General features: G+C 39.1%; 2 protein-coding genes across 3 annotated transcripts; one reads left to right on the forward strand and one right to left on the reverse strand.

Annotated features, from left to right (window-relative positions):
• Nucleotides 1-21,525: 21,525 nt before the first annotated feature.
• Nucleotides 21,526-39,946, forward strand: POU1F1 (POU class 1 homeobox 1). Of its 2 annotated transcripts, XM_060766919.1 has the most exons (7): nt 21,526-21,667; nt 21,834-21,836; nt 28,599-28,667; nt 32,374-32,619; nt 33,767-33,931; nt 35,930-35,990; nt 39,732-39,946. In XM_060766919.1, exons 1-7 carry the CDS (start codon nt 21,526-21,528, stop codon nt 39,943-39,945), a joined length of 900 nt encoding a protein of 299 aa, XP_060622902.1. In that variant the 3' UTR covers nt 39,946. The 2 variants fall into 2 exon arrangements, with proteins under 2 accessions (XP_060622902.1, XP_060622901.1); XM_060766918.1 differs by lacking the exon at nt 21,834-21,836 and having other exon boundaries at nt 28,518-28,667.
• A 6,475-nt stretch (nt 39,947-46,421) lies between these two features.
• CHMP2B (charged multivesicular body protein 2B) lies at nt 46,422-76,179 on the reverse strand. Its single transcript, XM_060770546.2, has 6 exons — nt 76,017-76,179; nt 54,564-54,655; nt 53,472-53,666; nt 49,169-49,271; nt 48,223-48,329; nt 46,422-48,067 (listed from the first exon to the last, which is right to left on the reverse strand). Exons 1-6 carry the CDS (start codon nt 76,048-76,050, stop codon nt 47,954-47,956), a joined length of 645 nt encoding a protein of 214 aa, XP_060626529.1. The 5' UTR covers nt 76,051-76,179; the 3' UTR covers nt 46,422-47,953.
• Nucleotides 76,180-125,733: the final 49,554 nt, after the last annotated feature.

Below are 125,733 nucleotides of genomic sequence, written 5' to 3' on the forward strand. Positions count from 1 at the left end.
CTAGAACATGGCCATATAGCCCGAAAAAACCCACAAGAACTGAGCGATTCCGGCCATGAAAGCCTTCGACAATTATTCTTTTACCCACAAAAACTCTATAATCAACTGTTTCACCTAGAAAAACAAATAAGATTTTCAAAGTTGTACTTGTGTAGTAGTTTGAGCTTTAGACTACGACTCTGGAGAACAGATTTCAATTCCCTGCTGGCCATGAAGATCTATTGGTGATCCACAAACCTTGTGATACGGTCACCTTAGGGTTACTATAAGTCAGAAATGAAGCAACTTAAAGGTGCACAACAATAACAATAAATGATAAGTTTCAGTGGAACTTCTAATCATAATATTACCTGTGTAGTGTGGAAAATATAAATCTCAAGATTTATATTAAAGATGTCTGTGTACAGATACAAATGCTAAATGAAGAAAGCTGACAGGGGAAAAATACCACATTGCAAATCGATAGACGCAATAAAATGAGGCAACGTCACCCCACCTTCTCTCTGGTCACATGAGCACCTCTGCTCATGTCAGCCTGGGACCTCCTTAATGGCCAGGAGCTCTCTACAGAGACCTCATCTACATAGAACATTTAATGCAGTTCAAAGTTTGCTTCAAACTGAGGTGGTCAGACAACAAACACCCAGGAAAGCGAGTGAAAGAAAGCACTTAATGTGTATTAGTGCTCTCTGGTTTGCCAATGAGATTTTGGGCTGCATCACAATAGTGTTTAGATCAAAGGGAAATCATGGTGTCCCTCTATTCTGCTTTGGTCAGATCTCACCTGGAATACTGTGTCCAATTTTGGACACTACATTTCAAGAGAGATATTAACAAACTGGAACGTGTCCAGAAGAGGGCGATTAAAATGATCAAAGTCCTGGAGACCATGACCTATCAGGAGCAGCTTAAACAACTGGGTATATTTAGCCTGCAGACAAGAAGGTTGAGAGGAGATATGATCACCATGTTTAAATATTTGAAAGGCTGTAATAAGAAAGAGGGAGCAGATTTGTTTTCTGTGGCCCTGGAGACAAAGGATTTCTTCACACTGCCCTTTCGGGCTATGGCGTTGTGCCACGATAGGCGGTGAACGGGAAGCAGTGCAAGGCGGCTTGTGCCACACGTGCCCTTCTTCCTCCCCTCATCACATGGAGGGGATGGGAGAGGGTGCTTTGACACCATTTCCCTCCCCTCATCAAATGGCAGAAAGGGCAACAATCACAGCAAAGTGTGTTGCCCCACTTCCCTTTCCTCCATCACACGGGGAAATGGAAGGGCACTTTCCCATTGAATTTGGGAGAAAAGTGGGCAAGATCTGCCATGTGTCATGTGATGGCACACAGCAAGCCCCATCCTTGCAACTAAGCAAAGCAGCAAAACGAGGCAAAAATGCCTGATGTGAAGAGGTGACAGGACTCAGAGCAATGGGTTTAAATTACAGGGAAGGAGATTCCATCTGAACATTAGGAAAAACTTCCTGACTGTAAGAACCGTTCACCAGTGGACCTCACTGCCTCGGAGTGTGGTGGAAACTCCTCCATTGGAAGCTTTTAAACAGAGTCTGGATGGCCATCTGTAAGGGGTACTTTGTGATATTCCTGCATGGCGGGGATTAGACTGGATGGCCCATGTTGTCTTTTCTAACTCTCCACTTTCTTCATTATCAGTTTGAAAGTGCATTAAATGGCCAGTGTAAATGGGGACAGGGACAATAAGTTAGGTTGAAAGGATCTGAGCCTGTTTGAATAATACAGACTCTGTGCCACCGCAGTTTGGGGATAGAATATGTGGCTGCCTCCGAGGCCTTCGGGTCTAGTCTGGAGCATTTCTGCAATATATGTCCAGAATAGATAAACTCTAAATATATATCTCTTCTGGTTCAGACAGGCGCATAAATGAGCATAAAAAATGTCACACTGATTTATTTTCTTAATGATATTCTTTCTGTTGTATTAATGTTTGGGCTCAACTTGCAAAAAAAGTGATAGCCAAAGAAAAGTAATTTCATATTCTTTGAAGTGTAATACTTTGGATGACACAGTTAATTTACAACTTGAACTGAAGCTATGTTGGCTTCAATTGGCATGTAGGAAATTATTTTCTATTCTATCCAGAGAAAATTTTCTCTGAAGGCTTTACTTTTATTTAGAAGTTACCACTGTTAAGACATACTGTAAAAACTTTAGCTTGTTCCTTAATTTAACATCCTTTAAAAGTTTTTGCTCAGCATACTTGTGCATATTCTTCAATCCTTTGTGACCTCATACTAACATCACCCCAACATAATGGAGATGAAGAACGATAGGAATTAGCTTTTTCTGAAATCAATCTTGGTTTGTAATTGTATGCATTGACCTCATGAAGCCTTTCTGCACTCACTTTTCAGAGTCTTGATCCCGACCTTTTGATGTTACCCATGACATATCCTGAATATCCCCTGCTTTACCTTTTTGTAACCTATATATATATATATATATATATATATATATATCTTTTACAATAGAATATATTTCTTATACTTTGTAAATGTGTATACTCACACAAAATGAATTTGGAAATATACATTTCATGAGAAGACATGTTCAAATACACATTTGAAATCATATTCATATGTACATTTGCATTAAAAATAAAAATAAAGTACATTCATTAAGTCATTAGATGAAATGCATTATGGAGGAATGCACATAAATTTGGCATGGACTGATATGTCTAGATTCATTTGTATTATCAAGGCAGCCTGGAGATAACCTGTAGTACATAATTAGCCCACAAGAGGGCTTTGTAGTAGGAAACGTGAGTTGTAACAAGCTATGCATATAAGATTTGAGTATTTTGTGAGTGTTGATGTGAAAGGGAGAAAAATTGGATTTTCAAATAATAGTTCAAGATGCTTTGAGTCTCATTTGTGGAGATAAGAAGTGGGGTATAAATAATAATAATAATAATAATAATAATAATAATAGTGCGGTTTTTCTGGCATTGTATATTTCTGCTACTTCTGTGATTGTTCATTTGTATTTTGATTCTGTAGCCCACTTGTCGATGGATGTCCAGAATCAGCAGCATCCACCGCAGTCCTTTTTATCCTGGGCGTCGACCGAGCCAGTATAGACTTCATTTTGGTTTGCTTCTCCATAGTGCTAATGGGTTAGGTGCTCTTGGTTCCACTCCTCAGCTGAGATCACTCTGACTTGATTGGACCTGCTGGAAGTTACACTACCGCCAGCACAACTCTCAGCATCCTTGGAGCAGTTAAGTCCCCCACCACAACACAGTGGTCCCAGTGGTCATTGGCAGACTGGATGCTGTGCCAAAAGATCTCAGCCAGCATTTGGAAACAATAAACATTGACAAAGTCATGATCTGTCAACTGCAAAAGGCCACCTTACTTGGATCTGCACGCATCATTCAAAAATACATCACACAGTCCTAGATGCTTGGGAAGTGTTCAGTTTGCGATTTTGTGATATGAAATCTAGCATATAGATCTCATTTGCTGTGACATACTGTGTATTTGCGTTAGTAAAATAATAATAATAATAATAATAATAACAATAACTTATACTTTTATAGAGTTGTTGATACTGTCTGGGAGAGGGAAAGGAGAGAAATGATTTTTTTTTTAACCAGAGCAAACTATCTTGAAATTCCACACTGTATGAGCACTTTATCCAAAGGTGTTGAACTGTTGTGTGCTCTCAAATTGTTTTCTGCCTGTGACAACCATAGAAGACTATCACAGGCTTCCTTTGCAAGATTGCTTCAGAAGGGGTTTTCCCATTGCCTTCCCTTCAATTGAAATAAGGTGACTTGTACAAGGTCACCCAGTGGGTCCAGTAGCAAAGAGGAGATTCAAATTGTAGCCTCCAGAATCATACTTCAGTACTTGAAATACTATAGCATGCTTGCTCAAAAGCTTCCTCTAAATCAGGGATTCTCAAACTTTTTCAGCCACTGAGCCCTTTTTGAAACAATATTATATTATATACATGGGCAAACGTTTTGATACATTGCATTTTAAAACCTAACAGATGAGATGGACCAGTGACAGATAGATAAATAGTGTTACTGTGAACTAATTGCACACTGTATGTATCTCAGTTGTAGTGCAAAAAAAGGAAAGGAAGAACAATAAAATATTTAAAATGAAGAACAATTTTAATCAACATAAACATAACAATATTTCAGTGGAAGACACCAAGGGCCACCCAGTCCGACCCCCTTCTGCCATGAAGGAAAACCACAATCAAAGTACCCCCAACAGATGGCCACCCAGCCTGTGTAAGGAGGAGGAGGAAACCATGGAACTCTTCAGCCCCAAGGGCTCCATGGAGCACACTTTGAGAACCACTGATCTAAATAAGGCACTTTGAACAACAGCCTTATTTAAAGATATTGATGTTGTGCTTTCTCTCAATTGTTGCTATTTGTTTTTTTCCCCCTAATTTTTCTTATGGTTGTCTACTGTTATCACTAGAGTTACCATATTTCCATGGTTGTGGGTTTGTGTGGCCCTGTGAGGCAAGACTCTGCTTTTGGCAGTAGTGCTGCTGGTATGGTTATGAAAATTAGACAGTGAAGAAAGCTGATAAGAAGAAAATTAATTTATTTGAAATGTGATTCTTGAAAAGCATTCTACTGATACTATGGATTGCTTTTTTTAAAAAAAACACCCAAATAAAAAAATCCTATCTATTTTCATAACTATCAGTCTATCAACTGATTTTAAAGAATTTCTTCAATTTAGGCACATGTGATTAACCTACACTGGGGCAGGGGCCTTTGGAATACTCTTCTACAGAAGCTCTAGCCTTCCCAAATTACATTTCCCAGAAATGTGCTCATGCCAGAATAACAGTTTTAACTGAACTGACAGGAAGGTAAGGGTTACAGAGTTTGGGGAGGGAGTGGGAATTTGGCAAGTATAAGTTTCAGGTAAGACACAGAGACACTGGGGGGCTGACAGTGAAGAGGAAGGGCTACTAGGCCTCCCTCCTTCATCCCATCAACCATTGTTTCCCCTCACAGCCCCATCTATTTGCGCTTATTGCTTAGGTTGCTTTTACCTCAGAGGGGAGTCTTGGCTCCAGGAGAAACCACCAACAGAGGAAGAGATGGCAGGAGCTACTGCCAGCAGTGCTGGTCTAGCTCTGAAACAACAAATCTTTACAAATTTCTCTGAAAGATTCAGAGGCTGCTGTTTCAATTTGTAAATGCTTTGAAGATTTCCTGAATTCAGGGATTCATATTAACAAATCATATAAATCTCCGAATTATGAAATTATGTCTGAAACTTTGCATATCCCTAATGGATAGACCCAATCAAGGAAGTTCTGGCAAGACCAGAACAAGGCTATTCATGATAGGGTGAAATTTCACTGCTTTGTCCTTAATTATACCCTAATAAGAATAATGCAAGCATTTTGAAAGGTTGATTTGTGGAAAGTCTTTCAGATCCATTCTGGGAGCCTTTTTTTCCTTTTAGTTTTAAGCTTTCTATGATGCCTTTTCATTACAGCTGCAAGTTCCCAAATATAAACCAAGCAGCCTCTAAAGAAAGGTTAGGAGGACTGGGTTTACGATGCTGTAACTGAGATAAATGGTACTGATAATAGTATGTCCCTGGGAGCCTCTATTTTTAATCTCTGTGCTGTATGAAGCGAGCTGGTTATTTCATAGGCATTAATTTTATTGGGCAATAATGGGAACTATTTATAGTGATTTGGAGCTCTGTTGGCCTTTTGCCAGTAGGAAGCTTCTTCTCTTTCAGGATGATTAGAAAAAGACCAGTGTGCCAGAAAGGTGAAATAGCATTCAGGCCTATTTTCCCCCATTTGTTCGTGGCTGCTCTCAACAATACACACGGGTTTGTTTTTCCATTTTTATGGGCCCACACAAAGATTCAGTGACTGAATCTCAGTTTATGTAGTACTTAGATAGATCCATTCAGTTTGCAGGAGAGTAATAACTTGCTCCATTGACCTGTGAACCTACCTCAGTCTGTTAAAGACACAAAGACTTTTTACATGACATCTATTTTCAAAACAACTATTTAAAGACCAATGAAACATGTGGGTGCACATACATACAATATCCCACTAGTTTAAAAGATGTTGTTGGATGAGTGGCCCAACATCTGAGATCTTTTGATTTAGGGTATGTATGATGTAGGGACTACAGCTTTGCTCAATTTGGTATCTTTCAAGATGTGCTGGATTGTAAATCCCATTATCTCAGCCATCATGTCCAAATGGATGGAGATGCTCTATCTTACACAACTGAGAAAAATAATACTAAAAACAATTGAATGACCGAATGCCGTGATGTTCTAAAAATGTCCCTATCATTGCTAAGCAGGACAATGTCTACCTTTTCCAACTACAAGGGTCTGCAATTCATCTTCTACAAATGGATTTTCAGGGTGAATGTATTTAAGAAAATGAACATATCAAGAAGTATACAGATGCCTTTGCATTATTGTGAGACTGTATATAGTGCTTTCAAATGAATTCCCAGAGCAGAGGTAAATACCAACCAACTCATAAGTAAGCATGAAGTGAATGCCTGTACATACATTGGGTATTTATCTGTATCATTATGCAAACACAACTTTCCTGTCTATAGTCTCCACATGAGCGCCATTGTTTGAGGAAAGAATGCATATGGATAAAATGATGATGATGATCAAAAATGTATAGAAATTTGTTTCCTTACCTTATCTTCAATTTTCATTAGAAAGCATTGACCAATCTGTTATAGAAAATTGGAAGTGAAAGCTTACGTCAGCCCCACTCTCTTGGTGGACAATGGAAAATGCTTCTGGAAGTCTTGTGGAAACCATATCTTCATCTATAGCAACAATGGCCAATTGTCCTTCCAGACATTGTTGGAATATCACTCCCAGATGTCCTCATCTTGCCAAAGTATAGAGGCTTTGGTAGTTTTAGTCCAAGAATATCTGCAAATCTCTATGAAAATGAATTGGGTTTTTGAAACTGGGCATAAATTGTTTACTGAAACACAACAGCAGCTGTGAAAATAGCAGTGTGTATATGAGGCTGTCTATCCATAATTCATTTCTGCATATTTTCATTCTTTTTGCAGGGCACCATTCATTTTTATGCCTAACTGTGAAGTGGAAAAGAACCCAAATGTCATAAAATATATCAAGTTCACAATGAATGCTGTCAACTACTTCTGTAAACCACAGGCAAATCTCATCATAGCAGGTTTTATTGCACTTTTATTGGTCAACAACCAGAAGAAAAATAATTGAGAGATAAATTAGATTTTCTTTGTGCTTTAATTTTCTCATTTAATTTCATGAAAACTCATTATTCAATATACTCCACAGAGGGTATATGTGAAAGCGACAGAGGGCTATATAGATACATTTTGTTATGTCCCAGAATAATCAGCAACTGGATTACTGGGCTCCCCGCAGAATTAGGGATGTGGGGTGTCTATGTGCTAATGTGACATTGCAATGTACATCTTGGGTTAACTGGCACTGCAGTGAAGAATTTCTTATTTTTCAGATCAAAACCTAAGGAAAATGTTTGAAGCTTCTTTCAGTGATAATAAACTAAAAATATTTACTTGAACAGAGATTTCAGAATATCTAAAGAACATGAATCATCCTCCAATATCATATAACAAACAATTTTCCAAGTTTTCAAGGCCATGCCTGTGCTTTACCATAGTTAAAATGATGGCAAAATAGCTTAAGCCAATGTAGTCATTACCACTTGGGAATTTTAATGCTAAGACTGAAATAAAAAAATCTACCAGGTGGAGATACTAAGTAATATCAATTAGTTCTCTGTTCAAATATGAAATATTCATTTTATAAATTTATTTATGCTCTCTATATAAAGTTTGTTAGCTGCTCAAAAGTCACAAATTGCTTTGAACCGTACACCTGGGATGAGAGTATGTACAAAGAACATGTCAACTGATTTTGCAAGAAAGAAATAATGGTGACATTTAGCAGATTTCAAGAGGAGGCTATTGAATGCTGGATTAAGGACAAGATTAAGGGCTGGCTTTGGCAGTCTCTCCATACAGGTACCGTTTTTGTCATACACAGACAAGAGGGAATTACAGACAGGATATGTGTTTCCTATAACACATTTCTTAGTAAGTTATCTGTAGGGTCGTTCCACCAAATGTAAGGCTCACTGGTCTTAGCTATCTTATAAAACATTCACCAGCAGCTTATTAGAATCTCACAGTAGGGATTTAATTCATGAAGCAGTTTTGTTTTCCTTTATTTTGATGGACTGTCTTAGACTTTTATAAAACAATAATAGTTCTTGTTAACCATATGAGGCAGGTTACATGAAAAGAAGTACCATTAAATATAGTATGATTCTTTTCTCAGTTCACTTGCCAATTTTTGGTTTTTGTTTAGTTTGTATTGAATATGTGGTGTGTGCAAATGTATATGGATAAGCAACAATGGTTAGGATCAAGGGTACACAAGTAGAAGATATAATAATAATAATAATAATAATAATAATAATAATAATAACTTTATTTTTGTATCCCACCTTCATCTCCCTGAAGGGACTTGGGGCAGCTTACATGGGGACAAGCCTGAACAGACATAGATTAAAAACACAATGCAATAAAATTATAAACAACATCATAATAACATAAAATAACATCATAAAACAATCAATAGCCTGAGCAGTAATACTGAAGTCACAGGGTAGGAGCTTGTGCAATATAGTTTCAAGTTAAGGGTTGGTGGAAAAGTGCAGGAGCTGATAATAAATTAGTGCAAGAAGGGCAGTGTCATTTAGAATGCCAGATCTATAGGGCAGGGGACAGTGATAAAGTGCAGGAACTGATAGTAAATTATAATTGGCGGGCCAATTATCTGGTGAACTGTATAATCATAGGTACAGTGGAACATCCACATTTTAGGTCTTTGCTAAAAGTGCCAGTCTTAGCGATATCAATTACCCTTGTGTGGATGTGAGGGTGATCTGGCTGTGACATCTGTCACCCCATTGATTGCCAGAGTTGATTTGGCTGATCTGACTAGCTAGGGGGTGTCCCCTTCCTCTCTCACTGCTCCATGTGTGTGTCCTCTGAAGCTGTGCGCTCGGTGGAAGAGGACGATGTCTCAGATATAGAAGGAGTGTACTGAGGTCTCCAGCCTTCGGTCTCAGAGATACAATAGCTGCGCTACCCTGCCAGAACTTACTTACAAGCTCAATATGACCCTTGTGGAAATAGACAGCCAGACACCCATGCTGGAGTAAAACAGGTCATAATGTATTCATGTCCATCCTTCCCACCCCATGCCCATATCTCTTCCCAATTTAGTATAGAATTCATGTATTCCATCTTTACATCCACCAGTTGTAACAAAAATGAGTAAAACCTATATACATTCAGCAGCTTAACATGTACAAATCAATTTTATAGGGAATCTGCAGGGAAGGTGAAGAACATGCCACAATGACATGAAAAGAATTCTTCCAATCCCTATAAGGCAATCAGCCTGGGGAGATCTTAAATGCCACAGAGAGCGAGTGCTTAGTATCTGGTACAAAAGAGGTCAGACAAGATAAAATGGGCCTATTTAAGATTTACTGGAACTCTTGAGGGACTAGGGTTGCCTGGGGGTGTCTTTGGTTTCATGAGAACAGGTTTTCATATCATGGTGCCTCCATCCCTCAAGTTTTGCAACTACCATATGATCATCCAATCCCAAATAATCTGATCAAGACACTGCTAAATTTGGGGCAGGTACCAGCTGGGTACCATGTTATCTTCTTTCACTTATATCTGGGCCATTCTTGAAAAACCCTTGACTCTCAAAAGTAAATTTTGGTGGGGGTACAAAATTGCAGTAAATGAATAAATTGGGGAAACCTTGTTAAAATGGGATTTAGAGTCTGACAAAATAGTGCAATACTGAGATATCATTAATGTTATATAAGTGTAATACCTGATTTCTTCTAGAGGTATGAATATCAGTGAGTTAATGTATGTTATTATCATCCCTTGAAACAGATGTTTCAGAAGCAAAAGCTTTAGTGAAAACTATGTAATAATTTGGATTGTGTGACATTATGCAGTCAATTGTTTCTTTTTGAAAACAGAAATGCCATCAAAGCTCATAGTGTTGATGGCTTCCCTCTGCTTCAGTAGTGTCACAGCAGGGAGTTCTAGATCTCATTAGGAAGATAAATGGAAGGCAATGCATATTCCGGTTTGGCTTCTTGCTGAAAATAAACTTTATTCAGTAATAGTCACAGTGACAGATTTAGAAGAATTATAACTTAAGTACTTGGAACTAGCTTGTTTTCCTCCCTTCTCAGTTTGTTTGCTTTCCCTCTTAGCTGCCTGCTTATCAGTCTACCAGCCCATATCTAACAGCCTTTGTAAAGATTCATTACACAATGCAAAATGGAGGAAAACAAATGAATGTATCCTTTTGTACAAGCTAATTCACTCCTTCTGTTCAAATATGTAATGTTCTTTTTGGGCAGGATTTGAGCCAGAATATTAAGGAATGACCTTGACTTTGGACAGAATGAGACCTAACTGCTTTTATGACATGATCATCCCATTCTGAATCTACAGAACGGCATACCCTCCGACTGATCTTTTATCCCAATTTTCAGTTGCTTTTTAAATGTCCCAATTTCTCTGTTTCTTTCAGATTTTTCCTTAGTTCTTAGCTTGCTTTATTTGCTGAAGACTGATGGCCCTTCCACACTGCCTCTGTAACCCAGGATCTGATCCTAGATTATCTGTTTATACCAGGTTATCTGGAAGTGGATATTCATATATTCCAATTTAAGGCAGATAATCTGGAATCAGATCCTGAGATAAGTGGCAATGTGGAAGGGCCCTTAGTTCAAAGTACAAAAGTAGTTTATGCTCATTTAACTCAGCAACGGAAAGAGGAGAGGGGGAGGCAGAATATGCTGTTCTCAGTTCAGGCAAAAGCAAACTCTTGTAGTTTTTCCTGATTGGTGTGATCTTCCACATCAATAGCTTCTGGAGTCTTGACCATTCTCTGATGTTGCTTGGCTAGATATCTTCCTGGTTTCATCTGTGAAATGATGGAGTCCATGACATTAATGATATATTGTGGGTGTCATGAAAGAACAGCAAATAATGTGTTATTTTGTTTATTATTATTATTATTATTATTATTATTATTATTATTATTATTATTATTCTGCTACTTGAGATGAGGTGGGATTTTGAGATGAGGTGGGTGACTTTCATGCCATAATAACGTGGCTACCTTTGAGTATTGTTTCCCTTACTTGTTATACGTATATGCATGTGACATTTAATGTTTTGCAACAAGCAGAAAACCTTTTTTGGAGACCTGTAAACAGATGCCTCTATTCATTGTGTAGAAAAAGGAACTTCAACAATATAACATTGTTCTCATCCCTGCAAAAACAAACAAAACCTGATGAAATGCTTCATTGTGAACCTAGTGAATTCTCTGTGGAATAAATTCTGTTCTTTCAGTCAGCGCTCATCTTCACGATAAGAGGGAATGGGGTAAATTGTGTTCCATGTTGCATAGGGATGAAAGATAACTCCTGAGTTTTATGAATTTAAGGATTTTTTCTTTGTTGTGTTTATTTCCTCCTCTGAAATAAGAGAGTGTAGTTCTTATACAGAATACCAAATGACTCTTCAGTTAAATACTTTATACCTGGGCAAAGCAATAGTCACCATCCCCACCTTCAGTATTTCAATTGAAATATTACTTGAAAATCTGTAAAATTATTGCTGTGGTTTTATGCCCGTCTTTTCTTTCTTTCTTTCTTTTTTAAAGAAATGGGTTGAATACACATATTTCCTGCAGGATGAAAAAGACAAAGTGTTGCTGGATTAAAAGCATAACTTTTTTTTTCCTTAAAGGTGTTTCAGTGACCTTCAAGCTAAGCTGGTTTGGAGCTTGAATATGCTGATGAAATCACTTTACTTGCAAGATGTTTTGTTTTATAATGAAATTCTAAACGGCCAGCCATGCTGAACAGATGATGTTTTCTTCCATGTATCCTAATATTCATTAATGCATTCTGCAACCAAAGTTCAAATATGAATATAGATGAACAATAGGATTTACAGGAAGCTCATATGATAATCTCCATTTGGTCTTGATCTTTTTATTTTTATTCTTTTTCCAAAACTATCATGATCTCTACTTCCAACTGTTTCTGGAAAGAGAAAGCATTATTTGACCACTGATCATTATAAATATGGAGGCAATTTATTTCTCTTCTGGTTTTACAAAGACAGCGCTTCCATACTGAGCATGTGGTCTTTCCGCTACTAAGACCATTCCTGGAACTTTTGGTCATTTCTGTTGTTCATCCCAGTGTGTTTCTTGAACACACAGCACATCACATTTCTTATCTTGGCACAGTTTATAGAGCCGTTGTTCTTTGACAGTTGACATGCCTTCAATGTTGATAGAGATTATTGTAATGGTTGGTCCTGAAAAGGTCCGTTGGTTGTTTTGCTTGCTTGTTTGCATGCTGCAAGTTGCATCTGGTCACTTCTGGAGTGAGAGAATCAGCTGTCTATGAAAACATTGCCCAGGGGATGCCCGGATGTCTTGCAATCCTGCGAGGAGGCTTCTCTCATGCCTCCCTCCAAGTCAGCAGTGCCCACAACACTGAAGAAAACAATATAGAGATTATAACAGTAGAGTGTGCTGCAATGCTCCAGTGGGATTCCTTCCCAGGTAATCCTCAGAGCTCGGGATGCTTGTCCGTTCTTGAGATGAAAAGCACATGTCTGTGTTTTAGATGGATTAGGGATCAGGTGGTTTTCCCTGTAATACGCAGTAAGAGCACCCTAGAGCTTTGGAGAGCTTCTTTCAACCATCTCAAAGCTCGCTGCTTGAGCGTTAATGGCACGATCATCTGCATAGATGAAACTCTCTGTCCCTTCTGGCAGTGGCTGGTCATTTGTGTAAATGTTGAACATGGATGGAGCAAGCACGCTCCCTGGGGCAGACTGTTCTTCTGTTTCCGCCATTTGCTTCTCTGGCCCTGGAACTCAACAAAAAAGCTCCTGTTTTGTAGCAGGTTTCCTATGAGGTGGGTGAAGTGGTAGTCCTTTGTGATATTATACATTTTTCTCAGGAAGAGGCCGTGGTTGACAGTATCATAAGCTGCTGACAGGTCTATGAAGACAGCTCCTGTGATCTGCTGCCTTTCAAAGCCATCTTCTATGTGCTGAGTCAGGTTTAGCACTTGCGATGTGCAGCTTTTGCCTTTCTTGAAGCCAGCTTGCTGAGGAATCAGACATGGGTCTATTTTTTCCATAATTCTATGCAAAATAAGTCTCTCCAGAACTTTGTAGAGGTGACACAACAGGGAGATTGGTCTATAGCTTTTTGGGTCATTACGATCTTTGCCTGGTTTCAAGATGGCTATGACTCTTGCTTTCCTCCAGATTTTGGGGATCTGACAGGATGCAGTGCAGTTGTTCATCAGCTCCAGCAGCTAGCGCCTTGCTTTTGGACCAAAGTTCTTGATTTCTTCCATCTGTATATCATCCAGGCCAGCTGCTTTGCCATTTTTACATTTATTGAGAGTCATGTCGAATTCATTAGAAGTAAAAGGTTCATGAAGGTTGTTGTTCTCAATATCTGGTTGTCTGGTTATTGGTTTCATTCTTACTTTGGTGGCAAGGTTGGGTTTCCCATTCTTCAAGAGTTGGTGTGCTATCTGATTTGCCTTTATGTTGGCATGGGTATTAGTTTGTGAGGAGTCATTGCTCAATCGTCTTAGCAGCCTTCATGCCTTCTGGCTGCTCCTGCCCATGTTGACTTGTGTTATCAGCTTTATCTACTGTTCTTTCTTGGCTTCAGAGATGGAGGACACAATGCTCTGAGCGCCTGAAGGTTTTGCTCACTAAATGGGTCTTCATTATGGAGCCTGTAATACTTTTCCAACAAGGCAGCTGTTTCAGGAGAAAATACTTGAAGATAGTTGGTGCTGCAGCCTCTCGGTATAGAGGCCTGTGAGCAGGTTTTCACTATTTTGATGAAGTCCTCATATTCCTCAGGGATTGGCATGACCGATATGATCATGTTATCTAACATGTCTGAGAATTTAGTCCAATCTGCCTTTCTAAAGTTGAATCTTCATTTAAATCGAACTTCCTGGGGCCTTATAGTTGGAAACAGTTGGCATACTATTGCTGTGTGTTTGGAATTGGTGGTCCCACTGATTTAGTGCATTGCTGTACAATCTTGTCGCTCACAAATAAGAGGTCTGGGTTATATCCTCGTTGCCATCTCCCACTGTTATAGGATGGTGGGAGCTTACTATCATGAATGAGTGATAGCTTGTGCAGTTCAGACCAGCAGAGGACATCCTCTCCATTTTTATCCTATTGAGTATAGCCCCATACATGGCTATGGCTGTTAAAGTCACCTATTACTACTGCCCTTTGGTGCCTATCAAAGTTCTCAGGGGAGGAGAAACAAAACTCTTCATTTGGGGGCTTGTACACAGAGCTCTACTGTATAATATAAATTCATCGTCAGATTTGTGAAGTGTACGGTGATACTGTTATGAGTGAAAGCAAAGTGCGTAAGTGGGTACGACAATTCAAAGATGCCGTGACAACATCCATGATGAGGACCACTCCGGTCGCCCTTCTTTGATTACAGACGATTTGATTTGATCACACACTCAAATCTTTGGTTTTTGTGGTCCTTTGTTAGGAGTTTTGGGACCCAACGGGAGCACAGTTTCCTAAACTTTAGGTGTTCAGAAACAGTGTTGTAAAGCACTGATCTCAACACGTCAGGGAATTCGTTTGAGAGACCTGTTATTGTGAAGCGCCTGTTCTCACGAATCCTCGCTTCAACTGAAGCCACCAAATCGTCTGTAATCAAAGAATGGCGACCGGAGCGGTCCTCATCACAGACGTTGTCACGGCATCTTTGAATTGTCGTACCCACTTACGCACTTTGCTTTCACTCATAACAGTATCACCGTACACTTCACAAATCTGTCGATGAATTTCTGCAGCAGGCAGGTTCCTTGCTGACAAAAACCATATCACTGAGCGAACCTCACATGCGGCGTGTGAGTTGAGAGTCTTAAACATTTTTAAAGCACAGAACAGAACCGTACAGCTTTGCTACAGAGCAGAAACTGAGCACAGTTGTTCCCGAGGCATGCGCTCGTTGCGGTATGCGCGTGAACTACTAGTGTCTACAACAAAACAGACCTTACTTAAAAAATACCCCTTATACTAATGCAAACATTAATATGAGTACCTTGTTTGCTAACATGCTAGACTAACACCCTATAAAGATCCTTAACTATACATAATATGTAGAAGTAAGAAATGCATTGCATTTCATATTAACATCAGTTTCTGAACTGGCCCAAAGGAAGATTTGTGTACTGTGAATTAGGATAGTATAATATAAATGCATGTATATTGCTTTGGGATTTTTTTTAGGATTTTCAAGTACTTACCATCACATTTGGTGTTTGTAGAAGTTTGCAATCTGGGATTTAATCAGACAAATCTGATTGCACATTTACTGAAAGGTTCTAAACAGTTCAATTGCTCTGAAATGATTTTTTATACTCCGCTCTGACATACTTGGATAGATACATGGCAGAATATAAATATTTTATAACACAAATAAAATGAGAATGTGCTACAAAGAAATGAAAATAGCAAAACAAAGCATCCAACAAAAGCAACCATGTATTTTGACCATTATGACTTATAATATTTTGTACATAATAGTAACTAATGTGAATTTTCAGCCAAATTATAAACATTATTAACACTAACATAGGCAAGATGAGGTAATATCATATTAGTACTGTACATTACCTCCAAAGAATGCCTTTTAAAGTGCTGGAACAGCAAATGCAATTCAATGTGAACTTCATCATACTTTCAACATTGTTAATTGTACAGCCTTTATATTTATCATGAGCAGTGGAAGAAAAGGACACAATACATATGTGCCCTTGGAATCAATAGGAATAAATTCATCAATGCCTTACTTAGATGATACTAATTTCTAATGGACTTATAAGTGCCTGGTTCACTCTGGACACTGCATACATAATAATCACAGAAAACAGCATAAACAGGCAAACTTTTCTAGGGAATGTGTACAATTATACAATTGATATGTACAGTCAAGTACATTTAGAAGCTGAGGTGATCTTTCAAAATAAATGTGATAACACATTTAGCTGATTTGACATGTTGTTTTCCATGTTACAGATAATATTTTTGTAGATATTTTATATGAGTACATACAGAGTCCAATCTTGTAGAATTTAGAGTAACTTCATATATATAATTGTTTGATCAGTTGTGTTCTGAGAACCGTGGGAGCATCCTTCTCTTGATCACATTATATACATCTGTGATATACATTCAGAGGTTGTTTTTCAGCAAGCTGGTGTTAGGGCAGGTGTCCTGGGAAAACAAATTATCTTATTTTTTTTATCCCTCATCAGGTAAGCCCTTTCCCCCCCTCAACTGGGCCTTAAGACTATTGTCAACTGTAATGCAATTAAACCTGGTTTTAGTCCAAACCCAATGAACCAGAGCTTGGCAACAGGAGCTAATAGGAGTCTATACGTTCTTAAAAAGCTATCTACATTGTATGTAGTCCATGGGAAAGTGTATTCTCATAAAATCTCTTAATCCTTTTTCTTTATCAGTTTTCCATGGTGTGACCACGTTTGGAATACAGTGTCAATTCAGCCAAATTCAAAAAGGAAAAAGATGTAGTAGAGCTAGAAAAGAGCAACCAAAATGTATCAAGGAGATGTAGAAACACCAGTATGAGGAAAGGGCACAGTGTTTGTGGGTGTTCAACACTGGGAAAAATATAAATAAAGGAGTATAAAATTATGAGTGAAACAGAAAAAGTAGATAGATTTTGCTTTTCTCTCTCTCTCATATATAATGCTAGAACTGGATATATGTTGGGTGTAGAAGGATAATATTAGCCACTTGTCACAATAATATTACCTCTATATCAGAAGATCTTTCAATATTTGATGTTCTATAGTTGCACTCATGTTGTGCTTTTCATACTTCTTCTTCTCAATTTTGCAGATTATGAACTTTTACATCCTTAATTTCTCTATATTATTTAAAACCTAGCACTGTTGACTTCCCCCAGAGTTCTTTTAAATAAGCAATTAGAAGTTACTGATCTAGTTTACTTTTCTTTGTCAATTTACCCATTACTGTTTGTGTGTTGCTAACTGCCACCAAGTGGACTTCCAGCTATGGTGACCCATGAATGAGAGAGCTCCAAGTCAATCTATCATCAACAATCCTGCTTGGATCTTGCAGACTCAGACTTCCTTGAATGGGTTGATCCGAGTATTATTGTCTTTTCTAGTGCGCCATATTTTCTCATAATGTGGCCAAAGTGTAACACTCTAAGTTTAGTTATCTTGGCTTCCAGGGAGAGTTCAGACTTGATTTGCTCCAGGACCAATGTATTTGTCTCTTTAGCAATCCATAATATCTGTAGAACTGTTCTCTAACATCACATTTCAAATTCCTTAATTCTATTCCTGCACGCTTTCTTCAATGTAAAACTTTCACAACCATTCAAAGAAAGGGGAAATATGGTGGCTCGTCCAATCCTAACATTAGTATTTAAAGATATATCTTTATACAACAGGATCTTATCTAGTTCCTTCACAGCTGCCCTTCCAGGTTGAGGCATTAGAGCAATGGTTCTCAACTTTTTTTTGACCAGGGACCACTTGACCAGGGACCACTCACCAACATCAGAACCAAAAGGATTACGACAAATCAGTTTTTGGTGAACTTTAGATATGGTGTGGTTGTTTGGGGTGCTGATTCAGAAAATTGCATTGGATAGACAACATCAACTGTAGTTTCTGATTCAGAACATGTGCCATCCAGTAGTAGCCATCTGATCGCCCACAGAAAACCATATTTAATAATCTAGAGCTGATATTGTAGTAGTAATCTTTCATGGGTAGTCAGCCTCTCCCCTCCTGACATCCTTGTTGCCTCAACACTATAAGAGGGTTTCGCAAGACCAGTCGCTCTCATTGCTGCATGTTTTCAAGGCAGCAGTGTAGTAATGGTGTGGCCACTGACCATATTTTCATTATTGGGGACCACTGGTGGTCCACGAATCACAGGTTGGGAGCCACTGTTGCAGTTATACAAAAGCAAACCTAGCATGCATGCAGTCCTGTCCAGACTTCCCAGCCCTTTGTTCATCCATAATGAGTAAATATGAGCCAAGTCAATGGGAAAATCAAAATTTACTCTTAAGTAACAGAGTCAAATAAGCAGCTTCAAAAACACAAAATATCCAGCTTTGAAATAGCTCAGTCCATCTGCAGAAATAAATTCACATAAAGTACTTAGCATTAAATTCATTCATCTTCTTTGTAGATTTCTTCTTCCTTCAAATGGTGCAAGGACGCAAGCATAATAGGCTCTCAGCCTGGAACTTACTCGTGTAAGTTCTGAAGCAAGTGTTTCAGTAAGTCCCAAAATCCATTACAAAACGCTCCCCAAGTTATACCCTATTCAGGGAGTGGTTTGAGCTTGTTAACCTTGATTACTTCAATTACCCAGGTGTTTTTCCCTTAACACACCTACACATGCACACAGAGGAGATGATTGTTACAGAAACTTAGTCATATACATGCATATACCATAATAGTCCCTGCACTACAGCTTCTTGGCTGAGAATTCCAACTCTCTCCCTCTAGCCTGCAAATTCTAGGACTCCATTTGTTGGAATGGATGCAGTTAAAAGGTATCATAAAGCTATAATTGTAGTGTAAAGGAGACCATAGTCTAAACTGTTTTAGATTAGGGTATTTTCTCCTTCGTTTGTGCAAATTGGCACAGTTGTAATTTAGTGTAAGTATAGTGGTTGGTTACATAGAGCACCTCAAGGGATGTTGTGTTCTTTTCTGTGTCAGTGAATGTACAGATCTACAAAGAGGACGAGTCCATTCATACATAGTATTTCTACTCTCCAAAAGCGCATCGGAAAAACCAGGTTTTGAGATCCCTCTTGAAAATTGCTAAGGTGGGGGCCTTCATAATCTCACCTGGTAATGAGTTCCAAAGTCGGCGGGCCACAGAGGAGAAGGCTCTCTCCCTTGTGCTTACAAGATGAGCCTGTGATAATGGCAAGGGCGAAAGGAGAGCCTCCCCCAAGGATCTAAGAACTTGGGCTGGTTCATAGAGAGAGATCCGGCCACAAAGGTAGGCAGGTCCCAAACTGTTTAGGGCTTTGTAGGTGATAACCTGCACCTTGAATTGGGACCAGAAGACAAACGGCAGCCAGTGAAGCTCCTTAAACAGGGGAGTTGACCTTTCCCTGTAATTTATTTATTTATTTATTTGCTTTACTTCTATACCGCCTTTCTCAGCCGAGATGGCGACTCAAGGAGGTTTACATAGTAAAGATCAACACAACAACATCAAAAAGGCAATTAAAAATACACTATACAACATATCAAGTCAAAAACAATCATTATCATAGACGTGCGCCTCAGTAAACAAATCAGAATCCGTAATCATAATCCTTTATGCCAATTCCTATGTTCAGTTGTACCATCTTACTGTATTTCATTGCACTATTTAATTCACCCCAGTTATTAATCTGGCTGCTTTAAATTAATCTTGGTGCTTTAAATATTCCATACATCATAGTTTTATGCCAAACAATGTTATACACAATGTTTTTAATATTCCCAAAGTAACAAAATGACTGCCAGTTGGTGAAGTATGGAAACATAGCATTTCCCCATTTTTCTGAAATTGTCTGTTTTCTTCTTCCCCAAAATGGAATGGCTTCCAAATTTTTAGAAATTATTTTACCTTTCTAAATTTTCTTCACTTAACCAGTCTTAGTCTGCAAGATTAGATTGCATCAACATGATTATAATGTTCAATTTGATGAAAATAATAGTAGGTGATGTCTACGGACAATGCAGGCTCTTTGGCTTAGAAATGGAGATGAGCGCCACCTCCCGGAGTCGGAAGGGGAAGCCTTTACCCTTATCTGCATTTTGTTGTTTCTAGTCTTTGAATGTTTGGCTTTGTGTTTATGTATACTGGAATCCTCCCTGAGTTCCCTCAGAAAGATAGGGTGGAATATAAATTTATTATTATTAATTATTATTATTAAAAATGCTGCTTTGCCTTCCAAATAGTAGAAAGGCATGTGATCACTGTTTATATAACATGATAAGTAATTTCTCTCATATTTTTTTTATCATGAATCCATTTCTTTTAAAAAACAAACAAAAAAAACAACCCCGAACTTTTTAAAACATTTGGAAGCACTGTGAAGTTGGTTTGTAGCTAATAATAGGTTGTCTTTGGGGTGGGGGTGCTAACTCAGATTCTCAGTATCTGGAGTTCAATTGAACTCAGCAAGTCCAAAGAGCAATAGAATGCACAATGATTGCCAGCAGTTTGAGTCTATGTATAACTCAGAAAAGGTGGGATCACTTCCTATTAGGTCAAATATAAGAAATATTTCAACTCAGCATCTGTTGCTTACCACAGGATACTTAAAATGCTTTGTGGGAGAAAACATTGTCTTCAAAAACTTCAAAAGAGTATTACGGTATACAACAGTATCTGAATTTGTCCATATTGCAAAATAGATGTGTTTCTTCCAGATAAATCTTTTTTAATAACAGCAGAAAATAGATTTTAAAACCATACAGTTAAAACATAAAGTCTTTAAAATTGTTACTTCAAGGGAACTGTTGACGAACTGTAGTTCCCTTAGGGATTTAAAATCTCCTTTGTTTTTTTGTAGACTTGTTATTCTAAATAGCCACTTGCCAAGCAGTATATTCATCTTTGCCCAATAACATGTATTTATGAATCTATTAATATGGCCAACATATTAAAATTGAATCATATTTGTATAGTTTTAAGGGGTCTTCTTTTCCTGAGCAGATCTTTCTGGAGACTTTAAGCTTTGAGTTAGCTACCTTGGAAGAAAATAAAAAAAGACTAGTGGGAATGAGGGCGGGGGCATGAACAGGTGTTCCTACAGATGAGCAACACTGAGGGCTTTCTATAGTGATCATATGAGCAGAAATTGGGATAAAAGAACTGCCTCCAATAGCCTTATCCAATATTGTTCCTTCACAAAAGCCTGCTTGAAAAAAACCCTGCAAAATTGGGTCTCTGGTTTCCTACTCATTAATTGGGTGTCTGTTATGTTCAGGCGGGAAGGAAGGAGGTTCCAAAGCGATCAAGCAACATGGCTGGGCAAAACACATTAAAATGGATAAAAGGATATCCTTGTGGTATAAATACCTGCACACGACCTCCCTGTACACCTCAGCCCACGTTATGTATATATGCAAGTGAAGGAGCTGGCAACCGACTTTGAACTGCTGTGAACTACATAGGTTAGTCAGGAGAAAAGCAAGGCAAGGCATCTCTCTTTCTTCCCTCTTGCTCATTCTCTTGGTGGGAATGAGTTGCCAAGTCTTTCCTTCAGCTGAGACCTTCATCCCTTTGAATTCGGACTCATCTCCCACTCTGCCTCTGATCATGCATCATAGCGCGGCAGAGTGCATACCTGTCTCCAACCATGCCACTAATGTGGTATCTACAGGTACCTTTTTAAAATATGTATAACAATATTGTGATTTTCAGTGTTATCAATCTTCCATGGTATTGACTCTGCATTTGTTTCATTTTCAGTACAAATGGAAATGGCAGGAGATTTAAAGGGAGCTACTTGAACTGTGACTTAATAAAAAGAATTTAGAGAGAAAAAGCAAGTTAACAGCCAGCGTGTCAGCTTTGTAAATGCATTTAATTAGCTTAATGTATTTGATTATAGAATCATAGAGTTGGCCACATGAATTTGACATTTGCCTGGTCGGTAATCTGAATAACCAATATCAAAAGCATCACCAAATCAATTTTATTCTATGGCGCCATTTTGAAATAATTGAATTTAATAGTTCAATTTGCAGATATTTTACCTTACTACCAGCTCGGTGGCTTATTTTATACATACTAAAAACCAACAAATTTAATGGAAATTTGAAGTGTGTTTTTGCATAGTGTAAAGCAAAGATTTCAATCACTGGTAGACATTCAGGTTGCACATCTATCTGTGAGCCAGCCTTAAATCAACTTAATCAGATATCCTCTTGATTTCAATAACATTTCCTAATATGATAGCTTGTATTTTCATTTAATTAAGAGATGATCAAAAGTATCACTTTATTTCAAGCAGCATGAAATCTCCTTCCCACAAATGAAAATGTGACTTCATCTGTGTCTCTGTTTTTTAAATGGAGGGAAATGAATTCAACTTGCAGAAAACAGGAGATAATATTAACTTAATTGCAGCTCGTTCATTTGATGTGGTTTAGAAGTATCTAGAAATACTGTCTAGCTTAGAAACGACAATTTTCAAGAAACAAAATTTAGCTATTTGTCAAAATACTGTGAGCATACTCTAATAATCATATTTTATATACTCCTCATTCAACCTCACTCTAATCCAAGGTGTATCACTCAACATATGGAACACTTCGAATGCTAAGAACCTTTCTTTCCCTGTGGTAAATCTGTGAGTACATAAACATGACTGTAGGTAATCAATTGGATTAGATCTTTAAAAATTCAAACAAAAATAATTAATTCTAGAGTAGTATCTCTGTAAACTATTGTAGTATAGTACAGCAATTTAAAGTTCTATTCAAATTAAGGCAGGGATGCATCCTAATGATAATGATTAATTTTGAGTGATATGGTTTCTATATCTGGCTTATATTGTTTCCACAAAACAGACATGATAACTTTAATTCACATATATGTGCATATGTGCATACACACATGCACGATATATTGTGAGTCAAGATTTCAATGAATTATGTGATTCTGTATCTTATGGCTAAAAACAGAATTGGTAAATAGAAATTGATAGCTTTGCTTGAAATGAGTGCTTGATGTAATGCCAACTAACAAAATGTTTATGATTATACAGGTTGCATATCCCTTCTCTGAAAATGTGAAATCCAACATGCTCCAAAAGTGTTAACAAGGGTGGCTGAGATAGTGACATTTTTCCTTTCTAGTGGTTCAGTGGACAAATTTTATTTTATGCATACAATTATTTAAAGTGTTGTATATTACCTTGGGCTGTTTATAGGATGCACAAATGAATTTCATGTTTAGACATGAGTTCCATCTCCAAGATATCATGGTTCCTAAATGCAATCATCATCATCTGAAATCCAGAACACTTATAGTCTCCAGTGTTTTAAATAAGGGAATACTCAGTATGTACTTCTGACACTTAGAATTCTGTCATGTTCATTCCTTTATACATTTTTCCCTAAAGTATATCTGAGGGAAATCATTAATATGATTTTCTAAAAGACTTGGACTAACAGACCAAATAAACACCTCTAAAGATGACTGGAAAACATGCTCTAATCCTATCATTTCCTCCTTCTTATCTGTAATAATAAAAACCCTTCTTTTCTCAGTCCTACCTGAAGGTAAATTTGAAAGTGCCCATGCAATTTTTCTATGACATGTTTTAAATCAAATAACACCTCTTACTGAAACATCTCATCATGTCAAGATGTTTCAGTAGGGGTGTCATTTGATCATACAGCAGTCTTTCAGAAACTTTCATGCAATATTATAGAAGGGAGGAATTTTATATCATTTATATTTAAAATTTATAACCTGCTGACTCACCACCCAAAGGGATGTCAGTACAAAGGGATGGGTGGGGAGATGGCAACAACAGTCTAGTGTTTGCAGCTCTGTTCTACTTTTATCCTGAGATTGCCAGGTTAGGATTACCCCTAAGTCTTTAGATTTTTTCAAAGACCTAAGGAAATCATGGGGGTGATGTTGTAACAATGATGCCACAAAGGGCACCCGTGGTGATGCCATCAAGCGCAATTCATAAGTATCAACCATAGCTGCAATTCAAATAAAAAGGCAATCTCTAACAAATAAGAAAAGACACAAAAACAGCCGTCTTCCACACACAGAAACCTGCAGCCAAGACCATTTTGTTGGTTGTGGTGAGACTCTGTAGAATTGTAGCCCAACCTAACATTTCCAGTCTCTACTCACATCAATTTAAATTCATTTGCTACTCCCAACTAGATAAGAACCATAAAATCAATGAGATTTACAAAAACATTGATTCAATCCCTTATGATCTTTGGGGATGAAGCATTTTATTTCCACTACCTAGTATTTCCTGCCAATCATATTTTAATAATACGATTTATAGGAAAGACTAGGTAGGTAATAAATTGAGAGATCTGACCCAAGAGATCTCATTGGTCGAGAGTTTTATTATGAGTCACTTCCACAGCTCTCCTATTTTTCCCAAATCAGCGACACTACTGATGCACAAAGGTCACTGTGTCTAGAAACTCATACTTTTCCTTATAGGCAATTTAACAGGAGGCTCTGTTTCAGTTTCCTTAAAGATTTTGTATAATTCTGGGAGTTTTAGGTTTTAATTTTAGAGAAATACCATGACAGGTATTACAGTGAATGACCCTGAGAGTATATTATACTATGCTCATCGACTTCAAAGATCATTAACTCAAAACCTTTGCAGTCACACAGCAGAAAACCCATTTATGAATTCAAAAGAGGTGAAGAAGGAAGCTGAGCATTGTTCTGAGATTTTAATTTAATGTGAAAAAGAAACCTTCCAGAAATATAATTTCTTTTTTTAAAGCAACGATCCGTGACTGAAAGAAAATCAAAAATGCTTTCGCACACTATAATTTATTTTCTTCTCCTTTCTGTAAGTATTATAAAGTTACAGATTTCAAAAGTAATACATAGAAGAAAAAAAGAAAAATATAAGGATCAAAGGAGAGATTCTTCTGATTATTGACAGAAACAAATGGAAATGAAAAAGTTTTCCCTAGTAAAAGTAAAAATATATATGAGTATATTCTATTGGCAGGTTGGTTTTAATAAAAGCAATTGATGTTTCTTTTTTTCCTTGTGATCTGATAAATATTGATGTGTATTTCTGTCATGTGCATATAAGAGGAACATAGAAAGTTTCCTTACACTGGTCAAACCATCTACTATATTATCAACACTGACTGGCAGAAACTCCCCAAAGATACGAGAGCCAATGTGTGTATAGTATACTTCAGTACACTGTTTGTATTATGTTTGTTGTATATAGGATGCACGTATGAACATGCAGGTTACATACAACATTTTCTGGTCAAACCATATCTTGAAAGCAGGGATGCTGTACACAAGCCAGTAGACTGAAGCCAGTTCTACTCACCTCTATATTCACATTGGTACACATAATATTCTTTGCTTACTAGTAGAGAATTCCTCAACCACACGTTAGACCAAAAAGTCTCTCAAGGTTGTCCACAAATAAAAACATTCAATGTTTTTAAAATTATCATTAACACTAAGAAAGTATTTCAGGGCACAGCTACACAGGCAACAAGGCTGAACTGAAGTATTGCTGCTTTGAACCAGACCTGGATTCTATCTTTGTTTTTATACCATTCTGCTTCTGTACCACATCAGCAGTTGGGGGGAGGGGGGAATCCTCACTGTCCGGTGAAGTTGATCCCAGATCTTCTCCATTGGACAGTCACCCTCAGTCATGTTATTTTTTGTCACTGTAACAGTGGCCACAGTGCTCTAGAGAAGTTTGGTGCTTTTACCAATGTAAGCAATGATATCTGTGTGGCTCGGAAAGGAGCTGGGGAAAGAAGGAGGGTGATTTCCATTGCTCTCTCCTGCAAAGCATGGAGAAAGCAGGATAACAGCACTGACGTGTGTGAACAGAGCTACTTCTGAATCAGACTCGCCCCCATTGTTCACACACAAATGCATTCCCCGAGTTTGCCTAGTATGGGACACAACTGCATTAATGGCTGTCCCTCACATCATGTAAACACCACGGAGCTGATTCTTGTCCACTCTGGAGTATAGACGTGACAAACAATCACTAACTTTTTTAAAAAAAATTGGAATTTCTGCATTTACATTTTGTTAAAAAGCAGGACCTGTTAGAGTCATAACCTTTTGGGAAAAGGCATTCATAACTTTTTGAACACATAACCTTTTTGGAAAGACATGACTTCAGAGAAGAGCTAAAAACTTGCTTAAGTGAATCTTCTCTTTAGTGGTAAATATTAACTAATATTCATGCAAGGCAAATGCTTCAGTTGTTAGACTGATCTGTTAGGAACAGAGATATGCCAGTGCATAAAAATACAGCAGCGTTTCAGAAATGTTATTTCAGTTGCCCCCAAAAATCTACTCTGCCTTAAAACATCTTGGTTTAAATCATGCTCTCAAGAGACAAAACAAAGTAGTCTTCTTTAAAAGTAACATACTTGGTTTACTTACAAACTTTATGTATTCAGCATGCAGGTACATTGCTTATCAATTCAATTACAAATATAACACAGGGCATATTTCTTAGAATCAACAGTCCAAAGTCTAAAGCATCTCTGAGTTTAATGGAGTCTGTACAGTCTGAGAGTCTAATTGTGCCTCATGGCATCTGAGAATCTAATGTCGTCTGAATTCTAAAATGGAGTCTCAGTTCTGAATAGTCTCAGATCTGCATCACATGGTCTGCAGCCCCTCCCACAACATAGAGTTATGGTAAAACTGCATACCAATACACACATATACAATACAGTAAGCAGTCCAAATTATATATATATATATATAACAAATAACTAGTATAGCAGGCTTGTAGAAGGTTGCTATTGCCAACTCTTACTTCATCACATTAGAAAATGAATCCACTTTAAATCTGGTTTCTGCCTCCTGCAGAATTCTGGGGGTTGTAGTGTAGTGAGGCTGTTAAAGGCTCCTCCCTAAACTACAAACACAAGAATTCTGCAGGAGGCAGCCACTGGATTTAAAGTGGATTCATTCTCTAGTCAGATGAGGTCCATAATGAGAAATTTAGGAGATGGGAACCAAGTCCAAAAATTAAATTTATTTATGTTTCATATACACCTTATTATACCCATAGCCTGAATACCATATTGTAAATAATTTTATGCATGAAGCAAGTTTGTGTATATTGAACCATCAGAAAGCAAAAGTAACAGTGTCTCAGCCACTCATGTGGACAAGTGGAGCCCCTGGTGGTGCAGTGGGTTAAACCCCCTGTGCCGGCAGAACTGAAGACCGACAGGTCACAGGTTCGAATCCGGGAGAGGCGGATGAGCTCCCTCTATCAGCTCCAGCTCCTCATGCGGGGACATGAGAGAAGCCTCCCACAAGGGTGATAGAAACATCAAATCATCCAGGCGTCCCCTGGGCAGCATCGTTGTTGTTGTTCATTCGTTCAGTTGTCTCCGACTCTTCGTGACCTCATGGACCAGCCCACGCCAGAGCTCCCTGTCGGCCGTTACCACCCCCAGCTCCTTCAAGATCAGTCCAGCATCCTTGCAGACGGCCAATTCTCTCACAACAGAAGCGATGCTCCTGACATGACAAAAAAATAAAATGTGGACAAGTTTGAATTTTGGAGTATTTTGGATTTTTGAATTCTGAATAAGCAATGCCCAACCTATAGTACAAAACACACTCTCAACTGTCCACCATTACTCATTAGTAAGCCCAATACAGCCAGCACTGTAACTATATGATTAGTGTACCACAGCCTTGTAATATAAATGTCAAAAAGCTTGAACCAAAATCCCAACAGAGAGTTAGCCAACAGTTCAAGTTCAAGCCAATAAGTCCAAACGAGAGGCAGACAAAAGCAGTTATAGTAACTGACAAAAAAGAATATAGTCTAACCAGTTTTATGTAGCGAATGGATGGCAGCTTGTGAACTGAATGCTGTAAAAACCTGTGCCAAATAAAACTTTTTTATTTTATAGTGCCTCAAAACTTCAAATGGTTTCAACTCCAACACACCAATATGGGACACGCACCTCCCAATCTAATAATGCTAGTGTTTGCTCTGCTACACAGACCTACACTATGTTACATATTTGATGTGGAGGGAAACAAATGTTAAATGACATGCTATACAATAAAGTGAAAATAGCTACAGATGATGTCCATGATCATAGAAGCAAAGAGGAGAGCCAGTTCCCTGGACTAAACTGGCATTGAATATGTGGGATGAATTGATCCATTCATAGTTCAACATGTGGCAAAGTGCTATGTTGATGGCCCCAGCATCTGTCCAGTTCAGACGTAGCCCATATTTTCTGGGCTTTCACCCAATTTATTTGTTACAGCTTTGTCCTAGCACAGTAAATCTGAATTGAGCTCAAATCTGAAAATGGATGACTTCTTTTCCTCATGTATATATTAAATTGACTCATATTCTTAACATTGAATAGGCAGTTTGCAAATTCAAGACAAATTCCAGACAGTAAACATATTATAGTGCCTGTTGATGGAAAGGTGGCATCTTGAATCCTCATATATTTTCTAACCAGTCTCATTTGTTTTGTGTTTGTTCCCAACTTTTAAATGTTCCTGCACATACTCTGCCATGACAATTTGGGGAAATGGTCTAGCAGGTCTGCATTATTCTGTCCCTTCTTGTCATTATGGAAACCAACAGGCTGCATATGGGGTGATGGCAGGTAAGAATTGCTTTCTTTATTGCTTGCAATTGATTTGTTCTGAGCCAAGACAAATCATGAAAGGTTATCCCATTAGGGAATTAATTTTAGTGGTAGCTTACTGTGGCAATTGACAAGATCTGTTACAAAAACCAATTCTGGGCTCTTAAATTTAAACATGCCAGAATGAGAGTTACATTTTTCTTGATCCCCTTTGCAGAGCCTAGAAAAGTTGTTTTCAGTGGCATTTCCCAGAATAGTCCTACTATCATGCTAGGCATATACTAGCAATAGGAATGATAACAATTCTATCACAGGGTTGCTGTGAATTTTCCAGGCTGCATGGCCATGTTCCAGAAGCATTACCGCCTGATGTTTCACCCACATCTATGGCAGGCATCCTCAGAAGTTGAGAGGTCTGTTGGAAACCAAGCAAGTGAGATTTATATATCTGTGGAATGCCCACGGTGGGAAAAAGAGCCTATGTCTGTTTGAGGCAAGTATGAATGTTGCAGTTGGCCACCCTGATGAGCATTGAATGGCCTTACAGCTTCAAAGCCCGGCTGCTTGCTGCCTAGGGGAAGAGCCAGCATTGTCCATAGACACCTCCTAGGTCATGTGGCTGTCATGATTGCATGGAGCGCCATTACCTTCCCACCAAAGGGGTACCTATGGATCTACACACATTTGCATGTTTTTTGAGCTGCTAGGTTGGCAGAAGCTGAAGTTAACAATGGAAGCTAATCCCGTCCGTGGATTCAAACCACTGACCTTCCAATCAGCAAGTTCTGCAGCTTAGCGGTTTAACCCACTGCACCACCATAGCCCCTACATGGCCACAGCAACCCAGTGATTCTGACCATGAAAACCTTTGCCAATTTGAATGACTTATTCTGCACAAAATTTGCATGTAGTGTTTTGTTTAAAACAATATTTTAGAATTTGCTGCACAGAAAATATTATTAATATGCAGAAATATTTTTTCTATGCAGAAAATAATGTTTCCTCTGCAGAACATTCTGCTTTTCCTGCCAAATAACCAGGTGCAATTTATCCAAGAATCTTGCTGAATCCAAGTCAGTTTAGTATGATGTAAGGGAAAAAGTCCAACTACCTACAAAGAACTTCAGTGTTTCAGTCTCCTGAAACGTAAAACCATAGTCATAGAGTTGGAAGAGGCCACAACCACAGTCCAACCTCTTGCAATCCAGGAATACACAATCAAAGCACACTGACAGATGGCCATCCAGACTCTGTTTAAAAAGCTGCAGAGAAGGTGACTCAATCACACTCTAAGACAGCATATTTCACTATCAAACAGCTCTTATTGTAAATAAATAAGTATTTAGGTGAAATCTTTCTTCCTGTAGTTGGAGTCCATGATTCATTTTAGTTCACACATGAAAGATAAACAATCAATACTAGATGAAATTTCAGAAGCCGTAACATGTATTAAATAAAATTTCCACTGATCAGTTTAAAAACTCTTCATCTTCCTGTGGTTAGCAGAAAGAAAATAAGTGTTATGCACTATTCATGTATTTATATCTTATCTTTCCTCCAAGAGATCAAAACATAACTTTTCTTCACAACAGCTGTATGCAGTGGTAAGACAGAGAGAGAGAGGGAGAGAGGGAGAGAGGGAGAGAGGGAGAGAGGGAGAGAGAGACATGCTTCATTCAGGTCATCCAACAGGCTCCATGGTTGAATGGAAGTGTGAAACAGAATTTCTAAAGAACACTCCGACTGTTTTACCCAGGCTTTCTGTATTTTAGGAGCCATGGTGGCACAATGGGTTAAACCCTTGTGCTGGCTGAGCTGCTGACCTGAAGGTCAGTGGTTCAATTCTGTGAGATGGGGTGAGCTCCTGTCTGTCAGCTCCAACTTTCTTGTGGGATCATGAGAGAAGCCTCCCACAGGATGGTAAAACATCCAGGCATCCCCTGGGCAACTTCCTTGCAGATGGCTAATTCTCTCACACCAGAAGCGACTTGCAGTTTCTTAAGGTGCTTCTGATACAGTAAAAATCACTCAGCCTTTTCCATTCTGGCACCCTCCAGATGTTTTAGATAATAAATCCCATTGGCAGAACTGTTTGCATATTGGCACGTGTGATAGGCATTGTAGTACATACATCTAGAACCTATTAGGAAGAGGGAGACTGCTAACCATTACACAACGCTGTTTGATACAAACTAATAAACACCATATAATGTAATTTTCTTATTTCTGATTACTGTCATTGCTGAAATAGAGATTACCAGATTGCAGAATGTGTTTCTGTTTGTTTTTGCAGTAAGTTGTTTGCTCTTACAATAATTACCTCATCTTTACCATTGCTAAGCATTATTATCACTAATGGCTGCTCCATACAAAACATGGTGGAGGATTTTTTTTCCCCATTCGAATGCTTTTGTGATACTAGATGACTCCCCTCGTTCATGCTTGTTTTATTTTTAATTATAACTGCACATTTATTTGATAAGAGTGCAAATGTATTCCAGTGTCTCATAAATATTCCTCATCTAATAGTTCCACCAGACTGAAGGTGTGGTGGTATTTTCATCTACAAATTGATATTCTTACAGCCTCGTCTTTGCTGCTCTATTTCTACAATAGGTATCAAGCCAGCAGCTCCAGATATGCTGGCAGCAAGTCTCTCTCAAAGCCGTATCTTGCAGACCTGCAGTATGACCCATCCAAATGTTGTGAATGGAGTTGGCACTTTACAAGGCAAGTCAGTTTCCTTTACTTGCTCTCTCTCTCTCTCTCTCTCCCTCTCTCTCTCTCTCATACACACACACACATATATATAAATGTAATGTTTATTTGTGGGATTAACATAACTCAAAAACCACTGGACAAATAGCCATGAAATTGACATGAAATTTGGACACAATACACCTAACAGGCCAACAGGTGACCATCACTCATAAAAACATTGAAAAATACAATAGAATGGACTTAAAGGACAAAAAAGCAAAAAAGATGCTAAAGCGTAAAAACAACTCCCCTGGCAAACAAAACATACAATAGCATATCCACACTCCCTTTCAGACTACAGCTCCCAGCATCCCCTTGACCAGGCCCTTTAGGAGAGGAGGGTGATCCAAATGCACTGCTTTCAAGCTGCAAGCTTTCTTCTCCTTGGATTTTTTTTTAGAGCAAACCAATCCCTGCATATTTCCAATTTCCTATTCCTGGACTGCAATGCCCAGCAATCATCCTGATAGGTAAGATAGATAGCTTAGATAGAGATAGGTAGGTAGGTAGGTAGGTAGGTAGATTGATCAGGAGGACTGCTGGGAGTTACAGTCCAAAAATAGGTAGGGGGGGGAGGAAGGGAAGAGGAAGGAAGGAAGGAAGGAAGGAAGGAAGGAAGGAAGGAAGGAAGGAAGGAAGGAAGGAAGGAGGGAGGGAGGGAGGGAGGGAGGGAGGGAGGGAGAGAGGGAGAGAATAGAAGAAAAAAAGGAAGGAAGGAAAAGGGGAGGGAAGGTTGGGCATAGCAACGCTTGGCGTGTACAGCTATATATATATGTCTCTCCCTTCAATGAAACAAAATTCAACCAAGGTGCTTACAGCAGTGCACTCAAAATTATGAGTGTGGTGTTACATTAAATGCTTCATCTTCTTCTAATATTGAGGAATTTTGCTGCAAGGAAGGTGCTGTTCTTACCTAGAAGAATATCTGTTTGTGTATGTGTGTATTGGTTTTGTTTTCTGACAGGTAGCCTCACTCCATGTCTTTATAAATTCCCTGACCATGCGCTAAGTGCCAGTTCATGTGCTCTAGGCCACAGCTTTACTCCCATGCACCCTTCCATCCTTGGAGAGGACCCAACCACCACCGATTTCAAGCAAGAATTCCGCAAGAAAAGCAAGGTCATTGAAGAACCAATAGACATGGACTCTCCAGAAATCAGGGAACTTGAAAAGTTTGCCAATGATTTCAAACTGAGAAGAATTAAGCTGGGTATGTGATTCACTTAACTAAAGATGTTCATTTAACACCATCAGCTTTCATTAAGATAGTACACCATGTCCGCTGATATAGTGATGATGTTAGAAGGGGTGGTAACAATAATGCTGCCTCCATTACATCTCAGTAATACAGTACTATGCAGGGACCTCCCAAATTGAACTTTTCAAGAATGCATGAGAATATATCAATGGTGCTAAATAAATTATTAATAATAATTAGTAGAGTCATCAAAAGCACTAAATAAATTATTAATACTAATCAGTGCAGTCAGTTCTTGCGCTGACATATCATAACATGATAGGATGCAATATATCAGCTTGATAGAGTGTAGTACATGCTTTACCTATCATAACAATAGCTTATCTAACAATACCACTCATAAATATTTATGAGTGGTATATATTTATGAGTTGAGCATGGGAATATGTTTTTGCAAAGTAAATTATTAATTTCAGTATATTTAGCAGGGGATGTGGTGATATGTTTCAAGCTTTTTTTAGCTTTATAGTTGAAATAATTTTTAGCCAGCATATTCTTGGTGATTTATGTAAGCATAGCAAAATGTGGGTCACTGCTTGATGCGATGTGCAGTTGTGGTGGAGGCACAGAGCTGCTCCCCAGTTTGTGAGCAGGCCAGCTTTCTCTCCTGATGACTTCTTACACAACCATACTTATGTTCCTACAGTGCCTGTGGCCATTTTACCGCAGCCACCATGCTGTTCTCAACATAGCTACAACAATCCACAGGATAGCAGCTTTTTATGTTGTTGTTGCTGCTGCTGTTGTGTACCTTCAAGGCATTTCCAACCTATGGCAACCCTAAAGTGAACTTGTCACAGTGTTTTCTTGGCAAGGTTTGTTCAGAGAGGGGTTGCCTTTGCTTTGCTATGACACAGAGAGAATCTGACTTGCCCAAAGCCACCCAGTGGTTTCCATGGCTAAGCTGGGAGCCCTGGTCTCCATTGTTTTAGGGGTTGCTTACACTGGCCACACACCCCAAGTTCAACCAGAAGTCACTCCTGTGAAATGAAAATGCTGTAAAGGGGAAAAGAAGCATGTAGCAAATTGTGGGATGTGCATAAAAGACAGATTGCAGTATTTCTGGTTTCAGAAGGCTCTAATTGTTTTCCTTGTGCAGGTTATACGCAGACAAATGTGGGAGAAGCTCTGGCTGCTGTGCATGGTTCTGAATTCAGTCAGACAACTATTTGCCGGTTTGAAAACTTGCAGCTCAGTTTCAAGAATGCATGCAAACTCAAATCAATTCTAACAAAATGGCTGGAGGAAGCAGAACAAGTGGGAGGTATAGTAGAATTAATTATTCTTTTTAAGGGAGAACTTCAAGTTACCTTATATATTCGAGTATAAGCCTAGGTTTTCAACATATTTGAATGCTGAAAAAGACCCCTCGGCTTATACTTGAGTGAGGGTTCTGGTGGGAAAGGGTAGGGCTGAAAGAAGCCCTTTGCAGGGCTTTATCCAGTTGCACACCTCGTCCTTTTTCAACACAGCAACCCAGCTGGATCTCTGGGCCGAGAGAGGAGGAGAGGAAGGAGCATAGCCTGTCTTCTTGGCACAGCAACCCAGCTGAGTCACTGTGAGGGGAGGAGAGGATAGTGCATGACTCATCAGCCACACACCTTCCTGCCGGGCCAGGCCTGGCTTCTTTGCACAGCAACCTAGCTGGTTTGCTGTGTTGATAGGAGAGGAGAAGATGCATGCCTTCCTCTTCTTCCCTCTCAGCATGGTGATCCAACTGGGTCTCTGTGCTGAGAGAGGAGGAGAGGAGAAGCTGCATGCCTCAATTAATGTAATTTTATTAGTATCTTTTTTAAAAAAAAATTACCAGTAGCCATTGTATTTCCCACTCTATGCTTATACTCAAGTCAATAAATTTCCCAGTTTTTTGTGGTAAAAATAGGTTGCTTGGCCTATATTCAGGTCACCTTATACTTGAGTATATATGGTATGTGGATATAAAAATGAATGTGGGGCATTGAGCATTTGCAAGAATTATGGACCTGTTAGGTTACCTCCTTTGGGTTTTTCTTATAGGACTATACTGACCTAATGTTAGACTAATCAAAAGTCTGAATTCGGCTACATAAAATATTAATCATCACAGAACTATAATCTCAGTCCATAGGTGATGGAATCAGAACACATTGTCCCAAAGGTGCCAGTACATGAGACACAGGGAGAGTTGTAAAAGTTGTGTGCACCACATCGTTTTAAGTAACAGGCAACATCTCCTCACAAATCTTTTATGTGGTTACCATGTACAGTCATCATGATAACCAAAAGTATAATAGACTTGAAGTGTATGTGCTCCTGAGATACCCGTTATGGTGGCATTTGAACTGGACCATGAAAAGGATAGGGGGACATTGGTGAGATGGCTACTATGCTAGCATTTTTTCTCACTTTAGTTAGCATTCAGTGTGGCAGATTTAAGGATTTCCTCACCTTTAGTGTGATGCTGTACACTTCAGATGCAATTTTACAAGATTATAATATTCTGATAAAATAACTTCTGGGAACCCTATACATTGCATAGTTATATCTAGATAGAAGATGGATAGATCAACCAACAGACAGACAGACAAACAAATAGGAGAGAGATTGTGGGGTATCCCGTCAAAATGTATGTACCCTTATCAGGTTTAAGGATCCCAATAGTAGTAGTAGTAGTAGTAATAATAATAATAATTTATTTGTATTCTGCCCTACCTCCCTGAGGGGACTCAGGGAGGATTCCAGGATACACAAACACAAAGGCAAACATTCAATGCCTAGAAACAACAAACTGATAAGAGTAAATAAGCAGCAATACAGAGTAAATAAGGTTTGCAACTATGTGAGCAATGCATTGCTGCACAGGGATTTGAATTTATTAATTGAAATAGTAATTTACGATGGAATTTGTAACTCTGATTAAATTATTATTATACTATTTATTCTTTAATATATACATGCATCAACTGAGCTTTCAAATAATCACGATAGCTACTATTAGCCATTAAAATCTATATACATTTTGATACATCATGTGTGCATGTGGATGTACATACACACACACATTCACATAACATTCTTCAGTTTGCATTTTTATACGTTCATATGTTAATTGTGCTGCTTTATAAGGATCCCATTAATTGAAGATATTTATCACGTTTTTTGATCTTGTATATTTATTTCAGAGCAGATAAATAAAACGGCAATAGTTTATAGATGGTGTCCATTATGCCATTGTCTTCTGGCAAAACTTTCAAAATGTTTTTCAAAATGTTTCATTCTTTAGCTTTATACAGTGAAAAGGTGGGAGTGAATGAACGGAAGAGAAAACGAAGAACAACTATTAGGTAAAAATGATGCCATTAAATTCTGGAGCAGACTTTTTGCAGAATGTTGAACATTTCTTCACAAGTGCACTAAATTATATTTTCACTGACTGGTCTGTGCTGCAACCTGTCCAACAAGCAAACTGAAAGTTTTCACTGTATTCTTAAATATACTTCCTCTAATATTGGTTTAGTTTTAAGTGTAGTGATAGTTACCAACTTAGATATTTGTAAAGGAGGATTAGACAAATGGCTACTAGCCAGGATATTACCTTAATAATTGGTTGGGTATACCTAATTGTTATGCAACAAAAAACAACAGGAAGTCATTTTGCTCCTGTGGTCAAGAATTTGACTGTTCTCTGGGGAACAGAAATTACAGAACTACAGAGAAGGAAAAATGTCAAACATTCTAAGATTCAAGAGTATGAAGCTTTACTCAACATTACAAAAAGCTTCCTTACTTTAATAATGGTTTGACAGTTGAATATTTATTTCTTTATTTCTTTATTTAAAACATTTATATACCACCCTTCTCACCCCGAAGGGGACTCAGGGCAGAGCACAGCATATATACGGCAAACATTCAATGCCAGCACAAGAATTCATTATTGTTGGCAAGCATCCTCACTACCTCTGAGAATGCTTGCCATAGATGCAGGCAAAACGTCAGGAGAAATGCCTCTAGAACATGGCCCTATAGCCCGAAAAAACCCACAAGAACCTAGTAATTCATTATTGTTGTTGTTGTTCATTCGTTCAATCGTTTCTGACTCTTCATGACCTCATGAAGCAGCCCATGCCAGGGCTTCCTGGCGGCCTTCAGGGTCAATCCAGTCATTATTATTATTATTATTATTTATATGTTATATGCATATGTATACATATGCATTAAAAACATTTGTCTCAGTATTAAAATACACTGTTTAAAACTGTCTTGATCATCTGCTTCTAATCTAATTGGCCTGGTAAGGTGTGAACTCTCCTTCTTTGGGAGTCTTTAAACAAATGTTGGATGAATATATTTATGGAGTGTTGTAGTTAAGTATTCATCCATGTCAGGTTGTCAACTTCAATGGCCCAAGAGGTCCCTTTCAACTCTGAGATGCTGTGATTCTATGAACTTCACTGCCAGTTTAGGAATCCACAGCTAACATATCCTGAAGTTGCTCACCTCTGTTTAAATACCACCAACGAACCTCTGTTTAGATCCCACCAATGAACTTGAACTCAACACTTTCATAAGGCCTTTCCACACCACCATATAATCCAGAATATCAAGGCAGATAATCCACAATATCTGCTTTGAACTGGGTTATCTGAGTCCATGCTGCCATATCATCCAGTTCAATGTGGATTTTATACAGCTGAGCAGTCCATTGCCAAAGCTTTCTTACTTTCAGGAACACCAGAAATAATAACATGAATTGCTATAATCCCAAACTTTTTATTTACAATGTTATGAAATGTAGAGTATCAGAACAAAATGTGACACCCCCTTCCCCCCTGGCGTGTGCCTCACATTAGGATTACTCAGCTTGACAATAAACAAAACAGCAGGCATTTGGTGTCTACCACTTATACCCACTAAAATTCTCTAAAAAGAAAATCTGAAGTCGGGACAAATCAAGCGATTTTCATCAGAAACAAAATTGGAGGTGCTACTTGTATGTCAAGCATAAGGTATAACACTGTCCTCTTGTGGTCAAAATTATTGATTACACCTATAGGAAGGAATCTGTATATATTTTACTCTGTTTGTCTTTTGGTGTTTTGTATTTAAGAGTATGATAGACCTGTTCTTTGTGTGAATTCATATTGATATGTATGTTTAATATCTCCTATATGTGCTTGGCCACAGGAGCAAAATGACCTCTTTTTGTTTTTGTTGCATAGCAATAGGTACACCCAACCAATTATAGAGGTAACATCCAGTAGCTATTTGCTTATTCTTTATTTGCTTTCCTATTGAAACCATTAAAAATATTGTTAGCTTTAATGAAAGAGAAGATGCAGGGTGTTTTTTGCTGTTGTCATTCTTATATTAGATTACTATACTAGCCTGAACAGCAATATTGCACAAAAGTATAGGGTAAGAATGATTTTTAATGTATATGTGTTGTTTTGATAATTTTATGCTTATGTTTTGCTTGCTCTGTATGTTTTGGTATTTTGTTAAATGGAAACTGCCCTGAGTCCCCCAGGGGAGATAGAGTGGTACATAAATAAAGTTTTATATTATTATTATTATTATTATTATTATTATCATTATTATTATTATATCTTTTATTAAAAATGTTGCTGGGTTTGCAGCTATTGATTGCACACCACAAGTCAAAAGCCTTACCAATCTATCAAAAAGGATATTTCTGTGTGGAATAAAAAGTTTTGGGTTGTACTGGTGGAAACAGCCTTACAAAACATACATCTACTGCCAGTGGAAAAGTTGTGCAGGAGAGAGGGAGGGTACTATTGCAAAGGAGAGCATACACTCCCTTTTTTGGCAATCCCACTCCTCTTCATGAGATATGATAGCTGAGTAGGTGTTGGGGGACCTTCTGAAACAACGTATCTCCTCCTTTAAAAATGTGTGGGGGGGGGGGTAGAAGAAAAATATTGTGATTGAAAAAGTTATGTGGTGGGTATTAAGGGTTGGGGGAATCTGTACATATACTGTGCCAAAAGTTGTATGTATCCAATGGGCCACATGATTTCTACTTCTGCTTTATTTGAACACTTTATTTGAGAAGCCTTATAATACTAACTGGAGGCTGCTGTGCGTCATGAAGACAGCCAGTAGTTTATTTGGTGTGGGGATAATATAGACAAGAATACACAATAGTGAAAAATGATGGGAACTACAGCCCCACATCAGAAGAATTATATGTTCTCCACCCCTTCCTCTAGATATATAGGACTGGATCAGTGAGCAATGGCAGCTCAACTACTTGAATGTGGCATGTGCTACTCATTGTTAGGCTATATATGTGACAACTTAGCATAAACAAGCCTTATTTGGCACAATACTTTTGTATACACCCACTTGCTTTATCAGATGAACAATCAGCAAAGAAAAAGGCAATCCATCTTTTTCCTAAGGAAGGATTTCACCAAAATATGTTGCACAATTCTCCATTTTCTTCCATGGCTTTCAGATAAGAGTTACTTTATTTTTACACACTACTTGGCTTTTTTTCATGTCAGGAGTGACTTGAAAAACTGGATGTCGCTTCTGTCGTGAGAGAATTGACCATCTGCAAGGATGTTGCCCAGGGGACGCCAGGATGTTTTACCATCCTGTGGGAGGCTTCTCTCATGTCCCTGAATGAGAAGCTAGAGCTGACAAACAGGATCTCACCCTGCCCCCCAGATTCAAATGGCTGACCTTTTGGTCAGCAGTCCTGCTGGCACAAGGATTTAACTCATTGAGCCACCCAGGGCTCCTACACTATTTTGTGACCTGCCTCCTTCAACTCTTTGTAATGGGTGTTTCTACCTTTGTCTTTTGGTGAACATTAATGGGTGTGAGTGGACATTCTCCAAGTAATGGTATCCCAGAGCTGTCTGGTTTTGCCCAGCTGAATCTCTTAAGAAGTCTTAACATGTGAAAATTAAATATAGTTTCCATGTTGTTCTAATTTGGAATATTATTTGGAATATTATTGATGTGTGGAAAATATTGTATACAAAATAGCATTTGATTTCTATGCATCTTGAGATTGCTTTGAAGCATATGATGGAACACTGTATTCTTCTTCCTAGCATTGCTGCCAAAGAAGCCCTAGAAAGCCATTTTACAGAACAAAGCAAGCCTTCATCCCAGGAGATCATGAGGATGGCAGAGGGGCTCAATTTGGAGAAGGAAGTGGTGAGAGTTTGGTTCTGCAATCGAAGACAAAGAGAAAAGAGAGTAAAAACAAGTTTACATCAAACCACCTTTAATTCCATTATTAAGGATCATCAAGAGTGCCAGTAGAATTCCTTTCAAAGAGAAGTGGTTTTAAAAGCCTGATTTTGAAAGAGTTTGGAACTCAGAGCATGTAGTAATTACCACTTTTAGAAGTTCTCCAGATTCCATCTTTTGTTTTAAATACGGCACGTTTCCTTAGGAGACATAGGACCTTCATATGGCAGCTCTTAGCACAATTACTTTAGAGCACTTAGGGATTACCAGATATATGGAGGTTGGACAAAGCTATCCTTTTTTACAGACTCTGGAAATGTATTTCTTGATTTGAAGTTGACTGGCCCATCAGCTGTAGCGTGGGCAGCTATTGCTTCGCTCTTGCTGCAAATTGCAGGAGGCAAGGGAACCCCTAATCTTTTTAAAATGTCACCTTTTTATGTTTTACTGCATTAACCAATCTTTGTCTTTATTTCTTGTTTTATAGCAGTGCTGTTGAGGAGGGATTATACTAACTAACAAGGAACTTTTTTCAAAAATAAAAAGGGGAGCTTTTTCATATGCATAAAATTCTAGCGCTATAGTATGGTTAGAACAGAGCGAAGACTGAACAATGGCCCCTTCCACACAGCTGTATAAAAACCCACATTATCTGCTTTCAACTGGGTTATATGGCATAACTTACCCCTCCTTTCCATATTGGCAAATTCATTCTCTCTGTACTAAGCTGGTAGAGGCAAGAGATGCATTTCAGAAGATCCGTAGAGTCTGTAATCATATCTCTGAACCATATGTCAAGACCCACAGTCTAGAAGCACTCCATTTAATTTACACCATGTTTCAATCCCGAGTTTAATCAATCTGGACCGATAGCAAGAGAAATAGGAGATTTAAAAACCCAAGACAAGGAAATTGTGCTTGTGCCTCTGTGCTGTTGTTCTGTAATCCCAATACTCCATTAGTGCCATGGACATTAGATGAAGTAGCTACGTTAAAGTACAGCATGCAGTCTTTTCCTTAACAAGCATGGGATTTCATAGAAGGGAGGAAAGACTACAAGAATTAAGAGATTTCCAGGAGGCGGGGGTAAAGACCGAAACAACTGGCAGCTCCTGCTGTGGCTGGGCTTATCTGCCAGTTGATGAGTACCTCTTGTAGATGACAGGTCCTTAACTCAAAAGCCGCTTAAAGCAGCTGTTGGCCTAATGAAGAGAGCTTTAGAAGACAGTGAAGACCCCTGCTGGTTAAAATATTGCCAATAATTTTAATGTAGGCAAGGCTTAGAGTGAAGACATTATCTATACTTCTTAAATTCATATTTAAGCTATTTCACTCTACCTTTGCATTTCGCTTTCTGCTTAGAGAAGCTCAGTGAGGATTAAGAGCTTGCAATTACCAAAGAGAAATTGGCCCAATAAGACGTGTTGCTTATCCTACTTTAAGTCATACCTGGGAAACAAGACAGCAATTACCTGTCCACTGGTTTGTACCCATTTCAAGAACTTATTCTAAATGGATACAAAGGATCATGCAAGCTGAATTCCCATCCAAGAAGGGGACCATTTAATAGGCACCCCACATCTTCAGTGGGGTCACATTGGCAGAAAAGTTTGCAGCTTGGTTGAAAAAAGCACTTTGCTATACATTGACAACAGAATATGCCTTTAAAATGTTGAAGTCATATTTTCAAAATACTGTTCAGTGGATAAAAAAGAGCTGGGGATTGTTAGAAAAAGTAGGTATATATTATTGTATTTATGTTAAGTTATATGATGCTCATTTTCTTGTGGTATCCATCAGTTTGTAATGTCTACCATATTATGTACCCTTCTTAGATTTTTATTAGCCAGAGTATACATTTTTTCAAGGCTTGTCACACACATGCATATTTACCACTTCCTTTGTCCTAGTGTGATTATGTTTCTGTTTTCAAATTTATATGACTAACTTGATGTTTCAGTTTTCATTTTACAGTTCCATAAATAGTCTCAAAAATCACATTATTAATTGCTTTTTTTTCCTGCAGAGCACCTGTGTTTTCACAGCCACCATATCTAATATTTAGCAAATAAAATTCCATAGGTAAGGAAGAAAAATTATGGAAAAAGAGGATTTTAGCTTACACACACACAGAGGGGTGGCAGTGGTGCAACCACGAAGCTGTAGAACTTGCCGAACACATCAGCAGTTCAAATACGCAGATCAGGATGAAGTCTTGCTGTTAGCCCCAGCTTTTGCCAACCCAGCATTTGGAAAACATGCAAATGTGAGATCAATAGGTACTGCCTTGGCAGGAAGGTAATGGTGCTGCATGCAGTCATGCTGGCCACATGACCTAGGAGGTGTCTACAGACCTCTTCAGCTTAGAAATGGAGAAGAGCACCACCCCCAAGTCAGACTCAAGTAGACTTAATGTCGAGGGGAATCCTTTATCTTTACTATACTATATATGTTTGTTAAACAGCTGCTAGCAGCACAGGAATCTTTAACACAAGTCTTCAATGAAGTTTTTACAAATAGAGTGGGATTGTGGATGAGATTAATCCTTAAACATGACACTGGAATACAGAATTTGAAATTAGAAATGCAGACACCTTCTGTTAACTCATCCTTTTAAGACATGCTCATATATCATTTTAGGCTCATAAACCCCATACCAGGATGGTATAGTGATTTTAATTCTGTATTGGGACTTTTGGAGATCAGGGCTTGAATTATGACTCGACCATGGAAACCCAATGAGCGAGCTTAGGGCCACACACTCTCAGACCCAGTGGAAACCTTTTCTGAACAAATCCTGCCATGAAATATCCAAGATGGGCTTGTCTTAGGGTTGCTATACTTCAAGGTAAACAAAAACAAGTACAAACCGCTTAGTGAAACATAAATACACTGAAAGGATAATGAGGTTTTTTAATTTACTTGTATATGGTCAAAATCCCTTTGCTTTGTTAATATTGCCAAATTGAGTCCTATGAGTATGCTAACCATTTTTAAATGTTTATTCATTAATAAAATGATTATGTCAATGTGTTGATATTTTTTCTTATAATGGACTACGGCTGTGAACATTAGCAGAACTTTAAAACTTTGTATTTCTGTCCTTCCTTGCAATCGAATTCATTCTCCCAAGTCACTTTCTCAAAATAGACTTGGATGTTTGTAAAGTGAAACATTTCAATGAAAGTACTGAAAGATCCATGGGATGCTTGCGAAGTATTTTTCCAGTTCCCAAGCTTCTAGTATATTTTAGGACTGAGCAAAATGTGAAAGAATTGAAAGATTTGAGTTGAAAGAGATCATAAGGGCCATCCAATCCAAACCCCTGGCATGCAGGAACACAATCAAAGCACAATCAATGCGATTTTCCTGCTTCTTGGAAGGGGGTTGGACTGGATGGTCCACAAGGTGTCTTCCAACTCTATAATTCACCCCAACAGATGGTCACCCAGCATCTGCTTAAAAACCTCCAGATAAGACTCCACCATACTCCAAGGCAGCATATTCCAATACTGAACATCTCTTACCATCAGAAAGTTCTTCCTAAGGCTTAGGTGGAATCTTGTTCTCTACAATTTGAATCCATTGCTCCATGTCCTAGTCTCCAGAGCAGAAGAAAACAAGTTTCCCTCCTCTTCAGTGTGATTGTGTTGGTTGCTTTGAATCTGTAGTTTCTTGTAGTTTTTCTTGAACTATCAAATGTGAAGAACCAACATAATTGTCCCCCATTGTAAAATGGTGGTATCCCCCATAGGGGAGCTAGCCTTCAGCATCCTTCAATTACAAAGTATTTTCTCAGAGTAGAACAGAACCGAAGCTGTATCTGCAAATCTATTCAACAGTCTTGTTGAAGGCTTTCATGGTCTGAATCACTGGGTTGTTGTGAGTTTTCTGGGCTGTATGGCCATGTTCCAGAAGCATTCTCTCCTGACGTTTCACCCACATCTATGGTAAACATCCTCAGAGGTGAGATCTGTTGGAAACTAGGCAAGTGAGGTTTATAGATCTGTTGAATGTCAAAGGTGGGACAAAGAACTCTTGTCTGGCAAGTGTGAATGTTGCAATTGGCCAGCTTGATTAGCAATGAATAGCCTGGCAATTGATACAGTGAGAGAACTTGAGACTTCGTGGCCACTTGCTGGGCCCATCCTCGACCGGTTCATCCCACTGGACGCAGGGGCTGTCGATAGACTCATAGCTGCAGCTAGACCAACCACATGCTCCCTCGATCCGTGTCCCTCTTGGTTGGTGAAATCCTGCTTGGAGGGATTACGCGACCCTCTGTTGAAGATTATAAACAGCTCCCTTGAGCAAGGAGTTTTTCCAGAGGGTTTAAAAGAGGCGGTGGTCTCTCCCCTGCTGAAGAAACCAGACTTAGATTGTTCGGTTCCCTCCAGTTACCGCCGAGTTTCGAACCTCTCGTTCCTGGGCAAGGTGATTGAGAGCAGCAGCGGAGCAGTTGCAGCAATTCCTAGACAACACAGCCAGACTAGATCCCTTCCAGTCCGGCTTCTGTGCGGGGCACGGGACAGAGACTGTGCTGGTCTCCATCACGGATCACCTTCGATGCCAGCTTGACCAGGGCGGGTCAGCGCTGGTCTCACAGCAGCATTTGACACAGTTGACCACAATCTTTTGACCCACCGCTTTGCTGTTGCTGGAGTCAGGGGGACAGCTTTAAACTGGCTGTCCTCCTTTCTTCACAACCGTGGACAGCGAGAGGAGAGGGGAGGCCTGGTCTCTGAGAGGTCCCCTCTATCTTGTGAGGTTCCTCAAGGGGCCATTCTCTCCCCTCTGTTATTTAACATCTATATGCGACCACTTGCTCAGCTGGTTCGAAGTTTTGGGCTTAAGTGTTATCAGTACGCCGATGACACTCAGCTGGTGCTGAAGATGGAAGGCCAACCAGACTCTGTACCTGATTGTTTCCATCAGTGCCTCGAGGCTGTTACTGGATGGTTGCGTGCCAGCAGGTTGAGGGTGAATCCAGCAAAGACGGAGATCCTATGGCTGGGTCGACCGGGCAGTGGATGGCGAGGCGTTACGCCCGTCATCATTGGTAGAGTCTGGGAGTCCTTTTGGACCCTCTGCTGACGATGGAGGCCCAGGTCTCCGACGTTAGCAGAACCGCCTTCTTTCATCTGCGGCAGGCTAGACGGCTGGCCCCCTACCTGTCCAGGGACGACCTAGCTACGGTGATCCAGGCCACGGTCATCTCAAGACTGGACTACTGTAACGCCCTCTACATTGGACTTTCTCTGTCGGTGATCTGGAAGCTCAAGTTGGTACAAAATGCAGCTGCTCGGCTTCTTGCGGGAATTCCGATGAGATGCCACATAACACCAATCTTACTACAGCTGCATTGGTTACCAATTGAGCACCGGATCACTTTCAAAGTGATGGTACTCACCTTTAAGGCCTTGCATGGTCTGGGACCGATGTACCTGAGGGACCGTCTCACCCCCTACCAACCCCAGAGATCCCTCCATTCTGAGGACCAAGATCTATTGGAAATTCCCAGTGTCAAGACTTTGCGTCTAACAGCAACCAGACGCAGAGCCTTCACAGCAGTGGCACCATCACTTTGGAATACTCTGCCACCTGAAGTACGGACCTTGAGGGACTTACCAGCTTTCCGCACGGCATGTAAGACATACCTGTTTCGACAGGCTTTTAATGTTTGATATTGCTGTTTTTAAATTGTTTTAAATTGCTTTTAAATTTTGTTAGATTTTAGCCATTCTTGTAAGCCGCTGCGAGCCCCAGGGGAGTGGCGGCATATAAGTTCTAATAATAAATAAAAATAAAATAAAGCTTGACTGCTTCCTGCCTGGTGGAATCCTTTGTTGGGAGGTGTTAACTAGCCCTCATTGTTTCCTGTTTGGAATTCCCATTTTCTGAGTGTTCTTAACTTTAATGTACAGCTAACACCTCCCAACAAAGATTCTCCCAGGCAGGAAACAGCCAGGCTTTGAAGCTGCCAGGGCATTCAATGCTAATCAAGCTGGCCCATTGCAACAGATATATAAACCCCACGATATATAAACCCCACTTGCCTAGTTTTCACAATCTCTGAGGATGCCTGCCATAGATGTGGGTGAAGCATCAGGAGAGAATGCTTCTGGAACATGGCTATACATCCCAGAAAACTCACAGCAACCTATCTTCAACAGTATTTGCAAATATTTCCAACTTAAGATGAAATACCGGTACATATTTACAGATCAATAGGGTTATATACCCATAGTTGATATTCACAGAACTTTCTGCAAGAATCCATGTATTCTTCGCTTCATTTATTTTTGAATTCTTGATTCATTTTAAGAATATGACCAGCGGTAAGCAATGGTTACTTATATTTATTATATACATACCTGTCTTTTTAAAAAGACAGTTTGGATATGTTTCTTTTAAACACAATTCCACTGAGTGTAATGGTGTTTCTTCTGAGGTAAGTGGTATAAGACGGCAGATTCTTTGATCACTTGATACCTTTGAACTGTTTTCCTTCCAGTAATATACCTAGCTTTATCAAATGAATATAGCACTGGAGGAGCAAAATGCTTTTATTTGATTTTACAAAATCTGTAAAAAGGAAAACTTACTCAAAGTACCGTAGTGCCACATAAAGTCTTTTTTTTATGTAATTATAAAACCCAATTATATATGTACTGGGGACTCCTTTGACCCTTTTTTGATCAAGAAAAAAACATAAATCTATTTTATCAAGGAGTCCCTAGGCTCGCAAATATCATTGCTGATGTTCTGTTCAAATGGAGAACACGGCCAGATGATACAGTCACAGTAATTGCTTTGTCCTGTTTGGTGACAATCAGCAGTTATTTCCTTGGTCATTTGCATTTACATGATTAGTGTCAGCTCCATAATGCATTTCCCCATCTTGCAGTAATGTTGCTACACAGACAACATGAATATATTCCTATATTACATTGATACCCACTATTTTACTAAATTAGAAGCAATTCAAACCCAAGTAAACCCATTAACCTTAAATAGGAAAACATTCACCATCCCAGTGAGTGTGTAAGAATGGGATTTAACATAGAACATAAATACTACCTTGGACAATGAAACATATTTTCAAAGTTAATACTTATTCAATGAAAAATGCTGCATAGCAGTATATACAAATGCTATTCCAAGAAAAAAAAAGAAGATGCTATCTCCAGCTTTGGAAGTAATGTACATAGTTTGTAGCAGCAACTGCTGTGGAGTTCACATAACTTCAGTGCTATGTAGATTGAGATAATGGCTTAACGTTACATCTTTCACAATTCAAAGGTTAAAAGAAACCAAGCACTATGTACACAAAGGCACAGACTTCTCTTCAAGTTAGCTATGTTACAGTACGACAAGTTATTTAGTAGCCTCCTTGCAACCAATTTTGCGAGCACATACTACTGTGAGTCTACCACCTTGCACCAAGAGAAGAGTCCATTAATTGGACAGAAGTTTTGTAATAAGATCTTGGACTATGTTAGAAGTGTACATTTAATTAAATTTAAGGCTGAGGAAAGAGTAGGTTTTCCAAGAAGGCGCTTAATGAAATACCTAGTCATTTATATCTTTCACTTGAAGATAAAAATTGTCACCTTCCAACTAAAAAAAAGAAAAAGAGGTTTCATTTAAAGTCATTTTTTTCATGTCAGGAGCGACTTGAGAAACTGCATTGAACTGAGATGTCATTGAAACACTTACTGCAAAATCAGAAACCTAAAAGAAAACAGGGATTTCTTGAATGCAGATTATTTTGGGTTTAAAAGATGATGAATGTAACCTATTCAAATTTAGACCACATGTAACAGATGCTCCTGTTTCGAGCAGATCCAAATTTGGTAAAGTGTACACAACTCTGCATCTCTGATGCACTTCATATTATTCTTTTCAACCTATTATAACTACAGCTTTCCCAACCATTCCTAGAGTTTACTGTCACCAGTAATGGCTTATGCAAGGTTTGCAAGGGAATTTGGTTTTTTATTGAAGCCTGTGTCGGATGTTCATGTGTGCCCCCGACACCGGAGTGATTGTAGAAGGTAGGCTGCGTGTCACTATGAGGTTAATCTACTCCCAGGGCTTTGAGCTGCCGCTCAATCTCTTCATCTGAAATCGTGGTACTTTGGGACGTCGATGCAGATGGTATGCCTCTGGCAGCTGAAGGAGCCTTGGCCATCTATTTAAAAGAAAAATGAGAGAAAATGAGACTAGCAAGAAATATACCACTTGTGATGACAAAACATACAGACAAAAGGAGAGCTGCTAAAAATGATGTTTCAAGGGCAAGGGGAGATTCCATCTCAAGGGCAGGGAGAAATAATGTCTTTATACCTTTCCAGATATTTCAATTCCAATTTCATCAAGAACTTGATTCACAATATCTTGACTTTCCTGTTCTTCATCAGAATCATTGAAGATATCATCCAAGGTGTCATTGACTTGAAAAAATAAAATAAAAATCAGAAGTTTATTAACACAGGAACAGTATTAATATGTCTCAATATCACTTTTATTTCCCAACATATGATAGTTTTGTTGTTTATTTAATTTATAGAACTTTAGCGCATGCAGAGTTCATTTTCTAATGGAACGCTTGAAAGTTATCTCACACAACCAGGAATCATAACAGTTAGGAAATCTTCTTACTTGACTGTCCATTTCATAGAATCATAAGATCATAGAGTTGGAAGAGATCTCATGGGCCATCCAGTCTAACTAGCACCCCTTGGCTTGATCTTAAAATCTTCCTTCTATAAATTTTAGAATTAGAATAAGTTAAACTAACTTGTGCACAGGTTAAATACCCTAAAGCAGTGGTTCTTGACCTGTGGGTCCCCAGTTATTTTGGCCTTCAACTCCCAGAAATCCTAACTTAACTGCTGGTAAACTAGCTGGGAATTGTAGGCCAAAACATCTGGAGACCCACAGGTCAAGAACCACTGCCATAAAGACAACAGATCTTGTCTGATTCTGGTAGCTAAACAGGATCAGCTCTGGTTAGTACTTAGATGTGAGACAGGCAATGAATACTGGATGCTGCAAGCTCTATTTCAGAGCAAGAAATTGGCAAAACCACTTTTCTGCAAAATGCATGGGGTTGCTACAGATTGACAGGTGACTTGAAGACATTCACACACACTGTGAACAGATAATTAAGAATCTAAACAAAAGTAATTCAAACAGAAATCCATTAACCTGATTTTGACATTGCAGGCTTAGCAAACCCGATAAAGAATTGGGGGACGTTAAAAAAAACCAAGAACATTAATTAACTCACTCATTTCTTCTGTCATTTCCATTTTCATGTTTTCTTTCTGGAAGTTCTGCATAGTTTGCAATGTCTTTTGTGGATCCATCTTTTTATTCACAGCTTGCATGGTCTAGCAATATACAATTTATATTTAAGAATATAGAAATGTAAATACCACAATGGGAAAAAAAACCCTCATTTATAAATTTTCAAAAGTAAAAAAAAAAAAACTTTTTAAGGCCACATGTTTCCTATGTAATTTGAGATACACAATCTTACAGTACATGATCACTTGAAACTATAAAAACTCGCACACTGGAATGCAACTTTGAATAGCAATCAAACCTTGTGCAATTACACAATAGCTATTGCTAATACAGTAGAGTCTCACTTATCCAACATAAATGGGCCGGCAGAACATTGGGTAAGCGAAAATGTTGGATAATAAGGAGAGATTAAGGAAATACCTATTAAATGTCAAATTACATTATGATTTTACAAATTGAGCACCAAAGTATCATGTTTTACAACAAACTGACAGAAAAAGCAGTTCAATACAGGGCAATATGATGTAGTAATTACTGTATTTACGAATTTAGCACCAAAACATAGCAATGTTTTGAAACAGCTTTGGATATGGGCAGGAGGCAGACTGCGTTGGATAATACAGAACGTTGGATGAGCGAAGGCTGGATAAGAGAGACTCTACTTATTTCTGGTATTGATATGGTCTGAACAAATTACTAATTACTCAAAGAGACCTTGGGCCCCTCTTCTTACTTCCTCCCTCGTTAATGAGAAGCGCTCAGAAGCTCTGTTTTTTAATTAACCACTGTTCAGCTTCACACTCTAAATTTTACTAAATTTAACTCTACATTTTAGTTAATCTTAATCAGGGTTTATTGAAACAAGTCAACTTCATAAATTATAGTCGGACATTAGCTTGTGTCAGGTAAACCAGACTTAAGTTTCAGAGAAAGCATCACTTTCTCTGATGTAGAGGTAGCTTGCTTTCTCTTATCTTTTAGCTGCGACATACATTTTACAGGATTTTTGAGGGGTGGGGATGACTTTTTATAGATATTTTCCACAATGTACATTAGAGAGTGGAGGGATTTTACAGGATTTTGAGTTATCTTTCATATACTTCTGAATAACTGGAAAATTGACCATGTAGCTTACCACTGTGCTTGCTCTTGTATTATTTTACTTATCTTTTTTCATGTTTGATAAACCACACTGAAATATCTATTATTGAGGGTGTCACACACAAAGAAATAACTTTTGTCACATTCCTGCAATATCAAATTTACAGAAAGCAAACTTTGATCCATAAATGTAGAAGAAGGCTGATTTACACAGTGAAATGAAAAACATTTGCTGGCATAAAAGTTCTTGTTTGAATGTGTATTGTGTGAGGTTAACAGGCATATTCTGATATATTTTGTTGATTTTTTTTTACAAAAAGCATCTGTATAACATTATTGAGATATAGTGACAACTTAGTTTATAAGAATAGTTTTCAGGTTAGATCCTCGAACTTTTCAAGGGACAAAAACACTTATTTGTTAGGTACCAAAACCTCGTGGCTTTGTAATGATGAATAAGGACATTGCAGTGAACCAGAAGAAAGGTAAGAAAGATAAGTTCCCCAAATCAAATACCAGCGCTTCCATATACTTCCAAATTCTCCCAAACTACAGTCCAAGGTAAGAATTCTAATTCGGTGAGAATAGGAGACACTCCACCAGCTCATGCTTTCAGTGCCTCTAATTCATTGGTTCTTGACCTGTGGGTCCCCAGGTGTTTTGGCCTACAACTCCCAGAAATGCCAGCCAATTTACTAGCTGTTAGGATTTCTGGGAGTTGAAGGCCAAAACATCTGGGGACCCACAGGTTGAGAACCACTGCTCTAACTGGAGGGCAAGAAAATGTCTCCATATATTTGCTCTGCCATACAGTTTCAGAGAAATTTCAAAAGACGTCTGTCACCAAAATCAAAGGGACATTATGAGGATAAAATGAGATATCTCTATGTATTCTAACCAATGTAATCTATGGGATACTAATGTGAGAACAGATAAGGACAGTGGTCCCAACCTTTGGGCCTCCAGGTGTTTTGGACTTCAACTTCCAAAAATCCCAGCCACCTTACCAGCTGTTAGAAACAATCCTGGGACAATCTTAATTTTATATATATATATATATATATATATATATATATATATATTAAAATTGATCAATATAATAAAAACTTGTATATTCTCTTTTGTAATGCGTGAAATACTTCTTCAGAAAATGTTTCACTCAATTTGAGAACCTTAAATTGACAACTGAAACTTTTGGTCTCTATTTGGCAAGGTTTCCATGGTTAAAAAAAGATTGCACAGGCTCCCAACTCCAAAGAGTGGTCTTTTCTTGGTCAATGGGTGGATAGGAGGTGCTTGCTAACTGAGCCAAACCCATGCCTGTTGACCACATAAGTCAAAGAGAAAGAGGCGTTCATTTCTCATTGGCCAGAAAGGACAAGAGACAATGTTAGCTGGTAGAGATAAGCCAAAGTATTTATTTATTTATTTATTTATTTATTTATTTACTATATTTGTATATCGTCTTTCTCAGACTATCAGCGACTCAAGGCGGTTTAAAAGTATAAAACCACTGTTGTAAAATACACCATTTCTTAAAGTTTTGGAATAAATCTGTTTTTTTCTTTTGATACTAGAGACACCCGCATCGATTATTGCCTGCCTTTTGAGCCCACCAAGCTAATTGTTACCCAGGGCTGACAATTCAAAAGGCTTAATACTATACCAAGTTTGTATGTACAATAGTTTACAGAACCAAGCACCTGCAGATTTAAGACTCTACAGAATAAAAAAAAAACAGCCTACAGAATTTCAATATTTCCTGTGAAAATCTGATACATATCTATAGTAGCCTATGGAGACCGCTGACATCTTGAAGAGGAAGATATCAAGAGCGGGAGTGTGACTGCTGGTGGATTGTCGCTTACCTTCTTCTGGTGATCTTTATTCTAAGGCACTGAAGTCTAAATCCCTACCTTCTCTATCTATAATTTACTCCTACCCACAAAAGCTACCTCCCACTATAAAATCTAAACCCTAACTGTCATTTTTCATTCTCTAGTTCCAAACATCATATTCCAGCCAATCAGAATTCACCACATTCTTCCATTCTAACTCCGCATCCCTAATGCACAGGTTAGTATTTTAGAAGGATTATGGTAAGTTTACTTTATCATAATCCTTCTAAAATACTGACCTGTAAAAAGCCACATGTCTGTTACCTCCATACATGCACCTTTCACACTTTCACAGCTCATTAAATAGTCAAAAGCAAGTGTTTCCATGGTCACACAGTCAAAAATAGGGTTATATTATACTTTTTTCACTTCAATTGCAAAACAAAGTGACAGAGAGAAACTAGAAGGGGAATAATAGGCAAATCCCCCCCCCCCCATAGATTTATATGCCAGGTTGTATATAAAGTTGTATATAAGATTATATATAATATAATATTGTCACATATTTTGAGACTTTAGTTAGTGGTCAGCCACATATCAGTTTAGCTTCTTTGAATAAGACAATCTATAAGCAGTTGAAGTTATAACTGGGTGGCAGCCAGGTTGCTCACTGGAGTGGTGTACAGGGGGCATACAACCCCCGCTGTTACGTCAGCTCCATTTGCTGCCAGTCTGCTACCAAACACAATTCAAGGTGCTGGCTTTAGTCTATAAAGCCCTAAATGGTTCCAGCCCAGTTTACCTGTCTGAACATATCTCCCCCTAATAACCACCTTGGAGATCTTCTGGTAGGCCCTACTGTTGATCCCACCTCCTTTGCAAGTGCAACTGGTGAGGATGAGACACAGGGCCCTCGGCTGTGGAACTTCCTCCCAAGCAACATTAGATCAGCCCCCTCCCTCCTAGCCTTCAGAAGGGGAGTAAAAACCTGGCTCTCGGACAAGGACTTTGGAGAAGCAGGGCAACAATATAGTATAATTGGAATATGTGCCGTGAATACGGAACGGCCTCAGACTACGATTTTTGGATGGCGTGTTTTTAATATTGAATGTAATTTTTTAAATTTTTAATATGTATTAATTTTAATTTAATGGATTTTAAGCTTAATGTTGTATGTGTTTAAAGCACTGAATAACTGCCATATATAAGCCACCGTGAGTCCCCCCTTGGGTTAGAGAATGGCGGGGGTAATAGCGTAAATAAATAAATAAATAAAGCTAACTGTAAGCTACATTTCATGCAGTAAAACATTACTGACTGGCAACAACAGGATACTTTGCTTACCTTTGCTGTTGTTGACATTGCTCCTGCCATCTTCATCTGGGAGTTCATAAGTTTAGTTTGCGTCGACATGGATGTAACTTTTGAGCTAACGGCATAGGTTCGAGTCTTCTGTTTTCTCAGCTGCACAAGCTGCTTTGCTAGCACCTTACATGCTTCTTTGTTTCCTGTCTTAGCCATTTTCTTTATTTCTAACTCCTATTGGTTAAAAATAAAGTTGTGTTTATATGGTGTGTTTCATCCCTAACATAATAATTTCTTTCAGGCAATGGCTACACAAGTAGAGAACCAAAGTGACCAATCTTTTATTTATTTATTTAAATATTTATTTATTATTTTATCATAGTTCAATACATTTGTTATACATTGTTTATTTTGCAGCAGATTCATATTATTCAATACAATCTATCATACTTTAACTTTTGTCATCTACTGTTAGTTTTCTACTTATACATATCTTCTATCACTCATCCCTGTGCTCCCCCCCCTCCCTCCCAAGCCACAGCTTTTACATATCATCTGTCCAAAATTTCAATTCTTCCTGTGGAGGTAACTTTCCTTCTTTCTTTTTAAATATTTTTTCAATAAATTTTCTCCATATTTCATCAAAATCACTTTGTTTCCATATACCTCTTTTAACTTTTGATATATATGTCAGCTTATCATTTATTGCCAATTTCCATACTTCCTTGTACCACTCCGCTATTTGTATATTTATTTCTCTTTTCCAATTCCTTGCTATAAGCAGTCTTGCTATTGTTAATAAGTTTGTTATCGCATCTTTATACTCTTTTTAATTGTTTATTCTTATATAATGGTAATAAAGCTATACTAGGACTTGATTCTATTTTAATGTTCATTATATCCTCTATTTCTCTAAATACTCCCCCCCCCCCCCAAATTATTTACATATTTACATAGTGCCCAATCTTTTAAAAACAAAACCATTTTGGTGATACTCCTTCGGGAAAGGGGAAAATTATTCAGAAACCAAAAACTACAGAATACAATCACAAACCCCTGTTTTCTCTTTGCCATGATCATTTTAGTTACATTACTTATAAAATATGAAGGAAGAGTCCTTGATCTACTCACCAGTTGTTTTTCCTGTCTCTCCAAAGCAGCCCGGTCTCTTACTATAGCTCTCTGTGTGCCTCTTAGTTCCTTGTTCTGTTCTTTAATTATATCTGAAACATAAAATATTTACAGTTAATGTCATGGATATAGGAAGTATGGAGAGGCACTACAGTTTATTAGATAAAACATGTTTCCGTTCCTTTAATAATATCATCAACATCTTGAATATAGAGACTACTGGATAATTCATAAGACCTAGTAGTCTATTACAGCATTTTATTACAGAATTCGTACTAGCATCTTGAATTAAAACATTACAACTCCAAAGTCGCTGTAGTGTCATAAAACTGTGTTGAAGATCTATACTGCTAATAGAAGATGAAATTATTTTAGAAAAGATATAAATTGTATATTGTAGCTTTGTTTATTTAAAAAGGTGGGGTATTCGGGAGAAAGACCGCCTGGTAACATGTTGGAGAAATATGGAGTGAATATATATGTTTGTTTTTGTGCATGCACACACTTTATTCAACAAAGTGCAGCCTAGACAAGCCATGAGAGATTGTGTTTACGGGAAATTGACATTCATACACACACTTAAATAATATATATATATGGGGAGAGACACTGAGATTAGACTGGCTAGCCATGTAGTCTCTTCCAACTCTATATACATACACACACATATGCACGCAAACATACATATTCAAACATACCAATTATACACAATTCTGAGATTCCCCCCCCCCCCCCCCCACACACACACATTACTAGGAAAAGCTACCATTGCATTTTCATTTCTTTGCAGATTTCAGTCTAGATTGAATTTGTTTTGACTGACAACAATATGCCGTGTAAACTGAAAGACGATAGCTTGATTTGCAAGCAGAAGACAATCCCAGTTTCAGTTCTTGGCATCTCTAGACACAGTTTGATATATATCTTTAGTATCCTCATAGATTTTGCATTGTTTTGTTATTCTACAAACATAAAATAAATTACACAAATGTTTTTGTTTTTGTTCTTTGTGTTAGGAGCAACTTGAGAAACTGCAAGTCGCTTCTGGTATGAGAGAACTAGCCGTCTGCAAGGATGTTGCCCAGGGGATGCCCGGATGATTGATATTTTTCCATCCTTGTGGGAGGCTTCTCTCATGTTCCCACATGGGGAGGCGGAACTGACAGAGGGAGCTCAACCTGCTCTCCCCAGATTTGAACTGTTGACCTGTCGGTTATCAGTCCTGCTGGCACAAGAATTTAACCCATTGCACCACCAGGGGCAATATGTTGATCTGCTTACAAAATTGTATTTTGTATATCTACTATTTAAGTTAGGAGTCCCCGATGGAGTAGAGGGCTAAACTGCTGAGCTGCTGAACTTGCTGTCTGAAAGGTCGGTGGTTCGAATTTGGGGAGTAGGGTGAACTCCCACGGTTAGCCCCAGCTTCTGCCAATCCAGCAATTCAAAAACATGCAAATGTGAGTAGATCAATAGGTACCCGCTTTGGCAGGAAGATAACAGCACTCCATACAGTCATTTATTTTATTTATTTCTCGCATTTCTATTCTGTCCTTCTCAACCCCCCGAAGGGGGACTCAGGATGGCTTACAATGGCTCCATTACGAAGCCATTACATAACAAATTACAGTAATTAAAACCACAATTAGACGTAAAAAACATAATGAACAATACATAAGTGATCATTAAAACAGTAAAACAGTCTCATCAGCCATATCATCGTTCCAGTCACATTCCCTTAAAGTGCTGCTTGCATATATTGTCCAAAAGCATGGTCCCAAAACCATGCCTTTAATTTCTTTCGAAAAGCTAGGAAGGAGGTGGCCGATCTTACCTCAGTTGGGAGTGTGTTCCATAGGCGGGGGGCCACTGCTGAGAAGGGCCTGTCTCTCGTCCCCGCCAGGCGCATTTGTGCTGTTGACGGGAGCTTAGGTTTTGAGGTGGGATGTAGGGGTGGATGCGTTCGGACAAGTAAGCTGGGCCAGAACCGTATAGAGCTTTATAGGTCACATGACCTTGGAAGTGTATACGGACAACACAGGCTCTTCGGCTTAGAAATGGAGATGAGCACCACCCCTCAGAGTCAGATACGACTAGACTTAATGTCAAGGGAAAACCTTCACCTTTACCATTTAAGGTACAATGTATTCCGATAATAATTAACTATTTACTAAATCAATTCACTTTTACATGTTATTCTTTTTAACCAGAAAATCTAGGACCTCATAGCTGTAGCTCAGGTTATAAGCAGGAGAAATTGTTAAATTAAAAGCTCAACTCTTGAAAACAGACTTGCATATAATTTCAGTGCTAGCCTTAAATCCAACATAAAGTTAGCCGCAAAACGTATGTACTACTGGAGCCAGTTTGTTTTTTTAGTTGTCCAAATAGTAGCACAACTGTTCTTGTAGCCCTAAAACTTTCCTCCTCTTGTGCAACTGGTTCTGCAACTAGCAGTGAATTCTCCCCTTGCGTAAAACTAAGAACTGATAGAGGGAGAGGGCCTTTCTAGCAGACTCTGGAATTCCCTCTTGGACTAAGATAGTTCCCTCTTTAGACTTCTTGTATCAACATGTATAAACTTTCCTATTCTAACAGATCTTCAGGAGCTGACTGCAATTAGATTTTCATGATATGTCTTTTTATTGTTTTACGTCCTTCCCTTTAACGAAAATGTAAATGGCTTCAATTCTATAGATTAATTGTTTTTTTTTAAAAAAAACCACATACACACTTTACTATTTTTTTGTGTTTTAACTCTGGTTTTTGATTTTTATATTTTGTAAACTGTCTTGAAGCATGGTGAAGTGGGTTGAGTGTTTTACAAGGGCCCTGGAGACCAGGATTTAATTTTGGAAAACCAGAATCTCCATGGCCTTTTGGAAACATAACCTTTTGGAAGCGTGACCTTTTGGAGATTAACTGGCATTCACACCATTTGGAATAATCATAACCTTTTTGTAAAGTATGATCTTCCTGATAAGAGCTAAAAAAATCATTTGAGTGCAATAGATATGATATTTTGAATGGCCTGGACTATGATTCTTGGATTCTGTGATTTTCATGTTTATATTGATATGTTAATTCCATGTTTTAATGTTAAATGATGTCATGTTTTATGATTTAATTGATAATGGTATGTTATTATCGTTATGTTAGGTTTCTGTATGTGAGGCATTAAATTTTGGCATAATTGTGTTGGAAACCGCTTTGAGTCCCCTGCTGGGTTGAGAAAAGCGGTATACAAGTAAAGTGTGTGTGTGTCCATTAGCATTCATGCAAGGTAATTTAGGTTTCTCAGTTGTTAGACTGATATACCTGGTTACTTCTCTGAAATGTTAGCAACAAAGAGTATGCCAATGAACAAATATAGTAGATCTTAAGAACTGTTATTTCGGTTACTCAAAAAAAAATCTACTCTTCCATAAAATGTATTTGGTTTTAAATATGCTCTCAAGAGACAAAAAAAATAAGTAGTCTTCGTTAAAAAAAACATAGTTGGTTTACTTACAAACTTCATGTATTCAACATACAGGTACATTGTTTATCAACTGAAAGTTTAAACAGTAAGTTCTCTAAGGGATTCTGTTGCTGTCTCTTCTCTGTTGCATACAATACAGAACTCAAGCAGTCTGATACATTACTGAACACAATATAAACACTGACAATACAATGCAATATAATACTTCTGAAATGGAGTCTCAGTCTGAATAGTCCCTGATCACATGGTCTGTAGTCCCTCCCACAACCTCAAACAATCCAGAGTTAAGGGAAAACTGCATACCAATATACACATATACAATATAGTAAGTAATCTGTATCCTATACATAACAAATAACTAGTATAGGAGGCTAGTAGTAGGTTGCTATTTCCAACATTTGAATCCTCGCTTGGCTATTGAAACCCACTGGGCGACCCTGGGCAAGTCACACTCTCTCATCCTCAGAGAAAGACAAAGGCACAAATCCTGCCAAGAAACCCTATGATAAGTTTGCCTTATAGCTACTCTAATTAGAAATTATGTCAAAACACACAACAAAACTGCCTTGCATGCCAATATTTTGGAAACAAATATAAATGGATAACACAATAACAACTCGGCATCTCTGAGTATAATACAATTTGTCCTAGTGGAATGACATTTAAATACTTCTCTTATTCGCCTAAGAGGCAAATAGTTAAGATACTTCATGTAGGGTTGTTTTCTTCAATGCGGAAAAAATAATACAGCAATATTGGAATAAGGATATGCATTCAAGCTTTCGGTAGCCATATGCACATTTTATGACTGCATATGTTTGTTTGCCAAAAACATTTTGAAATAGAGTTAGAATTCTCATTTTGATAATTGTGTTCCTTCACTAGCTGTAAGTTAAGCAATTAGAGCCTACAAAATAATGGTAACAATTCTATTAAAAATCCCTTTATGACACATAAACATCCAACTCAGTTGGGGAGCCATAAATCTCCACTTTTTCTCCAAGGAAAAGAAGTCACATTTTCATGAACCAGAGGCAGAACTATGGTTTATAGATGGAATAAAGTTTTTAAATTATAGGACTGTCAGTCAGGATTACATTTATCTATTCCTTCAAAGAAAAAGTATAGTTTGTGTTGGAAAGGGGGATGCCGGGGGCCATTTCAAACTAGTATACAATAAAGCAAAAATAATTTATTTGGAGTTGTTCAGAAGACAAGACATTTTTTTCCACCTTATACAGAAAAGATCATTCTTTTTCTATTAAAAATCCCATTTCTTTTGAAAATGAAACATTCCCAAAAGTAAGTTTTCATCTTGTTTTCACAATCTAAAGAAAACGACTATCAGTAACAATAGGACACTGCTGCTGCATTTCACGATCTATACTGTAAAAAAAAAAATGAATAAGGCATGAACTGCTACCATAGATTTATTTTTAGAGCTTACATTAATCCTTCTTGAAAGATTCTCTTCCCAGTCACAGTCCCACGTCATCCCCCATTGAAATTATATCCACAATAAGAAGAATTGACTGGTAAAGTCTTAAGACATGTTAAGAAGTATGTGTACTAAATTATGTACACTAAATTCTGTTCACAATTCCTCTAATAAATGCGTTAGACAATGGGGCACATATCTTAAGGAATGAGAAGAATCCAAAAGTGAATGTTTGGGAAATCAGAGTAGAAGATCTATTTTCAGAAGGTTACTGTGAGTTTCCTGGGCTGTATGGCCATGTTCCAGAAGCATTCTCTCCTGACATTTCACCCACATCTATGGTACGTATCCTCAGAGGTTGTGAGGTTTGTCAGATACTAGGCAAGTGTGGTTTTTATATATGTGGAATATCCAGGGTGGGAGAAAGAACTCATGTCTGAATGAGGCCAGTGTGAATGTTGCAACTGATCACTTTAATAATTAATTAGTACTGAATAGCTTTGCAGCTTCAAAGCTTGCTTGCTTTTTGCCTGGGGGAAACCTTTGTTGGGAGGTAGTAGTAGTAATTTTATTGATTAGCCCTTAGGCCATATCACAATAAGAAACAGAACAACAAGGCCTGACAAGACCTGATCACACTCCACGTAGAAAGTTAAAATAAGACACTTATAATAATACAGTAAATACATATGATAAGACATGATAAAACTGATAAACTGATCAAGCTGAGTATATACATCATATTTCATTATCACCCCTACAATTTACCCCAATCAGCCCTACATATGTGGTTCTCAGACGTATTGTTTTGCTTAAGTACAGAGCTGTTTTATACGTTATTTTGGGGTCTTGGCCACATATAAAATATGTTGTTCTGATGTGAGAATCCCAATACATTGTCCGTTTGATATATGGACCAAGGTGGAAGTCTCTCACCTTTTGATACAATTTGCAATCAAACAATATGTGTGCTATATCCTCAATTTCAGGTGCCCCACAGATACAACTCCGTTCATTATAAGGGATGCTGTTAAATCTCCCGTATCTAACCATTGTCTCGAGCTGGTCAAATCTGGCTCGAGTGAATACCTCCCTGAGATGTTTTGGTATTTGCATTTTTAGGTAGTTAGCAGTTTGAAAGGTACGTTTATATTGACTCAGCCATTTTAGGTTAGCAGTCTTACTGAGGGTGGCTATATCTTTTTGTGCTTCTATATCCAAAATTCTTTGTATAGCACCCTTTCTTACTTGGTCATTTGAGGCGCAGGAGACAGGAAGCCCACAACTTCTTAGATAATTTGTCAGTTGTGTAATCCAGGAGGTCGGTAGTTGGGATTTTATCTGTTCTAGTAGGCACAATTTTGGGAGTCTATCAGGCTCCATTACATTGATTTTACACCAGTAATTGTATGCTCTAAGTTTAGACTGTGCATTGATTGTGTAGATTTCCAGTTCTGCTCTCACTGCAGCAGCAGAGGTCCTTTTATCTACTCCCAGTATACTTCTCAAGTGCTGGGATTGTGCTTGTTCTATTACTGAGATGGAACTTAAACCCCATACTTCTGCTGCATATAAAAGCATAGGTGTAACCTTAGCTTTATACACTTTAATTATTGGGATTAGGGTACCTGGGTAGCTATGTGTTTTTAGCTTAAGTATTAGATTCAGGCTAGCCTTTGCCCTGAGGACACTCCTTTGGTGATGAGAAGTCCAAGAACCAGTCTCAGAGAAAGTTACTCCAAGGTAAGGGAAGGTGTTTACTTGTTCTATTACCTCACCATCCAATTGCCATCTGTGTCTCTGCTGCCTTTTTCCAAATACCTTTATTTTTGATTTTGTCTTGTTGATGATTAGAGAGTTATTCTGGCAATAGGAACTGAGTCTTCTTAACAACCTACTAAGTCCAACTTGCGAGTGTGATAGTAATATCATATCATCAGCATACAGCAGAGTATTACAATATGTGTTTAGGACTTTAGGCATATGAGTTACAGGGTCTTTCATTACTCCAGGTAGGTCATTGATACAAAGATTAAATAATATTGGTGCTAAAATACACCCTTGTCTTACCCCTTTGTATGTGTTGATCCTTCTTGTCATAGCTCCATTTACCCCAAACCATACTCTCAAGCAGGTGTTTGTGTATAAGGCTTTTATCAGTAGCAGCAGCCTAGGTTCAATTTTGAGATTGCACAACTTATTCCATAATGCTTCTCTGTTAACAGTATCAAATGCTGCAGAGAAGTCAATAAAGGCAGCATACAAGTGTCTTCCCTTACAGGTGTATTTGGCAATCAAATGATTCAGGATAAAACAGTTATCAATGGTAGATCTGTTTTGTCTAAACCCTGCTTGTTCTTCCGCAAGGATACCTTTTTCGTTTACCCAGCTTTCAGTTCTGCTCAGTAGGAACCTAGCATAAATTTTGGCAACAATATCTATTAAACTAATGGGCCTGTAATTACTGGGATCCTTTGTTGGGAGGTGATTAGTTGGTCCTGATTGTTTCTTGTCTGGAATTCTCCTGTTTTTGAATGTTACTCTTTATTTACTGTCCTGATTTTAGAGTTTTTTTTTAATACTGGTAGCCATCATTTGTTCATGGTTTCCTACTTTCTGTTGAAAGTGTCCACATGCTTGTGGTTTTCAATGGCTTCTTTGTGTAGTCTGACATGGTAGTTGTTATTTTCAAAAGAATTTCAGAATAATTAACTTGAATACATTTTGGTAGAGATAAAAAGAAATATAGAAGTCTACTTAATTTGGCTTATGACTTGAAGTAAGAATGTCAATAGAAAAAAACTGATAGCAGAGAGAGAAGCCTCTCCTGCAAGAATGTTAAATCCTAAGGTCCAATGTTTTCCTTTCTACAGGTTTGAACATAGCTTTAGGAACATATCTGCCCTTCCAACTGACTGTCCAAATAGGAAACCTATTTGCTAGGAAATTTTAAACTTTCAAAAGGAAAATGTAGAAAATAGAAGAATATCAGTTCATTGGATGAAGTAGTTTGAGTTATCTGAAGTATTAGTATGTTTGATTCAAAGGTTTGCAGACCGCCAGAAGAAATTTCAACCACTATCTAAGGCTGCCTGAGATAGTTACCTTGGAGCACACAAGTTCTGGTCATGACAGAGATCAGAACAGGGATCCCCATGGATCCAAAAGTCCTCCATTTGAGAGATATCCCCAGAATGGGCCCTGCAACTATTCCCACCTGAAACAAAAGCAGGATTTTTCATCATGCAACTCTCCAAACTTCTTCAAAGAATTTTGAAAAATCACTATAAATTTTTGAATAAACTGGTACCCAACAGTTTCTCTATTGGACAATTACTTTTAAATGGTTCAAGCAGACAAATAATACCATGTTTAAATGGTACTGTGTTAGGGCTGGGCTTCAGCACAGCTGGTTAATCACCAACACCAATAGGATCACATCAATCAAAAGGCTGGCAGTTTGAAGGGTGAGCACCCGACCTTCAGTCCATCTCACTGTCCACCTAAGCAGTTAGAAAACAACAGTGAGCTGTGAGGTATTTCATGGCACCATAAAAAGGAAGTGCCAGGAAATGCTGGCTATGAAAAGAATGGAGGAAAGTCTGTGACCAAGGACTCTTCATAATAGAGGATGGAGCGACAGCACCCCCCTGTGGCCAGAATCGAGCACAACTTCCATGACACCAAAGTTGGAAAAATATCTCTTATCTGTTGCCTGCTCTGTCTGTCTAATTGCATTGAATGTTTGCTGAGTATATGTTCTGTGATCTGCCCTGAGTCCCCTTTGGGATGAGAAGGGCAGAATATAAATGCTGTAAATAAATTTAATAGAACCAAAATATTAGTGTAGCAATTACAGGATTGAAGTAGGATGTGGGAGATCTGTGACGCTGCCAATGAGTTAAGAAAGTTATAGGTCACTTTGAGCCAGTCACATTTTCTATAGTGTAGAAAGCCTGATCACATACTTCTACTTTGCAACACAGCTCCCCTTCACCTGGGCCTGCAAATGAGGCTTTGGCAGTAGCAGCTTCAAACCTAGGAAAAGGAAGGAAGGATCCAACACTGCCATTCTTGCCCCATCCCTTTGCTCAATATCCTTACTTCCTTGCAGGCCCAGGTGGCAGGCAGATGGGTTGCAAGGAGGAGATTGCAAACAGTGGAACTCTCTGCATTGGAGTGTGATGGAAGCTCCTTCCTTGGAAGCTTTTAAACAGAGGCTGGATAGCTATCTGTCAGGGGTATTTTGATAGTGCTTTTCCTGTATGGCAGGGGGGTGGACTAGATGGCCCATGTGGTCTCTTCCAACTCTATTATTCTATAATTCTAGAGCTCTGGCAGAGCAGCCTCCTTAAGAGCAGGTAAGAAAAAAAAAGTTCAATACTGGGCCAAGGGATTGGCTCTTTCCTTCCTTGCCTGGTCTTGAGGAGACTGTTCTGTCAAAGCTCCATTTGTGGTCCCCTTCTTTAAACACAGTCACCCCTTCCTCCCCTCATGTTGACTGGGTGTGCAAACGGGACTCTGGCAGCATCAGCCTCCTCAATCTCAGGCAAGGAAGGAAGAATACAATGCCTCCCTTCCCACCCTCTCCCTTTGCCCAGTGTTGAACCTCTCCTTCCTTGCCAGCTCCTGAGGAGGCTGCTGCCAGAGCCCTGTTTGCAATCTCCTTTGCAGCCCAGCTCCCTGCTGCCTGGGTATGCAAGGAATAAAGGATCCAACATCAGTCAAAGAGAGGGGGCAAGAATGGCAGTGTTGGATCCTTCCCTCGTCACAAATACTCACAAGAATTGGGACTTGGAATTGTTAATGGAATTGTTTCTACACTTATATGTGAGCCATTTTACTATATGCTAAAAGTGGCAAAATGTAAGTAGTACAACAGAATGCAAAGCCAAGGACTGTAATAATGATCTCAGTAAATTCATATGTAAAAAACACACCCTTTAATCTGTTATTCCCAAAGCTAGTAATGCTTCTCATTGCTATCCCGGGACAGAGGAAATGTCCTTTACAACAACAAATGATTCAGCAAATGATCCAAAGGAATGACTAAAAAAAGTCAGTTTGGCTATAAAATTTCAAAATATATATTCACTAAATCTTGCCTTATTTGTTATCATTGTGTGCCTTTTCAACTTATGGCAACCTAAGGCAAACCTATCATGGGGCGGGGTGGGAAGATATGTTTAGAAGGCATTTGCCTTTCTCTTAGAGAATGTGACTGTCACTTGACCAGTAGTTTTCCATCGCTGAATAAAAATTCGAACCTTGGTCTCCTTACCCAGCTTATGGGTAAAAAATTGTTGTATCACCTTGGGCTCTGGTGCAGGGATAAAGGTGGGATCTATCAATCTAGTTGTCTGTCCATCCATCTATCCACCTATCTACTCATGTCAAAGTATGTATATTTGTTTGTTGGGTCCATAAACACTTCAATACTAAAATATGTATAAACGACCACTGAAAATTGTGAATTAAAAAGCCATTGAGACAGATCAGGTTGTTTATTAAAGTCAACTTCACCAAAACAATTTAATATCCGAGAGGAACATAAGCCCTGTTCAATTTCACAAGTTCTAGACTATTCAATTGTAGTATGGTAATTTGAATACCATACTGGGGATTTCAAATCCCCATTCATTTATGGAAGCCCACAGGGTAACCGTAGGCAAGTCGCATTATCTTAGCCTCAGAAGATGATCAGAGGGGGTGCTCTGACCAGATCTCACTCAGAAAACCCTGCTTTAGGATTGCCATAAATTGGAAATGACTTGAAAGTATACAACAACTACATACCTACCCAGCCATGGAATTCAGATCCTGCTTGAATTCCAAGTTAACACAGCATGAGGATGGTTGAAAGATGAATCAAGGTCCCAAAGTACAAACAGAATAAACATATCTCCTAAGGAATACAATTCCTTCTTTCTACTGACACAGCTCTTCTATTTGGCCTTTCTGATGGGTTTTATTTGTTGTCAGTAGTACTCTTTATAATTATTTTAATGCTCTTACATTTGCCCTCGGTTTGCCGCACTTGCCCTAGGCGTTGCATAGGAATAATCACATTTAGGAATCATGTGCCCAAACACACTGTTTGTCGTTGAGCCACAATATTGGTTTATGATGTTTGTCTGATTATGATGTATTATTATTTTTAGTTGCTGCCTGTATTTCTGTGCTTGTTTTTAATCTGTATTTGCTGAGTGTGTCCCTTTGTAAGCTGCCCAGAGTCCCTTCAGGGAGATGGAGGTGGGGTATCAAAATAGAGTTGTTATTGTTGTTGTTAATTCCACCGTGGTGTACATGCACCCATAACACTCAAACTATTCAATGACTCCAGAGCCGCCTTCAAAACACATGCAAATGAATGGCAAGAAAAGGTAATACACATTTGTGGGATCAATACCATCTGCTAATAGGAGTGTGGGAGCAAAATGTACAACTGGGAGAAGTGGAAGAATATATGTTTTTCCTCCCTTTATTCTTTGTCATCAGTCAGAAGAGGAGAGAAAGAAACAAAATGAGGAGACAAACCTGAGCTTTTTGTTCCCTTCTATACTTACACCACTGTAGTGCTATGATTCCATTTGAATTTCTGCTCAAAGGTATTCTGGAGTTTGCAGTTTGGGATTTAGAAATCTCAGCTAGAGAATTCTAGTGCCTCATCAAACTATAAATCTCATTAATCCATGGGTTAATCCATACCACTATAATGGTGTAGACTGAAAGGGCTCCTAGTATATTGAATTTCCCAGTGTGAGAGTGACATAATCTGCTTGTAGCTGTGTATATAGATCAATTACTGTGAACTACTCTAAGAGCCATTATTCTTGGAAAGTATCAGGAGTATATTGAATAATTCTCTCTCTCTCACACACACACACAAATTTTGCATCAGGTGTATATTGTGTGTCTGTGTATAATTTCAAAGTGAAATGAATTTTTTTTATTTGTGATGAATATGACAACCTATTTTTTTCACATAGATGATAACTGGATAACTTCAGTTAGCCCTAGGATGGTATAGGTATAAAAAGGGGCCCAAAAATTCCGAGGGCCTATGTTCTGACTACAGTGGAGGGTCCCTCTTTGGAGGCTTTTAAACAGAGGCTAGATTTTCCATCTGTCAGAAGTGCTTTGATTGTGCTTTTCCCTCATGGCACTGGGTTGGACTAGATGGCCCATGGAGTCTCTTCCAATGTTATGATTCTATGACTGAGATTCTTAACAGGCTGTATTGCCTACCAAAAATGTTTTTTTTTTAAGCCTGGAAAATCCAAATCACAAGAGGCTGGATTTTGATTTTCAAAATAAAAGTATTTTTTTAATGTTAAATGGTATGTGGGGGCAAGGGCCTTGCAACCAATTTAATTACCATATATACTCAAGCATAAGCCAACCCAAATATAAGTCGAGGCACCTAATTTTATCACAAAAAACTGGGGAAATGTATTGACCCGAGTATAAGTCACGGGTGGAAAATGCAGCAGCTCCTGGTAAATTTCAAAATAAAAATAGATACCAATAAAATTACATTAACTGAGGCACCAGCAGGCTAAATGTTTCTTTGAATATTTACATAAAACTGTAATTTAAGACAAGACTGTCCAACTCTAATTAAACCATTATTCTAACCTTCTCCAATGTAAATGTGCTTACTTTCTTATTTTACTTTCTTACTATAATAATAGAGTAAAATAATAAATGTAATAAGAGTAATTGAGTAAAACAATAAATGTAATAATAATTATAATAATAGAGTAAAATAATAAATAACTTTGACGCGAGTATAAGCCAAGGGGGGGGGGGGGGCTTTTTCAGCCTTAAAAGCTCGGCTTATACTCGAGAATATGAAGTATATTGATTTTAAAATATTTCAAGAAAGTTAGTTTAATTTTTTTACTGCAACCTATTGAAAAAATACTATTTTTGGAAGTGACCTTGGGTCCCGCCCTGCAAGAAAGGCATCATATAAATAAAATAAATAAATACATAATACAATACAAAACAGTCTGTAGGACTGGGTAATGACCCAGATCTTTCAATAAACACAGCAATGTTAAATTTAAAATTACACAATTTTCACAATCTAGAAGATTTAAATTCACATTCTTATTGTCACCTAATGTGTTCTTTGCTTCAGCTCTGGCACCACTGACCCCCCCCCCCCCAAATACCGAGACACTCATTTTAATTCACAGCATTCTTCTGACATGAAATAACAAAATAATTCTCTCAAGTAGAACACATACATTTCTATTTTTCTTCTTCCTGTGACTGTTGCTGTTTTAGAAATCTATTCTAGGTATTAAATTTTTTTTAAAAAATGCTCCAAAATTGTCTTCATGGGTGGGTTAACGAGATCATGACACCTTAAGTTTTATGGTGATTCAATGTCCACATACTTTGTTTCATGCTCAAATTTACCTAACATATTATGTTTAGCATTATGTCCAGGCTATATGTTGAAGGTGTATATGGAACAACAACAACAACAACAACAACAACAACAATAATGCACCTTATTTATATTCCACCCTTCTCCCTTAGGGGACTCAGAGCAGATTACAGCATTTACATACATAGGCAAACATTCAATGCCTTTACAAACATATACAATGAAACACCCATTGAATGTTGTATTTAGACTTGGGTCCCATCTCCAATATTTGTATGTATATACAAATATTCCAAACTCTGAAAAAAAATCCAAAACATTTCTGGCCTTAAGCATTTTGGATATGGGATACTCAACATATAGTAGGTGAAAGTATGTGTGTACAGCCATCACGTAATAATATTTAGGAAACAATGGAGAAATAGTCTTTGTATCTATTAATATGCAATTATACAATTGAAAAGGCATCATTTCAAAGGGAACAGGAAGAGCTTTTGTTCCATGTAGGAACCAGCTTTCCCAGTCTGTGCCAGCACTAATGTGATCTGGCATTTCTAGATGTGGAAGAAACAATCCATGTGTTAATGAATTAATGCCTCTTGGTGCTTTCCTTTGGTACACTGCTTGTTGTTAAAATCATTTAAAATATTTCTAATCATTTCTCAGAAATGAAAAAAGGAGCTGGTAAGAAGTCTACCATATCTCTGAGTAACTAAAAGCATCCTTCTCCATGAGCTGAGCATGAAAGTGAATCTCACTATATTCAAGGATATTTACTTTCAGGCATGCACACACAGCTCACATTTGTAAATAGGTAGGTAGCTAGGGTACTCATAGTCTATGTAATAATAATAATAATAATTATTATTATTATTATTATTATTATTTATAGACCACCCTCTCTCTCCGAGGGGACCCAAGGTGGTTTACAACACAAAAAGGCAAACATTCAGTGGCCAGAACAAAGGCAAATAATAACAACAAAAACAACAACACAATATAATAAACATAACAGTTAACTTATTGTATAAAAAATTGACATCAAAATGAAAAAAACAAGTTAAAGGCTATACCCCCAAATTTCTTTTTTCCCCCATAGCTTTTTTTATTCTCCCTCTTATTGTCCACATGTTTTCTTTTCACCTTTGCTTTCGTTTTATGTTTTTTATACAGGGTGAGGCAGCATAATTTCCATTTTTAAAATGTGCGCCATTCAGTCGGTTGAAGACGTAGTGGAGCGCTAGTGGTCTCGTTCGAGAGGCGGGAGTATAGTTTTATCCTGACATAGTTCAGTCGCCATCATGCATTGGAACAGTGAGGAGTGTGCTTTTGCCATTGAGGCCTACTTTTCGAGTGGATTTGGAGTGGCCGGCCCGCTCTCCAGATTTGGCCCCTTGTGATTTTTTCTACGGGGTTTTTTTGAAATCCCGTGTTTATATGAACCGTCCAAGGACCCTACAAGATTTGAAAACCAACATCCAGGAAGAAATTGCCAACATAATGCCTGCTATGCTGGCAAGAGTCATGACAAACACCAGAAATCGGTTTACTCAGTGTATGGAGAATGGGGGACCTCACCTACCTAATTTGATCTTCAAAACTACGTAAAACAAAACTTTAGGTATGCATCTAAATTATAAAAAAATAAAAAATTTCTGATTCATACAATGGGTTTTATTAAGTTTTGAAAAAAGGAAGTTATGCTGCCTCACCCTGAATATGCAAAATTTAAATAAAATATATATTTAAAAAATAAAAAAAACAAGATACAAACAATCACATAGAAACAGGTTATACTAATCAAATACTCAGCATTAAAACATCTCAAATGATAAAAATGATTAAAATAAATGGAAATTGGCTGATTATAGTTGTTGTTGAATGTTCTAATCATAGATCATTCCAATACAAAATGTATTATATGATATAAAAGCAGTACATAAAATTAACAACATAAAGATTTTTTTTAAAAAAATAATCAGTAACTGAAAGCATCCTTCTCCATAAGCCTTGCAATCCCATGCATGTCCACATGAAAATACATCCTACTGTATTCAAGGATGTTTACTTTCAGGCATGTACCAATTGCGTCCTTTTTAACAACCCAAATGTATCCATAGATAGATAGGTAGGTTCTAGTACTCTGTGCTTAGACCACAGGCCATTCTCATACAACATGTATTCTATAATATAAAAGTAATTCAATATAAAACGGTTTATAAAATAAATGACACACAGACACATACACACACATATATAAATTAATCAGTAACTTGATATTAAACTTGGCTAATTAAGCAAGATTTTGATAATGGTTAGAGTATTACCTAATTATCGGACAGGATTTGAATGAGCATTAGAATGCTAATAATAATGCTGGATATCTTGATAACAGGAACTGGCTGGTTTAAATGTTTATATTTATATTGTTTTGAGAGGGAAAATAGCTTTTTAAACTGCTATTTATTAATGTTTATACTAGTGTGTTATTTTAATTGTATTAAATGATAATTGTTTATTGTTTATATTATTTTCTGTATCTGTTTATTGTTATAAGCCACCCCGAGTCCCTTCAGAGAGAGGGGATGAGATATAAATAAAGATTATTATTATTATTATTATTATTATTATTACTACTACTACTACTACTACTACTGCTACTACTATTCTGAAGTGCTTCTCTCTGTGAGTAATACAGTACACTCCCAAATAATAATAATAATAATAATAATAATAATAATAACAATAATATCACAATCTGACAACTGCAAAAGGCCACCTTACTTGGATCTGCACACATCATTCGAAAATACATCACACAGCCCTAGAAGCTAGGGAAGTGTTAGACTCGTGATTTTGTGATACGAAATCCAGCATATAGATATTGTTTGCTGTGGCATACTATGTGTCAGTAAAATCATAAGAATAAATTTTACTTATACCCCGCCATCATCTCCCATAGGGACTCAGGGCATCTTACAAAATAGCATACCATGGTGCCATACAACACATAAAACGCAATGCATCAACATTAAAATCAATATCACATTAATTCACCGGAAATTAAACAACCAGAACTCTCAAAATTAAATAAACTAAGACTCCATTCAGAAAGTGGTTCTTGTAATACAGTAAAAACTATACTAGATTAACTTTGTCTTTATTTGCTTTTAACTGCTGTCTTCCAATACGAATATAATAATAATAATAAAACTTTATTTGTATTCCACCCTATCTCCCCAGAGGGACTCAGGGGGGATTCCAACATACAACAACAAACATTCAATGCTTCCATAAAGCAAACAAGTACCACCATTAAAGTAAAGGTTTTTCCCTGATGTTATGTCCAGACGTCTGGGGGTGGTGCTCATCTCCATTTCTAAGCCAAAGAGCCAGCATTGTCCGTAGACACCTTCTAGATCACGTGGCTGGCATGACTGCATGGAATGCGCTTACCTTCCCGCTGGAGCGGGATCTACTCACATTTGCATGTTTCGAACTGCTAGGTTGGCATAAGCTGGGGCTAACAGCGGGAGCTCACTCCGCTCCCTGGATTTGAACATGTGACCTTTCGGTCAGCAAGTTCAGCAGCTCAGCAGTTTAAACCACTGTGCCACTGGGGGCCTTGTACCAACATTATAACCCCCCCCCCAAAAAAAACCCCTTCTATTAAAACAAAATTAAATCCTAACATCAATAAATTAAACCAATAATAATCAAATAAAAAATACAATGATTTAAAATCTGAAAGCGGGTTAAAGCGCTGACCTTGCTGACCAAAAGGTCAGAGGTTTGAATCTGAGGAGTGGGGTGTGTTCCCGCTGTTAGCCCCAGCTTCTGCCAACCTAGTATTTGAAAACATGCAAATGTGAGAATATCAATAGGTACCGCTTTGACAGGAATGTAACAGTGCTCCATGCAGTCATGTCAGCCACATGACCTTGGAGGTGTCTATGGACAACACCAGCTCTTCGGCCTAGAAATGGAGATGAGCACTATCCCCCTAGAGTCGGACACAACTAAACTTAATATCAAGGGGAAACCTTTACTTTTACTAAACATTCACATTAATTTATAAAAGCTAACAATCGTTCACAAGATAATGTAGCTTGGTTTTGTGACCAGAGTGGTTGTATGGATGTCGAGTCAATACAAAGTTTACGGTGTAGGGGGGACAGTATGAGGCCTAATTTTTAATAGCAACTCCCAAGTAACCAGAAACTGCAATGATCTGACATCCACCAAACCCCTATATGGCTGCTAGTCCATTGTATATAGGAAATGCTCTACGAATATAATAATATAATATATTGTATATACATATAATATTATAATATTATAATGTAATACAATATAATACTAATAATAATACAATATTTTAATTATAATTATATATTTTATATTATACTAGCTTGGGGACCCGGCGTTGCCCGGGTTATTAGAGAAAGTGGGTAATGGCGGTTCTGTATGCCAAGTTTGGACTTTATTGGTCTTTGGATAACGGCTGCATTATTTTCAGGAAGTGAGTGAAGGTACCTGAAGTCCCATCATCCATGGGCCATCCTCCTACAAACAGCAGCAGGATATAGAGTGGGTGATGGGGGCTCTGTGTGCCAAGTTTGGTCTTTATCAGTCATTAGATGAGGGTGGCAGTGGTGTCAGTAAGTGAGTGAAGGTACTGTAAGTCCCATCATCCATTGTCAAATTCTTCCAAACCGCACCAGGATGTAGAGTGGGTCATGATGGGTCTCTGTGTAAATTGTGGTCCTGATCCATCATTGTTGGCAGTTGTAATGGTCTTAGGAAGGGAGTGCAGGTATTGCAAGTCCCATCGTCCATGGTGCACCCTCCTTCAAACTGCACCTGGATGTAGAGTGCATCATGGAGACTCAGTGTGCCAAGTTTGGTCTTTATCGGTAATTGGATGAGCGTTGCAGTGGTCTCAGGAATTGCGCAAAAGTACTGCAAGTCCCATAATCCATGGTCTATCCCCAGCCAATCCCCAGGAGGTAAAGTGGGTCATGAGAGGTCTATGTGGCAAGTTTGGTCCTGATCAGACATTGGATGAGGTTAACAGCGGTCTCAGAATGTGAGTGATGGTACTGTAAGTCCCATCATCCAAAGTCGATCCTCCTTCAAACTGCAGCAGGATGCAGAGTGGGTCATGGGGGCTCTGTGTGCCAAGTTTGATCTTGATCAGATATTAGATGAGGGTTGCAGCTGTCTTGGGAAGGGAGTGGTGGTACTTCAAGTCCCATCATCCATGGTCTGTCCTCCTCAAAAGTGCACCAGGATGTAGAGTGGGTCATGGGGACTCTGTGTGCCAAGTTTGGTCTTGATCAGTCATTGGCAAGGATCTCAGTGGTCTCAGGAAGTGAGTGAAGTGACTGCAAGTCCCATCATCCATTTTCAAATTCTTCGAAACCGCACCAGGATGTAGAGTGGATTATGCGGGCTCTCTGTGTAAATTGTGGTCCTGATCCATCATTGTTGGCAGTTATAATGGTCTTAGGAAGGGAGTGCAGGTATTGCAAGTCCCATCGTCCATAGTGCATCCTCCTTCAAACTGCACCTGAATGTAGAGTGCGTCATGGAGACTCAGTGTGCCAAGTTTGGTATTTTTTGGTAATTGGATGAGGGTTGCAGTGGTCTGAAGAATGAGCAATGGTACTGCAAGTCCCATAACCCACGGTCCATCCCCGGCCAAACCACACCAGGACGTAAAGTGGGTCATGAGAGGTCTCTGTGCGAAGTTTGGTCCTGATCAGTCATTGGATAAGGTTAACAGTGGTCTCAGAATGTGAGTGGTGGTACTGCAAGTCCCATCATCCATGGTTCATCCTCCTCCAAACTGCAGTAGGATGTCGAGTGGGTGATGGGGGCTCTGTGTGCCTATTTCGGTCTGTATTGGGAGTGTTCTGACCCAGCCCCCTCTGGCCTTTCCTTTCCTCTCTTTCTCATCTCGGAATGTTGGATTTGAGGCTGGCCAATCAGAGACCATATGCAAATTTCCTTCTGTCATGCCCCGTTTCTGCCATGAACCCTCTTCTCCACCAGGGGCTCCTATTGAAGCTGGCCAATCAGAGACCATATGCAAATAGCTCCACAGCGGCAGCCAATCAGAATCTTGGAACTTTCAGGCTAGCCAATCAGAAAGCTGCCACAAACACGTCCGCCCTCCACACTTCCGCCCTCCGCACTTCTGCCCTTCGCATACAAACACTCTTCTTTATTATATATATAGATAGATGTAATATTACTCATAATATTACAATACAATGGTAAAGTACAATATAGTAATATATAATACTGATATTCTACTATGCTAATAATATATACTGTATATACATATAATATTTATAATAATATTACAATATAATTGTATAGTACAATATAGTAATATACAATACTGATATTGTACTATGCTAATAATATAATATATTTTATGTATATATATCTTGTAAGCCACTCTGAGTCCCCTTCGGAGTGAGAAGGGTGGGATACAAATGTAGTACATAATAATAATAATAATAATAATAATAATAATAATAATAATTTATACAGCATAAACAGTGTGCAGCAGGATAAAAAGGCAATAAATAAAATAAACAGCACATAGGATCCTTTTGGGAAAGTGAATCAGTAGCCAGAAAAGTTTCCTTGTATAATTATAATTATATATTTTATATTACATGTAATATTATGAATAATATTACAATATAGTACAATATAGTAATATATAATACTGACTGTACTATGCTAATAATATAATATATTGTATATACATATAATATTTATAATACTATAATGTAATACAATATAATACTACTACTACTACTACTAATAATACAATATTATAATTATACTTATATATTTTGAATTACATGTAATATTACTAATAATATTACAATATAATGGTATAGTACAATATAGTAATATATAATACTGCTATTGTACTATGCTAATAATATAATATATTGTATGTATATATCTTGCAAGCTGCTCTGAGTCCCCTTTGGAGTGAGAAGGGCAGCATATAAATGTCGTAAATAAATAAATAATAATAATAATAATAATTAATAATAATAATAATAATATATACAGCATAAAAAGGCACTACATAAAATAAACAGCACATAGGGTACTTTTTGGAAAACGAATCAGTAGCCTGAAAAGCTTCATTGAATAATTATAATTATATATTTTATATTACATGTAATATTATGAATAATATTACAATATAATGATATAGTACACTATAGTAATATATAATATTGACATTGTACTATGCTAATAATATAATATATTGTATATACATATAATATTTATAATATTATAATGTAATACAATATAATACTACTAATAGTAATACAATATTATAATTATAATTATATATTTTATATTACATGTAATATTATTAATAATATTACAATATAATGGTATAGTACAATATAGTAATATATAATACTGATATTGTACTATGCTAATAATATAATACATTGTATAATTGTATATATCCAATATAATATATTGTATATAATGTATTGTATATTGTATGTATATATATCTTGTAAGTTGCTCTGAGTTCCTTTTGGGGTGAGAAGGGCGGCATATAAATATTGTAAATAAATAAATTATTATTATTATTTATTTATACAGCATAAACAGTGTGCAGCAGTATAAAAGGGCAGTACATAAAATAAACAACACATAGAGTCCTTTTGGGAAAGTGAATCAGTTGCCTGAAATGCTTCCTGGTGTGCCAATACATGATGATGATGATACATACACTCATGAGTCATGCTTATTACCATTCTCTCTCTCTGGGTTTCAGTGGCACAAACAACCACTCAAATGGACCTTTGCAAAGCGACAACCCCCAGGGTTCCAAAGCTGGTGGAGGGGTATCAAACTGGGTTAATTATGTAGTGCAGATCCTCTTTGAGCTCTCAGGGTTGGCTTATGCCTTAAGGAGCAGCAAGGCTACTTCGGGGAAGGAGTGAAGCCTTGCTGCTCCTTAAGGCATAAGCCAACCCTGAGAGCTGAAGTATGATGGTGAGGATGGCTCCTCCTGGGGATGGAAACACCGAAGGACGACCACCACCAGCAGAGAAGCCCATTCCCCGCACTCACCATCCACCGTTTTCTTCTTGAACAGCGAAGCCATTTTCCCAGGCAGCGACTCCCTCTCCCAACCGCAGTTGCTGGGGCTTTTTCCTTCCTGCTTCTCAGGTGACCAGGAAGCGGCTGCGAAAGAGGCGGAGGATGAGGCGGCGGGGAGGGACCGGCATAGCCGCGGAGGAGGAGCCCAACCCGGATGCGCGGAAGGAGCCTCACCCCCTTCGGCTCCCGCTCCGTCTCCCTCCCTGCTGCCAACGCCACGGCTCTGAGAGTTCGGCGTCCTTTGCTGCAAGGATCGAGCGGCTTGCAAAACTCAAACGCCCTTATTCCAGGGCAGTTTAAAGAGGGCTCAACATTGCATTCATTCTAGTTGCAGTCATACACTTACTGAATTGGCTAGAGGAGATGTTCTTTCTATGTAACACTTTTTTTTTTTTGGGTGGGGGAGGGGATTGCTGAATGGCCATGTTCCAGAAGCATTCTCTCCTGACATTTCGCCTGCATCTGTGGCAAGCATTCTCAGAGGTTGGGTGGTCTGTTGGAAACTAGGCAAATGAGTTGTTGTAAGTTTCCCAGGCTGTATGGCTATGTTCCAGAAGCATTCTCTCCTGACATTTTGCCTGCATCCATTGCATTCATTCTAGTTGCAGCCATAGACTCACTGAATTGGCTAGAGGAGATGTTTTTCTTTCTATGTAACACTTTCTTGGGGGGATTGCTGAATGGCCATGTTCCAGAAGCATTCTCTCCTGACGTTTCGCCTGCATCTGTGGCACACATCCTCACAGGTTGAGAGGTCTGTTGCAAACTAGGCAAGTGAGTTGTTGTGAGTTTTCCAGGCTGTATGGCTATGTTCCAGAAGCATTCTCTCCTGACATTTCACCTGCATCTATGGCACACATCCTCAGAGGTTGAGAGGTCTGTTGGAAACTAGGCAAGTGATTGTGAGTTTTCTGGGCTGTATGGCTATGTTCCAGAAACATTCTTTCCTGACATTTTGTCTGCATCTGTGACAAGCATCCTCAGAGGTTGAGAGGTCTGTTGGAAACTAGGCAAGTGAGTAGTTCTGAGTTTTCCAGGCTGTATGGCTATGTTTCAGAAGCATTCTCTCCTGACATTTATTTTATTTATTTATTACTGGTGCTTTTACCCCGCCCTTCTCAACCCCCGGAGGGGGACTCAGGGCGGCTTACAAAAAAGGCAGAATTCGATGCCTATACATAATAATACATAGTATACAAAAATATAAAAGAACGATATACAAAATGTAATTAAAACGATTATCACAATAAAACATCAGCACTGGTACCTAAGACATTGTATAAACATCATATAAAAACATCATATAAAAGTCATTCTTATAATCAGCGTTTCGTTTCCAGAGTTCCACATAACCAATCCGTTAGTCATTTCCTAGCCATCAATGGAGTTCTTCTTTATTTACCCGCTGTTGCAAACTAGGCAAGTGAGTTGTTTTGAGTTTTCCAGGCTGTCTGATCATGTTCCAGAAGCATTCTCTCCCGACATTTCACCTGTATCTATGGCACACATCCTCAGTGGTTGAGAAATCTGTTGCAAACTAGGCAAGTGAGTTGTTGTGAGTTTTCCAGGCAGTATGACCATGTTCCAGAAACATTCTCTCCTGACATTTTGCCTGCATCTATGGCAGGCATATTCAGGGGTTGAGAAGTCTGTTGGAAACTAGGCAAGGGAGGTTTATATATCCCTGGAAGGTCCAGAGTGGGAGAAATAATTCTTGTCTGTTTGAGGCAAGTGTGAATGTTTCATTTTGCCACCTTGTTTGGCATTGAATGGCCTTGCAGCTTCAAAGCCTGGCTGCTTCCTGCCTGGGGGATCCTTTGTTGGGAGGTGTTAGCTGGCCCTGATATATTCTTGTCTGTAATCCCCCTGTTTTCTGAGTGTTGCTCTTTATTTACTGTCCGGATGTTAGAGGTTTTTAATCCTGGTAGCCAGATTTTATTCATGGTTTCCTCCTTTCTGTTGAAATTGCCCGCAGGCTTGTGGATTTCAATGGCTTCTCTGTGTAGTCTGACATGGTGGTTGTTAGGGTGGTCCAGCATTTCTGTGCTCTCAAATAATATGCTGTGTCCAGGTTGGTTCATCAGGTGCTCTGCTATGGCTGACTTCTCTGGTTGATGTTGTCTGCAGTGCCTTTCGTGTTCCTTGATTTGTGCTTGGGATATGCTGCATTTAGTGGTCCCTATGTAGACTTGACCACAGCTGCATGGTATACAGTAGACTCCTGCAGAGGTGAGAGATTCCCTCTTGTCCTTAGCTGAACGTAGCATTTGTTGTATTTTCTTCGTGGGTCTGTAGATCGTTTGTATGTTGTGTTCCTTCATCAGCTTCCCTATGTGGTCAGTGGTTCCCTTGATGTATGGCAAGAACATTTTCCTCTAGGTGGATCTTTGTCTTTACTCTTGTGACTTGTTCTTGGTCTTGCAGCTCTTCTGATGTCTGTGGTGGAGTATCCATTGGCCTGTAGAGCCCAGTTTAGGTGGGCAAAACGTAGGGAGAAAATTCTTCTGGAATCTGGGCATACAGCCCAGAAAACTCACGGCAACCCAGTGATTCCGGCCATTAAATCCTTTGACAAGACTTTTTTTTGCTCCTGAGTTGTAAATGTCATTGGTTCTTTCATTAAAAGAAGAAGAAGAAGAAGAACATGGGGGGAAAGTTTATTTAACTACAAAAACTTTTATTGTTTTTGTTTTGCTGGAACATCCTGCTATAGCACATTTTGCTATACTTTTACAATTAATATCTCATCAAGCCTCAACCAATTCAACCTAGATTGTGGCAGCCACAAAAACGCAAGTTTCTGGGGTCTAACAACTACTTCCAAAGTAACTACCACACAATTAAACAGGAAATAATACTTTCAAACTAGGAACAGATTTTTCAAATTTTGTTACATACTGTTAATACTGTTGCTGTTACTATTATTATTATTTCCTGCTTTTATCTCTGTGATTGAGATACAAAGCGGCTCATAACATTTTAAAAAATGATACAATTTAAAATCTCCAGCATTTAAATATTAAACATATAAATTAAATAATATTTTAAAATAGTTAAAATGTTTAAAATAGCTTTCCATTTTATTTTAGCAGAGAAGGCTGAAGAGTTCTTAACACTGCAACTCCCAGAATTTGATAGCATTGAGCCGTGGCAGTTAACGTGGTGTCAAATGGCATAAATTCTGCAGTGTAGATCAGTCATGAGCAAACTTGGTCATTTTAGTGGCAGGACTTGCCCTCCACTCTGCTGTAGTTGGAAGCAACACTTCTTGTTCCATTTCCCTAAGGGAACAACAAGGAATGACCCCTCATTTCACTGGATGTGAATTCTTATGCTGAATTTGTAGAAATATAGAGCTGGAGGAGGCTGTGAGAGTTATGCAATCCAACTCCATCACACAGGTACTGTATACATAACCAAAACACCCCCTATATATAGAACCATCTAGTCTCTGTCTAAAAACTCCCCCCCCCCCAAAAAAAAAGACTCCATTGTGCTCTGATGCAGTGTATATTTTGAAGCAACAGCTCAAAATTATAGGCAGGAATTATAGGCAGTTCCCAAGTTACAAACATCCGACTTACAAATGACTCATATTGAAGAATGGAGGTGAGACAACAGGAAGTGAGAGAATTCTACATCTCAGAAGATAAATTAACTCCTGATATAATTATCAAGGGGAAAAGGGGTCTCCACTGAAGCTTTTACACCAATCCTTGTTTCCACAAGCCATTTTTTTCCAAAATCCATTTATTACAGGGAGAGAAAATTAGGCGACATCTTCTGAACGGGCACAGACCTCAAAACCCCCTCTGAACAAATTTTGCTGAAAACTCCATGATACATTTACCTATGAGTTATTTACTTAATTACTTACTTAGGCGATCCCTTGTTGTCCGAGTAAGATTGAGCCCTATTCTTGATCCACATATTCTTCCACAGTGAGGGCATTGGTTTCCAGTCAGGGTTGGCTTGACGCGCCTTCCTCTTGGCACATTTCTCCCTTTCTCCCTCCATTAGTTGCTCTTCAAATTCTGCAGCAGTGCTGGTCACAGCTGACCCCCAGTTAGAGCACTCGAGGGCTTGAGTGCTCTATGCCACAGATTTTAAGGTTAGCTTTAAGCCCATCTTTAAATCTCTTTTCCTGATACCAATAGTCCATTTTCCATTCTTGAGTTGGGATTATAGTAACTACTTTGGGAGACAGTGATTGGGCATTTGGGCAACGTGGCCAGTCCAGCGGAGATGATGGCATAGGAGCATCGCTTCAGTGCTGGTGGTCTTTGCTTCTTCTAACATGTTGACATTTGTCCACCTGTGTTCCCAAGAGATTTGCAGGATTTTTCAGAGGCATCACTGATGGAATCGTTCCAGGAGTTGAGTGTGACATCTGTAAAAAAAAATCATGTTTTGCAGGCGTATAACAGAGTTGGGAGGACAATAGCTTTATAAACAAGCACCTTGGTATCCCTACGGATGTCCCAATTCTCTAACACTCACTGTGTTAGAGAATTGGGTCACCTATGACTAGACGGCATTTTAAATAGCTTGGGCCCCTCTTTTTATATTTTGCATTGGGTGAATTTAAATGTACCCTAACATTGCTGCTAGAGAATCAGACACCCTCTTGCTGATTTCTGCATATCACATTTGTTGTTTTTGTTGTTGTTATATTTATGCCTCTCTTTACCTATCTAAAGGGGACCCAAAGCAGCTTGACAAAACAGATTTAGTATACAATTTAAAATATACAAGTATACAAGTATTTAAACAGAATTAAACAGAAGCAGCACTAAACATTCACAGTTAAATTAATCAAAAACATATTCAGCATTAAAAACCACAGCACTCTCTGACTAGAATTCAAACACCATCTTTAAAAGCCTACCTGAATAAAAATCTTACATTATCAAACTGATATTTGATAATAATGTATGGCATCTTAAGTAAATAGTTATGAACAGTACGAATCACATAGTCCATCTTGCCAACAAAATCTATAGCGTGAGCAAAATGTTAACACACAAGACATGAAATTCACACATTGATAAAAGACCATGCAATGAACGCTGTTGATTAACATTAGTGAATGCTTTAAAAGGATGACCAAATCTAAATGGGAAAAAGTAGGATGTTTTAGCAGGAAAGTTGGAAGTGACAATAAAAAGTGGCATCATCTGTAAACTGTTATTTTTCTTCCTTTTTATATACATTGCTTTTAAACAGATGGAATGTGGAGTATTCAACTGATTATTAATTATTCTTACAAGACATAAACCTGTGCGGAAAGAGAAATGTATTGTGTGTTATAATAGATTTATCAATCTTATATAGAAGTATTTCTGTTGCAATCGTGTACAGGAAAAAACATACACAAGCATATGCCAAAGAAAGAAAGATAGTCTAATTTTCCCCACAAGAAATAGAGCACCGGTTTGTTTTTCAAAAGTCCAAACATTCCTTTTGTAAAGCTTTTTTTGGTAATACACTTTTAGCTGCTTCCTTCAGAATACCTGGAGAAGAAAAATCAATACAGGTTAGTGCACATAATTACCTTGGCAATCAGAGATATGATAGGCATCGCTGGCTGAGTCTTGTTTATATTCTGATATCTTGTTACACACACATATATCTTCTGTTTACCAATTTGGTTCATTTACAGGTGGAATAAGCTCTTTGTTTTAAAGTACTTCCTTCAAAGAACGATGCAAAAACCCTTTAAGCAACCCTACTTTGAATATTTTTATCCGGCAATAATAGATCCACATTTTATTCTTACATGTACATCTGTGTGGTACATCTGTGTTGCTGCAAGGAGTCATGACGAGGTGGCATATATCCTCGGGTAGCTACATTGACAAAACAAATGAAGCAGGTATCACTCACAGTTAGCTATTAAAACCTATTGCTGCCATGTCTCAGGTTTGTAGTGCTCCAAGATAGTTAGCTGTGTGACAATTGATGATCCCAGTAGTCTTTCTAGGTTGTGTATATCTTTTCATTTCATGCCCGTATGTTCGCATCTTCCAATGGGTTGACTTTCAAATTCAAGTAAAAGAGAAGTTGATTTTTCTCAGTTTTGCGCCTCTCCATTCATTTCCTTGGCTTTCCCTGGCACCACTACACTGTGTGCGGCAGCAGAAGCTCTTACTTGTGATAATGAAACCATCCTGCTGATGTGCTGCCTGAACTAGCCGAACTGGCTTTTATGCATGTCACTATCACTAACAGAGCTGTTGCTGGAATGTGCCAATTATTGAATCGCATCTTAAACACATTTATTAACTGGAAAAAGCTTTTTAGTCTGACTTTCTAAACATTTAAGTGTAGCTGTTAAGTATTCTAAGGAAAGAGTTAGCCCCACTGAATGCACTGGAACATATTCAACATGGGATTGTGCTGTTGACTAATTGTTTCTAAATTTCTCATGTATTTAGTGTTTAACATACTGTATATACTCAAGTATAACTCAACTTCATATGTAAGTCAAGGGCAGGTATGGAGGCCAAAATTATGGATTTGGTTATGACCCCTGGATAAGTTGAGGCTCATTCTATGGATAGGGGAAAGTACTTCAGGGGGCCAACACCCATAGCTATCATTTCCCCTTCCAGACATTCAAAAAGGCCACTAGCATTGCTCCAGCATAGGTGGCGCAGTGGGTTAAACCCCTGTGCAGGCAGGACTAAAGACTGACAGGTCGCAGGTTCGAATCTGGGGAGAGGCGGATGAGCTCCCTCTTATCAGCTCCAGCTCCTCATGCGGGGACATGAGAGAAGCCTCCCACAAGGATGATAAAAACATCAAACCATCCAGGCGTCCCCTGGGCAACATCCTTGCAGACGGCCAATTCTCTTACACCAGAAGCGACTTGCAGTTTCTCAAGTCGCTCCTGACACGACAAAAAAAAAAAACAGCATAGAAAATAAAGCAGATCAGTGCTTTAAGTTTTCCAGGGAACACTATAGTGACAGAGGACCTTATCACACAGTCTTATACTCTGTTTAAGACTATGTGAGACTCGTTGCCTACTATTTCCTATGGGTCCTATCACATGATGCATGGTCCCATCCACTAGCAACCTGTAGTCAACCAAAGACAAAGGGTGTCAGAAACTGAGTAAAGAAACATGACATTGAAATTGAGTTTTTCCCCTCAACACATGTCAGGCGTCCGGCTTCAGCTGTGTGATCGTACTCCAGTATTTATCCTGTATGCAACCCATCAGCTGTGCCTGTGATGTTCCCTTGGGAGTGTGTTTGGAGATGGCTTCTGCTGATCTCTAGGATTTTTTTTTTTGTATTATACTTCCAGTGGTTGTTGAGGAAAGGCTATAAACTAATTGATGTTTTCCTTTTCTAGTTTTCTTGTCCCTTTCCCCCCCTTTTTTAATATTGAAACTGTGCAATTATTCAGTTTGTTCACACGAAGAGATCAGTATGTTTCTAAAATCATGGCAAAGCAAGAAAATTTGGAGCTAATTTGCTTGGTATAAAATACTTCCAAACTGTGTAGTTATGCTGCCATCCGGCCATCCTAAACTACAGGTTGCATATAAAAGTACATTTCCCCCTTTGTGTGTTATGAAGTCCTTCGTTTCTAAAAAAATGCAATTCAGAAAGTTTCTGGTTCAGAAGTGGTCCTCTGCTATTATGTGGATTACCAATTCTCCCTCCATTTCTGATCCATGTTGACAATATCACAATAAAAACAATAAGCAGAATTTTGTAATTATGACAGATGACAGGATAATCAATATAAAGCCTTCTGAAATAACAGTGTTCAAGCACAAGGCTTAAATTATGTTGCCTCCTCACCTCCTCCTCCTCCTCCTCCTCCACTAGAATGTGAATTATAGTCTTCCTTCAGATCATGGATAGCAAAAGAGTTTCTAAAATTCTCAAATCTCACTTAGTCTCTAAATCAGTGGTTCTCAACCTGTGTGTCCCCAGATGTTTTTGGCCTTCAACTTCCAGAAATCCTAACAGCTGGTAAAATGGCTAGGATTTCTGGGAGTTGTAGTTCAAAACACCTGGAGACCCATAGGTTGATAACCACTGCTCTAAATCATATACTAGGGGATTATGGGATTTACTACAGAGTAAACGTGAGTAGGCTTGCTCTACTATTCATTAAGTTATCTGGATGCCTGGTAATTGTTAACCTATTTCTTTGGCTATGATATTGTAGGGAAATGGTTTCATATACATCATACTTGAGAGAAGGGTGAGTACAACTCTGCGACTTACCACAAACACACAAGATTGTGGTCTGAGATATATTTGTTCTTAGTATTATTATTTTAGAAAACCTAAAAAATATATAAATGAACCCTTCCCTTTGGGAAAAAATCCAGATGTATAGGTTCTTAATTTTGATAAATTCATGCTTTTTTGAAAAGTGCAACCTGTTCATATTCAGTGTTCAAATTTGCAAGCATATGAACTTTCTCATCAAATTACCTACTGGCAGACAACTACTCCTTACTTTTATCTCTTGACATTAATCTCATTGCACAGTTGGTTTCCCTGCAGCTGTATATTTTTATTCTAAAGCATTTAAAAGATAAATACACCATTTGAAGAAGAAGAAAATGCAACATTTGAGGGACTATATTTTTTATTTGCCAAGATTATGCTATCTTGCTATTAGCAAAAACATTTTAGTGAAATATTCTTCCATCATGTGGTGCCTCCCCATGCCAGTCGTTCTCTCATTGGTTTCATTTCATTATCTGGCACAGTACTTCAGATAGAAATCCAAGCTATATCTTTACTGCAAAAAGCAAGGGGAAATTAAAAAGTAACGATTTTTGATTTCTTAATCGTTCATGAAACAAGTAAAAATCTCTTACAACTAGAGCTTTGCTTCTAAACCTATTGGATGTGGATGGATCAGCAATTATTTTTCCCACTATGCGAGGGAAAAGTACGCTGTTTGAGGGGAAAGTATGCTGTTTGTAGCTACAATTTTATTCTTTCCTAGAGACTCAGTAGACCTAGCTGCCATAGGCTCAAGGGCTTGGACCATGGAGCACCAGTTTAAATGAGACTGATCTAGAACGGTGGTGCTCTACCTTCCTAATACCGCAACACCTTAATGTAGTTCTTCATATTATGGTGACTTATGAAGTAGCAACAAAATTATTTTTGTTGCTACTTCATAAGTGTCATTTTGCTACTGTTATGAATCATAATGTAAACATCTGATATGCAGGATGTATTTCCATTCACTCGACCAAATTTGGCAAAAATACCCAATATGCCCAAATTTGATTACTGGTGGGACTGGGGGATTGATTTTGTCATTTGGTAGTTGCAGTTGCTGGGATTTATAGTTCACCTACAATCAAAGAGCACTCTGAATGCCACCAACAATGGAATTGAACCAAACTTGGCCACACAGAACTCCCGTGGCCAACAGAAAATATTGAAAGGGTTTGGTGAGCACTGACCTTGAGTTTTGGAGTTGTAGTTCACCTACATCCAGAGAGGACTGTGGACTCAAATAATGATGGATCTGGACCAAATTTGGCACGAATACCCAATATACCCAAATGTGAACACTGGTGAAGTTTGAGGGAAATAGACTTTGACATTTGGGAGTTGTAGTTCCTGGGATTTATAGTTCACCTACAATCAAAGAGCACTCTGAACTCCACCAGCGATGGAATTGGGCCAAACTTCCCACACAGAACCCCCATGACCAACAGTAATTACCGTATATTCTGGGGTACAAAACGACTGGGGCTATTAGATGGCCCCCTAATTTTAGCAAACAAAATAGAGAGTTGGGGATATACTTGCCAAGCCAAGTGCTTCTCAGGCCACTCTCCTTCTTCCTGTCCAGGCCTCGCACGAAGTGCCTCTTGAGAAACGCTGATCTAGAAAACCTAAACACTGCAGAATGACCAGATCCAAGCCAGGACCATTTAATATTTAACACAAGTCTAAAGAAAATTGTGACTATACTGTTCATAGTCACCTATCTGTGGTTGGATTCTGAATGAGAGAGAGAGAGAGAGAGAGAGGTGTCAGTTTCCCATCCTCAAGGAGAAAAGTTGTTTTGATGTATCAGGACACCCTATTTAGAAAATACTAAATTGCTGTAAGATTATACACATTTAATAACCCTCCCCAATCAAGAATCTCTCAAAATGATGCACTTTATGTGAATAAACAAGCCATCTAGCAATTTTTGCTCAGAAAACAATTATTTTGTGCAGATGATTTTTTTCCCACCAGAAAAAGATTCATACATGGATACAAAAAGACACAAAAATAATATAAAAAATAAAACCATAGATGTGTAGGGACTTTCATAGTCTAACCCAACAGAGAGAGAACTTTTGAATTTCTTTTCTTTCGTGTATGAGGGTGGGTGGGTGAGATTTACATCATGCTAAACCAACAAACGTAAATGAGTGCAGGCAGAAGAATAAGTGGTAGGTAAGTCACCACCTCTTCAGCATTATTACCAAGGAAAGAATATTGCAGTGGCTCCCTTGGACACTTTTGCATAGCTAAATCTTTACATCGCTAAGACCAAAGTAGGGACATTAACTCTGCAGCTCCAAAAACTGGTGTAAATATAGGACCTATTCCAATGATCTTCTTAAAGGCATGATGGACCCAAGAAATCCAAAACTCTCTTCATCCCAGTCTGCCAGGAGTGGTAGATTTATGTGTTGTAGAGCATCTCGTGGGGATAATTCAATTCCTTTCACTTTTGTAGGAGTAACTCATACACATTCTCACCGCCATTGCTTGGCTCCCTGTGGAAGATGATTGCTGTATGCACTCTTTTGTCTCTCTGAATCAATGAGAATGACGTTAGCACTTTCTTGCTTATTTTGGTAAGATTAAAGCATGACCAATTTAGACTCTAACCCAGTGATACTCCAGTTTTAATTCAGTTTTTAAATTCAATTCTAAAACACATGAACTTAAATCAGAAACAAATGATGTGTAGATTTAAATTTTGAAGAGTGAAACCATTTCATAACACTAAAAAAGGTGGGGGAGACTATACTCAAGGGCCTAGTGAGTAGCAATGCCACAAGGTAAAAGCAATAGATTTGCCATAAAGCATTTGATACTGTCTATGTGGATTTGTAGTGATTACAAAGAATGGGAGGGGGAGGAAAAGGTATTTTTATAACACTTTAGGGTCTAATCCAGCATAAAATATGTCTGGCTTTCTGGCTGATCTTGCCATGGGAACAGATTTTTAGTGACTTCCGTGGCTTTACATCACATTTTAGGGCAGATGTGAAACATATTGCCAGACGAACATTTCTCAGGCTGTAAACCTGACAGAGACGTCCAACTTACTTGGGTGAACAAATACTAGTTAGCATAAAAATAATAATAAAAACTATCCCTGTTTCATTATCATTTTGAAGAAAGTAAGGCATGAGTATTTCTTCTTCTTCTTCTTCTTCTAATAATAATAATATCCTATCACCATAGCCCAAAAGGGACTCAGGGCATTTTACAAGGCACTCCAAATGCAGTATATAACATAAACAGTACATGAGTATAAAACAATATCACATAAAATTATGAAAACCACTATCAACACATAAAATAAAATAAAATAACACAATTTTAAAATGCAGAGCATCTGTGGTTAAAACTAATTGCCATCAATTCAGTGCCAGAGTGTCAATCTCATATGGGCCCATTTCAGCCTACCTGAGGCCAAAAGCTTACTTAAAAATCCGGTTTTAAACTGGATCAGAAAATTTGGAGAGAGGGGGCTAACCTAATATCTCTAGGAAGAACATTTCAGAGCCAGGACGCCACTACTGAGAAGGCCCTCTGACTCGTCCCCACCAACTGCACTTGAGACGGTGGGACCGATCTCAAAGTCTGTGCTGGTCATAGAAAGAGATGCAGTCTCGAAGATAGTTTGGACCCAAAGTGTATAGGGCTTTGCACTTTGAATTGAGCCTGGAAAATTGTTGGAAGCCAGTGGAGCTGCTTGAGTAGGGGCATAGTATGTTCCCTATAGCTAGCTCCAGTTAGTAATCTGGCAGCCGACCCTTGCATTAACTGCAGTTTCCGAACCGTCTTCAAAGGCTGCCCCACATAGAGTGCATTACAGTAGTCCATTCTGGATGTGACTCACTTGTTTTGTTCTAATGAACTATTGCTTTCACTGAGGAGCAAAGTAGGATTCAAAATAAATTGTCTAAGGCTTTAATATATGTATCATGATTTGGAAATATATTCCACTGGTTTGAATTTGGGTGAAATGCTACATTTCTATAAATGCATTATGTTCAGTTTCAAACTCTCCTACAATATGGGTCTTGACACTTTTAAAAGGTTACTGGTAATTAAACAAATAGGCCTTAAATAATTGTGCTATCAAGGGTGCTGTAATTTTGTTTGGTTTGGGAATAATTGAGGCAATTCAGATAATGAAGGGCATGGCAGGTTAAAAAGATTTAGTGTTAATGTAATTTAAGAGCAAATGATCGGGTACCTAAAGCATATGTAAAACAGATTGATAGCTGTCCTCTGTGTAATGTACATAAAACATGCCATTATGCCCAAATGAAAGATGAGATATATGCAGTATTAAAAAGATATGTAAAACACAACATGTTTGAAAGAGACTCCTTTGTAGTTTGTTAAAACATACAGTTAGAATGTAGATTATTTGCCAGCACTCTGCAAAGAAAATTCTCATTCAACGAGCACAACATTCCCTAACTATCAAGGGTAATAAGTTTTGCATATTATTTCTGGGAATTCCTCCAATGCCCAAACCATTTTGAGTTTGCATGCCTGTATAATTTATTTGACATGGTTGGAAAGAATCTGCTGTACAACCAAAAAAAAAAAAAAATATCTGTAGTTTTACCCCCCATTATCTCTGCACATAAAAAGTCAAGGCGCTTCGGGCTAGAATTAACACAAGATTGGCTATTATGATAGTAAGAGCATTTAGTACCAATCCCAGTTGACTGTGCAGTTTGTAATAATAAGGACCCTCATCTAATCTATCTATCTCATTTTTGAAAAAAAAAATGCCATGCCTTAAGGACATCTTGAAGCCCATGATAAAATACTAAAACCATTTACCTTCCGAGGTGATACCCCCAATATCTGTTCTACCTTGGGCAAAGTCATTTAAAGATACTGAGTTTGCAAGTTAAATGGCCTCAAAATATACGCTAGTTTTATGAACGCCCTTAAGAAATACATTTACTCAGTGTTCTTGGTTGATGAAGCTAGACTTTGGCTGAAAGCCGCATACTACCTCAACCTGGCAGGCACCATTTATTTCAGTGGAGCTTGCAGCAAAGCAAATAGAAAATCAGAAAGTCCTGCTCAAACTAATCGTAGTGCTTTTAAAAATGTGCCATTTAGGATGGAAGAAACTTGCCCTTCACTTAAAGGTTATAACTATCACTTTTCCTAGATCATCATTCCTCTTTGCCATAAATATTAAATGAGACACATGTTAATAAAATGTATGTATGATGGACTAAAGGAATTTGCGAAGCACATAAAAATACAGTTTGTTTCTGGTTATGTGTATCTTTTCCTGCATTCTTGTAGGGAAAAAAGAAGCTCTCAAGGTTGTTTTATAATTTTTTTTCCAAGCCCAAAACAGCATCTGTATCAGATATCAGATAAGCTGTAGACAAAGTTCCTATCTTATTGAAGGTTTTTTCTAGTAACTAAACAAAACAAATAAAAAGCTTGCGTAGGTTTTCTATTTTCCTGGTTTTTTGGGTTTTCTTTTTTGCTATATAAAATATTCTTCGAAGACCAGTAGAATGCAATTTCTCCACCTTCCGTGCTTGTTAAAAGAAAAAAGTGTCTCACTAAATGGAAAGAGATCTATCATATTTTCCCAGTCATTGGTATAGTATTCAATTGCATCTTCCTTTGATGTGTGCACATTTTGTTTTGATTTATCAGTCACAACCTGAGATTACATGGTAGTGCCATGTAGCATTGTGATTGAAAAAGATTACCTTCCAGTAGTTCCTGGAATCTAGATAGAATCTTACCACCAAGACAGAAGAACATTTGGATGTTATCTCGTACTGTCAAACAGAAATCTCTTGTCAAGTTGCATTGTGTGTAGAATTTTTAAGTCTCTGGTTCCTATGTCCCTTCTAATATTTTGTACATTAAGTACTTTAATCCCAAAGACAGTGAATAAATGTTCCATATCAGGAGACCAAAGTGCAAATCCCCACTTGGCCATGGAACCCTTTGGGTGACCTTGGGCAAGTTGTTTTCAGCCTCAGAGGAAGGTAATGCAAAACCTCTTCTGAATAAATCTTGCCAAGAACACCCTGTGATAGGTGCCTTAGGTCAGAAACTACTTGAAGGCCAACAACACAGCAATATATCCTCTCACTAGCAGTCTAGACATTACATTAATTTTGTGAGCAGCTTTGGGACCGTGCAGCATAGGAAAAAAGTTCAAAAAAGTTCTCTCCATGCCTCACAAAAACTGCTGCTTACTAGTTCTTATTTTTAGTTCAAGAGAAGTTTCCATTGCCATAATCTTTCAGTGATAGAATGAAGGATTTGAACTACTTGTCCCCAGTCTTCTCCATTTCAATGATCTAAGTCTATTCAGGTTTGTCCATAGCTATTACTCAGATGACAAAAAGTTTTGTACAATTAATACAAAGCCCTAATGCACTGGTAACGTCTTAAATAGACTTCTGCACTGTTCCCTATCTGGGCCTACCCTTGAAGATAACTCAGAAACTGCAGATAGCAAATGATGAAACATCTCGACTGTTCACTGAGATTCCATTCAGATTCCTATAATGCCTGTTCTAAGCAGATTCCAGCAGTTGCAAATACACATTCAAGGTGCTGGTGATAGTATTTGAAGCCCTAAACATTTTGAGAGTATTCTTGATGTTCTGTGCCTTCAAGTAATTTCTGACTTATGGCAATCCTAAAGCAAACCTATAATGGGGTTTTCTGGGGCTGAGGGTATGTGACTTGCACAATGGCGCTCTGTGGGTTTCCCCATTTGAGTGGGGAATCAAATCATTGTCTCCAGAATTGTAGTCCAATGCTCAAAACACTTCAGCACAGTTACTCGTGTTTATGTATTAAGAAAGCAACATCCTGTATATAAACTGTAATCTTATATATTGTATAAAACCTATATATAACTGTAATCCATATAACTGTAAATGTAGTGTATGTGTGTGCGTGTGTGTGTGTGTGTGTGTAACTGTAATTGTATAGAACCTGGATGGATGGCAGGGCAAGGAAGAAGCCCCTCCTGCACATGGCTGGCCCAGAGAGAGAGAGTCAGAGACTACACTCACATTGAGGCTTTAACACATAAAGCAAGCAGAATTCTGGGAAATGTAGTTTAGGACAGAGCCATTTGCATTCTGGACCAGTGCCTGGCTGCTGTGATGGACTGGATGAGGGCTAACAAGTTGAAGACAAGGCAGAGGTCCTCCTGGTCGGTTGTGAGACCAGTTGGGGTATAGGGTGGCACCCTGTGTTCAACAGGGTTACACTCCCCCTGAGGACACAGGTCCTCAGTCTGGGGATCCTCCTGGACTTAGAACTGATGCTTGAAGCTCAGGTGCTGGTGGTGGCTGGGAGGTCCTTCACACTGTTAAAGCTTGTGTGCCAGCTGCGACTGTACCTCGAGAAGCCAGACTTGACCACAGTGGTCCATGTCTTAGTTATACCAAGATCAGGCATGTAGCCGGGGGGGGGGGGGGGGGGGGGGGGCTTGGGGGGCTTCAGCCCCCCCCCCCCCAAATTTTCATGGTGGTTCGCGAAAAGGCCTTAATGGTGCATTATTTAAACTGTTATGTTTATTCATATCATGATCTGATCACCATGCTCAATATATCCCATATGCATGGGGGTATTGGGGTAATGATACAAAAGGTTTGCTAGGCTAGACCCTCTTTCACTCAGACTCAGCCCCCTCGAAACTCAGCCCCCCCTCCGAACCCCCCCCTGAAAATAAATTCACCCCCCCCCCCCCCCGAAACGAAATCCTGGCTACGGGCCTGATCAAGATGCACTCTATGTGAGGTTGCGTTGCATGTGAGGCTGTCTTTGAAGACAGCTCAGAAACTGCAATTTGTCCAAAGATCTGCAGCCAAACTACTAATCAGAGCCAGCTATAGGGAGCACACAATGCCCCTACTAAAACAACTCAGTTAGCTGCCAATAAGTTTCCAGTCCCAATTCAAAGTCCTAAACAGCTTGGGTCCTGCCTATATTCTTGCCCCCCCCCCCCTCCATGAACCAATGTGGGTTCTAAGATCTGCCAGGGAGGCTTTCTTCTCAGTCCCACCACCATCACAAGCACGGCTGGTGGGGAAAAAGGAGAGGGCTTTCCCGATGGTGGCCCCATGACTTTGGAATTTCTTCCCCAGGGAGATTAGACAGGCCCCCACACTGTCCTCCTTTCGTAGGGACTTGAAGATGAGGCTCTTCAATCAAGCCTTTGAGAATATTTAGCCCCTAGCTGTTCTACGTAGTAGTCACACATCCTACACTTTATCCCATGCTCTCTTTCCATTACTGCAGCTGGCACTTACTTTATTCCAATGTTTACAGCCCAGCCATGGTGCCAGTAATTTACTGCCATGGTTAGAGGATCATAGCTTGATTGAGTCTGAGTTGATGTTTTTATATGTGCATGTGTATTATTATATAATATTTTATATTATGTTCACTTTTCAGTTTGTTTTTAGGCACTTTGTGCCATCTGCAAGCTGCCCCGAGTCCCTTCAGGGAGATGGTGGCAGAATATAAGAATAAAGTTATAAAGTTTATAAAGTTATAAAGTTAAGAATAAAGCCCCCAGTTAAATCACTGAGCTGCCGGACTTGCTGACTGAAAGGTTGGTGGCTCGAATCCGGGGAGTGGGGTGAGCTCCTGCTGTTAGCCCCAGCTTCTGCCAACCTAGCAGTTCGCAAACATGCAAAAGTGAGTAGATCAATAGGTATCACCTTGGCGGGAAGTTAATGGCCCTCCATGCAGTCATGCTGACCACATGACCTTGGGGGTGCCTACAAACAATGCCAGCTCTTTCGCTTAGAAATGGAGATGAGTGTCACCCCCCATGAGTCGAACATGACTAGACTTAATGTCAAGGGGAAAACACTTTATCTTTACTTTTATTATTATTGAATTCTCTGGCACTGCTGACTTGGATGCAATGCAGCACCTGCGTTTTAAAAGTAACTTCTCCAGCTTGGAGAGAAAAACCTAAGTGCTTTAACTTGGGAAGCGAGCAAAATTCTGGGAAATGTAGTTTATGGTGGGACCTTTTGAATTCTCTGCCACAGGGGTCCTTGCCTTCCCAAACTTCTTTTCCCAGAACTTTGCTTACTGCCTTGTGCCGCCTCCTCCTCCTCCCTGAAAGTTTTGGTGGAGGAAACCCGTGTTCATTTTCTTAAGGAATTGTGTGATAAAAAGGGATTGTTAGGAGTTGAATCAACCCTGTGAGGTAGGCAAAGCTGAGAGGCATTAACTCCAAAATTTACCTAGTAAGTTTCCTATTGTTGTTGTTGTTGTTGTTGTTTCAAAGGCTGGATGGGCATCTGTTGGGGTGGTTTGACTGTGCTTTCCTTGTAGCAGGTTTCATCCCAATAGTTCTAAAATGAGGGAGAAAAGAAGCCCCGCAAGCCCCCCTTGCACAATTACTTCGCAAAAAGTAATCAAGAATTCGTTATCATACGATATAGATCCCTAACGATATTTTAGAAACATTATAGAAATGATTCTCCGTGCCCTCCAATTTAGTAATGAGTATTGAAACACTTTTTTTCATTGATTGCACAGGCCTATTATTTGTGTATTTATATTATTGATTTGATTTGATTTGTACCCCACTTTTCTCCAGAACTAGAACACATGCAAAAGACTAATTAAATTCCATAATTACAACATATTAATTGCCCGAGAAAACGCAGAAGGTAGCCATGCTAGCATCTAGAGTGAAAATGACAGGAAATAAATATAATCAAATAATTTATTAGGCACATCTGCTAAACTGCTCACAGCTAGGCAACCTGTAGCTTAATTGCTCCTTGTACAGCACGGGATTTATAGATAGTCTTTCTGGCCTCAGCACCGAAAGCAGGAAACCCTGCCGCAGGCACTGAGTGTTGTACAAGAAATGTAGGTAGCACAATTCAGCTGTGTCAAATTAATGTTTCTACCATGGGACAGAACAGAATAATGAGGGAAGACTAAGGGCATTAAGGAGAGCTAGTCCTTCAGCAGGACATCCCCTCAGACCTCATCTTGTGTACATAGAGAAATAATTACATTTTCCTTCAAAGGGAAAGAAATTGAGTTATGGATTAGCTTTTAACAATTGTTATTGTTTCCAGAAGTTGCCTAGCTTTTCTAATTGGTATGTTTTCATAAATATAAGCATTGTCAAAAATGTTAGGACAAACCAGAAGTTTTATGCATTTTCTACAGTTTGATTTTGCACAAAATAGTTGGTTTTCATCCAAAAAAGGGAAGCCGAGGTTAATCCAATACAATAATCCTGATCTGTGTGCTGCCACCTGCAAGTCAGCGTCAGGGAGTTCAGCTATATTTGTTGGCTTATTGATGGGAATTATATCCCACTTTTTTTTTTTTTTTTTTACAAAAGTGGGGCTTAAGGAAGCATCAAGTAAGACTAACATTAAAAACCAATTGACACAGAAAAGCAAATCAATATTAAATCATTATTAAGACAAAACATCAATTAAAATGCATCATTAAAGAAAATATGCAGCATAAATCACCCATGCTTTACAGTTTATACAAAGCCTTTTGACTGTTTAAATTATGAAGAAATATGGGTGTTCCATAACATTTGATTGACCTGATGCCTAACTTTTACTCGGGAAAAAGAGGCCACTATTGGCCCAGAAAATAGATAAATGTAATGGATTCCAATTCGGAAACGGGCCAAAAAAAGACTGCTTGTTTAACTTGGATACTTGTTGTGCCTCTGTAAAGACTCTCACGGTTTACCCCTATTCAAGCCCTTTTTAGTTAGAGGGAATTTGCTTTTGTGTACAGTTTTGTGGGGGTCAGTATAGATAGCCCATTTTCCTTTAAGCTACCCCCTCCCTGTCCCTTTAAGGAGCCTCAAGCAAAACCCTTCTTGTTCCTTGGAGAATCAGCCATTTTACAAGTGGAAGGTGAGAATAAGGGAAGGCTAGGAAGATCCACAAAATAGCATGTCACATACAAAATCATGTCAAAGTTATTACAAAGTCAAGTCAAATATCAGAATCACTCCAGAGACAGACAGACTTCAACAAGAGGAAGAACATTAGAGAAAAAGTAATTTAGAGCCTCTCTCTCAAGGACTTTATCTATCTTTCAAGGACTTTGCCAGTCAGACCTGGGAGGTGCAAGGGGTTGAAGCCTTTATCAGCTATGAATTCCTTGTTAACTGTTTGTCTAAGTGTCCTCCATCTGTTCCCTGCACAATCAGTTCACCTTCCAAGCAGTTAGATAGCATGGGGGCAGAACACTACTGTTCAATTTTACACATCATATGTAGAACAGGATTAGATTAAGAGAAAGCATGGAAATTGGAGAGAGGAACATCAACAATTTAAGGTATGCAGAGGACTTCATAGGACTAGCAAAAAATAGCAAAGGTTTGAAACACTTACTGAAGGAAATGAAGGAAGAAATAGAAACCCAGAACCTCCACTTCACAGTCAGTCCCCTGCGATTCCTTGCAAAGAGAACAAACATTTTTCATCCTCATTTGTCTGTCCACTTAGCTCTCTGTCTATTTATTATCTATCTAGACTGATTTGTGTTCAGCTATTGCAAGATCAACCAATGGTAATGTTGCAAAATATAGTTCTATGTTTGTAGTACTTTGGCTACATCATGAGAATAAAGAAAAGCTTAGAAAAGACAATGATGCTGGGGAAAATGGAAGGAAAAAGGAAGAGGGGCCGACCAAGGGCAAGATGGATGGATGGCATCCTTGAAGTGACTGGAGTGACCTTGAAGGAGCTGGGGGTGATGACGGCCAACAGGGAGCTCTAGCGTGGGCTGGTCCATAAGGTCATGAAGAGTCAGAAATGACTGAATGAATGAACAACAACAGTTCTATAGCTCCAATACAATTAACATTAAAGGATTATAGTTTATATACCAAATTTGGCCTTCTTAATATAGTAGGCCTGCATATTATACAAGTTTATCTTGTGCAGTTTAAGTTAATTCTGCAGGGGAAATGGGCTACTTTCTTGGTAGACAGGTGTGACCAGATTTCCGTTGCTTCTTTCTGCAGAGGGAAAAGACAGATTTCTTTATTGGCAGGTGTCTATTACTTCTCTCCTTAGGTGAAAATTGACCATAAAGTCATGCTGAATGGTCTAGAGATTTCTAGATAAGTGGGTTTTTTTACTAGGAATTTCTAGGTCCTTTTATAGTCTGTTTCATATTGGAGGACCTAGAGATTCCTAGAGTGAGCATATTTAATCAAATCTACAAATAATGAAATCCATAAAAGTTAAATCTGCAAATATGGAGGGTCAACTGTAGTGGCTTTTTTCAGTACTAGATCTAGCCAGTTAGTCAACCACACCTTTCTCTGATACTTCATTCCCTGTCTCACCCTCTGTCCATTTTTCATTCCCTGTCTTGCTTGCCCTGCCATTTTTGTTCTTTTTCTGCTTTAAACCCAGAAAGGGGCAATTGAAATGATCAAAGGATTGGAAACCAAGTCCTATGTGGAATGGCTTAAGGAGCTGGGTATGTTTAACTTGGAGAAAATAGGCGGAGAGGGGACATGATTGTCATGTTTAAATATTTGAAAAGATGTCTCATTGAAGAGGGGACAAACTTGTTTTCTGCTGCTTTAGAGATGAGGACATGGAGCTATGGTTTCAAATTGTAGGGGGAAAAGATTTCACTAAAAATGAGTAAGAACTGTTTGGTGTTAAGAGCTGTTTGGCAATGGAATATGCTGCCTAGGAGTGTGATAAGAGTCTCCCCCTATGGAGGTTTTTAAGCAAAGGCTGGATAGTCATCTGTCAGGAGTGCTTTGACTGTGCATGGCAGGAGGTAGGACTGGATGTCCCTTGTGGTCTCTTTGAATTCTTTGATTCTATGATTGCAAACGAAAAATTGGTTATCTCTGAAAACCTCTAGCTTTCCCTATGTTGTCTGATTATTGCGTGTTTTCTCATCTTGAATCTACTCACAAGGATCCATACTGAGACAAAGAAAATGCTAATAGTATCTGTGAAGCTAAAATGCTGTAAAATGCATATGTACAAGATACACACACACAGCAGTATCTTCCATAGACTTCTTTCAGTTATGGAAAAAATCCAGTGAACTCTAGACAACTTGTTCTAGGCCAAAACAGATATAATCCTGCAAGGGGCAGTAGCTGTGGGCAGTAAACTTGCATTAATAGTGAGATGGGACCATGTGATTTTCTGTTTTTGATTAATTATTACTGTAATATTTTTTTATAAACCAAACATTTGCTGAACATGGTAGCATTTGCATTACAAATGTAAGAACTGGATTTAGGAAAGAGCTAACAGATTGTCACAGCCTGAAGCAAAGGGATGCTGATAACTGCTCTAAAACAGCATATTTTAAATATTTTTTCTTAACCCTTAAGATGCCTTCAATATACATTGGTCAAAAATCTGCTTTGTCTTGGGCTGTGAACAGGTGCACTTGAAATACTTAATGTTACACAGCTGAATAAATAATATTGCTCTCTCCTCTGGTTTAGTTCATTGCTATACAAAGTGAGATATCTGTGGAGTATATCGCCACAAATGACATGCTATAATGGCATTTGTGTAACTGCTTTCTCATTTTGTAGTGCGGTGGTAAGGATTATGATGCTTAAGTTCACCACAGATCTCTGCTAGTCTGTCTCTAGAGCTTCTAAGCAGGTCACTATAGTCCCAGTACAGCACCTTTGAAGGTCTTTAATTTCAGTCTTAGAATTCAACATTTGTTTTCCTAAGCATTACAACTGCTAAACTTGAGCTGAGGATTGTGGCTCATTTTGGGACCAAAAAGAAATCTATATTATATCTACCTTACAGAAAAATATTTTATTGGGTAACATTTTTACATTGATTATGCAATTTCAACTGTTAATAGATCATTTTATTAGGCATGTTTCTGAACCTGAAATCTCGGGACACCTTTCATATGATGGGAGATTTGGTAAGCATCTAATCTACGTGTTTTTATTTCTCCTTGTGCTGGATTTACAAAAAGTATATACTTCCGCGTGTGGATTTATTCTTATGCATTTAGTCAAAAAAGTCATAATAGTAAAAGCTAATAATCAACTAAACAACTACAGTGGGGAAGCTGGATTGTACCCAACCATGGCAGCTAGTCTTGCCCCCTCATATGAATTTTCAGATGAATATGTAGGAGTGTCTGCCTACAAATGTATATGATATGCATATATAGGGTTTTGTCTACATTTTTATGAACCTTCTAATAATTCAGGCATGGACAAACTTTCTAACTTGGGGGCTGCATGGCAGGTTGGAGCAATTATATCTCCTGATATATAATTCTAGAATCCTAGAGCAGGAAAAAATCCCGAAGGGCCATCCAGTCCAACCCTGTGCCATGCAGGGAGGCACAATCAAAGCAACCCTGATAGATAGCCTCTGCTGAAAAGCCTCTAGAGAAGGAGACTCCATCACACTCGGAGGCAGCCTAGGGCACTCTTTACAAAACAGCGTTTCCGGATTGCTGAAAGGAACTTCTCCATGGAAATTATTTTAATTCAAGTTTTTAGAAATCCAAAATATAAGCACCAGTTTTCACCCTAGTATCACATTGCTGAAGTAAATGTGGGCAGAGATTATGGATGATCAAAGGTAAGAAACTGACTTTGATTCCACATAGTCATCCTTGTAGTATACCCACCAATATCAATATAACTGAAATTACTCAATACTAAATTAGAACTTGGTGTTTCACAGCATTTCCAGGTTTGAGCCCATTTCTATTCATCTTTTAATCTAACGGTGCCAATGACTGTGTCTGTTGTGGGTATTTTTAGAGGGTTAGTAACCTGCAGAAGGGATGACATGTTGCACAAAATGTTGATTGAGTCTGTTATGTTAATGTAGGAGTATGTTGCACTGACAGACACTCTGTTGCGAAAGTCCCACCACTGCTATACAACAAAAAGTAATATGGCATTTCATAAAAATGAATGTATCTAAACAAATACATTTAAAGGACAGTTGGAACAAGAGGATGCAAAAGTAGAATTCATTACCAAATTCTGCCGTGTTTCTTGGAGTGTGAATAATGATTATGATTGGTTCTCTGGTGACAAAAGTAATAGTCTGCCATCTGGTGCCAGCGCAATTGTGCAAAATTCATGTTCTGATGCTCTATGAAATGATTTCGTTTATGAATAATATGTAATAATGTTTAACTCCATTTTGCAAACTCAACTTTAACACCTTTTAAATTTGGTTTAGCCTCCACTATAGCATCCACTTCTGGGAACATTTCATGTATATGGATTCTGGTCTTGTCTGCACAGATCTGTAATACCTCAGTCTATTAGATGTTGCAATACATTTAGTTGCAGTTACAGATAAATACCTGTGACCTTCTGAAATATGTGTAAATGTTTACTCAAAGCATTTGGTCCTTGATCCCGAAGAACAGCTTTTTTTCACTTTAATGGTCCTATATGGCTGGTGCAGAAATTTAAAGTAGGGAAAGGCAATGAAAGGCCTATACCTATTGAACTGCTGTTCTTATTAGTCCTAGTCAGCTTAGCTACTGGTGAAAGATGAAGGGAGATGCAAACCAGCAATATATGCTCACTAGGGCTGGGCGGTTTCGTTCGTTAATTTTGTATATCATTTTTTTTCGTTAATTTTCCATATACGAAACAATATCAAACTTTTTTCCAAACCCGGAAGTGTATTTTCAAAATCGAAACAGCATGCGCCAAATATTTTTGTATTTCCGTCCATTTCGGAAATACGTAAGATGGCTAGATGCTTGCTGGGAGCTCCGGGAGCCAATCAGAAGAACCCACGGAGCTGATTGCCCTGTGGGTTCTCCTGATTGGGCGGGCTCAGAGGCCAGAGGGACCCTGCTGCTGGTGGTATCGAAGCCTGCTGCTCCTCCTCCTCCCATCCTCCTCCTTCTCTGCCTCCAGCAGCAGCAGCAGCAGGGTCCCTCTTCCTCCCCGCCCCCACCGAGCGGCGCAGCCTGCTGCTCTTGCCCTGGCTGCTCTTGCCCCGCCCCTGTGGATGGCCCCTTCCACTGCCGGCGCCCCCCGTCACTCCAGGCTTGACAGGGAGCCAGGGGCGGGGACAGCTCAGCTGGCCACCACCCCGCCAGTCTCCCTGGTCATGGGGCCTTCCATTCCTCCCCCCCCCCCAATCCTCCGACCCTTTCTCTTCCTCCTCCTCCTCAGGCCGCGCCGCTCGGAGATGCCGAGAGCGAGGGGGGAGGAAGAGGAGGAGGAGCGGCAGGCCCGGTTATCAGGGAGACTGGTGGGGTGGTGGCCAGCTGAGCTGTCCCTGCCCCCGGCTCCCTGTCAAGCCTGGAGTGACTGGGCAGCGGCGGCAGGAAGGGGCATCCATGGGGGCGGGGCAAGAGCAGCCGGGGGCGACCTCTCCCGCCGACCTCCTCACTCCACTCCCAGCCACCCACTCCCAGTGAGTATATGGCAGTGGAGAGGGAGGTTTAGGGCCCTTCTGCACAACTACATGATCCAGAATAATACCAATGGCAGGGGGATGTACAAAAAAAAAAAAAAACCCAGAGTTGAGTTTTTTTCTTTTTCTTACTTTTTTTCATATTATCTGCTTTGAACTGGATTATCACAGGGCCCTTCCAGGCAGAACTTATATCCCAGGATCTGATCCCAGGTGTTCAGTTTATCCCAGATTAAAAATTAATAATTAAATTTAAAAAATATTGAAAAAATATTGAAAAAAAGGGCACCATCTTTACAAAACGTTTTGTAAATATTAACGAAATTTCGTAAATACCAAACTTTTTTTTAGGGAAAATTTCGGATATATTTTTAAATACAAAACGCTGAGGCACCCTAAAAACGAAACGATATTAGAAACAATTTTTTCCGTTGTTACCCAGGCCTAAAGTTTTATTTCCCCAGGAACTTTAGCAACAGAATAGTAAATATCAGTTTGTGGGACACAGAACATTCATGAAATCAAATTGTTTAATGAAAAGGTATACACATCACAACAGTTACTTCTCAGCTTGTTGCTGCTGGAATTAATAGCTTATAGTAAGTTTATGAAGAATTAAAGCTGGTTTAGTTAATTTCTGAGATAAGATGTGAGCAGTATTTATTTCTACGTACACCAAAGACCTATTTGTATGATTTGAAATCCTGACCTAGAAACCTCCAGACTCATGTTAACCTCTCATATGATCACATTAAAATGAGAAAAACAGATTGATATCTAGAAATATCAGGATCTCTCTACATGGGAATGAAGGAGTACAATGTAGACAACTGCCCCTTATAAGCAATCATCATAGGCTATCATTTGTATGATTGCCTTCCAAGTGTAGAGTCATGGTGGTGGGTCCATAGGTAACTGTAGACACCTATTCTTGATCTGCATGTTCTTTCGCAGTGAGGATATTGATTTCCAGATGGAAAGTGGTCCTGACAAGGGCTGGCTTGATGTGCCTTCTTTCGTTTGACATATTTCCCCCTTTAGCCTTCTATTCATGCCTCTTTGAATTCCACAGCACTGTTGGTTACAGCTGACCTCCAGTTAGAAAGCTCGAGTGCCACAGTTTTTTAAGGTTAGCTTTAAGCCCATCTCTTTTGATGTCCACCAATATTCTGTTTTCCGTTTTTTGAGTTGAGAGTAGAGTAACTGCTTTGGAAGACGGTGATCGAGCATTCAAACAATGTGGCCACTTCAGCGAGGTTGATGCCGGAGGATCATGACTTCAGTGCTGGTGGTCTTTGCTTCTTCTAGAAGGCCGACATTTTTCTGCCTGTCTTCCCATGAGATTTGCAGGATTTTTTGGAGGCAACAGTGATGGAATCATTCCAGAAGTGGAGTGTGACATCTCTAGACAGTTAACGTTTCACAGGTTTATAACAGGTCTGGGAGGACAATAGCTTAATTGCATCTTACTATCCCTATGAGTGTCCCAATCCTAAAATACACTTAGAAAAATGCTGGACTGCCAGAGCTAAGACAGTGTTGTATTTCAATGTTGACTTCTGAGGAGAGGTGGCTGCCAAGGTAGCGGAAGTGGTCAACCTTTTCTAACATTACACCATTAATCTGTATTTCTGGCATTGTAGAGGGATTGGCTGGTGCCTGCTGAAAGAGCACTTTGATTTTCTCAATGTTCAGTGAGAGGCCAAGCTTTTTGTATGCTTCTGCAAAGGTGATTAGCATGGCTTGTAGGTCATCTTATGAATGAGCGCATACTATGTTATCATCAGCATATTGGAGCTCTATAACAAATGTTGTTTTGACCTTTGTTTTGGCTTTCAGTCTGCTAAGGTTAAATAGCTTGCCATCTGTCCAATAGATGATTTCCAAACTGGTAGGAAGCTTCCCATCAACAAGATGAAGTATCATAGCGCTGAAGATAGAAAATAAAGTTGGGGCAATAACACATCCCTGTTTGACACCTGATTCCACCTTAAATGGGACACTTTGGGAGCCATTGCTGTTATGTCATCATGGAGGAGCCACAGGATGTTCACAAATTTGTTAGGGTACCTGATTTTTTGGAGGATGGTCAGAGAGCACTGCAGTTCACTTTGTCAAATGCCTTTGCAAGGTCAATGAATGTCATGTACAGAGGTTGATTTTGTTCCCAGCGTTTTTTCTTGGAGCTGTTTGACAGTGAAGATCATGTCAATTGTTCCTTTGGAGGACCAGAAGTCATTCTGGGATTCTGGGAGGATGACTTCTGAAATAGGTAGAAGGAGGTTTGCAAGATTCTTGCAAGGATCTTTCCAGCAGAGGTTAGAAGGGAGATACCTTGAGAGTGTCCACAAAAGTAGCATGTATGAAAATAACAGCTTGGTAACTTTAGCATGTGTGGAATAACATCATTCTCAGTGACCACTGGGATAGATCATTGAAACACTTGGGGTCGCTAAAGGTGAGAATATCAGGCTACTATTTCAAGTGCAATGTTATGCATATCTATTCAAACATAGTACTTGTTTTTTGATATGGTATCTGAAAATATCAGTTAAAGAGATGCATAGGAGAAAGTGGAGATTACAGAATTCCAACAGAAAGTAAATATTAAAAAAACCCAATTATATGTATATTAGATGTTCATCTACAACATCTATTCTCTATATCTATATTTTTCATGTCAAAAGTGATTTGAGAAACTGCAAGTTGCTTCTGATGTGAGAGAATTGGCTGTCTGCAAGGACGTTGCCCAGGGGACGTCAGGATGTTTTACCATCCTTGTGGGAGGTGTCTCTCATGTCCCCGCATGGGGAGCTAGAGCTGACAGAGGGAGATCATCCGCGCTGTCCCCGGATTCAAACCTGCAATCTGTCGGTCTTCAGTCCTGCTGGCACAAGGGTTTAACCCACTTCACCACTGGGGGCTCCATGATCTTAACATCCTTGGTGTGCTGGGATTCAATACCATTTCCAGATAAGTTTATTTATTTATTTATTTATTTATTTGGGGTTCTTCTACCCCGCCCTTCTCACCCCGAAGGGGACTCAGGGCGGCTTACAGAAACAAGGCACAATTTGATGCCTGTATCATAAACAATCATACACAAAATTACAACAATTCACAGTTGACATGCATGCATTATAACCATAAAATCAATAAAATCAATAAAAACCAAATACAAACCCAATTTCTCCTCTTACATGGTCAGCGTTCGTTAACACCTAGATCTAGTTTTACGTTCCATTCATCCATCCTGCTGGTCTTATTCGCCTGATTGTCTGATTTAATTGCCAGAGTGCCCAAAGGCCTGGTCCCATAACCAAGTCTTCACCCTCCTCCTGAAGGCGAGGAGGGATGATGATGCCCTGATTTCCCCCGGGAGTGAGTTCCACAGGTGGGGGGCTACCACTGAGAAAGCCCTGCTCCTCGTCCCCACCAGCCTCACTTGTGACAGTGGTGGGGTCGAGAGCAGGGCCTCCCTAGATGATCTCAGACTCTGGGGTGGGACGTACAGGGAGATACGTTCGGACAGATACACTGGACTGGAACCGTATAGGGTTTTGTAGGTCAAAACCAGCACCTTGAATTGTGCTCGGAACTGAATCGGCAGCCAGTGGAGCTGGCACAGCAGGGGGGTGGTATGCTCCCTGTATGTCGCTCCGGTGAGCAATCTGGCTGCCGCTCGATGGACTAGTTGAAGTTTCCGAACAGTCTTCAAGGGCAACCTCACGTAGAGAGCGTTGCAGTAGTCTATTCGGGATGTAACAAGAGCGTGGACCACCGTGGCCAGATCAGACTTCCCGAGGTACGGGCGCAACTGGTGCACAAGTTTTAGTTGTGCAAAAGCTCTCCCAGCCACCGCTGAGATCTGGGGTTCCAGGCTCAGCGATGAGTCCAGGATCACTCCCAAGCTGCGAACCTGCATCTTCAGGGGGAGTGTAACCCCATCCAGCACAGGCTGTAACCCTATACCCTGTTCGGCCTTACGACTGACCAGTAGGACCTCTGTCTTGTCTGGATTCAATTTCAATTTGTTAGCTCTCATCCAGTCCGACACAGCAGCTAGACACCGATTCAAGGTCTGGACAGCCTCCTTGGTGACAGGTGAGAAGGAGTGACAGATCTGGACATCATCTGCGTAGAGATAACATCTCAGTCTGAAACTCCGAATGATCTCCCCCAGCGGCTTCATGTAGATGTTAAATAACATTGGGGAGAGAATCGAACCCTGTGGGACTCCACACGACAACGGTTGTGGGGCCGAACAGGTGTCACCCAGTAACACCTTCTGGGACCGTTCCTCAAGAAATGACTGGAGCCACTGCAAAGCAGTACCCCCAAGACCCATGTCTATGAGGCGTCCCAGAAGGATACCGTGATCGACGGTATCGAAGGCCGCTGAGAGGTCCAGCAGAACTAACAGGGACACACTCCCCCTGTCCAGTTCCCTGCGAAGATCATCTACCAAGGCGACCAAGGCTGTTTCCGTTCCATGTCCCGGTCTAAAGCCAGACTGTGCCGGATCAAGATAATCAGTGTCTACCAGAAATCCCTGGAGTTGTGCTGCCACCACACGTTCCAGGACTTTGCCCAAATAGGGGACATTGGAAACTGGCCGATAGTTGTCTAATTGAGTGGGGTCCAGTGATGGTTTTTTCAACAGCGGTTTGATGATAGCTTGTTTTAAGCTCGCTGGAATCTTGCCCTCCTGTAAGGAGGCATTAACCACCACCTTCACCCACTCTGCCAAACCCCCTCTGGCTTCTTTTATCAGCCAGGATGGGCAGGGGTCTAGGATGCATGTGGTGGGTCGCACCTCTCCAAGGATCCTGTCCACATCCTCAAGCTGAACCAATTGAAATGAATCCAATAAAACCTGACAAGCAGATGCTCTCGTTACATTCTCAGAGACTGCAGGTAAAGTGGTGTCAAAAACCGACCGAATCCGCACAATTTTATCTGCGAAGAATCGAGCAAACGCTTCACAGCGAGCTCCAGAGCTGTCAGGGATCTCGCTTTTCGGCGGGTTTAACAGACCCCTGACAACTCGGAAGAGCTCAGCTGGACGATTCTTCGCAGATGCAATATTGGCAGCAAAAGATGTTTTTTGTGCTGCCGCTATTGCCACATCGTAGGACCTTAGAAAGGCATTCAGATGTGTTTGGGCTGATTTAGTCAGATTCCTGCGCCACACGCGCTCTAGCCACCTCTTCTTTCGCTTCATTGCTGCCAGCTCCTCAGTAAACCAAGAGGCCGGGTTAGCTCGGTTACTCGAAAGGGGGCGTTCCGGAGCGATTGTGTCGATTGCCCCAGTCATGGAGCAATGGTCAGCCCTTCCGCCCCGACACTGTCACCCCATCCCTGCGTAAAGACCAAATCCAGTGTGTGTCCGGCAGTATGGGTGGGACCAGATACTAATTGGGACAGGCCCATGGTTGTCATGGCGGCCATAAAGTCCTGTGCCGCTCCTGAAAGAGAGGTCTCAGCATGAACATTGAAATCTCCCAGGACCAAAAGCCGCTGGGAGCTCAATGCCATGTCCGAGACCACTCCTGCTAGCTCAGGTAAGGAGACTGTCGTGCAGCGGGGTGGTCGGTACGCTAACAGAATCCCTATCCTGTCCCGGATAGGGTTTCCTTTCACTTTCTTTGTACTTCTCTATTTTTATTTTCCTAGCCTCTCTTTTTAAGTCCTCTATTATTTGTCATGTAAGTGTTCCCTCTTTTTGGCATTTATTTTGTAATGTTCTTATGTGTATTATACTTGTTACATTCATATCTTCCACACAAGTATTATAAGGTAAAGGTAAAGGTTTGGCTTTGACATTAAGTCTAGTTGTGCCCAACTCTGGAAGGTGTTGCTTGTCTCAATTTCTAAGCCAAACAACTGGCGTTGTCTGTAGACACTTCCAAGGTCATGTGGCCAGCATAACTGCATGGAGCACCATTATTATACACATTATTATACAAGTATTAAACATATAATCTAAAATGTTAAAAGTTCCAAATGTCATCTATAGCAAAGCAGATAAATTCTTTTGGCATCCAATGTCAAAATTGTATCTATAAAATTCATGAAATGGTTTAGAGAAGGAAAAACAATGAACCCCAAACAAGTACAGGATAGAAATGACTTTGGAAAAAAACCCACAAAGTCATTCATTGATAGCATTGTGATGTCAGTATGAGTAGCCAATCTCTCTCTAAGCAACCTCAAATGGGAAAGAGGTACAAAACGAAAACAGATAACACATTTCTTTCTGGGTTTAGGAAGTTACTCTTAGGAAGAATTGATATAAAGAAAAGCTGATAATTCAGTAGGAGGAGGATGCTTCCCTGAGCCTTAAACTATTGTTGTTATGTACTTTAAAATTGTTTCCAATGTATAATCACTTTGTGTTTGGTAGCTCTACTCAAAGAGATACCAGTTTTGTAGAGCTGTACCAGAGCACAAACATTTCAATAAACCATACTTCTTTTGACTACCTTTAAATGACTGTCATGTTAAATTGACCAACAGATGGCAGCCTCATACTCTTTTTTTTCCACCCACCAGACAATTTCAATCATAAGTCACATTTCGAACTCTACTATACCCTTTTCTCATTAATCTTCCCTTTCAAATTCTAAGGATTCTCATTTTCAAGATTCCATGACTCCACTCTTGAGTTTAAATTATATATTAAAGCCCTCTGAATTATTAGGCATTTTATAGCAGTAGCAACTCCTGTCTTGTCTTTCACTCACAACGTATGAAAAAAGTGATTTTGAAATCCATTATGTACGTGAATGCTAAGCAGCTTGGATATGTCTGTGTGCTCTCCACATGTGAATGTTTTCTTCGTGGAACAGAAATTGGGGGGTCCAGTTTTAACTCAAATGCACACTTTTAATATAGTGTAACTCGGGCATTTACATAACAGATTTTATTTATTTATCGTGTCAGAAGCGAATTGAGAGTACAATTATAACCTATTTAAAACACAAATTTTAAAACTTGGCATTGTGCTAAATGTCCTTTGACCACTTGGAGTGCCTCTGGTGTTGCTGTGTGCATGTGGCAGGCTCAGACTGCATTGTACTAAGTGATCTGTGGTTTGCTCTTCTCTACACTAGCATGTTGTGGACTCCACTTTGTAGCCCCATTTCTTAAGATTAGCTCTGCCTCTTGTGGTGCGAGAGCACAGCTTGTTCAGCACCTTCCAGGTCACCCCAGTCTTCAGTGTGCCCAGGAGGGAGTTTCTCATCTGGTGTCAGCCACTGATTGAGGTTCCAGATTTTGGCCTACCACTTTTGAACTCTCACTTGCAAGTATCTCTGTAGATCTAAGGAAGCTATTTCTTGATTTAAGGAATTGGCTTGCTGGCTGATATCCAAACAGATGATGGGCCAGAGATGTTAATACCTCAGCCCTTTCATTACAGGCTGTTATTTCCAGGTGGATGTCAAGTGGTGCTATACCATCTAAACAGTATAATTTCTCCAGTGGTGTTGGACATAGACATCCTGTGATAAGGTGGCATGTCTCATTCATAGCCACATCCACTGTTTTAACATGGTGAAAAAATATAACATGACAAAATGCCATACCCTTTTAAACTAATTTAACAATATCAAAGTCAAACTATGACATATGAAATAGCATTAATTTAGAGTAGGAATAGAAATGGTGCAGCTACTCAGATGTTGTTGTCCAGCAGTTCTAACCAGTACTGAAGCATGATAAGAGTTGTCATCCAACAATATCTGAAGGGCCACACAAATCCATCAATGTACATTGAATTTTCTGAATTTCTCTTTGCAGACTGAAACTTCTGTTACTTCACAACTATACTGTCTGCTACTATTAGGAGGTCAAAATCAGTTAAGACAGTCTGCATGTGGTCCATATTTTGCATCAATAAACATGCTAAATGGTCTAAGCAGAACCCAGGAGAGCATGCCCCATATTTATTTATTTTATTTATTTCGTACATTTCTACCCCGCCATTCTTCCCATAAGGGGATTCAGGGTAGCCTCACATAAGCTGATTCCCTTTTTTTATTTTAAGAATTTCCCTTTTTATTCCAAAAATAGAGAAAGCATTAAACAATATATAGCAACAACAACACAAGGTGAAATATTTTTATCCACCACATAACACTATAGTGGATTATAGTTTAAGGATTTTATTACTCAGCGCCAACAAGGGGCTGTACAATGTGAATGTTTCTCATAGAAAACCTTCTCAAATGAAAGGTTATTGCTACAATAAGCTAAAATATGAACTTTTCCCCTCCATACAAGGGCCTACTTAAAATTTTTGCTTTCCACCCTGGGAAGGTAGTGGAAAGATTTTATGATGATCAAATCTATAAGAACCTCTTGGCACAAATAGATTTTGCATGTAAAAGTCCTCTTAATGTACCTTAAGGAGTTATGTGTGGGATAATAAAATTGCTGAAACCTGTTGGCTTCATAAATTGTGATATTTCCATGATCTGGATCAATTTCTGCATCCCTTAAATGATCAGTCTTCTTTCTTTATATTAAACAACTATGTATTTGGAATGATATTAAATTTAGACCCTTTTTTCCATTTCCTACTCCAAAAGGCAAAACACTTCACAGGAGAAATCCATGCTTATGAGAGCATAGGTAGCCTGAACAACATTAAGAATTTATTTTTGGATCAAGATCAGACTTGGTGTATCTTCTCTTGATTTACATGTGGGAGCTGAAGCTTTTTAGGTATCTTCATTTGTGAATAGAAACTCATGGCAAATTTATTGTTGTGGGTGTCTCCTATTGGAATAAAATTATATGTGCTAGTTTTTATTACTTTCCTTGGCCATAAATCAGTGGTCCTGGTGATTCTGTGCTTTGTCTATCACTATTGCTCATCCTTTTATTGCAGGTTGGGGATTATTATTATGTTTTCTTTACAGTATTTCTGACAGTGCCTTAACTTGTGCAGGCCTGTATCTTTATAATTTATATCTTTCCTATAAAAACCCATACTTAATAAGCTTGTTATGTGCTGACAGTCTTACTGCAGTCACTCTGCTGATATATTTTACTACAGCGTTATTTCTGGACAAGTATTTTATTTTCAAACAGTATGTGTTCACTCCAGTAGTATTAATAGGATGTGTATGGATTCTGCATGGATTTCTAGTTGAGAATTTGACATGTAGAGGCAAGATCCAAGAATGTAGAGTATTTGGAGCTTCTCTGGTTCAGATGAAATAACAAAGCTTGAATTCCCTTGCAGTCTCACCACGATATCTATTTGATGGTCTTCTTGAATAGAGCCATCTAATCACACTTTAACAGAAACCACCCGTTTTATATAGGTTATAAAGGCAGGAAGCATCTGTGAAAAAGTGAGGGACAGATCTGTTGAAAAACATAAGATCAGCCCTCAAGTATTAGAATTAGAATGCACAATCGAAGCAACACTTGGTGTAATAGGTAATTCCTGGATGTGGCAGTTGTGCTGTAACATCATTAAGTTGAGCAAACACCATACTATGAAAATTAAAGTGATGCGTAGTTTTATTGCCAAGCTGGGCAGATGCAGCAACTACTGCTGTTATTACCTGCATATAGAACACACCAGACTGGAAGAAGATAGACAGATTTACCTCTTTTGTTTTCATTGTCTCTGTTTTGGATTTGTGGGAATCTGGCCGAGAGCACCTAGAAAAAAGGGGAAAAAACCTATTGTAATCGTTTACGTTCCTGTTTTAATGGAAGAGACATTATCCTTAGCACATAATTGGCTGCTAGGAATGAGTATAGGATGCCCTAATTTTATCAAGGATCACAGTTTTTGCTTCACTTCTTGGTTTTCTCATAGGATTATACATAAGATTATACATAAGATACAACAAGGCTGTGTTAGAAAATACAATGGCAAGACTGGTGTACAGGAGACAGATGGTTACAGATCGAGCACTAGCTTACAGTACAATCTTTATGTTCTCTGGAGTTAAGGGTAAAGGAGTACTGAAAATGTGAAAAAAACAGCAACTTTAAAAAAACATACATTTTTAACCAGAGAGAATATTGGATGTTGACCATAAAGTCACCTGGAGGACCTAGACATTCCTGGAGAGGTATTTTCTACAGGAATCTGAAATCTAGGTCTTCTAGTATAACTGTAATATCATTGGTCAGCAGAAGAGCTCCCGGTGGTGCAGTGGGTTAAACCCTTGAGCCGGCAGGACTGAAGACCGACAGGTTGCAGGTTTGAATTCGAGGAGAGTGCAGTTGAGCTCCCTCTGTCAGCTCCAGCTCCTCATGCAGGGACATGAGAGAAGCCTTCCATAAATGTGATAAAACATCACAAACATCCAGGCATCCCCTGGGCAACGTCCTTGCACACAGCCAATTCTCTCACACCAGAAGCAACTTGCAATTTCTCAAGTCATTCCTGACATGAAAAAAAAGCAGAGGTCCACTATACAGGTGCACTGGAGGACCTAGCAATTAGTAGAGAGTCCAGATCAATCAAAGTTGTTAATAATCAAATCCATGTAAGGTAAAGCCACAGATGTGGAGTGTCAACTGTATATTCGATTAACCTAACATTGATTATCTTCAGTTATCCAAAGATCTATAAACTGATCGAATCAAAAGCGCCCTAAGAAATGCTGCCTGGCCAATGGTTACGAATCAGTGTGATTGAACCAGAAAATAAGTCAAATTCTGTTACAAATACCATCAGCTAGAAAAGGCTTCAAAGAGACATGGAAGTCACAGGAGGTATCTGGTGTTGACAATGGAAATTGAGAGGATTCAGCAAATAGGAGACAGAGACAAAAAGTTGAGACATATGTCTTCAAATTGTTCTTTTATACTATTTTACAATTTATTGGTGATTCCATGTTTTATGATTTCCTAATATTTATTTGATAGTGGTGGTAAGAAATGTGTTGTTTGGTTTGTTTCTGATGATGTTGCTAGTGATATTTAACAGAAGGGTGGGATAGAAATGAAATGACTAAATAATTAGCCTTCTCTGAACATTTCATTAGAAAAGTAATGGCTCCATGTTATTGTCGTTGTGGTATGCTTACAAGTCATTTTGACCAGGGGTTTTTTGATATCGAGCTCTTTTGGAGGGGGTTTCCCCAGAGAAGGAGTCCCCCGAGGACCATTCAAAAGGGCCCTTGAACCTTGGTGAGGCCAGCGAAGCCAAATTGTGATAAAAATATTAAAAATAATAATGCCCCATCAAGGTGGAAGAAGTTTCCAGCAACCGAGGTTTATTTGTGATTCAGCTGAGATCAGATGCATTGCAGGAATCATTCCGCTGCAAGCATACCAGTATAAAGAATACAGGCATATTTATAGTAGAAGAACAAAGGAAAACATTTCAAAATTCCCGCCCGCCCTTGCCGGCCGGCTTCACGCTGATTGGCTGATGCTGGAGCAGCTGGGAGGAGGCTGGGCAGCCCGCCCCGCCTCTGGACCAATCAGCGGGCTTCGCCGCCTCTGGGAGGCCAATCAGTGCCTTCCTAGCGCTTCCGAAGATGGACCAATCGGCAGCTAGGAGGCGGGACGAAGCTTGACAATGGCTGAGGATATGATGAGCTTAGGGGCTGGAGCCCTCCCTCAGGCAGTTCCTGGTCACAGCAGTTTTTGTGGGGCAAGGGTCAAGGGGACGAGGGTACAGAGGAAATTCATAAGGTTACATACATATATCAAAATCATAGGCAATAGGCATCACTGATACAGAGTTAGTTCATAAGAGGAACCCCCATCCCACTCCATAAAGTTTATTTCAATATTTGATCTTTATTAAGGTCCAAACTGGAAATCCCATGCTCTTAGGAAGGGCGTGTGGAAGCAGAGGTTGCTAGCAGTTCAAATCAAGCATTGATAGAAAGTTCATGGCCAGGGTTGTGGCAAACAGTCCAGTCCACTCAGCAGAGAGTCATGGATTCAGGCTGGAATCAGCAGATGGGCGCTGAGTTGATCAATAACAGAATCCATCGTTCAGCCCTTGGGGAACTACAACTCTCACAAAAGGGCAGAAGTCCCAAGATCCAGCCATTTCCCAAAAAGCCTCGTGGGGTCCTTGTTGTTGTCAGTGCCTTGGCAGTGGGCCAAGACTTAACCCTTGTTGTGTAGTCTGGTGACCTTGCCCTTTGCAGAACTATAAGTCCTTATCCCTTAATTCTGAGGGGGGGGGGGTGCCTGACATCATTTTCTTGGCAAGATCTGTTCATAGGGGATTTGCCCTGCCTCCTCTGAGGCTGAGAGTGTATGACTTGTTCAAGGTCATCAGTGGGTTTCCATGAGTGAGAGGGATTCAAATACTGGTCTCCAAAGTCATAATCCAATGCTCACACCACTATACCATGCTGGCTCCCTTGCTCAATATAGGTGTCCCAAATCAACCAAGTCAGTTGGAGAGCATTCATACTGTCTGTCTTTTTATTCAATGAAATCTGAGTTGGGTTGAAAGGAGTTTCTGGATCAAGATGACCCCCTCCTCAAATTTGAGAAGCTGGTGGCTGAAGAATCTGAAGAGTTCCCTTCTCAGCAGGATTTGACAAATATTTAAGTGATACCCCCACCCTTTGAAGTCCAGGGAAGAGAGGGGAGGGGAACCCTCATAGGAACCATCTGTTCAGTAAAAGATGTTTACTTGTCAAACACCTGATGTCCATATGCAACCATCTATAAACCTCCTAGCAACTACAGCGAATCTTTGTTGTTCTCAACCCTTCAGCTTGTCTGACTGGTCCTGGAATTCTTGACCCCTGGAAGAGCTATGTTTCATGACTCCTTATTGCATCACTTATTGGCTATGGATAACTGGGCTACTGGCTTTCTGAAATGACCTGTAGATTGACTGAGAATTTCATCTTCTAAGATTAGCTACACATGACCTGGAATGGACTGGACTGACTTTCTTATAGTTGCTTCCCTTTAGGAGAATCCATCTCTTTAGACATTTGCTGCCCATAAGCATGGGGCACCTTCCTGCTACTCCCTGGATATCAGCTAATCCACATGTGAAGTGTTATATTTATATCTGAGAATTTCTGGGAGCAGTGCTAAACAGCCCTACATTTGGCTTCGTTTGTTCCCTTTTTAAGGATGGCAATGTTAGCATCTGTGATTTTTATAAGCACTTGAAAGGAATTTGTTGAACATCTAAGTGTCAGCATCTGTATGGTTAGTGCAGAAAATGAAGCAAAATTTGCATTTGTTTTTTAAAAGATGCACACCCACCCACATACCAGCAGTAGATCCACAGGGATCTTAATGCACTGCAAGTGTGTGACAAATGATCCATATTGTTTTTATTTTACAAACATACATTCTTCCCCCAGAAAAAAAGGATTAAAATTATTTGTGTTCTTCAAATATTAATGTGCATAAGACATATTTGATTTTAATGTGTTATAACATTATGTTTGTGTCTTTTAATATATGTGTTTTTAATATTTTATGCTTTTAGCTATGTGTTATAATTTTGGTGTATCCTAGCCTTGAGTAGAAATGGGTAAGGAATAATTAAAAAATATTGTTTTGCACAAACCAGTTAAAATCAGAGTGCTGAGCAAGCAAACAAAGGTGTTAAAATGACACATTTGAAAACCACACATTTTGGGGCTGGGCTTAGCACAGCTGGTAAATCACCACCAGCAGCAATAAGATGTATCAACTGAAAGGTTGCCAGTTAAAAGCCTGGGTTGAAATGAGCACCTGACTGTTAGCCTAGTTCACTGTGGACCTAAGCAGTTTGAAAACATCTTAGAGCTGTGAGTAGAGACATTAGGTACTTTTAAAAAGTGGGGAGGTATTTTACGACACCATACAAGAAAATAGACCAGAAAATGTTTGCGACCAAAAGGGAGGAGGAAGTCCTGATGGCTCTTCATAATAGAGGATGGAGTGACAGCACCCCTCCATGGTTGGATTTGAGCACAACCTCCAAAAGGTGCCAAAACTGGACATCGACACAACATACCTCCTTTCTGTCTGTTCTGTCCTGTCTGTCCAAATGGCATTGAATCTTTGCCACAAATGTGTACTGTGATCCGCCCTGAGTCCCCTTGCAGAGATAGGGCAGAATATAAATAAAGTATTATTATTATTATTATTATTATTATTATTCATTACTGATGAACAACAGGTGGTTTTTTTCTACAAAAATAGGAAAGAACCCTATTTCTTTTGATCCTGGGGATCCTTAGAACTTTCCAGTGCCACATTAAAAATCACTTCTATTCTGCATGAAGTGCCACCCACAATTTCAGAGAAATGCATAGTGTATATGGGGGTGGGGACAAAGAAAACAACACCAATAAGAAAACAAAAATGATGACCACAGATGATTTACATAACTTTACATAAATCATAAAGACATTGAAATTGTTCAAGAATTGTCCATATCTTGGCTCTGTCCTTAATTAGAATGGAGGCTGAAAGTAAGAAATCAGAAGACTGGGACTTTGAAAGGACAGCTGTCATTATATACTTTCATATTGAGGCTGCACTATTTATGCAAAAGAAAATGGTCAACAGAAAATAACCTATATCATATTGGAAGATGGACAAGTAAATGAATGAATGATATGTGACTGATATTGTTAGGCCTCGTAATTGTGTTGCCTGAGAAGTATGGCGATAATTAATATCTGAGTTTGTTGCAACCAGGTCCCTGTATTTTATTCTTATAGAATCATACAATTGGGGAGAAAAACCCAAAGGCCATCTAATCCAACCTCCTGCCATGCAGGAAAGCACAATTAAAGCCCCCTGACAGGTGGCTATCCAGCCTCTGCTTTAAAAACTCCAGAGAAGGAGTTACCACACTCCAAGTAGCATGTTCCTTACTATACAGGATTACTTATTTCTAATTTGGTTATATTTAAGCCACTCTCATTGCTCAGAATCTAAGATACCCAATTTATTATCCTAAGGGGAGGAGTTGGAGAATTTTTCAACATTATGATAAAATGTGCTATTAGTAACAGTACAGTTAATTTTTATTTCTCCAACTTTTTTGTGGCCCCACAAGCAACATCAGTGGAAGTTGTCCATATCCCTTGTTCATGTCCCAACTCACATTTTGTTTGTCATATAATGTCCCAAATGTAGTTTCATTTCAGAATATTAGAAAATAATTACCATACAGCATACTTCTATTTTACTTTTTTCTGGTTCTACTCTTGCTATAATTTGCCTTTTTTGTTGTTGCTGTAAGTGGTGGTGCATTTTCACTACTAACCACTTGGTGCTTCATTTCTACAAAATTGTATTCCTTAAGAAAATTTGAGTGGGTCATATTTTTAACTAGACAGCCAGGATATTTTTCCAATATATAACTGCAGATAAATAATTGCATTTATCCTATTTTCTGAAAGGCAATGAAATAGTTAATGATTGGCACACAGACCACACTTTCCTTTGCCAGCGCAGTTGCCTTTTGACTAGGTGTTTCAAGCTGTCCACCATCTGGGTGAGACTCAGCCATTCTGGCTGTCCAGAATAGCAACTGAATGGAAGCCCACCTACAACCAAATGGCCACACATTTTGTACCTTCACTATGATTAATTGCTGTATTAGAAATTTCTGTGCTAGCCATATGATCAGGGCTATGAGTCTCTTTATTAAAATCTAAATTCTACTTAAAAGAAGGTAACCAAATTGCTTAGATTTCCCATTTGAAACATTTTGGAAATAAGGGACTCTATACACAAGTGTTTAATGACACTTAGGGTGTGTGTTCAACCCACCCCTCACAAAAACCTATATACTGAAGTGCCAAGAATATGATGTGCCTTTGTGACTCATGCCTTTGCGTGTTTACTTCTGTTCTGTGGGGGCTAGGGGGGCATTCATGATGCACTGTTAAGGTAGGAGGTTGAGATTCTCATCAGTAGCATGCCTGGCTTTGTGAATAAACTTGCCAATAACATTTCAGACCTGCCAAAGTGGAGGTGGTACTTCCAAAACAGCATATGAAGGTGGTTTTGGTCACTGTGGTATCTGAACCATCCTTGGAAAAGAAAAGAGAATAGTTATTTTGTTGTGAGTAGCAACTATGGCTCCTGAGTTCACACCACAGTTCTGCTCAATTAGCTTTAGAAAGTTTTGTCACTCTGCCTATTGTGGCCTGTTAAGAGAAATCGTTGTGTTACTTTTTAACCTCTTACTTTCAAAACAATAGTTTAAAGGTCATTTCATGCAATATGCTACTTTATATGCATGTGAGGATGATGTTGGCAAATTTAAAGATGTGATTGCACACCAATCATGGAAATAAACTTTCCCGAATGGAATTATAATGGAATTATGAACAGAATGTCATGACTGTACAGATAACACTTAGCTCTGTTGGTCTGTTACATCTGAGTCAGATGTAGCTGTGCACAAACTTGACAAGCATCTGGATGCAGTGATGCACTGAACAAGAGCCAATCAACTGAAGTTGAATACTAGAAGAATAAAACTTATGCAGGTACGTAATTTCCATTTTGCATGTTTGATATGCAAGTCAAACTACCCCCATAACCTTGGGTTAGGTGTTCTGGGCTTTGTTTCTGCCTCTAGACACCCAAGTGGCATCAGAGCAAAGAGCACCAACTATCAGTTCTGGTTACCTTTTGTATTCAGGCAGTCCCTGAGTAACAAACATCCAAGTTACAAAGGACTTGTTATTAAGAGCAAGGGTGAGACAACAGGTTGTTGTTTATTCGTTCAGTTGCTTCTGACTCTTTGTGACCTCATGGACCAGCCCATACCACCACCCCCCAGTGGCCACCCCCTAGTTCCTTCAAAGTCAAGCCAGTCAATTCACAGATAACGTCCATCCATCTTGCCTTTGGTTGGCCCCTCTTCCTTTTTCCTTCCATTTTCTGCCACATCACTGTCTTCTCCAAGCTTTCATGTCTTCTCATTATGTGGCCAAAATACTTCCTCTTTGCCTCTAATATCCTTCCCTCCAGTGAGCAGTCAGGCATTATTTCCTGGAGGATGGACTGGATTGATCTTCTTTTGGTCCAAGGCACCAGAATTCAAAAGCATCTATCTTCCTTCATTCAGTCTTCCTTATGGTCCAGCTCCCACATCCATAGGTTACTACGTGGAATACTATTGCTTTAAAGACAATAGGAAGTGAGAGAAATCTACCACTAAGAAGGGAAAATCACTCTTGGAAGAGTTATCATGGGGGAAGGTGTCCCAATTGAAGCTTTAACACCAATCCTTGTTTCCACAAGTCAAAATTTTCAAAATCCAATCACAGGGACAGAAAGTGAGGTGAAATCTTCTGAACAGGGCCATACACAGCAACATAATTATCCACATGGGTGTTAACCCTTCCCTATGCTATCTATCTACCTATCTATAGAATGGAATTAGATTTTTTTTAATGTACCTGTTCCAGACTGGATGAGGGCTAACAAATTGAAATTGAATCCAGACATGACAGAGGTCCTCTTGGTCAGTTGAAAGGTTGAACAGGGCATAGGGTTACAGCCTGTGCTGGATGGGGTTACATTCCCTCTGAAGTCAAAGATTCACAGCTTGGGAGTGATCCTGGATTCATCGCTGAGCCTGGAACCCCAGGTTTCTGCGGTGGCCAGGGGAGCTTTTGCACAGTTAAAGCTTGTGCACCAGCTGCGCCTGTACCTTAGGAAGTCTGATCTGGCCATGGTGGTCCACGCTCTGGTTACATCCCGAATAGATTACTGCAATGCAGTCTTTGTGGAGTTGCCTTTGGAGACTGTTTGGAAACTCGAACTAGTCCAACGGGCGGCAGCCAGATTGCTCACCGGAAATTGAAATCATGGTTTTGGGACCAGGCCTTAGGATAGCAGGCATGAAAGCACCTCGGATGTTAAATTGGACTGAATGCGACTATTGGCTTGATAATACTGTTTTTAGATTGTTTTTAATTTACTGTTTTTTTACTGTTTAAATTCTGTTATATTTATTGTATCTGTTTTTTACATGTCGGCATTGAATCGCCGCCAGCGTAAACCGTTCTGAGTCCCCGCCTTGGGTGTTGAGAAGGGTGGGGTAGAAATGTTAGAAATAAATAAATAAATAAATTCCAGCTGACATACAAATTCAGCATAAGAACAAACCTACAGAACCTATCTTGTTCATATCTTGGGAAGTGTCTGTACTGTATATAATGATATAGAAGATTAGGATTTACCAGAAGCAATACATTGTCTGTTCCCAGTACCCTGGCCTTGGGGCTGAATAAGAGATAACAGAGGCCCCACTTAAAGCCTCTGCAGATTGTGGGGAACCAAGAAACCATTCATAACACTTCATTACATGGGCAAACAGGCACATCATATGACACTTCCAACATAGTTCATGAACAGATCCTGCTGAATCCCATTACATGATGCACAGCTACTTCCAGTGGGGCTCTGTCCAGGAACTGTGCTGGAAGTGTTGTATGACAGAGTAAGGAGAACATGGGAAGCTTCCCGAGTGGTTCCCACAGTGCCCACCAGATTTGCCCAACTTCCTGGTGAATGCCACCACTGTTTTCCAGCTTCAGGATCTCAATGAGATGAGGTCTATAGTCTCTGATGAAGAGGAATAAGAAGGCAGAGGTTGCAAGAGACCAGAAGTGCTTCTTTCTTTCACTTGGGTTAAAAGGGAATGAAGTGATATTTCTTTGCCAAGGGAAGAAATAAATGTCACAGGATAAATGATTAATTTCAAAAATAGAATGTTTTTTCAGCCCTATCCAGTTTCTTCTATGTGCCCATTGCTTTGTAAAATGTTCATCTGCTCTAAATAATCAGTCTTAAACCACCTCTTTCTTTCTCCAATTCACCCCAGTTTGAGTCAAAATTCAGGCCTGGAAGGATAACCCACACAAAAGGAAAACTTTTAAACACAATATTTTTTTTTTCAAAAAAATGTGAGGCAGGTACCTTACGTGAGACTTGGAGGTTCAGATTGTCTGTAAAGTGAGAAACCATTGATAGATTTTAAGTAGCTCTGCTTTTCTGTTACTTCATGTGGTGACATCTAGCTCATTTCCATTACAAGCTAACAACAGGGTTGCCTCATGGAATGCTGGATCCAAAATCATGTTGCAATTATTCAACTTCAGACAATACAAGCATCCCATATGTTTATCTTCTTTTATAACTTTGGAATTATTCATGTAAATTATGAGGTTATCAAATGTGGATTGGAATGTTTTTCAAACATATGGCCAGATATCAACTCTTTAAGCAAAGTAATAACTCAACAGTGTCATCTCCATCTTTAGGCACTCAGAGCATCTTCTCAAGAAGAAATATCATCAAAGTACTAGAAAGCCTTTGGCAACTGAATGCAATTACAATAATTTCAGTAGTCACTCTAATTAACAATGAACATATACCCAGTGCCTTTGAGCACTGGGTATATGTTGGGGGGTAGAATAGGAATGTCCATTCTGTACAAACAAATGAAATAAAACCAGAGCTCAGGTAAAAGCATGGGAGCCCCTACAGATCTGGAGAAGAGGTTAATATTTTTCTTCAAAACCTTTGTCTTTCCTAAAAGCTGCAAGCAGTTCTGGGCATGGGAGATGGAGGCATACAGATTAGAGGGTAAAAGTAGAACTTGGTAGGTACTGGTTCTCATTCCCACTAAATAGGAAATTCACTGGATTTCATCATCCAATCTCTCAGCCTGATCTATCTTGCAGGGTTGTTGTGAGGCTAAACAAGTGTGGAGACCCTGTGGAAGAAAAACGAGGATACTGCTAACAAATAAAAGTGCTAGAAAATAACCTCAAAGAGAATGAGATGCTTATTGAAATTTCAGTGAATGGGAAAAATTAAACAAATGCCTGCCTCCATACTGAAGATACATATATATCATATATATCTGATATGTATGATATATTTTCATTCACTGGACCAAATTTGGCACAATATGCCCAAATTTGAATACTGGTGGGGTTGGGGGGATTGTTTTTTGTCATTTGAGAGTTGTTGTTGCTGGGATTTATAGTTCACCTATAATCAAAGAACATTCTGAGCTCCACCAACAATGGAATTGAACCAAACTTGGCACACTAAAGTCCCATGACCAATAGAAAATACTGGAAGGGTTTGGTGGGCATTGACCTTGAGTTTTGGAGTTGTAGTTCACCTACATTCAGAGAGCACTGTGGGCTCAAACAATGATGCATCTGGACTAAACTTGGCATGGATACTCAATATGCCCAAAAGTAAACATTGGTGGAGTTTGGGGAAAATACACCTTGACATTTGGTAGTTGTAGTTGGTGGAATTTATAGTTCACCTACAATCAAAGAGCATTCCGAACCCCACCAACGATGGAATTGGGCCAGACTTCCCACACAGAACCCCCATGACCAACAAAAAATACTGTGTTTTCTGATGATCTTTGTCAACCCCTCTGATACCCCGCTTGCGATGCCCAGGTTGAGAAACGCTGCTCTATTTCCTTCACTGATTGGCCTGCATTTATGAGTTAATGAGTATGATATGTTTCAATGTAATATATAATATTAATGACAAAGACATTTGTCCTGATTCATAGTTCCTCAGAGGTATGGTGCATATGTAGCTCTCTCACACCATCTGTGTCTTTCCTTATTTACTTCAATGTTGGTGACAGCTCCCTACGCAAAACAGACATATGTTTACAGAGCTGTTTCGGCCATTAAATTGAATAGCCAACTAAGTGGCAAGGTTTGAATGTTGCACTGCTGGAATGTATGAATTAGAGACCAAAAATTATTATTTTAGGACTTGCAAATTCAAAGAATGACAACAGATTAGGCAGAAATGGAATCAAGTAAGTTCAGACTGGTGCTTAATGAGTTGGGATCTAAACAATATTGCAATGTGTGAATACGAATTTTCTTAGCTCTGAGGCAGAGGAAATGGCAATAATTGCTTAAGAAGGATGGAGTTTAATTGCACTGGCTCCAGGAAAAGCATAGCTTATAGATATGGCAACTCAGCAGGGGGGAGGGGGGGACGTATGTAATCCTCAAAACTGAGGTGGAGCAACAAACTCTTGCAAAACTTTTCAGGGGCTGATCAGCAGATCAGAACAAGAATGGCAATGAAGCTGGAGAAATGCAGAAACCAGCTTAGTTCCATCAGTTTTGTTGAAAGATCAAGTGCATTAGGCTCTTCTTTCCTTTCTGAGTAGTCATATTGTCTGGCTATCTGAACTGTTTCCATTTTAGTTAGTTATGGAAACTACTAAAAATGGTGCCTTTTTTTTCCTTCTCCTTCCTTCTCCATTTGTTTCTATCTCCTTCCTCCCACATTTACTTTTATTTTATATATGCACACACAGCAAGCAAGAGAGATACTGTCTTACTTGTTGTTGGTCTGTAAGCATTTCCTTACTCGCTGAAGGAAGGAAGCAAACATGTGCCTCTTAAGAGCTCAACAGCCTAAAATTCACAGAAGAAGTTACACGAGAAAAGGAGGAGTGAAGTGAAGTGAGGTGTGAAGCAACAGAGGAACAATAAAGCTGCAAAATAAATAAATAGCCATATAGTTAGAATGATCCATTATTGAATACCATACAAAATGATACATATGTCCTCGAAGTTCGTACTTCATCTGAATTCCCACATAATATCTGGAAAGGAAACAAGTATCTTTTAGGCTTGCATTATAGAAGATCACCTAGAACAGAACATTATTATAATTGATAATCTCCTGTAAACCATTTTGAAAGCTAGCTTTGTTTCATAACATTATGCGTCAGTGCACAGGCACCATGGTGATGCTAAGTGCCTATGTCTGATCTTTATGTTAGATTTATTTGTGGGTACAAATGCATTGCATTAGTTTTTAGGTTGAAATGGCTATATTAGCCTAAAGATGTAATTCAGTGTTTCTAATTTTTAAACTCTAAAGCTAGTACGTAAAACCTTGTAATATGTTGCTGAATAACCTTGCACATATGTACAGATCTCTTGTTATATATATCCTAGGTATAATATCAATTTTGGGGGTCTCTAGCCAAATAATGGACCAAATAATGTTAATTTCTCTTTCAGCTGCTGTGGGGTGTCCACACAACTTACAGCTGGATTTGCAGGAAAAAAATTCTACATCCAACCATTAATCCAGTGCAAGAAAAAAATCAGATTTACTCTGTTTCCAGAAATCCCTGGAGGTTTTCAGGTGTGGACAGCTGGATTGGCCTGGATCCTGGATCCACTGTGCTACCTCACCAAACACTCAAGCTGAAGAATATGAATTCTCTATGGCCAACTGTGATCCTCTTGAGGCCTGAATCTAGGTCTTTTGAGTCCTATATATAGTCACACATCCTTCCCAAATATTCCATGCTTTAGTCATTTCCCAGGTTTTGCATGGGCTTTCTTCTTCATCTCAACTGAAGTGACCCTTGCAAGGTTTAGTTATTAGCAGTTTTGCTCCCAAGCTTGGTAGTTTTGGTTCAAATCTATTTCAGCTTAGTGCCAATAACAAAAGTTAAAATGTATCAATTCAACATTTTAAAATTGGGGGAGGAAGAATAACTAAATTAAGGGTACAATACTTTGGACTTAGTATAAGATGACATGATGCATATAGTCAAATCAGTTTCAGTTTATAGCAAATCTATGGGTGAGAGACTACACAGATGCTCTTATTAAGAGCCCTGCTCAAGTATTGCAAGCTCAGAGATGATACAATTCTTCAGAAAAGGCAGTGATTCTAGATAAAACTGAAGACAGATGAAAAAAGAAAGCCTGCATTACAGATGAATCAGCTCAATCAGAGAGGCCACAGTAACCCTGAGGTTTTAAAACCTGATCATACCTGTTAATAGCAGGTGTCTTCAATGTATCTCTTTAATGGGCAGTTGTACATTGAAACCATGTTGTTGGCACATAATAGCGTCAACAAACCTTTTCATTCCCATCCATTTCACTTTTTCCTTACTCCCTCACTCCCGCCATTGACATGCAGTCACTCAAGGAAATATCTTAGTCAGACCAAGTTCTGAAAGATATTCCCCATCCTTGTTCTAAATCCAAGGTCGTGCCTGTCAAAGAGGTAGCATAGGGCTGCCCCAAAGTATTTTTGTATTATTTAAAATGAAAGACAAAAAAAGACCTGCCTCCCATATTAGATAGACCATGGGTTGAATTGATCTTTAACACTGCTGATGGGAGTGTATCTTCCATTGTCCTGAAGACAGCATGTTAATTTAGGCAGTGCGCAGCAATATATGTAGCACATACAGTTTTGATCCCAGGAAAAGAGAATGACTAGTCCTTCTTGCTACATATCAACACTGGCCTCCTAGGGAACAAAATATGTGTAACCTTTGCAGTGTAATGCAATACAAAAGCATGGTAGGTTAGTCCATACAAAACTATGTTGGTTTTCTATTTCAGGCTTTTTGAAAAACCTCGATCTTCCAGTTCTACTACTAAAAGCAATTCCCTCCCACTTACTAATGGTACTACCACCAGCCCCACCTATAATTTACAAATAAATGCAATTGCTGTTTTCCACCTACACAAAAGGATATGTATGTGTTTATTTACTGTGATTTGTACCCCACCTTTCTCATAAAACTGGAACTCAGTTGCAACAAGATGAGAACAGGTACAAATAAAAACATAAAAGGTTATCAGTAATTAAGATACCAAAACATTAATTATAAGCAAATGAAATACACACACACACACAGGGTTATTACAAATGAATGCCCCAATTTCAAAAATTCATGGTAGAAGTTTTAGTGAACGCATGCATAAGAAACCTACATCAATGTGAACGGGAAGTCTTCCAGTTTTTTTACACACTCAAACATGTTCAATATGGCTGCCACCAGTCATGCAGAACACAGCTCCTGCCACACACACTGCAACATGTTGCGGTCGATGGCACCGATTGACCTTACCATTAAGGTGAAATGTAGCCTTGTCACTAAAGACGAGCGTTCCAGCAAAGCTATCATCTTCCATCCACTCTTGCATTGCAGTGGAGAAGTCACATCACACAATGTGATCATTGCATGTGAGAGCTTGAACCAACTACAGTTGATATCAGTTCATGCAGAGACACTTCCTGAGTGCATTCCACACAATTGGTTGAGGTGTTCCCATCTCCTGGCTAGCTCTATTTGTGGTGGTTGCTCATACATTTACCCCATCTGGGTAGCACATATGAGTGGGAAAAAACTCAAAGATTTCCCCTTCACATTGATTTAGGTTTCATACATGTGCATTCTCTAAAATGTTTATCATGACATTTTGAAATTGGGGCATTCATCTGTAATAACCTTGTGTGTGCCACTCATTCAAAAAAACCTTCCTTGGCAGGCAATCAATTGCCAAAAGCCCACCTCAGTAAAAAGAATTTGCCTGACAACAGAACATGGTGGACAATGTGCAGTCCTACAATCATAGAAATGGGAAGTGCTACAAAGATAATCTAGTCCCATTTCCTGCCTTACAAATAAAGCACTCCTGAAAAATAGTCATTCAACCTCTGTTTTCAAAGAGCACCACTGAAGGAAAATCCACCACCCTTCGAGGCAGTCCATTCTACTGTTGAACAGTCCTATGAATTACATGTAGTTTTCAAGGTCTCCAGAACTGGGAATTTACATTTTAAAATACATGTAAATTACTCCTATATCCCTTAAAGTTTTTAAAGGATGTTCAGAACTGGAAATAGTCCTAACATCTTTGGACAGTTGTTTCTTTTTTGACAGTATTTGTGGTCCCAATGAGAACCATTATGCTGTAATGGGTTGAGGGCTGAACTAGAGTTTTCCAGGGTTTAAATTAGCCACTGGGTGATCTTGGGCAAGTCACATTCTCAACCTCAGAGGAAGGCAAAGGCAACCCTTCTCTGAACAAATCTTGTCAAGGAGACCTCATGATAGAGAAATTACTTAAAGATAACAACAAATCTGTAGTCCTCAGAGTGTCATGAGATGAGAAGATTGGCCCTTGAACCCACTGCAACTGGACATTTCTGTAGTAGAACAAG

This window comes from Anolis sagrei, chromosome 3, assembly GCF_037176765.1.
Source record: "Anolis sagrei isolate rAnoSag1 chromosome 3, rAnoSag1.mat, whole genome shotgun sequence".
Taxonomy (NCBI): Eukaryota; Metazoa; Chordata; class Lepidosauria; order Squamata; family Dactyloidae; genus Anolis; species Anolis sagrei.

Excerpts from the sequence above, each read along its gene's own strand:
- POU1F1 (XM_060766918.1), top strand. The coding sequence starts at position 21,526 with ATGAGTTGCCAAGTCTTTCCTTCAGCTGAGACCTTCATCCCTTTGAAT. Across the intron at positions 21,668-28,517 it reads CACTAATGTGGTATCTACAG|TCTCATTTGTTTTGTGTTTG; the intron begins GTACCTTTTTAA and ends TTTTCTAACCAG. Across the intron at positions 35,991-39,731 it reads AAACGAAGAACAACTATTAG|CATTGCTGCCAAAGAAGCCC; the intron begins GTAAAAATGATG and ends TCTTCTTCCTAG.
- CHMP2B (XM_060770546.2), bottom strand. The coding sequence starts at position 76,050 with ATGGCTTCGCTGTTCAAGAAGAAAACGGTGGATG. Across the intron at positions 54,656-76,016 it reads CAAGAAGAAAACGGTGGATG|ATATAATTAAAGAACAGAAC; the intron begins GTGAGTGCGGGG and ends TTTATGTTTCAG. Across the intron at positions 53,667-54,563 it reads AGAGACAGGAAAAACAACTG|GAGTTAGAAATAAAGAAAAT; the intron begins GTGAGTAGATCA and ends TTTAACCAATAG.